The 134,232-nt window shown below is 35.0% G+C and overlaps 6 protein-coding genes and 3 pseudogenes across 8 annotated transcripts; 5 read left to right on the top strand and 4 right to left on the bottom strand.

Annotated features, from left to right (window-relative positions):
* Window positions 1-16,771: 16,771 nt before the first annotated feature.
* LOC110647837 (dolichyl-diphosphooligosaccharide--protein glycosyltransferase subunit 4A) lies at window positions 16,772-23,210 on the bottom strand. Of its 2 annotated transcripts, XM_058144724.1 has the most exons (3): window positions 22,999-23,210; window positions 22,167-22,281; window positions 16,772-17,044 (listed from the first exon to the last, which is right to left on the bottom strand). In XM_058144724.1, the coding sequence occupies exon 2, from the start codon at window positions 22,279-22,281 to the stop codon at window positions 22,168-22,170; it is 114 nt and encodes a 37-aa protein (XP_058000707.1). In that variant the 5' UTR covers window positions 22,999-23,210; the 3' UTR covers window positions 16,772-17,044; window position 22,167. The 2 variants fall into 2 exon arrangements, with proteins under 2 accessions (XP_058000707.1, XP_058000706.1); XM_058144723.1 differs by lacking the exons at window positions 16,772-17,044; window positions 22,999-23,210 and adding an exon at window positions 22,689-22,987 and having other exon boundaries at window positions 22,029-22,281.
* A 1,969-nt stretch (window positions 23,211-25,179) lies between these two features.
* On the bottom strand, window positions 25,180-28,597 carry LOC131169198 (origin of replication complex subunit 2-like). The gene is made up of 6 exons (XM_058144722.1): window positions 28,232-28,597; window positions 28,029-28,135; window positions 27,378-27,510; window positions 26,823-27,117; window positions 25,615-25,839; window positions 25,180-25,504 (listed from the first exon to the last, which is right to left on the bottom strand). Exons 1-6 carry the CDS (start codon window positions 28,352-28,354, stop codon window positions 25,305-25,307), a joined length of 1,083 nt encoding a protein of 360 aa, XP_058000705.1. The 5' UTR covers window positions 28,355-28,597; the 3' UTR covers window positions 25,180-25,304.
* A 6,022-nt stretch (window positions 28,598-34,619) lies between these two features.
* On the top strand, window positions 34,620-37,465 carry LOC131178476 (uncharacterized; annotated as a pseudogene).
* A 17,136-nt stretch (window positions 37,466-54,601) lies between these two features.
* On the top strand, window positions 54,602-55,906 carry LOC131178475 (uncharacterized). The gene is made up of 3 exons (XM_058143438.1): window positions 54,602-54,994; window positions 55,100-55,300; window positions 55,643-55,906. Exons 1-3 carry the CDS (start codon window positions 54,602-54,604, stop codon window positions 55,904-55,906), a joined length of 858 nt encoding a protein of 285 aa, XP_057999421.1.
* A 23,934-nt stretch (window positions 55,907-79,840) lies between these two features.
* LOC131178474 (uncharacterized) lies at window positions 79,841-80,599 on the top strand. The gene has a single exon (XM_058143437.1). It carries the CDS (start codon window positions 79,841-79,843, stop codon window positions 80,597-80,599), a length of 759 nt encoding a protein of 252 aa, XP_057999420.1.
* Window positions 80,600-82,359: 1,760 nt separating this feature from the next.
* Window positions 82,360-84,009, top strand: LOC131178473 (uncharacterized). Its single transcript, XM_058143436.1, has 4 exons — window positions 82,360-82,687; window positions 82,787-83,148; window positions 83,242-83,484; window positions 83,602-84,009. Exons 1-4 carry the CDS (start codon window positions 82,360-82,362, stop codon window positions 84,007-84,009), a joined length of 1,341 nt encoding a protein of 446 aa, XP_057999419.1.
* A 17,723-nt stretch (window positions 84,010-101,732) lies between these two features.
* LOC131178784 (receptor-like protein 13) lies at window positions 101,733-108,739 on the top strand (annotated as a pseudogene).
* Window positions 108,740-112,411: 3,672 nt separating this feature from the next.
* Window positions 112,412-114,917, bottom strand: LOC110647839 (dolichyl-diphosphooligosaccharide--protein glycosyltransferase subunit 4A). 2 transcript variants are annotated; one of them, XM_058144720.1, is made up of 3 exons: window positions 114,773-114,917; window positions 113,898-114,011; window positions 112,412-112,567 (listed from the first exon to the last, which is right to left on the bottom strand). In XM_058144720.1, exon 2 carries the CDS (start codon window positions 114,009-114,011, stop codon window positions 113,898-113,900), a length of 114 nt encoding a protein of 37 aa, XP_058000703.1. In that variant the 5' UTR covers window positions 114,773-114,917; the 3' UTR covers window positions 112,412-112,567. The 2 variants fall into 2 exon arrangements, with proteins under 2 accessions (XP_058000703.1, XP_058000702.1); XM_058144719.1 differs by having other exon boundaries at window positions 114,726-114,911.
* Window positions 114,918-116,580: 1,663 nt separating this feature from the next.
* On the bottom strand, window positions 116,581-120,327 carry LOC110652579 (origin of replication complex subunit 2-like; annotated as a pseudogene).
* Between the last annotated feature and the right edge of the window lie 13,905 nt (window positions 120,328-134,232).

Raw genomic sequence — 134,232 nt, 5'->3', positions numbered from 1 at the left:
TTGTTTTATTATTTATCTTAGACAATTTTTAAAATTTAAATTGTCATTTTTTCATTCTATAATATTTTTACTATGTTTGATTGAAATTATTTATGTTTCTAATAATATTATTGTGGTTTAAAAATTAGTTATGGGCATTGAGAAATACTTAAAAACACTTCGAACTTAATTGAAGAACTTTGTAAAGTTTAGGGTTTAAGAGATATATATATAGAGAGAGAGAGAGAGAGTTGAGTTACAATTCTACAACCCGACTTGGCCAGAGTTTCACTCTTCTAGCACCAACAATTTTGATCACCTTGCAGTCCTAAGACAAGATGAAAGAGCCCATCCTCGCCACCATCCATCATCAGAATTGAGGAGAGGGAAAGTCTCTCTCCTCCGTAATTTTTTGATCATCTTCCAACCAATTCAATTGTTGCCCAAATGATTCGAAACCATTGATGGACTCCTCTTGACGCAAGCTTTGATTTTATACTAACCATGCCTCGATCAGACACAGAACAAAAAAGATGCTCATCAGATGGCCGAGATCGATCAGTAAGATTTCAGTCCCTTTGGATCGTTATTTTTGAAAACTACCTATACCATAGTGATTGACTTGTTTTGGGTTTCATGTAGGTACCTTTAAATAGGTGATAGGCTTCCAGTAATGGGATCGTATTTAGGATAGATCGAAGCTCCCTGTGGGTTGTCCTAAAAGGTAGCCAATATTGTACTCATTTCCAGCATTTTTAGACACTTCATACGCATTTCAGGTAGCAGAATCAATAATTGTAAGTATGAAATCAACTTAGGTAATTTGGACCTAGAACTTGAATGGCCAATTAATTAATAAAATATTTTTGACTTAGTGAAGTTAACTGTAATGAGTTTAATTGATAAAAGGATGATGTAAAGGATTTTCAGAAATTTTTTCATAATCATTAGAGCTATGGACATAATTAATTAGACTGCAAAGGAATTAGAAACCTGAGCTAGACTTGGAGACCCATACTTAGATTATGTGTTCTAGCATGGGCAATATAATGTTATTGTGGGCTCGAGGCCATGTTGTTGCTTTGCAGGGAGGTTTGGTCCTAGGTATAGAGGAGACTTTGCCGAAATGTTAGCAAATCCCTAGGATTAAAATTCTATTTCTATAATTGTAGTCAAGTATTGGTCAGTTGTTTAATAGTATGTTAGTATGTCTATATAAGTGAGCCGAAATGGACGTGTCTCAATTCTAGCCAAACTAATAGTAGTCAAGTTAATTGGTCAGTGAGTAGAACATACGTTAAATTTCTTTTAAATAAATTTAAATTGTTTTATGCAAGTACGTTCATGCATCATGACATTTATTTTATTTTATTATATAAGCCAAATGCATTCCCAAACACCTGAATTATTGTGTTTTTGCCTAATAGACACTTGAATTTTTTTTTTTACACCAATCTCATACCTCAACTTAATAAAAACGTATCACTTAAACACAAATTTGCACATGACCTTGAAAGTGAGGTATACGTGCATACAAGTGGCCAAATGTATGCCAAATGGACAATAAACATCTAAGCTAGCACCTCTATCTATGAGAGACAGTTTTAGGTCAGAAAAAACAGGTTTAAGCTCTCAAATTGTTCTTCAAAGATTCTAAGAATCTGTAACCCTATATACTTGTCCAACAGAACAATGTTTGGGAGCCATTTTCAGAGAAAGCAGAAAATGGAAATAAAAAAAGAAAAAAAAAATAGAGAATCGTTGGAAATATTTTCTTTAAACAATGCAGCCTAGAGTCCCTATTGCCATATCCACCACGAAGACCATCTCCTTGCCTTTATTGCCAAATCCACTAATGGAGACCATCTCCTTGCCTTTATTGCCATATCCACTAATGGAGACCATCTCCTTGCCTCATACCCACTGCCACTCAACTCTCACTGATTCTCTCTACTTCACCCATACACCACCATAAGCCCACATTCTTGCTCCAATCAGACATTCATGGCTCTCTTTTCTTCCCCATTAGTGTCCTTCCACACAGTATTGGACCTATTTCGTCAGCTCATCCCTGAAATCCCAAATCTCCATCGTTGCTTGTTCACTAGTTTCCCTCATCTCAACACCCATTGGGAGACGAAGAATGGTTTCAGTGAATGCTAGAGAGTTTAGAAAGATCACAGCTACACTGGGAGAGGAAAAGTGTGATTGGATTGAAGGTTTTGTGGAAGAGTGTTTAGTTCTTTTACTTTGTTTAAGGACATGGTCAAGTGCATTCTTATCTGCAATTTTCAGTAATCTTCGTCTTCTTTTCTGTTTTATTTATTTCATGCCTTTATGCTACTTGACATATCGCCACTAATAGATGCAAGGAGTATATTTTTAACTTGGTTTATTTTTTTAATATTTATTTATTTATTTTGGGTTTTTCTTGTTTCAATATATTATAAAAAAAATGAGTTATCATTCTTACCGATCAATTATTACTTTAAAAATTATGTTTTGAGTGATTACTATTATACCCAGTTAATTGAAGAACTGGGTAATATAATGTTGTTGTGTTCTAGCAGGCCCCAAATGAGCAATATAATGTTGTTGTGGGCTCGAGGCCATGTTGTTGCTTTGCAGGGAGGTTTGGTTCTAGGTACAGAGAAGATCTATACTTTCTAGAAGTATTTAGTGTGGCTCACAACAACTTATCAGGCAGAATTCCAGACATGAAAGGACAATTCAGTACATTCGAAAGTAACAGCTATGAAGGGAACCCATTTCTTTGTGGACCTCAAGTGGAAAGAAAATGCAATGATCATAATGTTGAATCACCTTCATCACAAATGGAGTCAACACATGAAGTCAAGGGGAAATGGTATGAAATAGATCATGGAGTTTTCTTAGTAAGTTTTTCAATAACTTTTATCATATTCTTTTTGGCAGTCATCACCTTTCTTCATATTCTTCCTCATTGGCAACAAAGCTTGATTTATCACAGTAGAGAATATATGTTTTCATGTTATTACTTTTCATATGATATTTTACTAAAGTCATTTACTCGTTTTGTGTCGTTAATTGATGTCATCAGTTCCCAAATCTTCTAAAGCTGATTTATAGTGCATATGGTTTTGTCCTGTTTTGTATCTTTTCTTTGTTTTGTCTTGTTGTCCTATTTGTTGCTTTTTTAAGGGGTTTTTTTCATCACCATTAGAAGTTAGTTTCTAGTTCAGGGTGTAATGGGTTAGACTTGTTGGTCTGGGATCCTTCTTTTGGTGATTTTCCCCCTCCTATTCTCTATTAATAAAATCCTTATGCTTATAACCAAAAAAGAGTTATAGATGTAGTATACCTAAGGATTAGTGTGTTTAGTTTGGTTGTAAAATTTATTCTTGTTTTCACTTGTAATCACTACATTTACGAATATATATATATACACATACATACATGTGTATTACATGTTATCTATACTTATTATATGTACTCTAGTTTAATTTTATTTATATGCAACTTTAGAAAAATTTCTATACTAATTAATTAATATAAACCATAAAACTAATAGAAAATTTTCATAAGAGCAAGTATAATAATACAACAAAACTACAAAAATCAAATTAAAAAATCTAAATCAAAACTATGAACACACCTAAAAGACACTTTCATCATATTATAGTTGGGATAAATTTTGACAACTGTCCCTGAACTTATCTAGTTGTAACATTACAGTCCTTCAACTTAAAAATGTAACATAAAACCCCATTATATGTTAATATAAACCCTGTGTATTACATAAAACCCCATAACATGTGTATTACATGTTATCTATACTTATTATATGTACTCTAGTTTAATTTTATTTATATGCAACTTTAGAAAAATTTCTATACTAATTAATTAATATAAACCATAGAGCTAATAGCAAATTTTCATAAGACCAAGTATAATAATACAACAAAAATATAAAAATCAAAGTAAAAAATCTAAACCATCTAAACCAAAACTATGAACACACCTAAAAGACACTTTCATCATATTATAGTTGTGGTAATGTAAGTAATAACAATTACTTTAAAAAAAAAAAAAAAAAAGATGTTATCTCCACAAAAGATGGTGAAGACCAAGAATCTTTAGTCGCACAAGAATCCTATCAAGTTAAAGTAGCAAAAACAGTTTTACGACTTCTTAATTTTGCTAATAAAAATAAATCAAAGGCATCGTCATAAAGTGTTACCTTAACAAAAAGATAAGGAAAGTCAAGAGCCTTTTTTTCTCACAGTAGAAACTCTATCCAAGTAAAAGTAACAATGTAATAGCCAAGACCTTTAAATTTAATTTTTAATTTCATTAACGGTTAAAATTATTGTTTTATTATTTATCTTAGACAATTTCAATTCTCCAACTCAACTAGCGTTATTAAGGTGAGAGGCGATACAAAGATGATAGAGTACCCTATGACCTTAGGTGAGAAGCGAGAAGCAAGGCGAGAGTCTTTTTAAAGTAAGGCGTCATAGCCTAAATTGCCTAAATTTTTATTTATACTATAATATTGATGTCCCAAAATATGTCCAAGAGGGGGGTGAATTGGACTTTAAAAACAATTTTCGGTTCTTGCTCAAAACCTTTGAAAATTGCAGCTAGGTTCAACTAAATTATCTAATGTGAAAAATGAACAATATAGCTCTATTGACAAGTTGACTCAATGTTAAGCTGTATGCAATCAGTAAATATATCAGTAAACTGAATACGTTTTTATCACAGCAACTAGAGCAGTATACCAGATATCCTATCTGACAGCACAACAGATAACCAACAGAATATATCAGATATCAGCAAATTTTGCAGTAAACTATTTTTCTCGATACAAAGAAAATCAACGAGATATGATATCAATTTTCATATCAGCAAAAGCATATCATTCATAAAATTAAAATTGCATAAATGTAAAGAGCAAGGGTTGAGAAAATGAACACTGAAATTTTTATAGTGGTTCGGCTTTAACTAGCCTACATCCACTCTCTCAAAGATCACACTTTGAGTCTTCACTCCACTATTCTTCTCTTTTCAAGGCAAGAGACAAAGCCCTTTACAAATCTTCTCAACAAAGCTTTTACAAGTAGCTTCACACTTCTACCAAGTGTTATCCCAAACACTTATCACAACCAAGCTTCAATAGGTGCTTGAATGACCTCTCACAAATGATAATAATGTGTTGAAAAAACTCACTCTCACTCAATTACAACAAAGAACTATAAAGAAGAGTTGAGTAAATAAGCCAATGATGAGCAATAAATCACTTTGAGCACTTTGAATGAAAGCTTTAAAGATTTTGAACAGTAGAGGGACTTTCATTAAGTGCAAAATGGCCAAAGGAAGGTGTATTTATAGCTTTGGAACGTTTGTTACCGTTGCAGAACCCATTTGAACGTTACAAATACGAATTTCAAGAAAATAGCCGTTATTTTGTCGTTTTCTGCGATGTTGTGCAGAGTTCAAACAGTTAGCGTACTTGAGAAAATAGCAAACCGCTTAGCATACTAAAATCAGAGCAAACCAGCTTAGCATACCAGAAAACTTTTACGCATAACTTTCAAAACTATAAAACTTTACACCAAATCATAGTCAAACACTTTTTGGGCGATGAATGATATTTAAAAAGAAAATCTTTTGAGGATTAAAAATAAGCATCATTGACTTTTACTCCTCAATTCTTTTCACAAGAAATCCTAAGAAATAAAACTAACTTCTATATTAGATGTACCTTCAAATCGATTTTCAATGCACCTTGGAAGGTAACCTTTTCTTCTTTTATCTCTTTGCTTCGTCTTGTGTTATCCTTAGAATGTCATCTTTTCTTCATAAGGACCAATCCATTATAAAATCCTTTTGACCTTCTTCTTTGAGATACACAACACTTAAAACAATGTTAGTTTGATTCTAGTTGAGTTTTGGTATCATCAAAATCTATGCTCCTTTGAGCTTGTGGGGTCAACAATCTCCCTTTTTGATGATGACAAAACTCAATTGAATCACCAAGTAAATGTCAATAAGTGTGAGTATGTGTATGAATGTGTATGTGAGAATAACTCCTCCTACGTATGTGCTTATATCAACAATTAATCACAAATAACTCCCCCTTAATAATTTCAATAAAACATCCATAAGCATTTTCTTAAGGAGTCAAGTGTGACTAAATATACTAACTAAATATGCACAATATACACACTAATCACAAATCAGTATATATCATTCACAAGTGATATCAACAATATACACAACCATAAAACTATATCAACCATATGCACAAACTATGTTATCCACAAGTAATCACAAACTATATCAAGTATCAAGATTACCATTCATTACTTTTCTCCCCCTTTTTGTCAGCATCAAAAGAATATGGGAGAAATCATGCATGTGTGAATAAGTCAAAATTCAGTTTAAGTGCAGTGAATAAGCGATCAAAATAGTAACCGATATAGCAAACTAATTAAAAGTTGAAAAATCAAAATAGCAGACTAAGTAGCAAACTAATGTATGTTAGACAAAATTCAATTAAAATTGAGTTCATACTTTCAGCCTAGAACTTCTTACGATTGGTTTTGGAGCACCCATTTTGACTTTTTGGGCTTGATAGGTTTGTCACTCAAAGTTTGAAGAATTGCGTGACCAATGCATTCGGTGTCAAAGGAACAATAGGCCCACCGCTAACTCGGTAGTACTGCACTCACCGCAGACTTTTTGCGCTTTTAGTCTTTTTGCGATGGGTTTACCATTTCCTCTTTACATTTGCGTTGTTCCTTTTGAGTTTGTTTTGCCCTTTCCTTTGCAGAGCAGAGGAGCGGTGTCTCGAGTTACGCTTGGACTACTGAGTCACTCTTATCTTTTCCACTTCCCTCTTTGCTGCCTCCAGTACCATTCTCATCATCAGATTCCTTTTCATCTTTTTCTGCTTCAGCTTTTTCCTCTTCTTCCTTTTCTTCCTCTTTCTCTTCTTCTTCTTCAGTTTCTTTCTCTTCCTCTTCTTCTGTTTCTTCTTCCTCTTCCTCTTCTGTTTCTTCTTCTTCTTCTATTTCTTTCTCTTTCTCCTTTTCTTTCACTTTCTCGGCTAGAGGAACAGAACCAGTAGCAACCTTACTGGTTTCTCCAAATTTCGATGGTTGAAATACCCAAATGGACTTTGATGTTAAACAACTCTTCAAAAATCTTGTACATTAGCATCAAAGATCCATCAACCTTGGAGTCAAGAGCATTCATGAGAATAGTTTGAAAACTTCTAAACTTTTGTAGCTCTCCAAGTTCCATCTCAACAAATTCTCTCAAATTGTTCACTTCCTCCAAAATACCTTCAGCATTTAAAGTGCCACTTGCACTATCTTTGGAGCTAGCACCTTGCTCATATCTTAGATTTCTACAATGATCATATTTTTGCAAGATTGTGATTGGAATCATTTTGGTTCTAAGTTTCGATTCCAAAGGTATCCCAAAGTCTCTAAATAGACCATTTAGAAGATGAGCGTAGGTAGCTTATAAGGTGGCTTCCATCTCATGATTTGTTTCAAGATAAAATAAGCAAGATTAAACTCAATTTGGTTCACTATATGCCAAATTATGCAGAGGTCAAGGGTACTCAAATAATTGGGATGCTTAGGTTCTAGGATTCAACACATAAATAATAAAACTATGCAGAATTTTAATGTGTTGATGAGCATGAGTAATGCTTGTCTTATCCTTCACTTCTCCTTTAAACACTTCACCCTCAAAATCCCTTTTGTTGAACCCACCAACAAAGAAAAACATCTTTGTGGGAGCAGATTTTGTTTCCACTATTTGGAATTCCTAGGGCTTTAGCTAATCTAGCTCTTGTCACTTCATAAATTGTCCCTTTCATTTTCACCTTAAAGGACTCATCTTTTCGTAATCATCAACCTCAAATTTTGATAGAATTCTTGCACTAAGTCCACATACACTCCTTGATGTCGTAACACGCTTTATCCCATTTTGATACTCAAATAAAGATTGCAAAGGAACGGAAATTTCAACAAAGGCGAGCGTTGAATATACCTTGGCTCATGAATAGCCCTCTCCATACGCACAACTGGAGCTTTTGAAATCTTCTTCTTTTTAGATCCTTTTTCTGGGACTGGCTCATTGGTTCTTTTCTTTGATGTTTCTTTTGGCTTACCAATTACCAGAGGAGCATCCTTTTGTGGAGGTGGTGACGCAGGGACACTGGCGTCAGTTGAGTCTGAGGATGAATATGTGGTGATTTTGGCTTTCCCTTTTCCTTTGTCTCGTGCCATAACCAATCTTAGAAATAAATTAGGCCGAAATGACAGAGAGAACTGAGATTGTAAAATAAGTGATGTGAGCAGCAAATATATATATATATATATATATATATATATATATAATCAATTTAAGCATATCAACATTCATTTTTCACAACAGAGCGCAATGACAAAATAGAACAGACAGCAAAAAAATATTAGAGTTCTTATAAATCCATAGCTGTCGAGTTAATATTATGTACCATATTTTACGAAACGTTAATGCCCAAAAATTAACAACAGAGCGCTAAAACTGAACAAACAACAGAGGGCAATAAAAATCAGCATATTACGAAAGAGCAAGCAGACAAGAACAAATCAAAAAAATATCAACATATTACGAAGCGCATACGGGCATAGACGAATATGAAGCACGATTTGGTTAAAGGTTTAAACTTTATACGAATACACTGGAGCAGTCAGAGTGCGAATCGACAAGAAAAATAACCAAAGCCAAATGATTTCTTCGTGATTTACTAAACGAAAAATTTTTGGAGATTTTCTTTCTCTAAATAATCGATTTAATCGATTCATCATCAAAGGTTTCGGAAGAGTTTCTGAGCGATGAAGAGAGCGACGCTTGAAGTGGTGCGGCCAAAGCGGGTTAGCAAGTGAAAAGAAAACGGCCGTTCGAGTTCGGGAAACGAGGCGACGGAAAGAAGGGTTTTGAATTTTAAAGCGAAAAGACACAATGTAGGTTTTGGGGAATAGGTAGCGTGTAGCAGAGGAAGGGCGCGAGAAGGCGATGGTTCGAAGAAAAATTTAATCCGCGCAAATCAAAGTGTTAAAAGTCCATTTTGCCCTTAAATACATAATGATGCAATACTTTAAGTAGAGGGTATTTAAGTAAAATGAGCTTTAAACATGCAATAGGCGCCGAGAAAAAATTTTTAGAGTTTTAGAGCAATCGACTGATTCCCGGTTGCAAATAAAAAGTAGGAGCGATGGTAAAGCGTTTAGCAAACAAGAAAATTAGCATGCGATTAGTATGCCGAGAGCAAATTCGCAGACATCGTTCATATCTGATATAACCCAGAATTTTTCAAATTGCACTAAAAATATCATAATGCATTTTCAACATCGCAAATCAACATATATCACTTCATTTTCATATGGAAACATGAGAATACATCAAAATTTAATCAAAAGCATCAATCATACCAAGTTCTCTTCTTATTTTGCAAAAGTTTCCTTACTAAGTGGCTTTGTGAAAATGTCGCTAAGTCGTTTTTCGAAGGGACAAATTGATTTGAATATCACCATTTTGAACATGATCCCTAATGAAATGATGTCTAATTTCAATATGCTTGCTTCTAGAGTGTTGAGCAGATTTTTGATAGGTTTATAGCACTAGTATTGTCACATCTTATGGGAATGTGATCAAATTTAATTTCAAAGTCTTCAAGTTGTTGTTTCATCCACAAAATTTGTGCAACACAACTTCCACCGCAATATATTCACCGCAGTAGAAAGTGCAGCAGTTTGCTTTTATCGTGCATGAAACTAATGCATGACCTAGAAATTGACAAGTTCCGTAAGTGCTTTTTCTGTCTAATCTACTACCAAAGAAAATCAATCACTATAACCAATAAGATCAAATGATTCACATTTTGGATACCATAAGCCAATATTGTGAGTGCCAATGAGGTATTTAAAAATTCTCTTAACTGCTATAAGATGAGATTCTTTTGGACATGATTGAAATCTTGCACATAAACATACACTAAAATGAATATCTGGTCTAGATGCTGTTAAGTAAAGTAAAGAACCAATCATACCTCTATAAAATTTGTTATCTACCTCTTTACCTTTTTCATCTTTCTCCAATTTAATTGTTGAGCTCATGGGAGTTCCAACACTTTTCATATCCTCCATTTTGAACTTTTGATTCAAGCTCATCATTATTTGAATTCTTTGAATTTAGAATCTGCTCAAATTCATCATCACAAGAATCTTTCCTTTGCAAGGAAGTGTTAGCATCATCAAAAAGTATATGCATTGATTCTTCCATGGTCAATGTTTTTCTATTGAAAATCCTATATGCTTTGCTATTTGTTGAATACCCTAGAAATATTCCTTCACAAGATTTAGCATCAAATTTCTTGAGATTGCTGTCTTTGTTATTCAAAATGTAACATTTGCAACCAAAGACATGAAAATATGCAATATTGGGTTTTCTTCCTTTCCATAGTTCATAAGGAGTTTTCTTTAAAATAGCTCTAATGGAAACTCTGTTCAAAATATAGCATCTTTGTATTTCTCGCCTTGAAATATTTTGGTAAACTGCTTTCATTCAAAGATTGTTCTTGCCATTTCTTGCAAAGATCTATTTTTCCTTTCAACAACTCCATTTTGTTGTGGAGTTCTAGGAGAAAATGTATGATAAATACCATTTTGAGAGTAAATTTTCAAACAAATTATTCTCAAATTCTTTTCCATGATCACTCCTCAAAGATGTAATGCAATATCCTTTTTCATTTTGAGTTCTTTTGCAAAAGGCTTCAAATATATCAAAGGTTTCATCTTTATGAGCAAGAAAGAAAGTCCATGTGAATCTTGAAAAATCATCAACAATTACAAATGCATATGCCTTGCCTCCTAGACTTCTAGGTGTGATTGGACCAAAAAGATCAAGATGCAACAATTCCAATGGTCTAGATGTAGTTACAACATTTTTTGATTTAAAAGATGATTTTGTGTGCTTACCAAGTGCACAAGCTTTACATTGAAATTCTTTTTCAAATCTTAGCTTTGGAAGTCCTCTAACAAGGTTCTTTCTAGAGAGTTTAGCAAGAGTACTCATGCTAGCATGTCCTAATTTTCTATGCCATAACCATGCACTATCATGTGAAGTCATAAAGCATGTTTCACAATTTTCTTCAAGGCTTGTTAAATCAAGTAGGTAAATATTATCTATTCTAGCACCAAATGAACATAACATTATTTCCATGAATCTCACAATGTGTAGAAGTAAAACCACTTTAAAACCATTATCACATAGTTGACTAACACTTAAAAGATTATACTTTAATCCTTGAACTAATGCAACATTCTCAATGCAAGGATTTTTACCAATAGTTCCACATCCAACAATTTTAGCTTTGCTTTTATCACCAAATTTCACATAACCTTCTTCTTTCAAGGTAAGAGAGGAAAACTTGCCTTTATTTCTGTCATGTGCCTAGAGCCACTATCAATGTACCAATGTTCTGCTTTCAGATACTCCTTAGGCGGACTAAATCGCTTAAGCGTTCTTAGGTACCCAAGCAACTTTGGGTCCTTGGATGTTAGTAACATTAGGTAGGGTTCCTTTGGGCACCCATACTTTCTTTGCCTTAAAGGTTCCTTTCCTAATAGGACAAGCATTAATCATATGACCATTGTGATTGCAATAAAAGCATGTAATACTTGGTTGAGAATAGGATGTAGCTTTAACAAAAATTGTTTGTAATTTCCATACTTCATAAATCCATCATATCCAATTCCATATTTTTCATTTGTAAATCTTTGATTCCCAAGAAGTATATCAAGTGTTTCTTTTCCTTTTGTAAATTTAGATAAATCTCTTGTCAAAGATTCAACTTTTCTTCAAGAATTCTGCTTTTCTCAAGAAGTTGTTCACATACTTCTTTTGATCCGTGAAGCTCATCATTAACTTCCTTAAATAATTTCATTTGAGATTTATAAAATTCATTTTCCTTTGAAACCATACTCAATGAAATATTTTCTCGATCTTAAAGCACAATTTTCATGAACTAAAATTTTGCATTTCTTTTAAAAGTTCTATACTTATCATATGTCTTCACAAATGCAAGTTCTAATTCATCAACATTAGAAAGTTCAAGATTTACCTCATTTTCACTATCTTCGATGTGTGAGCTTTCACCTTTTCTTCAATTGCCATCATACAAGTGTTTGCAGCCTCTTTGTCACTTGTTTCATCATTTGATGAAGAATCACCGTCACTCCAAGTTCTTTGCCATTGCCTTTTTGCTTTTGTCCTTTCGAACTTATTTTTCTTCTTCAAAGTAGGACATTTTGGCTTAATGTGGCACAGTTTGTTACACTCATAACAAACTATTTCACTTGAATGATTTGGAGTCTTTGGAGCATATTTCTTTGTGAACTTCTTGTATTTGCTTCCACCTTTTCTAAATGCTCTTTTGAATCTTTTGACTATCATAGCCATATCTTCATCATCATCACTTGAAGCACTTGAATCATCACTTGAATTAGCTTTAAGAGCAACATTTTTCTTTTCTCATCTACTTTTCTGATATGAAAGCTATCCCTTTCTTTTTCTTTTGATCACCTTCATTCTCATCTTTCTTATAAATCATCTCATGTGCAATGAGAGAACCAATCACTCATCATAGGTGTATTTTCCAAATCCTTGGTGTCTTGAATAATGAGTTTTGCTTCCCACGTCTTTGGAAGAGACCTCGGAATTTTCTTTACAAGTTCTTGTTCTTCAAATCTCTTTCCAAGAGCTTTAAGTAGATTAACAAGGTCAGAACTGTACTCATTTCAAAGAATGGTTTCACCAGATTTCATCTCAAATAATTCATAATCTCGGATGAGGAGGTTTGCCTTTGACTCTTTTACCACATCGTTCCTTCATATGTGACTTCTAGTTTGTCCCATATTTCTTTTGCGATTTGACATCCCTGAAACACGGTTATACTCATTAATATCAAGAGCACAATGAAGAATATTAATAGCCTTAGCATTTGTAGAAATTTTCTTCCAATCATTATCATCAAATTCAACTTCAGCTTTAGGAATTTGTACAGTTCCTTCACTGGTTTTATAAGGAATATAAGGACCATCTTTAACTATTCTCCAAGCATCAATGTCAATGATTGTATAAAGTTTCTCATTCTAGTTTTCCAAAAGGAGTAATTTGTGCCATTAAAAGTGGTGGTCTAGTGATGGAATAACCTTCACTAAGGGGGTGTATACCACAGTAATTTCTAGATGAACTAGCCATGTGTGTGGATCACTCTAAGGGGTTTAATCTCAAGCAAGAGAGACAAGCTCGATACCAAATTGATGTCCCAAAATATGTCCAAGAGGGGGTGAATTGACTTTAAAACAATTTTGGTTCTTGCTCAAAACCTTTGAAAATTGCATAGGTTCAACTAAATTATCTAATGTGAAAATGAACAATATAGCTCTATTGACAAGTTGACTCAATGTTAAGTCAGATATAATCGAGAAATATATCGATGAATCAATACGCTTTTATCACAAAGAACTAGAGCAAGATACCGGATATCCTATCCGACAAAGACAACAGATAACCAAATGTAATATATCGATATCAAGAAATTTTGCAAGAAACTATTTTTCTCGCATACAAAGAAAATCAACAAAGATATGATATCAATTTTCATATCAAGAAAAGCATATCATTCATAAAATTAAAATTGCATAAATGTAAAGAGCAAGGGTTGAGAAAATGAACATCGAAATTTTTATAGTGGTTCTGGCTTTAACTAGCCTACATCCACTCTCTCAAAGATCACACTTTGAGTCTTCACTCCACTATTCTTCTCTTTTCAAGGCAAGAGACAAAGCCCTTTACAAATCTTCTCAACAAAGCTTTTACAAGTAGATTCACACATATACCAAGTGTTATCCCAAACACTAATCACAACCAAGATTCAATAGGTGCTTGAATGACCTCTCACAAATGATAATAATGTGTTGAAAAAACTCACTCTCACTCAATTACAACAAAGAACTATAAAGAAGAGTTGAGTAAATAAGCCAATGATGAGCAATAAATCACTTTGAGCACTTTGAATGAAAGCTTTAAAGATTTTGAACGAGAGGGACTTTCATTAAGTGCAAAATGGCCAAAGGAAGGTGTATTTATAGCTTTGGAACGTTTGTTACCGCAGAACCCATTTGAACGTTACAAATACGAATTTCAAGAAAATAGCCGTTATTTTGTCGTTTCTGCGATGTTGTGCAGAGTTCAAACAGCTTAGCGTACTTGAGAAAATAGCAAACCAGCTTAGCATACTAAAATCGTGAGCAAAACCAGCTTAGCATACCAGAAAACTTTTCTCGCATAACTTTCAAAACTATAAAACTTTACACCAAATCATAGTCAAACACTTTTGGGCCAAGAATGATATTTAAAAAGAAAATCTTTTGAGGATTAAAAATAAGCATCATTGACTTTTACTCCTCAATTCTTTTCACAAGAAATCCTAAGAAATAAAACTAACTTCTATACTAGATGTACCTTCAAATCTGATTTTCAATGCAGCCTTGGAAGGTAACCTTTTCTTCTTTTATCTCTTTTGCTTCGTCTTGTGTTATCCTTAGAATGTCATCTTTTCTTCATAAGGACCAATCCATTATAAAATCCTTTTGACCTTCTTCTTTGAGATACACAACACTTAAAACAATGTTAGTTTGATTCTAGTTGAGTTTTGGTATCATCAAAATCTATGCTCCTTTGAGCTTGTGGGGTCAACAAATATATTATACCAAAAAAAAAAAGAAAATTTAAATGTTAAACACCTTCCTCTAAACCATTTCAAAATGAAAAAATTCAATAATTTTAACCAATGAAATAAAAGTTCTTTACACAAACAAAAGAATAAAAAGAAGAGAAACAAGGATTAGAGAAAATATAGGTAGAAAAGTTTTTCACTATGCCATTTATTTAATGTGTTAATGCAAAATTTCTTTTATAATTTTAAGCAGCAATAGTCCCATCAACAATAGTCTCAAGATCAAATTGCATAATCTATAGTTGATATCACCACCCTAACAATTCTACCAATATTCAGTAGATGTTTGGATCCACCACATAGTGACCAACCAACCACACAAAGAAAAAACTCAAGGTAAACATTAAAAAAAAAAAAAAAAAAATTAAAGTGTAGATAGATAGCATGAGTAAGAGAAGAAGAGAAAAGAAGGAGAGGAGGAGGAGGAGGAGGAGGAGAGAAGAAAAAAATTATAAAGAAACAAAAATTTAAAAAAAATTAAAGTGCAGATTTTCTGCAGATGGCATGAGCAAGAGAAGAAGAGAAGACAAGGATAGGAGAAAAAGGAGAAAAAAGAAGAAAAAAATTACAAAGAAAAAAAGGGCCTATGCAGGTGCTATTTTGCTGCGCCATATAAGAAGAGAAGAGAAGAGAAGAGAAGAGAAAGAGAGAGGAAGGACGAGAGAAAATTACTTGCACGTGTTGTTATGGTGTGACCCTATTTTCTAGCAGCTGGTAGCATCAAAATGAGAAGTTAGGGTTGCATTCTTCTTAATCTTTGCTTTTAAATTAATAAAAAAAAGAATATATTTGTTATATGCATGAGGCAGCACCTCCCAACACCTAGCGCGATCACCTTTTGGCCCAAGGCGATCACCTTTTCAAATCCAAGTGATCCTTAGTTAGGCGAGTCGCTACTTTGACACCTTCAAGCACCCCTAACGATACTGAACTTGACTCAACTGTATTTTCACTCTTCTAGCTCCAACAATTTCAATCACCTTGCATTCCTAAGAGAAGGCGAAAGAGCCCTTCCTTGCCGCCATCCATCATTGGAATAGAGGAGAGAGAAAATCTCTCTCCTCCTTAACCATTTGATCAGATTCCAATGAATGTAGTCATCACTCGGATGATCCAAGACCACTGATGACTCCTCTTGACGTAAGCTTCGATTTGATAATAATCATGCCTTGATTAGACACCGAATAAAGAAGATACTTATTGGACGACCAAGATCGATTAGTAAGATTTTAGCCCCTTTGGAATGCTATTTTTGAAAACTAACTATGCCACAGTGATTGATGTGTTTTGGGTTTTGTGTAAGTACCTCCAGATTAGCAATAAGTTTCAAGTAATGGGACCATATTTCAGGACAAATTGAAGCTCCCTATGGGTTGTCCTAAAAGGTAGCCAATATTTTACTCATTTCTAGCATTTTTAGATAGTCCAAATGCATTTTAGGTAGCAGAATAAGTATTGGTAAGTACGAAACCACCTTGGGTAATTTGGACCTAGAACTAGAATGGTCAATTAATTAATAAAATATTTCTGAATTAATAAAATTAATTAAATTAAATTTAATTTAAAAAAGACGATGTAAAGGATTTCCATAGATATTTTTATAATTATTAGAGCTATTAACTTAACTAATTAGATTGTAGAAGAATTAGGAGCCTGAGCTGGACTTAGAGAACTAGTATTCTTGTAAGCCCTAAATGGGCAATGGGCAATGTAATGTTGTTGTGGGCTTGAGGCCATGTTACTGCTTTGCAGAGAGGCAAAATTTTGACAAATCCATGGGATTAAAATTCTATTTTTATTGTTGTAATCAAGTATTGGTCAATTGTCTAACAGTATGTTAGTATGTCTACATAGGTGAACCGAAATTTTGTCCCATATCAATAAAATAATTTTTTGCAAATCTAAATACACAAATTCATTCAAATCATTCAAAGATGAGGACACATATACTCATTCAAAAAGTTGAATTATTTGACCCATATGACTCACCTTTGCCATTAGTTTTGCAAAAGGAAGACAACCCACATTTGCAACTACATTTGTAGTTGTAAATGTTCGAGCACAAGGGACAGCGATAGGATCAGTTTATGGAATCCCGTGTTCCTTCAATTTCAAGAAATTTGTGGACTTTAGGTTCTCACTTCTTCTCCCTTGGATCATAAAACCAATTTTCCAAGGCATAGGAGAATGCGTGGGCATTGGCCAAACCAATCGTAGGAACTGCAAGCGAATTTGCAATTGCAAGAATCACCGACTTTCATTCTATTAATCTACTTTATTATGGTAGAGATCCTACTGCAAACAGCCAGAGCTGGACTAGCAACTCTGGCAAAAATTGAACTTGTGTGGAGTTTAAGGGTACTCCGAGATTGCATTGAGGATGTTACAGCAGGCACGTAAATCTAAAGAATACACACAATTACACAATCACATAATATAAGAAAAGAGAAGAAAAATAACACAGAATTTATGTGGCTCGACCGTAAAGTCTATGTTCATGGCAAGACAAGAGAAAAAGTTTCTACTCAACTCAACTCAACTAAGCCTTTATCCTAAAAATTTGGGGTTGGCTATATGGATTCGCTTTTTCCACTCTGAACGATTTTGGGTTAAATCCTCAGAAATGTGTAATGCTTCTAGATCATGTTGTACTACTCTCCTCCAAGTCAATTTAGGTCTACCCCTTTTTTTCTTTCTATCCTCTAACCTAATGTGCTCTACTTGTCTAACTGAAGCCTCCGTATGTCTACGCTTCACGTGACCAAACCGCCTCAATCTCCCTTCTCTCAACTTATCTTCAATTGGCACCACTCCTACCTTTTCTCTAATACTCTCATTACGAACTTTATCTAGTCTAGTATGGCCACTCATCCACCTTAACATTCTCATCTCTGCAACTCTTATCTTAGATGCATACGACTCTTTCAGTGCCCAACACTCACTACCATATAACATAGCCGATCTTATAGCTGTATGATAAAATTTTCCTTTCAATTTATTGGGAATCTTACGATCACATAAAACTCCCGTGGCACGTTTCCACTTCAACCATCCGGCTTTAATCCTATGACTAACATCCTCCATCTACTTGAAGGACTGAGCCTAGATATTTAAAGTGATTACTTTGGAACAGTACCACTCCATTCAAACTAACTCATTACCTATCACCAGTTTGGCCTTCACTGAACTTGCAATGCATGTATTCTGTCTTCGTTTTACTTAACTTAAAACCCTTTGACTCTAAAGTACTTCTCCAAAGTTCTAGCTTTCTATTAACTCCTTCTCGTGTCTCATCTATCAAAACAATATCATCCGCAAACATCATGCACCAAGGAATACTCTCTTGTATATGTTTCGTCAGTTCATCTAAAACTAATGTAAAAAGGTAAGGGCTTATGGCTGATCCTTGGTGTAATCCAATTGAGATCGGAAAATCTCTTGTGTCCCCTCCCACTGTGCGCACAATTGTAGTTGTTCCTTCGTACATATCTTTCAATACTTGTATGTACCTAATAAATACCCTCTTTTGTTCTAACACATTCCATAAGACCTCTCTTGGAACACTATCATAAGCCTTCTCCAAATCAATAAAAACCATGTGTAGATCTTTCTTCACATCTCTATATTTCTCCATCAAGCTTCTAATGAGAAAGATCGCTTCCATAGTTGAGCAATGGGCATGAAACCAAATTGATTGAGAGAGATAGAAGTATCATGACGTAGTCGATGCTCCACAACTCTCTCCCACAACTTCATAGTATGGCTCATGAGTTTAATTCCCCTATAGTTTGAGCAACTCTGTATGTCTCCCTTATTTTTAAAAATAGGTACTAAAATACTCTTCCTCCATTCATCAGGCATTTTCTTTGAGTTTAGAATCTTATTAAATAATTTAGTTAACCATGTCACTCCCATATCTCCCAAATACTTCCACACTTTAATTGGTATTTCATCGGGTCCACAGGCTTTACCCTCTTTCATTCTCTTAAGTGCTTCCTTTACTTCTAAAGATCGAATCCTTCTAGTATAATTCACATTCTTTTCTATTGTTCTATAATCTATATTCACGCTATTACCATTTTGACTATTATTAAAAAGATCCTTAAAATAATTTCTCCATCTTTCTTTAATGTCCTCATCTTTTATCAACACTTTTCCTTCTTTATCCTTAATGCACCTAACTTGATTGAGATCTTGACATTTCCTTTCTCTCCTCCTTGCTAGTCTATAAATATGTTTCTCCCCTTCTTTAGTTTCAAGTTTCTCATATAACTTTTCAAAGGCCTTTTTTGCCTCTTTCTTTGCTATCTTGTACTGTTCATATGCCTCATTATTATTACATTTAGGTAATTTCTTATACCATTCCCTTTTTCTCTTCACTGCCTTTTGTACTTCCTCATTCCACCACCATCTCTCTTTTGATGGTGGTCCATATCCTTTAGACTCTCCAAGTACTTTTCTACCTACTTCTCTAATCTTTGATGCCATCTGTATCCACATATCATTAGCCTCCATATCCAGCTTCCATACTTCGGACTCAAGAAGCTCATTTTTGAACTTCACTTGCTTTACTCCTTTGAACTCCCACCACTTTATTCGAGCTACACTATTTCTTCTGACCTTACTTGAATTGTTCCTAAACTTGACATCCAAAACCACCAACCGATGTTGACTTGTTAAAGCCTCTCCTGAAATGACCTTGCAATCCTTGCATAGAGCTCTATTTGTCTTCCTGGTTAAGAGGAAGTCGATTTGGCTTCTATGTTGCCCACTTTTGAAAGTCACTAAATGTGACTCTCTTTTTATAAAGTAGGTATTTGCTAGTATTAGGTCGTATGCCATAGCAAAATCCAAGATGCTTTTTCCCTCCTCATTTTGACTGCCAAAACCAAAACCAAAACCTCCATGAACATTCTCATAACCTTGTCTATCACTTCCTACATGTCCATTCAAATCTCCACCAATGAAAACATTCTCTTCATTTGGTATGCTTTACATTAAATCATCCATATCTTCCCAAAACCTTTGTTTACTCTCACTGTCTAGTCCTATTTGTGGGGCATAAGCACTAACTATATTTATTGTTTCTCCTTCTAGTACTAGCTTTACTAGTATAATTCTATCTCCTACTCTTTTCACAGCTACTACAGCGTCTTTCAATGTCCTATCTATGATTAAACCCACTCCGTTCTTGTTTCTCTCCTTTTCGGTAAACCACAGTTTGTACCCTGAATTACCCACTTCCTTACTTTTCTCTCCTACCCATTTAGTCTCCTGAATGCAAGCAATATTCACCCTTCTCCTTTCCAAGGTATCCACAAGCTCCATTAATTTTCCTGTAAGTGATCCAACATTCCAAGTACCAACCCTAATCCTCCTCCTATCCTGCTCCTTCCTAATTGGTCTCCTTCTATGATATCTTCTATTGTTTTCTATGTTTGTCTTGTGTTCTGTTCCACTATTTGTTCTACTATCTGTCCTATGGACTAACTTCTTTACCCACACCCGTCCATGATGTGGGAACCCTTGCTCACTTAACACCACACCCGGGCGCCGGCATGGAGCGTCGCTTTCGGTGAACGCCCTACACCCTTGCATATTTATCACTACACCCGGGCTCCGATGTAGCGCGTCGTTAGTAGAGGACGCCCCAACGTTTATATCATTTGAATCCATATTATAGGGTGTGACGAAATTTTTACGCTGGTTGTCACCTACCGCAACCCTCCTCCTTTATCCGGGCTTGGGACCGGCTAAGTGCAAACTACTTAGGCGGAGTTACAAGAGAAAAAGTTTCACTATAATAAAAAAATTAAGATACAACCACTCAGAACTTTCAAATCCTAACCCCAGTGTGTTTTCTAACTCACAACTCTACTGGAAAGGGTAAAATATTATAATATTTATACTAGCTCATTCTATTGCCCTCGCACCACCAACAAGATCAACGGTTCACTTTTTATCTCAAACAAGTCGTAGTGCGAAACTTTCTAGTCGAGTGACAATTCGAATCTATAAAAACATATCCAAAATTCAAGTCACATAAAAAATAACAGAGGATATTTTTATTCCTCATTAGTTCATTTTGCTTTGAGATAAATGCAGAAGACTGAAATCTCAATATCAATGAAATGGAGAAATTCATTGCTAAAGCTACATTGAAGCCTAGTTTTTGGTTATTGACTTTTCATGGTGCTTGTTATGATAAACTCTTGAGATATTAAAGATATATGCAAGTCCTCTTAACTGTTTGCAACCTATGACATTGAAAGTCTCTCATAAATATCTGATAAGTTAGGGTTGCATTGGAAGGAGATAGGATAACACATTAACTAAGAACTAGAACATTTTCAAGAAAAGATTTGCCCTTCACTTAGATGCCTTGAAGAGGTGATTTTGATAGTCCCTTGCAATGTTTGAACACGAGTTGCAGAGGAAAAGCATAACTCATGATATTGAATCGGGAAAATCACCATATGCATATGTCTCTTGAAATGTGTGTCCAAAGGCCACAGCAGTTTCAGTCTTTAAGAGATTGTCAGTTCTCATCTTGAGAATTCAAAGTAGCTAATAGGGTTAATGCCTTCTTAGATGAGCAAAAGTTGAGTTGGATGATACTTCGCTTAAGTGGCTTACGATTCTGCATTAGTAATATTAATGACAGAGACAACAAAAATTGCATGGAGGAATCCCACTAGGCAAATTAATTTGTGTGAAATTTCCCATAAAATTAAGACTCTGCATACAAAATAAAAATCTTTACCGCCATGTAGTCTCAAAAGTGTGAGCTTATATATGAAAACCATACAACCAAGTAAAGAAAAATAAAAAGAATCCAATTCAAGTTTTTTTGCTAAATCTTTAACAGAATTGACCACTCCATCAAAGTTATACAACTCTCAATATTAAAAGTATGGGGCTGAACAATAAGGGAAGCAAAAATAGGAATGGGTCCGGATAATATATATCTCACGTAAGAAATACTTAATTTAAATCTTTTAGGGAGCATTATATAGGTTTCCAACAAAAAATGTTCAAACCTGCACCCAAACCACAACAATGGCATTCCCACTAGCACCAAAACCATGGCCAAAGAAATAGTTGGACCAGCAGCTCATTTAACATTGTCATATTTAACACAATTTCCTATAGCAGTTCACATTCACAGCATGAAAATTAATTTAACACAAGGTACCTATGAAAATAGCAGCAAAAAAATTGCACCCACAAGATGCAAATAGCTATTTTAACATAATCAAGTTATATCCATTGATGAAATATCTCAGTCCTCGTAACTAAAACATTGCATATCTAAAAAAACCATAACAAGAAGCCAACAAACCTTAGTTTCCATCATATTTAGGATCAGCCATCACATAATGGTATGCTATTACCAATACAAAAATAAAGATGCCAAGAAAATTGGCAAAGAAGCCCAAGTCTTGATCATCAAACATCTGTAACATCACATCCAAAAACATAAAATAAAAAAATTAAAAAAAAAAACTATCAGTATCTTAATTCAAAATTTCATCCATTTAACAAGTTTAACTAGTATCAGCATAATTAGAAGTATTGATTCTAAATAATGGTTAGATCACATCAGTTTAACTCAGAAAAACTACATTTCTGCAATAGTAGACTATCACACAGATTGCAAATGATATGCACATTCTTATATACTAATGAACCCCATAATATGCAGGAAGACAACACTTTTCAATCTAAAGAAATTTCATACAACATTCAAAAATAGAATTCTGCATTATATCAATTGAGCTGCAGTCAATCTAGCAACGTAATACTCGTGATTAGACTGTCAAATTTCTAACAAGAAAAATATATATATCAAACAAGTTCTTACTATGCATTGATTCCCTGCCTGCCCATTATCGATGAAGGAGCCAATTGTTGAAACCGATAATTAGGTTAAACAAAAAGTACTAAATCGATGCATATTGCATCCTCCACTAAGAGAAATCTAATAAATCGAAGAGGCGTTTAATAAAAACTAACTCATCCCGTAATTGAAATTAGAAATATGCAAAAGTAATTAATTTAGAGATCCAAGCAGCGATCTAACACAATCACGCAACTCTAATTTTAAGAAACAGCAAATGAATCGAAGATCTATAAGCCTTAACAAAAGTTTGAGAGGCCAAGGAGAGGCTTACGGTAGCGCGCAGAGCAGCTGAGATCCAGGAGACTAGCAAAGGTCAAGAGTCGAGACCAACAAAACTAGCGGCTAGCGTTGCGCACGTAATCTGAAGAGCTTGCGACGTGTCGTTTAACGATATGCAAATAATGAAAAATGTTTTGTGTGGCTGTCCAGATTTGAACGTAGGCCTCTACGGCTACAACGTGAAATTCTTGCTACTAAACTACAACCACGAATTGTTTATGTAAAAAAATTTATATTATAATAGACATATAAGTGAGTAATTTTTCTGATTATTTCTTAATAATTTTTATTTTGATATAAAAAAATAAAATAGTAATAATAAAAACAATACATTATGTAATCATATAAGCTATGAAAGTTTTATATTATGATTTTAATAAATTTAATTATGCCTTTGTAAAACTAAATTATGTCTCAATACTTTACATAAAATATCTAAATTTTTAATACATTCTTAAGGATAATTGATTTAAAAGATCAAAATTTTTTTGTGTAGTTTCAATTTTATCAAATTTTTTTTTTAATTTTATTAATTTAATCCATAAGCTTTAATATTATTTTTAAATTTAGCAATCAATAGTTATAAGATTCTTTGGCAACCATTTTTCTTAAATAGTGCCCAACTATAGATTTCAAATTTGGTTATTTATTGGATCAATCATGTTCAAATAGGTATTTTTACCGTTTAAAGAATCATAATAAATCATAATTTTATGAATAAATTTGTTGATGAAATTTTTATATATAAATGATAATTAATATAAATTCATCTATGATAAGAAAGGGAGAAGTCAGCTCTCCTGTTATGTAACTTATTAGTTATATCAGCTCATAATGCTTCCATAAAAAAATGTAAAATTTCCAATTCCTCATGATTTTTTTTTCTTCATGCATTCGCCTCTGTTGATTAATATTTTAGGTTGCATGAATTCACACGAGTTGTTAGGCAAAATGAATTGCAAATAGGGAAAAAGGTTACTTTTAATTCTGAAATTAGGGGGAAAACTTCTTTAAATTCTGCAAATATGGGGAAGAAAAAGGAAAAGAAAGGAAAGATAACTAAGAACATTATCACTTAAGTAGACACAATTGGATTATTCATTTTAATTACACAAGTGACTTCATAACTACAATTTTTATAATGCACAACAATTTTTATCATTTGGATTTGGCCTAAAATAAAGGCCATCTCTACTGTGAAAAATTGCCTCTTTCTGATTGCCTAATAATTGACTGTTTCTTGTATTCCTTGTTCTTCCAAAGAATAATATCTTTGATTAAGAACAGTTGCACACGTTATATTCGATCCCAATATACCATGCAGGATAATATCTTTGAAAAGTCTACATTCTTTTTGCATCTGAATCGTATTCTTTTTGTTTTTTATTCTATGAATCATATTCTATTTCTTTTTATATATTTATTTTTAATTTTGAACTCCTTTCATTTATACATTTCTATGTTTGATATAAGCTGTATGCAATATAATTAAGATTTCTATTGAATTTTAATAAAAAAATTTGGTTGCATTACATTGTATGTATTATGACCTACCAAAAATTTCAATCTGTCATTGTTATGATTAATTTGCACTTCTGCAGTTATCTCTTCAGTTTACTAGCTTTGCATTTAGCATCCACCTTATTGTTATTGGTGTGAGATTGCCCTCAATTCTACCGTATTAAGAGTGTGTTTGACAGAAGATTAAATAATGAAGAGTTAAATATTATCCTCATAAGTTTTAATTTTTAAAGAGTGTAATTATTAACCTAGATCTATCAATATTAGCATTTAATCCCTCAATAGGATATAAATATTAATAAAGTAAAAAGTTAACACAGTCTCTCTAAGTATACAAGGATAATAATTATTCTTATTAACCTCATACTAAACACTTCTTAAGCATTAAAATTATCCTGACCATATCCAAATACGATTAGGGGCCTTGAGCTAATGAAAACAAGTGTATTACCCATTCATTATAACTCTTTAAAAGTAACGAAGTGTAACTCACGCATTACATATAATTTCTGCAAGATTAAGCTTACAAATAGGCTGGCCTCGACGCTGCAGGTGATTGGTGAGCCGACCACGGTAAAGGAACCCAGTTCTACGGTGCATAATTCCGGCAGGCATTATATTACCAAACTGAATGCAAAGGAAAAGAATCTGCTACTAGGCCTAAATTCAGAGTTTACTTGCAAAACCATAATCTTCATTCACACACCAAGGACACATGTAAACGCTATTCAAGCTGTGAACAATAGGTAGTTAGGCAAGGTGCAAAAACACATTACACTATTGATTGATTTCAGAAAGTAGCTTTTCAAGTGAATCATTTGTAAGAGGGATATATAAACAATCTTGGCCATCACTACGCCTTCTGGTCTTCACCAACTCGTGATCCTTGAATTCTGTCAAATGGGAGTTAAGGGTAACCTGGCTACTCACAAGGAAGCGCTCTCTGGAGATTGTATATAGATTATCAAAAGGCATGCCTGAGAATGACAAATGAAATGGAACATATAAGACATAATATGTGTTTCACAAATGAAATGGAACATATAAGACTTTATATGAAACATCCAAACCATAAGTAGTTACTTGCCTTCTTCAGGGTGCGACCGTTGATATTCTGCAAGAATTTTGAACACACTCTGAGCATTGGGTGTCAAACTCTGTAAAACTATTGCAGCTGTTTTGGCACTCTGGGATGTATTGCTGTGTGCAAGAATCAAAGGAAAGAAGATTCCTTCAACCTTATATGGTGCATAGGTGGGAACATGGTACCAATACCAGTTAAATTGTGTGTGAACCATCTTCTTGTCCCACACTACCAACAAACCCAGGATGTGCTTGTTAGCTTCAAAGATAATGCAAAACTAAATATGGACAATTGAACATAATACTAAAAGATCAATGAAGAAAAGAAAATATAAAAAGGCTTAATTCTTTCTGCCTTTTGGAAAATATTTCCTAGAAAACATTTTCAGCATTTTTTTTATGTTCAGAATGCAACTAAGTCATTTGAAGCAAAATGACCTAAATTTTACATGGAAAGTCACTTTCCAGACTTTCACAAATTTAGAAAGATGGAAGGAATTTCAAGGAAATACATAGACACATATACTCATAAGGTTACTGATCACATCCAACCATGATCATCTACAGCAAACTCAAGTCACCTGCTGCCACTGCTAATTTCCAGTGACGACCATAATTCACCCTTTTCAATTTTCTCTCTTTTTAAACTATAAATTGGGAAAAAATATTCAAACTTTTTTCATATATTTAGTTATTGAAAGGAAATTAATATTTTCAAATGCACTCTTCAAATGCTAAAATTATTTCTAACTAATTTTTGAATATTGCAATCAAATAGTAGTAGTACAAAAGTTATTTTCTCATAAAATATTTTCCACAAATAAGTTATTTCAGCAAATAGATGGAGCAAAAGAGTTAGAAGGAAGTTTTGCTCTTTAATAAAAGGAAGGATCAAAAGGAATCACATAGTGCACCTATCCATATCACGCCATAGATAGAAACAAGAAGGAAGTTTTGCATCTATCATTGGTTTGCCATGAATACATCCACCATTATTCAGGAGACATTCAAAAAGTGAATATTCAGGTACATTCAAAAAATGAATATTCAGGTTTTTAGAATTAACCAGATAAAATGAATAGAGCCACCTAAGTTCCATTCTATTGAAGCATTTGGAGGAAAATAAAGCAAAAAGTTGCACTAGTAATAAACATGTTAAACATAACCAACATCTTGTCCACAAATAACAGACAATGAAAAGAAAACACTTACAGAGAGGTGCATTGACATGGTCAACAGTGGCAATGGTACGGATATTCGAACAAGAAGCAATTCGAGCAAGATACTGTTGGCTTTCAGAATCTCTTAACCCAGGCCCATCAATGTTATGAATGACAACACATATAAAAGAATCATTTTCCTCTGCCTCTGATTTATCCAAAAATGCAAGAAGATCGTCCACCGATCGAGAATTGAATGGCTGTTGAACTTTTTGTAAAATCCTCGATGAAGTCCTTTGTCTGGTTTTCAACTGATCCCACCACACTTCAGCTAAGGTTATCATGACCTAAAAGCATGACACTATTTTAAATGAGCATGATGCAAACAAACAGAGTAAAAAAAAAAAATTAAAGATAACATAGTGCGCCTCCTGTGCTTATGCCCCAAACCAGCAAATAGAAGGAAAAGGAATGATCTTAAATGTGACAGGGAAAAATGGAGACTTCAGTTTTGAGCATAGCATACGTTTTGTTATTCTTGCGTCCAGAGACCGGAGATGTGCAAATTAATAATTTCATTCTAGAATTATGTCCAAGTGAATGGTACCTGTTTTAGATTAATCGACTGAAGATACCCATTGATTACAACCACAGGATACTCTGCCAATGCTGTTGAAGCAAAAGATTCAATTAAAGCCTTCTTAGATCCAAATCCATGCATTAGAAGGCCAAAACCACACCTAATTCGTAATAAAGAACAAATCAAAACATTAATGAAATGTCAAATGATTTTACAAAACCCTCTTAATCGACAAAAGAACTATGAGAAAAACGAGCACACTGAAATTAGTGGGGCCATGCGGCCATCTATGCAAAACCACAAACTAGTTGCATTGTAAGGAAGAGAAATGGTGTCTCAGACTAAAAGCAGTAACCACCTAAACTGCTAGTGAATGCACCTCTTTGTAAATCCCTTTGTTGATATCAACAAAATTAGACAATTCCTACTAAACTTGATTCCATCCAGTTTCCTGAACTGGATGTCTATTAATTGCTTCATCTTGCCTATGCAGCTACTCTTTTGGGCAAGAAAGGAAAAACCCTTATAATAATCTCTTGCCCTCTTCATGTGCATCATATATGTATATGCATTTCATTATAGGATACCTATTTCAATATTCATGGCATGATTACTTCAATATAAATTCAACGAACGCCAATTAAAAACTTTGATAATGCAGCAAAGAGTAATACCAACCTGAGCTCAAAAACCCATCGGGGATATAGCTTCTTATAACTATTCACAAGAGCAATAGTCTCTTTCTCATGCTTTGGTTCAATATTAGCTACAGCTGCTCTCAGCTCCTGCACAAAATAAGGAAGACAAAAAAAAGCCATTAATCCCTGAAACAAAACGAAGACAAGAAGAAATGTGTTATTAGGGGAAGTTAGAGACGGAACCTGTTCATCAACCAGATCAATATCAGAAATCTTGCGGGTTGATTTCTTACCCGAACTCTCTTTTGCGAGAAAGTAATTCCTCGAGAACTCAAATTCCTCTTCATCACCATTGTTAATATCCATGATTTAAGGAATCAAACCAAATAAGAAAATGGTACACAGGAATTTTGATGGGCAGTGTCGATTATTGGTGTCCTGGCGGGCGGCAGGGAGGCAGGCAGTGATGCGGTGGGATTTCAAAACTCAACTTGGTTCCACAACTTCTAGCCACGGCCAATTGGGTCCGATATCAGACAAGAATCGGAGCCGGTGCTACACGCCCTAAATCTATCGTTTATATGGACAAAAGTGTTTTGGCCCTTAAAGCACGGCCTTATTAAAATGCTTTGAAGTCTAACCAAACTCTTTCGAATTTTAAAATAGATGAAATAAGCTTGTATTATTTTCGATGATAAATAAGCTTTTAACTTTTTAAAAATTGATAAAAAATTAAATTATAATTTATTTCTAATATAAATATAGCCAAGATTATACAAATAGATTTTTTAGTGCATGAGTCTCTATTAGTAATTATGTATTTCTTATTTGTAACATCTCAATAAGCATTTGCTGCATGTTGAAGTGAATTAATAAGTTGTTTTTTTCTCAAATAATTCAAAAAACTTTTTTACAGATTCATCATCTTTTTCATAGTTTATGTAGAGAAATTTCTAGAATTATTTGATAAAAATAACTTATCAATTTGCTTAAAGGTGCAACAGATATCCACCAGATGTTATAAATTATAGGTGTTAATTATATAATACGTCATATTAATATCTTAGTATTATAGTCTATGACTATATTTGTTTGTAAAACTTAAATTTACGTTGCTTAAAACAAGAAAAAAAGGGTAAACTATAATTTAATCACTCATATTTACTTAACTTATAATTTAGTTCTTATAATTTCATAATCAAGTAATTTAATTCCTAATATTTTAATAAAACTACAAGTTAGTTCCTACCGTTATAATTTCAGTTAAGTTGCCATTAATTTTAATAAAAATAATCAAAATATCCTTAACTCTGTTTTCAATATGAAAACAATTTAACCCCTAAGGTTTTATTTTATAGACAATTTAGCCCTTGAGATTTGGTTAAATATATAACTTAACCCTTGTAGTTTTAAAATCAATAATTTAGTCATTGACATTTTAATAAAATTATAAGTTAGTTCTTACCATTAGAATCATAGTTAATTCCCCATTAAATTTAGCAACATTGACCAAACTACTTTTGACTCTATTTTCAATATGAAACAATTTAGTCCCTGATGTTTTATTTTATTAACAATTTGCACCCAAATTCATATTTTATTTTTCTTTTTTTTTTCTCTTTTTTATATCTAATATAATAAAATATTTTATATATATATACATAATTATTTATATGTTATTAACATAATAATGACGAGTAGAATTTTACAAAATTATAAGAGCTTATTTATCAATGGCTATAATATTTGAGGATTAATTGGCAAAATATATGGATAATTTTGTAACTAACCAAAATTTTTAGAATCTTAAAGTAATTAATCCATATTTTAAATTATTATAATTTAAATTTAATTTTTTTTTTAATTTAATGAAACTCACATTTTAAAAATACATGAACTAAATTGTTAATAAAAACAAAATCTCATTAACGAAATTGTTAATAATATAAAACCTTAGAACTACATTGTTTTCAAATTGAAAATAGAATTAAGAGTATTTTTGTCAGTTTTGCTAAAATTAACAATAACTTAACTAAAATTCTAATAGTAAGGACTAATTTGTAGATTTATTAAAATGTCAGAAACTAAATTATTTGGTTTTAAAACTGTAAGGACCAAGTTGTTGGTTTAACTAAACCTAATAAACTAAATTATAGTTCATCCAAAAAAAATGATATCCTAAGTTACTGAAAGGTAATTCTGAACTAAAATGGTTCCATTTTATTAACAAACAATAAATTTGCCGATAAATGCTAAATTTGCTTAAAATCAACAACCACTTGTTTCCATTTTTAGTGAGAGAGTTGATTAAGTGGCATATAAGCTTTGTTTAGAATAAAATCATTTATAAGAAAATTATTCGGTTGAATTTTCACATAATCAAACTTGATTTATATTTTTTTGAAAATGAAAATTTTTTAAAGTAAAAAGAATTGAATTTTTTCATTCCTAAGAAATCAGTTGAATAAAATCTTTGTAAAATTTTAAATTTCAAATAGGAGAATATAAGTCGGTAAATTAGAATTCTAGTGATAACCGAGGGCCTAAAATTACTATTACATAACCTACACTTTTTATATTCCAACTCTTCGTACTTTTCTTTCTTCAACCCTCATTTCTTACCTTTTATGCACAAATAAATGTTATATATAACTTATATGTTAGGTAGTAAAAAGAGAAAGAATTCCTCCATTATTAAAATATAAGAGAGCGAAGAAGTGGAAAAAAATGAAATATATAAAATTATATTTATTTAAATAAATATATATTATTCTAAGATGGCACTTGACATGTATGTGTGTGAAATAAAATAATTATTTTATTCTAATTTTCATAAATAAATTACAAACAGCTATATTTGTTCACAAGTAGATGTGTCTCTTAATAAACAAACATGTCTATTATGTACAAATAGTCACAACTGTTTGGAGAGGTGTCATAAACAGGATATATGTATTATACATAAACAGTAATATTTATTAGAAAAGATACCAATTTAAAATAAATAGTTATGTCTGTTGGAAATAGACAGATGTGTCTGTCTAGAAAGGTGTCATGACTTTTCATTGTCTATAAATATGATGAATTGTTTAATTCAAATATATTACTTCTATTTCTTCTTCTTCTCCTCTTGTCTCTCTAATTTTTGTTCATTTAAAAAGTTCTTAAGGGAAATTTTCAAAAATTGCTGCTTGCAGATTTCTAGCTTTGTTGTATCTAGAGGTATACTGCCATAACCTTGCAATAATTTAGTGAGAGCAATTAATACCTTAAAGATAATGATTTACATGCCTCAAAACTTATTCTACACCCATTATCTCAATAATATAACACTACAACAACCATCTCTATGGCTACTAAAGGAGACAATTTTGTCATCTATAACATTAAGCTTGAGAAATTGCTTTGTATGCAAGGAGGCATGGGAGAGGCTAGCTATGCCAATAACTCCTAGGTTGCTATTTTCTCCATTTATTTATAATCTTTAATCTATATATCTTCTTATGTTTTCTTTTCTTTGTACTGCAAAGTATGGGTTATTTTATCTTTCTCCTTCTCTCCTCATCGATCTAATATAAGATTATTAATGATTTTTAATTTACTTTTATATTAATTTAAGCAACTGTCAGTTGCTAATTTAACTAATAAATTGTTTAAGTACTAATGAGTTATATACCTATGATTGATATTGTTAACATGTTATTAATGTTCTTAAAGTTCTTGTATGTTTAATTAATTAGCATAATTGGGGTTAAATTCTTTAGAAAAAAAAAACTTTAATTATCCATGCAAGCCTTATGTGCCTAATCAATGCTTCACCTTCTTGAAGAAACCCTATATACGTTGCAACTCAATTCCCTCGATGTACCATTTCAGGTGGTGGATTTATATGCTCTTCTGAAAACAACACACAATACATAATTGATGTGTTGTATATTGTGGAATTGTGTAAACTACAAAGAAATAAAGCAAACACATAAAATACTAATATCTACATGATTCACCCTCTTCACATAGGGCTATATCTACTGACATGCCATTATTCACTATAATCAAATAATAAATTATCAATTATAAGTTCAAAACTATACTACCCATTAACCCAATTACACCCAAGATAACACTTACATCAAATTACTCATAGTAAATATATTAGTTAGCTCTCTCATTCTCTTCTAGACATAACCTAATATATTTAATATTTTAACTACTGTGCCACAAAGAGTGTCTTTAACTATAATGGGCTATAATCCTTTCTTCTTGAATTATGCCATTTCTTCATCTTAGGCCAAAGCCTTTTTCTCTTTATAGGACTGCAATGGACAAGATCCTCTCATCAATAGGCAGAGCCAAATCCTTAGCAATTGGCAAAGCCTTTTTCTATAGTGAGCGATAGCTCACACTAGGAGCTGAAAGCCAAATAACCTTTATACCATTCTTTTATTTATAGTATTAGTCACTCCAATCCTAATTTTATTAGGAATCTTGCTCAATTTAGGAACAATACTAAAATAGGAGTTTTACTGTATATAGGAAATATATGTTCATCCTATTGAGGAATATTTCTCCTACTCAAATTATTAGGAAATGGTTTCCAAAATCAATTAGGATTTTAGATCATAAATCTAATATGATGTCATCATGAAACACATGATCAAGCGATAGGAGTCATTAAAACTTGAGCTGCCTTAGTTTTTTTGTTTTTTTTGGGTTTTTTTTTTTTTTCTGATCTCCCAAGCAATGACTTCAACACTCTTTTCCAACTCCATCCACCCTTGGTTGCCAATTATGGGGAAACATGGAAAAGTGTCCAATTGCTAGTGGCCACCAAAATTATTTTGCACCTCACTACAAAAAATTAAACAAATAGCTACTAATATTACCAACAAAAAAAAATTTGTAGGTAAATACCGACTATTCACCGACTAAAAAAATGTTAAATTAAATTACCAAATACAAATTATTTATATCGACTAAATTACCTACTATTTACCAATCATATTTTACCGACTAAAATATTTAGTTGCTAATTATGGCGTGCAAAGTATAGCTACTAATGTTAGTACTTTACCCACCAAATTTTAGTTGGTACATTATTGGGAAGAAAATAAATATTATATAAATTATTTTTTAGCGACTATAAAACGTTTAGTTGGTAATATGTAAAAATTTAGTTGGTAATTTACCAACCACTTAGCGTTTAGTAGGTACTTTTACAATGTAAATATTACTTTACCGACTATTTATACGCATAGCAGGTAATTTACTGACTATAAAAGTTGTAGTAAGTAATGTTAAAAAAAAATGAGTTTTAGTAAAAGTAAATATAAATAAAACATGTATTCGCGACTATTTCTATGCTTAGTAGGTAATTTACTGACTAATCCCTGGTTAGTAGGTAAATTGACAAAGAACTTTGTATTTTAATAAACGTAAATATAATTTCAAGAAAAATTTTAGCATCTATTCTCTTTATTAGTAGCTATTTTACCGACTAAATGGTTTTAGTAGGTATGATATGGAAGAATTAAGTATTTTAGTAAAAAAAAAATATAAATTGATCAAAATAATTAGCTACTATAGCAAGGCGTAGTGGTTAATTTACAGACTAATATAGAATTAGTAGCTATTGTAATAAATATTACTATATTTTAGCAAAAGAAAATATAAATTGATCAAAATAATTAGCTACTATTACAAGGCGTAGTAGGTAATTTATCGACTAATATAAAATTAGTAGCTATTGTAATAATTATTATTATATTTTAGCAAAAGAAAATATAAATTGATCAAAATAAGTAGCTACTATTGCAAGGCATAGTAAGTAATTTACCGACTAAAATGTATTAGTAGCTATTTTAATAAATATTATTATATTTTAGCAAAAGAAAATATAAATTAATCAAAATAATTAGCTACAATGATGGGTCGTAGTAGATAATTTACCGACTAAAATAATATTAGTAGCTATTTTAATAAATATTATTATATTTTAGCATAAAAAAATATAAATTGATCAAAATAATTAGCTTCTATTTTTGTTGTAGTAGGTAATTTTCTGACTAAAAGAACTTTAATAGCTAGTTTAAGAAATATTGTATTTTAGTTTAAGGTAAAATTTAAAATTTTAAATTTAAAAAAATATAAAAAATAGAGATCTAAATTCCTTATTCATAATGTGTATAAATTTTTTTTTGTAAATTACTTTAATATTTTTAAAATATAAAACTTTTTATTTATTTATATTTTAAATTAAATCAATTCCACCTAACTTTTAATTATAATTAAATATAATCGGAGAAGTTCAACTTCAAACAGTAAAATAATTAAATGTAATTATAATTATATTTAAAGTTAAATAAAATTAATTAAGAAATAAAAACCAAAATTGGATAAAAAAATTAAAGGAAATTGCCTCCTCCTGATTTGAATTCAAAACAATTAGGTCCAGGGAGTAAATGAAATAAACAAATAAATAAAGAAAGAAAGAGTCAAAGCCGTTGCCATGTGCTTGTAGAGCCTACACACAGGCACATATCAACGTGCCCTTGGCTGCTCCTATCTCAGAATTCCATCTATTCTGTTCTCTCTCCACCTCCTCCCCATCCCACCTCCCAATCCACACGACAAGATGACTGAGAAATCCGTGGATTTACCACAGGAATGCTGGGAATTAGTTTTCAATTCCCTCGACCACCATCGTCACTTTGAATCCCTCTCATTGGTCTCCACTTTGTTCCTCTCTATCACCGATCAGCTCCGCCGTACCGTAAAATCTCCTCCTAGGTTGTTCCTTTGCTTCCCCGTCTTCTGGAAAGATTCTCAAATCTGAAAGCAATCAAAATCCGGGAATTCGAGGGTGACCTTAATTCCCTTCTCTATCTAATCTCCAAATCTGGGTTGGACCTCGAAACCCTTGGTTTCTCAAACCAAAGTCACTTTCCCTTAGTTAGTTTGAGGGAATTGGGGTTGAGAATGAGGAATCTAAGGAAACTGAATTGCTCAAAGCTAGGTCATTTTAAATATAGTGATCTATTTGTAATTGGAACTTGTTTGCCATTGCTTGAAGATCTTGATATTAGTTTTGCCCAGTATAATTCTCGTTTTAATCCCAATGGGTCTTTGGATTTGCAATCTTTCTTAGGGGTTGTAACGGATGAAGGGATTGTTGATTTGGCATTAAAGCTCAATAAGCTGCGAAAGATCGACCTTTTCGGTAACCATTTCATTACTGATAAATCCCTTCACGCACTATCGTTGAATTGTGTGTTATTATCAGAAGTTGCGGTTCGTGACTGTGATTTTATCACCCAAAATGGTATTAGTTTGGTTATGAGCAATAGTGCTAACTTGAATTCCATTTCCTTGGATGGTGTTGGAATCCCTTCTATAGATTCATTTTTTATAGAATTGTTTACTTATGCTAAAACTTTATGTGAGCTTCATCTCTCAAATTCATTTATCTCCGACGAATTGCTCTGTTCTATTGCGGGAGCGTGTCTTCCATTAAAGAAGCTAACTATCTCTCAATGCTATAATTTCTCTTTTGTTGGAATTTCCTATTTATTGTATAGGTATCAGTTTCTTGAACACTTAGATGTTCAAGGGGCAAATTTCCTCACTGACAAATCCATGATTGAGCTGTCCAACTTCCTTGGAAAATTGATCTTTATAAATCTTGACTTATGTTCTAAGCTCACGAGTTTGACCTTCTTTGCCCTTGTAAGAAACTGCCCCTTGTTGGAAGATGTGAGAATGGAGAGAACAAACTTGGGGGTGGAAGAGTTTGTGGTGGATTTGGTGATCAATCGCCGAGTGAAATCTCTAAAATTGAGTGGGAATAACAGTTTGAGTGATGAATGTCTCAAAAAGGCTGCGTTATGTTGTCCAAGTTTACAAGTGCTTGAGATTAGCTACTGTCCTGCTATTATAGAAGAAGGGATAAAGGAAGTTTTAAGAAACTGTAGGGAAATTAGGCATTTGGAGATGAACCGATGCATGGGGATAAAGAATCTTGATTTAAACTTTTAACTCCCTAAATTGGAGGTTTTGAAAGTGCAAGGACCAGGCATTGATGATGAAGCATTGGCCATTATTGCAAAAAGATGCCAGAAACTGTTGCATTTGGATTTAGAGGGTTGCTTGAATGTGACATCAAAAGGGGTGAAAGAAGTGGTGCAGAACTGGAAGGTTATCTCGCAAGAGACAAAAGATTTTTATTGGGAAGAATTTAAGGTAACATCATTTTTTCTCTTATGTTGTTTCATATTTCAATATACTTTAATCATTAAAAATATATATTCTTTTTTTTTTCCAGAAAAAATATTTTTAAGATTCTTCTAATGAAGCAGTGATAAAGGATGTATGGAGATTAAAGGTAGCCGAATGCTACAAGGACATGATGACAGATTTGAAAAATTCTAGGAAAAAGCCCTCATATATTTCTAAAGAAATTTGGAAAAATTTTGAGCAGTATTGGAATGACCCCGAGGTCATTCGGGGTCAGAACTATATTTTAGAAATCACCGTGGTGCTGTAAATGCTCCTGGACCATCTACTTACACAGGCGAATCCATAACATATATTGAATGGTCAGATAAATTGGTAATTTTCATAAAAACAGATCACAAGTTTATTATTATATCACAATTTAAACTTAGTTGAAAAAATATATACATACACACACACACACACACGCACACACACACATTAATTATGAGGACAAGGCATATATGATTGTTGATAGAAATATGATGAAATTGTCATGAAAAATTTTGTGGATTATTGTGTGATTGAATTATGGGATTTTTGTTGATTTTTAACAAGGTAAGATGTTAAAATATAGGGGAAACTATATCCGTTTTTATTTTAATTTCATAATAATTACTGTGTGATTGAGTTGTGAGAATTTTATTAATTTATGACAAGGTAAAATGCCAAAATATAGAGAAAATTCTGTTCGTTTATTTTAATTTCATAATAAATTTCAATAATTTATTATATATATACATACAATAATAGTTTATGAAAACTATTTATCTTTTGCTTAAGGAAAAGAATTGGGTCGAAAGCCAACTCCGACTGAGTTGTTTGTCTACACTCACACCCGAAAGCATGACAAGGAGACTTTTGTGAATAAAAAATCTAAAGAGATACATGTACAGTATACTTTTATTTATTTCACCCTAATTATTTTTTTATTGTACTATATGATGAATTAATTATAATTGGTTTTATTTTTTTTTTTTATTACATGAGATGCTATAGTAGCTAGGAGGGAGGAGCTAACACAAATTACACCTGACAACATTGATGAGAACTAACTTTACTTGGATGTTGTCGGAGGCGGTGAGAAGAGACGAAAAGTGTATGGTCTTGGATCTGAATCATCTACCTTTTACCCTTCAATTTGAGCATCTTCGAGTCGGGCTTCTATATCAAGCTCTAGTCAAAATGCTGTCTTACAACAACGAATAAAAGAGTTGGAGAAACAGCTTAAGAATGAGAGGCAAGCTATGACAGATTGTATGGATCAATTGAAATTGCAAATGGAGTTGCAAATGGAGACAAATATGGAACGTATGAGAAGCTCTATAATGGAGGAGGTGATGAGACTAGTTCGAGGTCTACCAACACCTCCATCTACATAAAATTGTGGGTTTAAAATTTTATATTTGACTTATTGAATTTTAGTATGTTTTATTTACAGATATAGATTTTATATTTAATTTGATACATTTAGTAATTATTTTTGTTGTTGAATATTATTATTATTATTATTATTATTATTATTATTATTATTATTAACTTTCAAATTAATCATAAAAAAATTTAAAAAGATTATAAAAAAAATAATAGGTAATTAATATGTATAAAAGAGATCTATAAAATTTAGCTACTTTCCCTTTTGTAGGTAAATAAATTTTAAATAATTAAAAATATTACCGACTAAATTTAAGTTAGCAAATAGTAGGTAATTTCCATTCCTTACCGACTAAATTTTGCATAGTATCGACTATATAATTCGTAGATAAAAGCCGACTCATATTTAAATATTACCGACTATAATCTTAGTAGGTAATTACCGACTAACTTTCAGTTAGTAAATAGTAGCTAACTTTCATTCTACTGTAAAATTTGGTAACAAAATTATCGACTACATCTTGCTTATTGCCGATTATAATTTTAGTCGGTAATTATCAATTAAATATCTGTAGGCAAAAAGTAGCTAACTCGCTTCCTATAATAAGGTTTGGTGACAAAATTACCGACTAAAATCTACATGTTACCGACTATACGTTTAGTAGGTAATTACCGACTAAATGTTAGTAGGCAAAAAGTAGCTAAATCCTTTCTGACCTTATGTCTTGGTGACAAAATTACCAACTAAATTTTTCATATTACCGACAATATGTTTAGTAAGTAATTACCAACAAAAATAATTAGTCAGTAATTGGTAGCGATAATTGTAGACACCATATTTTGGACAAGCTCTAAATGCATAGCCAATCTCCCATTTTAATGTTCTATCCGATCTTTACCGGTTGCCTGACGCTAAGTTATGATCTGAAGATAAATGATAAATTCGATCACATAAATCCCAAAGTACTTTCCAATCTCTCCAATGACCCGATCTGTTTGAATTTCATCTTCAGACCTTTGAGCCATCTTTGTATTTTTACTTTCTGATCTCTTGGCGTTCAAAACTCTAAATTGTGTGAAATTCCATGATCAAGTATCTAATCAAGTCATCATTTTGTCTGATCCCTAAGTATGTGATCCTGAAATGAATGTGGACTAGGACTCGATTTCGAATTGTTGATGTTTCTAAGGTTTTCCGATTTCATCCTTGCGAATAATGTTTTTTAGATCTCTTTAAGCAGTCATGTTTCATAACTGATCTCAAGCTCTGGAATTAGCATTCATACTTAATGGGGATGTTTTCCCGATCTCATCAAGAATTAATCACAAAAACAAGTTTATTTCAAAGTCAAAAATATACAAGTCATTCGGCAGGAGGGTCTTCCCTAACCTGCTCTTCAAGTACATTTTCAGTTTCATCATTCCCTCTCTCCTCTCTCTCAGGCTCCTTCTCGTTATCATCTTCAGCTCTCAGGATGAGTTCCTCCATCCAGGAGAAGTCTTCTTCAGGATAGCGCTTCACGAGCTTAGCTAGAAGATCACCATGAGCATTCACATAGGCACTAGCCTCTCTCGCCAGGGCCTCTTCTTTTTTTCTCTTTGATCTCTTTAGTAAATCGAGTGAGATTGGCAGATCGGCAAGCCCGAGCGTCTTCAAGTTCTCGCTCTAGTTCAGCTATCCTTTCTTCATAAGACTTCGTCCAATCTTCTATCTTAGCGATGTGGTCCTGGGCAGTTGAGAGTTGGGCTTTAGAGGTAGCTGCGTCCTGTACCGGCTTTAAAATCTCCTGTCTTAAGAGATGAGCCTTTTCTTTGATCATGTGCTGGTTCCAATAGTCTCCAAACCCAAGCTTATCGTCTGAGTCAGGAGATTATCAATGCTATCCTGGGCCATCCTATTTCGGTCTTCTTAAAAATAGATAGTAGCACTCAGGACCTTGGCTAAATCAAGATTGCCCCGAACTGAACGATTCCTTTCCAGAGAATGAATAAGAACCTAAGCACCTCGGGAGAGCATCCTAACGACTGGTCTGGAAGGCCCCCCTTCTGCACTTGAAGAGACCGACGGAGTTGGAGGTTCGGCTTATCGAGGTGGAGAAGGAATGATCTCTACCCCTGAGGTTGGCTGCTTTAGAGGTCGGAACAGAGAGCTCGATACTTCTACCAAGTCCCGCCTCAGTGTCTGAGCAGCAACAGCAATTTTCATCTCCCGCACTTTCTGGGCGAGCTCCCTCTTTCCTTTGCACTCTCGCCTCCCACCATACCTGCACAGCGAACAAGTTAGTAAGATCACCAAAGTTAAGAGACTAAGAATCTAGATTATACCGATCCTAGGGCCGAGGTCAGAGAATTGCAGCTCATAGTCCTCATTGGTGATCACTTGCATCATCCACCATTTCAGTTCGGTTATTACCACATCCAAACATGAATACCTATGAGCGGTTCCCTGATCCTTCAACTCCTTCACCATGGCGTTCTCGTCTTTATTTAGGGCGATCTTCTTTGGTACTTTAGGAACTAAATACTGCCAACTACGTGGAATGCCCTCAAAGCCATTTGGGTCCTTGCTCCTCAGTATGAAAAATTGATCTTTCTAGTTCTTCAACGAGGAAGGGACATCGGTGAAGAGCCTGCATTTCGGATTGGCTTGGAAAAACTAATATTCATCATCTTTTCGCTGAGCGAGCCTATGCAATTCAGCAAAAACCTTCACCGTGGGCTCGAGTTTTTTAGCTCGGCATAAATCTCTAAAGGCCACCAGAGTTCACTAGGAGTTCGGATGTACCTGGGCTACACAGACATGATGGAACTTCAGAATGACTCTATAGAATTCGTCAAGGGAAAATCGAAGCTTGGCTTTTAATTGTTCTTCATACACCATGATCAGGTTGATTTCTTCAAACAAATGATCAGCTCAAAGATTGCCATGACATCTGATAAGATCGAAGGAGTCAATCGGAAGGTTGTACTATTGGCTAATAGACTGGAGATCGGTCTCCCTGAGGACCGATGGCAACTCGTCCATGGGTAAGTTCTCTTTCCTTAAAGTCAATGCTTGTTTTGACTTAGTCGCTTGACCATGGACCGGGATAATGGCTGTAGAAGGTTCAGGTCGCTCACTTGGTCTGGCCACATCATCTTCGTCTGATGTCCACGAAATGTGTACAGAAGGAGGACTTGCAGCTCTCTGACCGTCGGTACCGCTCATTTTCGAAGATAAAGATAAAATTGATCAGAAAAAGATTAAAGCTCTTACCGGAGTGTAAATCGGTGCCGGAAAACTTTAGAAACCAAGAGAGAACGTTTTAGTTGCTCAGAGAATCTGAAAATGGCATAAGTAGGCAAATGGCCAATACTCCCTATTTATACCTGCCCAAGCATTAAATGCTCACGAAACCCCAAGAGATGCATCGGTTAACGGGATTGGACCATTTTGATGACTCATCAAAAGTGAATTCCAAAAACGTGGCAAGGAGATCGGATATTTAAAGAGCGGTCAGGAGAGATCGATCGATGAGTGTGAATTGTGAGATCATATCGGACACAGTTATAAGAGATCGAAAAATAATGCAATAATAAAATAAAATAAACAATCAATTTTGAATAAATAAAATTTCATTTCATTTCTAAAAGGTCAGATTACATCACTTGGGCAATCTTTCAAGATCAACAATTATAAATTTCCCTTCACTACATTCTACCTATCTTGCTCCTACGGTTTGGACCACACCTGATTTTAAGATGCCATTCAAGAGATACGTGGAGATCGGGAGGGTAGCTCTCGTAAACTATGGCAAAGACTACGGGAAGCTCGGTGTCTTCGTCGATGTCATCGACCAAAATCGAGTTATGATCAGGACCCCCAATATGGTTGGGAGCCAAATGAACTTCAAGAGGCAGTCACTGATATCAAGATTGAAATTAGCGGTCCTCTTGTCAGAGATCGGTCTGCAAGCCATACCGGTAAGTCGATCCGAGATCAGCACAGTAGTTAGTTTCGACCTTGATGGGTCAATTAGTCCAGTTCTCTCACCATCATCAGACGATGCCCTCATAAATCTCTGATCACCGGAATTGTCCATTTTCAGGAGATGGACAAAGAAAACATTTAGAAAAAGATCAAGGTGGTTGTCGTGAGAAGAATTCTTGCCGAAAAAGTCAAGAACGGGAAAGTAAAACATTGGAAATTCACTGGAGAAGGGAGATTGTGAGTATGTGAAGGATGAAATTCTCTTGCATATATATAAGGCCTGTGTGCAAAACTCGAAGCGGTTCATCGGTAATTGAAGAATTAATTACTTTAGGGGATGAGAAGGGGATCGAAAATTAAGATCGAGAAGAAACGGGATTAGATGTAAAGATTGGAGCGAGAGGTCTCAGGTTTACTAAAGAGATCGGCTAAACTGGGAAATAACCTATAGAGATCGGAGGGCTTGGAGAATCACTTTCAATCATAACCTTCAAATTTGTAAGATTAACTCCTCGCCATCGAATCTCAAATGATTAAAGTAGCCCGGCACACCTCAATTTGCACCGTTGATCATGCTTGTAAGGATAGATTTGAGACCTTCAAATCAAAAGTGAATAACTGATTCGGCGCCTTTTGCTCCCAGACCTCAGATCCATCCTGTAAGGCAGAATTCCTGATCGTTGGATTAAGGAATGAAAGGATAGAGATTCTGAACCAAATCCTGACCCTCAATCTTGATTCTCTTTAATTTTAAGGAGTCGGATTGTGTCCTTTTAAATCCGAGCCCCCTATTTCCTCTTACTGGAATCTTAACCCTTCATTTTGAGTACCCATTTCTTATAAATACCTGCATGCAGTACTGTAGAAAAGGGGAAGGAAGGCGGAAGGAAAGAGGGAGATGATGGTAAGGAAACCTCTGCATTTTTTGATATAATCTTATTGCCCTTCATTCTGAAACTGTTGAAATTCCCAAAGACTTTAGAAAAAAGTTTTCTAAAGGATCTTTTCATTGAAATTACAAGTCCTGTGATTTATACTCTTAGTAACCACGCACCATCTTGGAAGCTCGATCACAGTTCACTATTAAAGCCCCGTTGTCATTTCCTTCGATAGGTCCAAGTCACTCCCTTTTCTCAGCTATAACAGTTCCAGAGTCTGCAGGGTATCGGTATCGACTCATCCATTGTTTTAGCACTCTACAGGTAAACGTTTAACCCACCCATTATTAAACGTCACTAGTTTGTATTCATGACGTGAGTATTTTAAGGTGCCTTGTCACATTGAGTTCCTAGAATAGGGGCATATCAAGTTCGGTTTGTGTCGCATATTATCTTTGGCCTCCTATCATTTGCAAGTCTTATGATTATAATTTTTTTCAGTTCTTTATTTATTTCATATGGCCAAAAGCTTGGGCCGTTAACGCTCTGTAACAACCATAAGGAGCATGGATGAAGGTGATGCCTTAGAAATTTTCAACCCAAATAAATGAGGAAAATAATTAGGAAAATAGATGTATTCCAGATCGATGTAGAAGGTTCAGATGAGTTGTGAGGTCAGAAACTGAGATTAGCTCGGACAAATAAATCACAAGATAAAAAAGAAAGAGAAACGAGTCAAGCCCAGACGATATGCTTTAAGATCGAAGAATCAAGATAAACTCAGATCATAAGACGCGAAACCCGAAATAGAAAAGTTTGGACAATAAGCCATAGGGGTGGAGATAAAGGAGTTTGGATAGTGTAGAGATCGAGAAATTACACGGAATATTGACGTAGAGTTTGAATCAATATTCGCGACTTTTAAATTCACTTTTCAAAATAGGGAGTTCCAAAGAGAGTACTTTCTAGGGATTTCTATAATTTAAACCTTTTATAAAGTGTCTGATGCTATATCAGAAAGACCGGGAGAGAGTCATTTCTTGAGTTCCTAACCAAAAGAGATCGGAGAGAGTCCTTACTCGAATTCTCTTAGTAAAAACTCTAATAAAAACATTTTAAGAGATTGAGAGAGAGTCCTTACCCGAATTATCTTAGCAAAAACTCTAATAGGAACATTTTAAGAGATGGGGAGAGAGTCCTTACCCGAATTCTCTTAGCTAAAACTCTAATAAAAACATTTTAAGAGATCGGGAGAGAGTCTTTACCCGAATTCTCTTAGCAAAAACTCTAATAAAAACATTTTAAGAGATCCGGAGAGAGTCCTTACCCGAATTCTCTTCGCAAAAACTCTAATAAAAACATTTTAAGAGATTGTGAGAGAGTCCTTACCCGAATTCTCTCAACTGAAACTCTAATAAAAACATTTTAAGAGATCGAGAGAGAGTCCTTACCTGAATTCTCTCAGCTAAAATTCTAATAAAAATATCTTAAGAGATTGGGAGAGAGTTCTTACTCGAATTCTCTAAGCTAAAATTTTGATAAGAATATTTTAAGAGATTGGGAGAGAGTCCTTACCCGAATTCTTTAAGCTAAAATTCTAATAAGAATGTTTTAAGAGATCGAGAGAGAGTCCTTTCCTGAATCATTTTCAATCAAAATTCTAATATTGCTAACATACGCCCTCAGTTATCTAAATACTGAGGTACATAGCATGTGAGCCGAGAGTCCTCCTCATTTATTATAAATCTTTAGGGACTAAATAACACCTCTTTAGAATTAGAGTTCTAATTCGAAGTGAGAGAGATTAGATAAAATATTTAACAAATCAAATAAACATAACACCAATTCACTGTAGGGTCTTCCCATATACCTGTGTTCTTGGGAAACCCAAAATGGTGAGATATTAAATGCTCCTTTTATCAATAACAAGGACTGACATCTTAAGTTATAAAGTGCACATCGTTAAATTTTCCGACCCTCGTTAAGAGACGAGGTGGGGTGTCTAACACCTTCCCCACCCGTGAACGGACTCCAAACCTAGAATCTCTGTTTTGGAAGTGGTTTTTTTTTTTAATATTTTCAGTAATGGTTTCCTTTAATTTCCCTTAAAATTAAAGTAGCAACTCCTCACTTTTTCCACTTCGGTGAGAATCGTCCGGCGACCGCAAAACCCTTGCTACAGCTTGGCGATTCTGCTGGAGACGTATCCACAAAATAACCCTGGTTTAGAAGTCCAAAAAGCAAATTTAATTCTGTGCTCTTATAAATCGATAATTATGGGGGTTAACTTATAAAATTAAAATTTTTAATATTTTGATTATTACTATTCTTTCTAATCGTTTTGTTTATTTTGATTATTTGATTTATTGTAGTAATCCTCGTCTAAATTCCCTTGAATAAGGAAGAGGTAAATATGTCATTTCACACACAGATCACTTACACAATGTCCTTACATACTTTAGCCCTATACCCAGGCTCTCTTACCCTTTAGGAAGTAGGAGGGAGTCATGTAGCGGTACCCGTGGGTTTTACCCTGTTAGTATCCGTGAAGACTTCTGCTAAGATTGGAACTTGTTTCTGTCACACCTTACCCCTCTGTAAGGCATAACATGATCCCGTAGAATACCTAATGAACTACCGAACTTCACCTACCGATAACTCATTAAGTACCCTACAAGGGATTTTAAAACAATTTTCTTACTTTTGACAAGTGGTGAGCATTTTCTAATAGGTATTTAAAACATTTAGTTAAAATTAAAACTAGTTAATATTTTTGGCCCATTTTATTTTTACGCAAATTTTATAAAAATTTTGACAGAGTTCCCTCTGTATTTTGAGAAAACAGTTCTTCAAATACCTGTAAAAAGCACTTCTAAAAATTTTTCTCAATAACTGCTTCAATTTCACAATCAAACTCAATCCATTTCTCAAGTTCAAAATTCAATAATCCTCAAAATACTAACAATACATTTCATTCAAATTAAATAAAATAGTTCCATTCATATTTCATTAGAAATAAAACAATTTAGATACAACATTACAAAATTTACATTAAGAGAATTTCAAACTACAATATATATTACAACTTTATACAAATTTTATACAAACTGCTCAAGACCCATTTTTACATGTCCATACATTTATGTGCAATATATACATCAAAAGAAATATTTCTAGATAGGGTATAAATTATACCCGAAGACTTTAAGCTGATAGCTCCTCACACCTCAGCAGCTCAGTCTGCTGCTCCTCTAGTCTCTGTATCTGCGACAGCAATAGAAGCTATCGCTGAGTACTAGGACTCAGTGGTGCACAAACTAATAATTTAAAACTTAATACAATTTATGCTTGACAATTCATAACAAATAGAATTTTAAAATTTTCAAATTCTTCAAAATCCATGACCTTCAGAAATCAACATTTTCATTCATGCAAATTATTCATTCGAATAACATTTTGATCAAATAGTAACTATCTATTTACATTTCTTTTAATTTCCGAGACAATGCAAAAATTTTTGAATAATTGACAAATTATTTATTTCAATCACAATTTATCAAATCATGCATAATTTAAAGGGCGTTGCCAACAATACACACAGTCGAACCCATGACCCAAAATTCACATAGATGCCGTGTTGTACACCACGACATTTCACATTCTCCCAATAACCGAGGCTAAAAGGGAGAAACAAAGACTAGCTAGTATATATGAGTACTCATTCACATCATTCCCCAACTGGTAAGCCAGAGAGGAAGAAACTCGCCCCATCAAGTGGAGGAGTTATCTCACTAGACAAGCTAATGAGAATTCACAACATATTTTGTCATGTCAACTGTGGTTTCAAATCATATTCAAAACAATTTCTATTTACAAAGCATTTACAAATCAACATATTTAATCATCATAAATTCATGCTCAAGGTTGGCAACACATCAAACTTAAAATTTACAATCCTCAAAATAATGCAATAAATCCTTAAATGCATAAGAAAATTTATACTTAAATTATACAATTTCATTCAATAAGTTAAAATTCTGAACACAACAAAAATCATAAATCATACAATAAATTTATTTCAAATCAATTTGGAATTGAAAAATAACAAAAGAGTTAGTTGTGCACAAACCTCAAGCAAGTTGCCTCTTGGCCTTGACTCGGTTCCTCGGGTTTTTTCCCGGTATTTTTTTCAACTGAAACACACAATTTTACAATGTTTCAGTACTATAACTTAACATAAATCCAAAATAAATTTAGTTTCACTTTTACGTAGCTCTAACATGCTAAACTCGACGTTCTTGAAATTTTATGTTTCGAGTTACTATTCACAACACTATTCAAGTCAAATAGTTGACTTTCTAAGGCTTAATAGGTATGGGAACTCCAACTTCACCCACATACCACATTTTGGTTATTAAATTTGTTAGTTTTGGTCATTTTCTCAAAGCTTAGGTCTTTTAGGCAAAATTGCCAATTTTCGGTTTTGGTGCTCCGAGTTGCACTGTTCCATTGGTCGATCTACTGTTGGAATTTGACAAAACTTCCTTCATAGAAAATGTTCTTTATTGTCTTAAGTGTATTCTCATTTTTGGATCACCTCAATCGGAGTTTTGTAGCTCAAGTTATGGCCAAAATACAATTACTGTTCACGTGCTCATTTATTCATCTAGTATTCAGTTCAGCGATTTTGATCCAACTTTGTTCAGTAATTTGATCAAGTTAAGTTCATAATTTGGTCTAACTTTCTTCATATGAAATGTTCTACTATGTCTTAGGTTTCTATCGGTTCAAGAATCGCCTAAATCGGAGTTTTCTAGAAAGAGTTATAGCCATTGGAACTTTACTACTCAATGGCAATTCTGCAGAGTTGCAGGTTCAATAACTCAACTTTGCTCAATAATTTGACTAGGTTAATGGCATAATTTGGGGTGATGTTCTTCATGAAAGTTTTAGGTCTATATCTCATCTAATTGCTGGAAAAATTTCAGGTCAATTTGACCTGTTTAGCTCGAATTATGACCAACTGTTCATTTGGTCAGTTTGGTGCAGTGGCAGCCTGCTCTCATTTCACTTTGGTCAATTGGTTCACCAAGTTTTGGTCAGTTTTTGGGCATGGTTCCTTAATGAAAATTGTGTCATTTTATGTCTATTTTCATCCCCAATTGGTGGCATATCAATTGGACTTGTAAAATTTGAGTTTTGGTCCTTCAAAGTTGGCTTGGTCATGCTGCCAGCAGCATGACCAATTGCCCTACGAATTTGGCTTCCATTCTAACAATTCCCACACATTTCCTTTGGTCATTATTGACCATTTTTCACTTCACAATAGGTCAAATACATCATTTACTCATTCCTCACATTTTTTGTCCATAAACCCTAAGTCCCAAAACCCTAACTATACTAAATTGTTGCATTTGATTGATTCCATGCATACATACATGTTTCTTCATCTCAAACAAGCTCACATATGTATTTAAATCTATCAAACCATGCAAATATACCCCTATACACATGCTGGCCGAATTTCACTCGTGGTCCCTCAACAAATTTTTCTTTTATGTAAAATTTATTTACAAGTTCAATAAGTTAAAAATGTAGAAATCAAACTAAAATCATCAAGTTTGCTTACTAACCTTTTTTTTTTTTGAATTTCTCCCTCTTCAAAACTCCTTCCTTTCTTTTTCGTGATTTTCTCTTTTCCACTGTGTTCATAAGGGTCCTAAGGACCGCAGCGTCACTTTTTACTGTTCGAAATTTGAGTTTAAAACGACTTGTGATCATTCCCGAGGAGTCACCCTCATTTGTGACTCTCAGCTCGTTTAACTTCTTATGTTCTATTTTTCTTATTTATACTTAACTAATTGGCAATTACTAATTATTTGTGTTTATGGCTTATTTAGTTGTCTTAAGTATGGTTCTAATCCCCTTAATTTTCCGGACCGACACCGGTCACCGGAATAGTGAAATATACCAGGCTATACAAATAGGGGTGTTACAGTTTCACTTATTATGATAACTGTGGATTTTTTCCATTAGTATCATAATGATGAAATGAGGCTCTACTATTTACAGTAGGGACAATTTGGGGACCTGTGGCTTTAGAAAATTAGACCTCGAGCTAAATTGTCACATTAGTCGAAACCTATAGTAAACCATCCTTAAGGGTAGAACCATCCAATTAGATAGTACCTACCCGGTGTTACGGCTCCCCTATTTTAGGGCAAAAGGGACGTACTTGCTTTCACCTTACTCTGTTTATATATTTAGACGTTTTCTTTAATAATATGAGGATAATTTTGAATCATACTGTCAGGATAGTCTAAACACCTTCCTACTTTGATAGGTGTATAGATATTATCACACTAGCAGTATAATTCAAAATTACCTGAATCTATTTTGCTGACTTATTTTCTCTGCAGGTATTATAAATTGGTGTCTGTAGAGGGTAAGAAAAACTTTAAAATGGCATCTTCGAGTCAGTCAGCTGATAAAATTTATGAATGAATAATGTAACTCCCGTGGGATTTATCCTCGTTAAAGCTATGCGAAAAGATGTATGCGCCATATGAACAAGTATCATAGCCACGCTTATGCCCCGTCATTCACGGTTGGACTATCGAATGATGCCATTATAAAGATTGACATGATTCACCCTTGGCAGATACTATTTTGGCAATTACTTATCGCAGTGTCCTTTAATCAGTCAGGACGTTAGTTACGATAAAATTACTTTAAGAAATAAAACTGATAATACAATTTTTTTTCACAGAAAACCAATATTGCTCCCAACAAAGCAAATCCGATTTAGCAACCACTTGTACCAAGAAGATTTTACTTAACAAGATCCCGAACGAAGAGGATAATGGAAGAGCAAGAACAAGTACAGAACTTCCAGGGGCAAGTTTTAGAATTAAAGGAATAGATCCCAGAGCTAATGAAAATGATCAGAGAAATGTCCCAAAGCAAAGAAACCACCAGGTCGACGCCGGAACCAAATTTACTAGTAATTTCCCCACTTACAACAACAATTGATTCTCATGCCCAACAGCTTCATGATCGAGCCTCAACTTCTTTCACCTTCCAAACTCCCATCCCTGACTAACATTCCCAAGCAGTGAATTACCTGTCTCCTATCACCAGGCTGCTCCGAATGCAGAATTTCATCCTTCAGCACCAATCCTTTCAGTTTACCCTACAACTAATTTTCCAACTGGGGGAATAGCTTATGCAACAGGGGGAGAAAATAGAGAGAAAAAGAATGAGAAGTTTTCTGCTCTAGAGGAAAGACTAAGAGCTATTGAAGGGTTAAATATGTATGGCTCAGTTGATGTGTCTTCGCTGAGATTAGCACCAGATGTAGTGGTACCACCAAAATTTAAAGTCCCAGAAATCGACAAATACAACGGAAGCTCTGACCCACACATCCACTTAACCACCTACATAGCCAAGATGTTCGCTCTTACAGAGGATGAAAGACTCTTTAGTACACTGCTTTTATGAAAGCCTCACAGGGGCAGCCTTACGTTAGTGCATACAATTGGATAGGAGTAGATTATGCTCCTAGAAGGATTTAACGAACGCTTTCCTCAAAAAATATAAATTCAATTTTGCCCCCACACAGAGAGACCTCCAAAACCTGGTGCAGAGAGAAAGGGAGAGCTTTAAGGAGTATGCTCAGAGATGGAGAGAAAAGGCAGCTGAGGTTTATCCTCCTGTGACAGACAATGAACTTTACTCTTTGTTCATTGAGACTTTGAAGGCCCCATATTTCAATTTGATGATTGGGAATACTTTCAATAGCTTTTCTAATATTATCCAGACGGGGGAAAGGATTGAAGCAAATATCCGGTTGGGGAGGTTACAAGAAGTAGTGGGGGAGAGTTCTGTAAAAAAAACTACTAATTTTGGGAAAAAGAAGAAAGAGGATGTGCACTCTATTTCTAAGTAGACTCATTTGCCACCACAAAATAATTTTTGCCCATACCCTTCAGCCCAAAGTCTATACCCTCCAGCCCAAAACTCAATGGTAGCAATTGTTCCTCCTCCATTCCCAAATTATCCTCGCCCACAATATCCTCCAAAGCTACTTACAATCCTCGACTACCTGACCAAACTGCTCCGTTCAGACCACTTGCTCCTCAACTCGGTCCAAGACCATCAAGGAATCCTGATCTGCCATTATTGTTCCCACTCAATGAAATTTACTGTTACTTGTTGGGTATCAATCAAATAGTGCCCATCCCACTAGACCCTGTCCAGCTGCCATATCTCAGGTGGTATGATCCCAGCGCTAGATGTGAATATCATGGCAGGGCTGTGGGATATTCAACAGATAACTGTGGAGCACTTCGAGGAAGGGTACAATCCTTGATTAGGAATGGGTGGTTAAAGATTGAAGGGAATGACTCTGCTCCTAATGTCACTTCAAACCCATTACCCCATCATGATACGGGAAAAGGGAACGGTGTGAGTGTGATAGAATCCCTAGATGAGAACTTGATTACGAAAGTAGATCAGTTAATCCTGTACTTTGATGAGATTCTCACAATGGCAGTACAAGAAGGGTTCATACATTCACGTGGGTTTAACTCTGAAAATGATCGGTCGGGCCCAGGATGTCCTTATCATGATGGAGCAGCCAATCATAAGTTGCAGAATTGTGATGAATTCAAGGAGGAAATTCGGAGGATGATATCACTTCGAATCTTGAGGTGTCAATTGAAGTCAAAAGAAGAAAAGGAAGTAAACACTATCATATATGGTGAAGACATCTCAAGATCTGCTCCAAAAATGGTTTTTTCTGTTCCCACCACATCAACACCACCAGCACCACCCCTGATAGTCATATGAACCCCACCTCAGCTGCCAATTACTAATACTCATGCTGTACCTTGGAATTATAATTTCCAAGTTTTTACACAGAGTGCATCTAGCAGTACTTCCACTCCTACCCTCAACCATACCTACACTCAACCAATCACCACCCCTAAATCATGTTTCACCCCCTATGCTCACTTCAAAATGACCTATACGGGCCCCTCCAATGACTCTGCTCTCCAATTCACATTGAAACCTGCCCTAACAAATGACTCACCCATACCAGATCAAGAAGTAGAATTTATTACTAGCAGTGGGAGGTGTTACAACACTGATGAAAAGAAAAGTAAAGGGAAAGTAGAGGCAGGAGAGTCACCTGAGAATGGAGAAAAGGTGGGGAAAGTAATAGAGAGAGGAGAATCCAGTGAAAGGAAAGAGGAAGATGAACTGTTGTTGCAAATCATGAAGCAGAGTGAGTATGACGTGATTGAACAATTAAAGAAGACACCTTCTCGATTCTCCTTGCTGTCATTAATATTGAGCTCGGAAGTGCATCGCTATGCCTTACAGAAGGTTCTGGACCAAGCCTTTGTAACCCCCGACATCACACCAGGGCAATTTGAAAAAATAGTTAGACAAATTCAGACGTCCAATTTCATCACTTTCTCAGAAGACGAAATAGAACCAGCTGGCTTGAAGCATACCAAAGCTTTGCATGTGACAATTAAGTGTAAAGGATGTATGGTTGCTAAAGTTTTGATTGATAATGGCTCGGTGCTCAATGTCTTGCCTAATGCAACTCTGGCAAGACTCCTGGTAGACCCATCTGGAGTACGCTGAAGTGCCATGATTGTGAGGGCATTTGATGGCACGAAGAGAGACGTATTAGGAGACATTGACTTGCCACTTCAAATTGGGGCATGTACTTTCAATGTTACATTCCAGGTAATGGATATTGAACCAGCATACACTATGCTGTTAGGAAGGCCCTGGATTCATTCAGCAAATGCAATGCCCTCAACTTTGCACCAAAGGATCAAATATGTCATGAATGGCAAAATCATCACGGTGAGAGGAGAAGAAGCTATGCTAGTCACTAAGCCGTAGTCCATTCCTTATGTGGAAACAACTGAATGATCCCTAGAGAGTTCATTTCAAGCATTAGAGTTGCAAGAAACTGCCCTGGGGGATGGGGGAGCTACAACTATGGTTGCAAAAGTGATGCTGAAAAATGGCTATGAAGAGGGCAAGGGATTAGGTGCCACCTTGCAAGGAATTATCGAACCCGTGTCAGCTACTCGGAGAAATGGTCACTCAGGGTTGGGATATGATGAAGATGCTTTGACTGATGGAAGGTTCTGGATGAGGAACATACTCAGGGATCAGAGATTTGACAAATCACTCGAAATGAGGAAAAGCATTCTGAAAATCGCAGATGTTTTTACCAGGCCGATCATTGAAAACTTAGAAGAAGAGGATGAAGAATCTCCCTCAGAGTCATCTATCAATGTCCTGCACCTGGATCCCATGCCCGAAGTGCTGATCTCACCAACCACTGAGGGGTAAGAGCTTGACAATTGGGAAGCCGAGGATATCCCTATGCTTTATTTTGAGTAAAGTATATTTTATTACTAACACTTGATTACTTCGTCCATGGTGTTAAGTATGATTCTGTAAATGGACCTCTTCTTATGATTAAACGATTAACAAATTAATAGCGCATTTTCTCAAGCTCTATGTCCAATATTTTTTTTAAAAAAAGTTCATTGTTAAAATCTAATCTTTAATATAATCCACTTTCATTTCTTCAGGACCATTGACCAACCCAGCCATAATAATCCAATAAACCCTGAAGTCCATTATGTTAACTTTGAGAGTCCCATAATCGCCATCGACACAAGTGATCCTGAAGAAGAGCCTGTGAAGGTGCAGGGAGAAGCAGATGAACCCACCCTGGTACCCCATGGAGATGAAATGAGTGCCTTAAATTTGGGGACATAGGAAAATAAAAGGGAACTCAGAATCGTGAATAATGAAGAATTATAAGACATGATTCAATTGTTAAAGGAATTCATCGATGTAGTCGCTTAGGGTTATGATGATATGCCAGGACTGGACCCTCAAATAGTCACGCATAAGATTCCTTTGATTCCTGGAACATTCCCAGTTGAACAAAAATGGAGGAGAATGAACCCTGACACACTACTCAAGGTCAAGGATGAAGTTAAAAAGCAATACGATGCTGAATTCCTAAAAGTGGTAAAATACCCAGAATGGGTAGCTAATGTTGTCCCCGTAATGAAGAAGGATGGCAGGGTAAGGGTATGTGTTAACTACAGGGATCTCAATAAGGCAAGTTTGAAAGATGATTTTCCTCTCCCATATATAGATGTACTGGTAGACAATGCTACAGGACTGGGGAGATCTTCATGTATTGACGGAGCCTCAGGGTATAATCAGATTTTGATGGACGATGACAACAAAGAAAAGACTGCCTTTATCACCCAATGGGAAGTCTTTTGCTATCGGGTGATGCCCTTTGGGCTAAAGAATGCAGGGGCTACTTACCAACGTGCCATGGTCACATTCTTCCATGACATGATGCACAAAGAAGTGGAAGTTTATGTGGATGAAATGATCATTAAATCCAGAGGGACCGAAAGCCATGTACAGGTGTTAAGAAAAGAAAGGCTCAGAAAGTATCAGCTGAAGCTGAATCCAGCTAAATGTGTGTTTGGGGCAAGATCAGGAAAACTGTTGGGATTTATAGTAAGTGAGAAAGGAATAGAGGTGGATCCAGACAAAATTCGAGCCATTCAAGAGATGCCATCCCCAAAGACGGAAAGGGATATGCGTAGTTTCCTGGAAAAGTTGAACTACATTTCAAAATTCATCTCTAATCTCACCGCCAAGGCTGAACCCATTTACAAGTTACTTAAGAAGAATAATATTGTCAAGTGGGATCAAGCTTGTCAAGAAGCTTTTGAAAGGATTAAGCAGTACTTGTCAAATCCGCCAATATTGGTTCCTCCGATGATGGGTAGGCCATTAATCCTGTACATGGCAGTTCAGCAAAGTTCGATGGGTTGCGTTCTGGGATAACATGATGACATTGGGAGGAAAGAAATAGTCATTTACTATTTAAGTAAGAAATTCAACAAATGCGAGTCGAGATACTCATTCCTGGAAAAAACCTATTGTGTGTTGGCTTGGACAGCGAATCGACTCAAACATTACATGTTGAATCATAAAACATGGCTCATCTCCAGAATGCATCCAATCAAGTATGTATTTGAAAGCCCGTTCATGCCTGGGAGATTAGCAAAATGGCAGGTCATACTTTCTCAATATGAGATAGTCTATATGATAAGAAAGGTAGTAAAAGGGAGTGTGATAGCTGATCTCCTGGCTAAAAACCCAATTAATGATTACGAGGCCCTGGATTTTGAATTCCCAGACGAATATATTAACGCAGTAGGTGATGATGCTATAGGTCCAGATGATGTGTGGGAAATGTATTTTGATGGAGTGGTCAATTTAGCCGGTAATGGGATCGGAGCGGTGCTGGTTGCCCCAGATGGGAAACATTTCCCAATAGCTGTTAAGTTGAGGTTCAGCTGCACTAACAACGTAGCTGAGTATAAAGCCTGCGTGAGTGGCTTACAAGCTACCATTGAAATGAAGATAAAGAAATTAGAGGTGTATGGGGATTCAGCTATGATCATTTACCAAGTCAAAGGAGAATGGCAAACTAAAGACCAGAAACTGATCCTGTATAAAAAATATCTCCTTGAACTGATCAAGGAATTTGAAGAGATTTCTTTCACTCACCTGAGCCGGGACAAGAACCAATTTGCTGACGCCTTAGCTACTTTAGCTGTGATGACTCAAATGGAGGAAGGGCAGATAACGCAGTTATTGCAAATCAAAGCAAGGAGTGAGCTAGCGTACTGCTTTATGATCGAAGAAGAAACAGATGGCAAACCCTGGTATCATGATGTCCAGGTATACATCAAAAATAGGGAGTATCCTCCTTGGGCAAGTAGAAATGAAAGAAGAATGATAAGAAGATTAGTAGTGGGATACTTCCCCAGTGGGGAAATCTTGTACAAGAGAAGATCCAGTGGTGAGTTGTTGAGATGCGTAAATGCCAAAGAAGCAAGGAGAATTTTATTTGAAACCCATGAAGGGAACTGTGCTACTCATAGCAATGGGTATATGATGGCAAAGCAGATCTTAAGGCGGGGTTACTTCTAGACAACTTTGGAAAAGGATTGCATTGAGTACTTCCGGAAATATCACAAATGCCGAATTTATGCTGATAAGATAAATGTCCTGCCTCATCAGCTCTACAATCTCGTCTCACCATGGCCTTTTGCAATGTGGGATATCGATGTAATCGGTCCGATTAATCCAAAAGCATCCAATGGACACATGTTCATTTTGGTGGCCATCGACTACTTTACTAAATGGGTTGAAGCTACCTCATATGCTCACATCACTCAAAAAACCTTTCTGAAATTCCTTAAGAATAATATTATTTGTCGGTATGGTCTTCCTGGAGAGATTGTTACTGATAATGCTAAGAATCTAAATGGTTCGAAGATTTAGAAGTTGTGTGATCAGTACAAACGGCATCTCAATTCATCACCATACCGACCCCAGATGAATGGAGCTGTAGAAGCTGCCAATAAAAATCTCAAGGGAATAATCAGAAAAATGACAGTCACTTATAAAGATTGACATGATATGCTTCCCTTTGCCCTTCATGCCTATTAGACTATGGTAAGAACATCGACCGGGGCAACTCCATATTCGCTGGTCTACGGGATGGAAGCTGTTTTGCCAATAGAGGTGGAAATTCCTTCCTTAAGGGTTTTAAAAGAGGCAGAACTAGATGAGACGGAATGGGTTCAATCGAGGGTAGATCAGCTAAATTTGATGGATGAGAAAAGAATGATAAAAGTATGCCACGGGCAGTTGTACCAAAGAAGAATGGCCAAAGCATTCGATAAGAACGTACGCCCACACGAATTTCAATCAGGAGATCTAGTTTTAAAGAAGATCCTCCCAAATCAAAGCGATTCTCGGGGCAAGTAGTCACCAACTTATAAAGGGCCTTATGTGGTTAAAAAGGCATTTTCTGGCAGTGCACTCATCTTAACTCACATGGATGGGGAAGAATTGCCAAGGCCGATGAATGCAAATGTTGTAAAAAGATATTATGCATAAAAAAAGGGGTAGGAGTGAAAACCCAAAAGGGCACTCCTAGCAAAATGAGAGAAAGGAGGTGAAAACCTGCAAGGGTGCTTTCTGCAAAATGAGCGAAGGTTGAAAATCTGAAAGAACGCCCTGGAAAAGAGAATTAAAAAAAAAAAAGCTGAGAGTGAAAACCCGAAAGGGCGTTTCTAGTCGAAGACGGCGAAGAAACAAAGAGGATCTCGAGATCAAGGGATAGTAAATTACACATAATGCTTTTCAGAAGGTCACTTGAAACACTGACAATTGAGGGACTTTGAAGTTAACTGAGGACATTTGTGAGATTTATCTCTGTACTCTTAGCCATAAAATTGTATCTTTATTCTTTTTAATGATTATCTTCTTATGCCATGAATAAATTTGTGCATATCTCGTCTACCTTGGTTTATGCGCAATTAATTTGTTGAAAGCTTTCTTATAAGATGATAATCTAAACACAGGTAACTTTATATACTTTATTTTGAGATTTACAGGAGGGCAAACAATCATTAGGCAACTGGTGCATCTAAGAAGCGAAAACTTGCAAGGACGCTTCCTGTAATGCAAGCAAAGGGTCCGAAAGGACACAAAAAAAAAGGGTGGGAGTGAAAACCTGAAAGGGCGCTCCTGGCAAATTGAGGGAAAGGAGGTGAAAACCCGCAAGGGCGCTTTCTGCAAAATGAGCGAAGGGTGAAAATCCGAAAGGATGCCCCAAAAAAGAGAATTAAAAAAAAAAAACTTGAATTGAAAACCCGAAAGGGCACTTCTAGTCAGAAACGGTAAAGAAGTAAGGAGAGAGCCAAAAGGGTGCTAGATAAAATCATGGGCCAAGCCTCAAAACTCATTCTGACATTTTTCATTAATCGTTTCTCTTCGGGATCTTGTTAAGAAAACTTTGTCTAGAAGAACACCCTGCATCAGATTTGCTTTGTGAGCATTAAAGGTATGTACACAAAGCTTATTTACCATCGTTGGTTAAGTCGGCTTCAAGTTGATTTTAATTTTCAGCACTTTAATTCTTATTATCAACCTCTGGATTTAAGATCAAAGTTGATTTTAATTTTCAGCATTTTAATTTCCTGTTATCAACCTCTGGATTCAAGATCCAAGTTGATTTTAATTTTCAGCATTTAATTCTTGTCATCAACCTCTGGATTCAAGATCCAAGTTGATTTTAAATTTCCAGTTATTAACCTCTGGATTCAAGATCCAAGTTGATTTTAATTTTCAGCATTTTAATTCTTGTCATCAACCTCTGGGTTTAAGATCCAAGTTGATTTTAATTTTCAGCACTCTAATTCTTGTCATCAACCTCTGGGTTCAAGATCCAAGTTGATTTTAATTTTTAGCACTTTAATTCTTGTTATCAACCTCTGGATTCAAGATCCAAGTTGATTTTAATTTTCAGCATTTAATTCTTATCATCAACCTCTGGGTTCAAGATCCAAGTTGATTTTAATTTTTAGCACTCTAATTCTTGTCATCAACTTCTGGGTTCAAGATCCAAGTTGATTTTAATTTTCAGCACTTTAATTCTTGTTATCAACCTCTGGATTCAAGATCCAAGTTGATTTTAATTTTCAGCATTTAATTCTTGTTATCAACCTCTGGGTTCAAGATCCAAGTTGATTTTAATTTTCAGCACTTTAATTCTTATTATCAACATCTGGATTCAAGATCTAAGTTTATTTTAATTTTCAGGATTTAATTCTTGTCATCAACCTCTGGATTCAAGATTCAAGTTGATTTTAAATTTTCAGTTATCAACCTCTGGATTCAAGATCCAAGTTGATTTTAATTTTCAGCATTTAATTCTTATCATCAATCTCTGTATTCAAGATCCAAGTTGATTTTAATTTTCAGCATTTATTTCTTATCATTAACCTCTGGGTTCAAGATCTAAGTTGATTTTAATTTTCAGCACTTTAATTCTTGTTATCAACTTCTGGATTTAAGATCCAAGTTGATTTTAATTTTCAGCATTTAATTCTTGTCATCAACTTCTGGGTTCAAGATCCAAGTTGATTTTGATTTTCAACACTTTAATTCTTGTTATCAACCTCTGGATTCAAGATATAAGTTGATTTTAATTTTTAACATTTAATTTTTATCATTAACCTCTGAATTCAAGATCCAAGTTGATTTTAAATTTCCAGTTATCAACCTCTGGATTCAAGATTCAAGTTGATTTTAATTTTCAGCATTTTAATTTTTCGTTATCAACCTCTGGATTCAAGATCCAAGTTGATTTTAATTTTCAGCATTTTAATTTCCTGTTATCAACCTCTGGATTCAAGATCCAAGTTGATTTTAATTTTCAGCATTTAATTCTTATCATCAACCCCTGGATTCAATATCTAAGTTGATTTTAATTTTCAGTATTTATTTCTTATCATCAACCTCTGGATTCAAGATCCAAGTCTATTTTAATTTTTAGCATTTATTTCTTGTCGTCAACATCTGTGTTCAAGATCCAAGTTGATTTTAATTTTCAGCATTTTAATTGTTGTTATCAACCTCTGGATTTAAGATCCAAGTTGATTTTAATTTTCAGTATTTAATTCTTGTCATCAACTTCTGGATTCAAGATCCAAGTTGATTTTAATTTTCAGCATTTAATTCTTGTCATCAACTTCTGGGTTCAAGATTCAAGTTGATTTTAATTTTCAGCACTTTAATTCTTGTGATCAACCTCTGGATTCAAGATCCAAGTTGATTTTAATTTTCAGCATTTAATTCTTGTCATCAACTTCTGGGTTCAAGATTCAAGTTGATTTTAATTTTCAGCACTTTAATTCTTGTGATCAACCTCTGGATTCAAGATCCAAGTTGATTTTAATTTTCAGCATTTAATTCTTGTTATTAACCTCTGGATTCAAGATCCAAGTTGATTTTAATTTTCAGCATTTAATTCTTGTCATCAACCTCTGAGTTCAAGATTAAAGTTGATTTAATTTTTAGCACTTTAATTCTTGCTATCAACATCTGGATTCAAGATCCAAGTTGATTTTAATTTTCAGCATTTAATTCTTATTATCAACCTTTGGATACAACATCCAAGTTGATTTTAATTTTCAGCACTTTAATTTCCTGTTATCAATCTCTGGATTCAAAATCCAAGTTAATTTTATATTTCAGCAAATTTCAACCTCTAGATCCTAGTATCCTAGCCGCCCAAAATATAGTTTTAAATCTTTAAATGATTTCCATACAAGAGAATTTCATTCTCTCCAGTAGAAAACATGTAAAGAGGGGTAGCTGTAGACATCATATTTTGGACGAGCTCTAAATGCATAGCCAATCTCCCATTTTAATGTTCTATCCGATCTCCGCTGGTTGCCTAATGCTAAGTTATGATTTGAAGATAAATGATAAATTCGATCACATAAATCCCAAAGTACTTTCCAATCTCTCCATTGACCCGATCTGTTTGAATTTCATCTTCAGACCTTCGAGCCATCTTTGTATTTTTGCTTTCTGATCTTTCGGCGTTCAAAACTCTGAATTGTGTGAAATTTCATGATCAAGTATCTAATCAAGTCATCGTTTTGTCCGATCCCTAAGATGTGATCCTGAAATGAATGTGGACTAGGACTCAATTTCGAATTGTCGATGTTTCTAAGGTTTTCCGGTTTCATCCTTGCGAATAATGTTTTTCAAATCTCTTTAAGCAGTCATGTTTTATAACCGATCTCAAGCTCTGGAATTAGCATTCATACTTAATGGGGATGTTTTCCCAATTTCATCAAGTATTAATCACAAAAACAAGTTTATTTCAAAGTCAAAAATATACAAGTCATTCGGCAGGAGGGTCTCCCCTAACCTGCACTTCAGGTACATTTTCAGTTTCATCATTCCCTCTCTCCTCTCTTTCAGGCTCCTCCTCGCTATCATCTTTAGCTCTCGGGATGAGCTCCTCCATCCAAGAGAAGTCTTCTTCAGGATAGTGCTTCACAAGCTCGGCCAGAAGATCACCATGAGCATTTACATAGGCACCAGCCTCTCTCACTAGGGCCTCTTCTTCTTTCGCTTTGATCTTTTCAGTAAATCGAGTGAGATCGGCAGATCGGCAGGCCCGAGCGTCTTCAAGTTCCCGCTCTAGTTCAGCTATCCTTTCTTCATAAGACTTTGTCTGATCTTCTATCTTAGCGATGTGGTCCTGGGCGGTTGAGAGTTGGGCATTGGTAATAGCTGTGTCCTGCACCGCCTCCAAAATCTCCTGTTTCAAGAGATGAGCCTTTTCTCTGATCATATGCTGGTTCGCAATAGTCTCCAAACCCAAGCTCATTGTCTGAGTCAGGAGATCGTCAATGCTATCCTGGGCCATCCTATTCCGGTCTTCTTGAAAACAGATAGTAGCACTCAGGACCTAGGCTAGATCAGGATTGCCCCAAATTGAATGATTCCTTTTCAAAGAATGAATAAGGACCTGAGCACCTTGGGAGAACGTCCTAACGACTGGTCTGGAAGGCCCCCCTTCTGCACTTGAAGAGACCGACGGAGGTGGAGGTTCGACTTGTCGAGGTGGAGAAGGAATGATCTTTACCTCTGAGGTTGGCTGCTCTGGAGGTCAAAACGGAGAGCTCGGTGCTTTTACCAAATCTTGCCTCGGCGTCTGAGCAGCAACAACTTTCATCTCCCACACTTTCTGGGCGAGCTCCCTCTTTTGCTTGCAACTTTCCGTTGCACTCTTGCCTCTCGCCATACCTGCACAAAGAACAAGATAGTGAGATCACCAAAATTAAGAGACTAAGAATCTAGATTATACCGATCCTGGGGCCCAGGTCAGAGAGTTGCAGCTCATAGTCCTCATTGGTGATCACTTGCATATCCACCATTTTAGTTCGGCTATGACCACATCCAAACATGAATACCTATGAGCGGTCCCCTGATCCTTCAAATCCTTCACCATGGCATCCTCGTCTTTATTTAGGGCGAACTTCTTTGGTACTTTAGGAACTAAATACTGCCAACTACGTGGAATGCCCTCAAAGCCATTTGGGTCCTTGGTCCTAAGTATGAAAAACTGATCTTTCTAGTTCTTCAACGAGGAAGGGAGATTGGTGAAGAGCCTGCATTTCGGCTTGGCTTGGAAAAACCAATATTCATCATCTTCTCGCTGAGCGAGCCTATGCAATTAAGCAAAAACCTTCTCCGTGGGCTCGAGCTTTTTAGCTTGGCATAAACCTCTGAAGGCCACCAGAGTCCACTAGGAGTTCAGATGCTCCTGGGCTACTCAGACATGATGGAACTTCAGAATGACTCTATAGAATTCGTCAAGGGAAAACCAAAGCCCGGCTTTTAATTGTTCTTCATACACCATGATCAGGTTGATTTTCTTCAAAGAAATGATCAACTCGAAGATTACCATGACATCTGATAAGTTCGAAGGAGTCAATCGAAAGGTTGTATTTTTGGCTAATAGACTGGAGATCTGTCTCCCTGAGGACCAATGGCAACTTGTCCATGGGTAAGTTCTCTTTCCTTGAAGTCGACGCTTATTTTGACTTAGTCGCTTGACCATGGATTGGGATAATGGCCGTAGAAAGTTCAGGTCGCTCACTTGGTCTGGCCACATCACCTTCATCCGATGTCCACGAAATGTGAACAGAAGGAGGACTTGCAGCTCTCTGATCCTTGGTACTGCTTATTTTTGAAGATAAAGATAAAGTTGATCAAAGAAAGATTAAAGCTCTTATCGGAGTGTAAATCGGTGTCGGAAAACTTTAGAAAGCAAGAGAGAACGTCTTAGTTGCTCAGAGAATCTGAAAATGGCACAAGTAGGCAAATGGCCAATACTCCTCCTTATTTATACCTGCCCGAGCAGTAAATGCTCACGAAACCCCAAGAGACGCATCGGTTAATGGGATTAGACCATTTTGATGACTCATCAAAAGTAAATTCTAGAAACGTGGCAAGGAGATCGGATATTTAAAGAGCAGTCAGGAGAGATCGATTGATGAGTGTGAATTGTGAGATTAGATCGGACACAGTTATAAGAGATCGAAAAATAATGCAATAATAAAATAAAATAAACAATCAATTTTGAATAAATAAAACTTCATTTCATTTCTAAAAGGTTAGATTATATCACTTGGGCAATCTTTCAAGATCAACAATTACAAATTTCCCTTCACTATGTTCTACCTATCTTGCTCCTACGGTTCGGACCATTCCCAATTTCAAGATGTCGTTCAAGAGATACGTGGAGATCGGGAAGGTAGCTCTTGTTAACTATGGAAAAGACTACAGGAAGCTCAGTGTCTTCGTCGATGTCATCGATCGGAACCGAGCTACGATCGGGACCCCCAATATAGTTGGGAGCCAAATGAACTTTAAGAGGCGGTCACCGATATCAAGATTGAAATTAGCGGTCCCCTTGTCAGAGATCGGTCTGTAAGCCATACCGGTAAGCCGATCCAAGATCGGCACGGTAGTCAATTTTGACCTTGATCGGTCAATTAGTCCAGTTCCCTCACCGTCATCAAACGATGCCCTCATAAATCTTTGATCACTAGAATTATCCATTTTCAGGAGATGGACAAACAAAACATTCAGAAAAAGATCAAGGTGGTTGTCATAAGAAGAATTCATGTCGGAAAAGTCAAGAACAGGAAAGTAAAACATTGGAAATTCATCGGAGATGGGAGATTATGAGTATGTGAAGGATGAAATTCTCCTGCATATATATAAGGCCTTGGCATTTATTGCATGCAGAACTCGAAGCGGTTCATCAGTAATTGAAGAATTAATTACTTTAGGGGATGAGAAGGGGATTGAAAATTAAGATTGGGAAGAAACGAGATTAGATGTAAAGATCGGAGCGAGAGGTCTCAGGTTTATTAAAGAGATCGGCTAAACTGGGAAATAACCTATAGAGATCGGAGGGCTTGGAGAATCACTTTCAATCATGAGCCTCAAATTTGTAAGATTAACTCCTTGCCATCGGATCCCAAACGGTTAAAGTAGCCTAGCACACCTCAATTTGCACCGTTGATCATGCTTGTAATGATAGATTTGGGACCTTCAGATCAAAAGTGAATAACTAATTCAGCGCCTTTTGCTCCCAGACCTCAGATCCATCCTGTAAGGCGGAATTCCTGATCGTTGGATTAAGGAATGAAAGTATAGAGATTCTGAACCAAATCCTGACCCTCAATCTCGATTCTCTTTAATTCTAAGGTGTCGAATCGTGTCCTTTTAAATCCGAGCCCTCCATTTCCTCCTGCTAGAATCCTGACCCTTCATTTTGAGTACCCATTTTCTATAAATACCTATATGCAATACTGTATAAAAGGGGAAGAAAGGTGGAAGGAAAGAGGGAGATGATGGTTAGGAAACCTCTGCATTTTTTGATATAATCTTATTGCCCTTCATTCTGAAACCATTGAAATTCCCAGAGACTTTAGAAAAAGGTTTTCTAAAGGATCTTTTCATTGAAATTACAAGTCTTGTGATTTATACTCTTAGTAACCACGCACCATCTTGGAAGCCCGATCACAGTTCGTTATTAAAGCCCCGTTGTCATTTCCTTCGATAGCTCCAAGTCACTCCATCTTCTCAGCTATAGCAGTTCCAGAGTTTGCAAGGCATCGGTATTGATTCATCTATTATTTTAGCACTCCACAGGTAAATGTTTAACTCGCCCATTATTAAACGTCACTAGTTTGTATTCGTGACATGAGTATTTTAAGGTGCCTTGTCACATTGAGTTCCCATAATAGGGGCATATCAAGTTCGGTTTGTGTCGCATATTATCTTTGGCCTCCTATTATTTGCAAGTCTTACGATTATCATTATTTTTAATTCTTTATTTATTTCGTATGGCTAAAAGCTCGGGCCATTAATGCTCTGTAACAACCATGAGGAGCATGGATGAAGGTGATGCCTCAGAAATTTTCAACCCAAATAAATGAGGAAAATAATTAGGAAAATAGACCTATTCTAGATCGATGTAGAAGGTTCGGATGAGTTGTGAGGTCGAAAACTGAGATTAGCTCGGACAGACAAATCGCGAAATAAAAAAAAAAGAGAAACGAGTCAAGCCCGGACGATAGGCTATAAGATCGAAGAATCAAGATAAACTTGGATCATAAGACACGAAATCCGAAATAGAAAAGTTTGGACAATAAGCCATAGGGGTGGAGATAAAGGAGTTTGGATAGCGTAGAGATTGAGGAATGACATAAAAGATCGACATAGAGTTCGAATCAATATTCGCTACTTTTAAATTCACTTTTCAAAATAGGGAGTTCCGAAGAGAGTACTTTCCAAGGATTTCTGTAATTTAAACCTTTTATAAAGTGTCCGATGCTACATCAGAAAGACCGGGAGAGAGTCCTTTCCTGAGTTCCTAACCAAAAGAGATCGAGAGGGAGTCCTTACCTAAATTCTCTTAGCAAAAACTCTAATAGGAACATTTTAAGAGATCGGGAGAGAGTCCTTACCCAAATTCTCTCAGCAAAAACTCTAACAAAAATATTTTAAGAGATCGGGAGAGAGTCCTTACCTGAATTCTCTCAGCTAAAACTCTAATAAAAACATTTTAAGAGATCGTGAGAGAGTCCTTACCTAAATTCTCTCAGTTGAAATTCTAATAAAAATATCTTAAGAGATTGGGAGAGAGTACTTACCCGAATTCTTTAAGCTAAAATTCTGATAAGAATATTTTACGAGATCGGGAGAGAGTCTTGTAGACACCATATTTTGGCCGACCTTCGAAGGCAAGGTCCTTTTAAAATTGAAACTTTATTATCCGTTCTCGACCGATGTCCCAATCACAGGTAGCTTTTCTGAACTTACTGATGGCTCGTCCCTGGAACAAATCGATCTTACGCTCAAGTTAGATTGCTTTCCGATCCCTTGGTCTTTATCAGATGAGTTCGAGTCAATATTGGATCTCCGGACCATCCAATCTTGCTTGCTGTTGTTCTCCGATCTCTCTATGTACATGTCACACCTTACCCCTCCGTAAGGCATAACATGATCCTGTAGAATACTTAATGAACTACCGAACTTCACCTACCGATAACTCATTAAGTACCCTACAAGGGATTTTAAAACAATTTTCTGATATTTTGGAAGTGGTGAGCATTTTGGTATGAATTAAAAACCATTTATTCAAAGTTTAAATACTAGTAAAAATTTTTGTCCATTTTAATTTTGCCGCAAATTGTATAAAAATTTTGACAGAGTTCCCTCTGTATTTTGAGAAATCAGTTCTTCAAATACCTGTAAAAAGCACTTCCAAAAGTTTTCCACAACTCCCAATCTCCAATAAAACTCAAATCAACCCAATTCAAATCACTTCAAAGCAATTTCCACAATTTAATCAAATTTGGTCATCACAAAATTTTTAATACTTCATTAACAAGGCATAAAGCAGAAAATTCATATTTACAATATTAAATTTACAGAAGCAAACCCAAAATAATGTTATTACAATTTATTTACAACTGCTCAATTTACATTGATACTTATGACATTACAGTATTTACATCAAAATAACCATAAGGGTATAAAACAATACCCGTACAAAAGGGATCAAAAAGTTCTTGTCAATCCATGACTCACTCTCCGCTTTCTCCTTGCTCTTATCTGCATGATAGAATTAAACTATCGCTGAGTATAAAAATACTCAGTGGTGCACAATAAAAATTTAAAATGCAGTAAATAAATCATTCATTGCCAAATACAATTCAAATGTTCCTCAATCACATTTCAATAATGATCAAAGTTCATAATAACACCATTTTATCAAATAATCTATTAAACACAGTTTAGTCAAACAATTTCATAAACACGGTGTTGCCAAGTCATACACAACTTAAGCCATGACACAAAATTTCCGATCAATGCCGCGTTGTACACCACGACAAAGCAATCTACAACCCCATTAATCGAAATCAATGAGGGAGGTGGCTAGCTAGCTAATGAGTACTCATCCGATCTACAACCTCAACTGGCGAGCCAGAGAGGGAGGAAAATAAACGATCTCAATCCCATAAATAGAGGAGGAAATGTGATACTGTCATGCTAAGTGTGAACATAAAATCCATTTCAAACATTTCATTCAAATATTGCATACAAAAATCAAATCAATTTCCAAAGTTACAATTTGATCACAAGGTGGCAACACAAAAGTTCATAATTTCATACTGCATGCTAAATCAATTTTTCAAGGGTAAAATGCTTAAATAGGATTTATTGTGCACAAACCTGACTGGAGTCGCCTCTAGGCCTTGACTCAGTCTCTCCGAGCTTTCAAGTCTTTTTCAACTGAAACACACAATTTCATAGTGTTTCAGTACCATAACTTAACATAAGTCCAAAAATAAATTTAACTTCACTTTAACTAGCTCTATTGCGTTAAATTCGACGTTCTCGAAGTTTTTGTGTTTCGGGCTACTATTCACTATACTATTCAAGTCAAATTGTTGACTTTTTAAGGATTAATAGGTATGGGAACTCCAACTTCACCCACATACCATATTTTGGTCATTAAACTTGTTGGTTTTGGTCATTTTCTCAAAGCTTAGGTCATTTTGGCGAAATTGCCAATTTTCGTTTTGGTGTCCTAAGTTACACTATTCCATTGGTCGATTTACTGTTGGAATTTGATAAAACTTCCTTCATAGAAAATGTTCCTTATTGTCTTAAGGGTATTCTCATTTTTGGATCACCCCAATCGGAGTTTTGTAGCTCAAGTTATGGCCAAAATAAGTTTACTGTTCACGCAATCGCTCATACTGATATCTTGGGTTCTGGCAGATTTTGATCCAACTTTGGTCAGTAATTTGATCAAGTTAAGTTCATAATTTGGTCTCACTTTCTTCATATGAAATGTTCTACTATGTCTTATGTTTCCATCGGTTCAAGAATCACCTAAATCCGAGTTTTCTAGAGAGAGTTATAGCCATCCAAACATTACTGCTCAATTGAAAATCTGCAGAGTTGCAGGTTTGATAACTCAACTTTGCTCAATAATTTGAATGGGTTAATGGCATAATTTGGGGTGATGTTCTTCATAAAAGTTTTAGATCTATACCTCCTCTAACCCCTGGCCAAATTTCAGGTCAATTTGACTTGTCTAACTTGAGTTATGACCAAATGAACAGTTACTGTTCATTTGGTCAGTTTGGTGCAGTGGCAGCCTGCTCTCATTTCACTTTGGTCAATTGTTTCACCAAGTTTTGGTCAGTTTTTGGCCATGGTTCCTTAATGAAAATTGTGCTATTTTATGTCTATTTTCATCCTCAATTGGTAGCATATTAATTAGGCTTGTAAAATTTGAGTTTTGGTCCTTCAAAGTGGGTTTGGTCATGCTGCCAGCAGCATGACCATTGGACCTACGAATTTGGTTTTCATTCCAACAATTCCCACACATCTCTTTTGGTCATTATTGACCATTTTTCATCTCATAATAGACTAAAGTCATCATTTAAGCATTTCTCCAAAAATTGGTTCACAACCCTAGCCTCCAAACCCTAATTCACTTAAATTGTGCAATTAACTAAATTTAAAACTTTAAACCATAATCAATCAACTAAGTAGGGTTCCTAAACTCATTCAAACCCATTAAATTCATGCAATCCATACTCCCTTTAGGCTGGACGAAATTTTAGTTTAGTCCTTCTCCCATGTTTGTTTTATTTAATCAAGTTCTAAGCTCATTTTCAACCATCACATATGCATTTGAATGGATAAATGAAGAGTTTAGCATACTAACCTCAATTTAAATGCCAAGCCTTTAATTCCTCTCCTCCTTTCTTCTTTCTTTCTTGTTCTTAAGTTGAGGTTGCAAGGTCTAGTGAGGTTTTTAGGGGAGTCATGTTAATTGGGTGAAGGAAATTAAGCTTAATGGAAGCTTAAAGGAAGAAAACTTCATGGAAATTCATGGGGGAAGTGGGGCGGCAACCAAGGGCAAGGAAGAAGACTTTTTTTCTAATTTTTTTTTTCTTTTGTTTCTTTTAACTTTATCCCTTTTTGAAGACCAAAATTCCCATTTAATAATTCACTTAATTAATTTGTTTATGACATCATTCATGATGTCATCAACTTTGACTTTTCCATCTTTTTCTTCTTCTTTTTTTTTTCTATTTATTTTTCTATTAGTTCTTTAATTTAATTCTCGATTCAGAAATTTTCTTTTCTCCGATTTTATTTGTGATTAGGTCGAGTCGCCTCGGGTCAATTGACCAAATCGCCCCTCGCCGGTTCATCCCGGTTTACAAATAATCCAATATTTCTTCCGGCTCCCTGACCTAATTATTTGACTGGCTTAACAGTTTTTTTTTGTGATTTTTCCACTGTATTCATAAGGGTCCTAAGGACCGCAGCGTCACTTTTTACAGTTCGAAATTTGAGTTTAAAACGACTTCAGCTGCTCTCAGAAGTCACTCATCGCTGTGACTCTCACTGCTTAACCTCTTATGTTCTGTTTTTCTTATTTATAGTTAACTAATTAAACATTACTAATTATTTGTGTTTATGGCTTTTCAAGTTGTCTTAAGTGTGGCCCTAATCCCATTAATTGTCTGGACCGACACCGGTCACCGGAACAGTGAAATCTACCAGGCTATGCAATGGGGGTGTTACAGTACAAATATCGCAAAATTCCATTTGACTAATGTTGTGATCGGGCTTCTCGCTTGGATTGCCCAGATATTCCTCAAAATGAAGTTAAGGTTTTTATCCAGTCTAATAATGGTTTTGACCTTAAAAGTTCAAGTCAGTGTCAAATCTTTGCAATTCTAATATTCTAAAGTTTCATTCGGTATTTGGTCATGACTCCGTCTGATCTCATGTTCGCGTGTAATATTTTTCCGATCTCTTGGAGTAATTTGATATCTTTTGATTAATAGTCACTCTCAGGTTTAATGTTTAACTGCTTTTGATCAATTAAGTACTCAGACAATTTGGTTTGGATGCTTTCCGATCTTATTAAGATATTGAACATAAAAGACTTCAATTCATTTCAAAATAAAAATGTATAAGTCATTCGGTAGGAGGGTCTCCCCTAACCTGCTCTCCGGGTACAGTATCAGTTCTATCATCCTCTCTCTCTCTCTCAAGCTCCTCCTCGCTCTCTTCTTCACCTTTAGGGACAAGATCCACCATCCAAGAGAAGTCTTCCTCAGGATAGCGCCTTACAAGCTCAGCCAGAAGATCGCCATGAGCATTTACATAAGCACCAACTTCACTCGCCACGGCCTCTTCTTCTTTCACTTTGATCTCCTCGGTAAGGTGAGTGACATTGGCAGTTCGGCAGGCCCGGGCTTCTTCGAGTTCCCACTCCAGTTCAGCTATCCTATCCTTATAAGATTTCATCTGACTCTCAATCTCGGCGATGTAGTCCTGAGCAGACGAAAGTTGGGTTTTGGCAGAAGCAGCGTCCTGGACCGCCTTCAGAATTTCTTGTCTCAAGAGATGAGCCTTTTCTCTGATTATATGTTGATTCACGAGGCTCTCTATGCTCAAGCTCATCGTTTGAGCTAGGAGGTCGTCAATGCTATCCGGAGTCAGTCTATTCCGATCGTCCTGAAAGCAGATGGTGGCACCCAAAACCTTGGCCAGGCCAGGATTTCCCCGAACTGAGCGATTCTTCTCTAGTGAGTGGATGTGGACCTGGGCACCACGAGAGAGGGTCCTCACAGCAGGTTGGGAAGACCCTCCTTCCGCACTTGAAGAAATAGGCAGAGGTGGCGGTTCATCTTATTGATGAGGGGAAGGAGCGATCTCTATCTCTGGGGTCGGCTATCCCAAAGGTCGGGACGAAGAGCCCGGCACTTCTACCGAGTCTCGCCCTAGCGTTTGGGATACAGCAACAATCTTCATTTCTCGCACTTTTTGGGCGACCTCCTTTTTTCGCTTACAGCTCTCCTTCGCGCCCTCGGCTCCAGCCATACCTGCACAGAAAACAAGTTAGTGAGATCACCTAAGTCAGGAGGTTAAAGATTTAGGTTATACTGATCTCGGGTCCAAGGTCAGAGAGCTGCAGCTCATAATCCTCATGGGTGATCATCTGCATTAGCCACCACTTCAGTTCAGCCATAACTGCATCTAAACATGAATACTTGTGAGTAGCCGCCTGACTCTTCAGTTCCTTTACCATGACGTCCTTGTCTCTATTTAGGGCAATCTTCTTTGAAACTGAAGGGACCAGGTGCTGCCAATTGCACGGGATACCCCCAAAGCCATTCGGGATCTTACTCCTCAATATGAAGAACCGATTCTTCCAATTCTTCAACGAAGAAGGGAGATCGGTAAAAAGCCCACAGTGTGGCTTGGCTTGGAAAAACCAATACTCGTCGTCCTTTCACCGAGTGAGCCCATGTAACTTAGCGAAAACCTTTGCTGTAGGCTCGAGATTTTTAGCTGGGCATAAGCCTCTGAAAGCCACCAGAGTCCGCCAAGAGTTCGGGTGCACTTGGGCTACACAAACATGATGGAACTTCAGAACGGCTCTAAAGAATTTGTCCAGGGGGAACCAAAGGCCGGCCTTCAGATATTCTTCATATACCATGATTATGTCATTTTCTTCAAAGAAATGATCAGCTCGGAGATCGCTATGACATCTGATGAGCTCGAAGGAGTTAGCCCGAAGGTTGTATTCTTGAGTAATGGACTGCAGATCGGTTTCCTTGAGGACTGACGACAACTCATCCACGGGTAAGTTTTCTTTCCCTGAAGAAGATGCTTGTTTTGACTGGGCCGCCCGACCGTGGGCTGAGACAGAGGTTGTAGAAGGTTCGGGTCGCCTTGTAACACCCTCACTGTAGCAATTCTGTACATTCTACTGTTCCGGTGACTAGTGTCCGTCCGGACAATTAGAATGTCTGAAAAAATATTTAGACTATAGTGAGGAATCATAAATAACTCAAATATTAATAAGAAAAATTTAGAAAAAATTTTAGAAATAAAATATAACCAAGTTAAATGAGCTGGTGCCCTAGCGATGGGTAACCCAGTGAAAAGTTGCGGTCTTCGCAGCTAGAAGCCCTAAACCCGGGACAAAATTCATGAAATAATTTTTGGAACTCCAGAGAAGAGTCATTGAGGTTTCAATGGCATTAGAATGCCAAGAAAATGCTTAGAAAAATTTTTAGATTGGTACAGACGATTTTGGCTCAATAGGCCAAACGGAGGGCATTTTGGTCATTTCGTCTTCAGAGATGATTTATGGCCGACTTGTCCAGTTAAATAAATAATTATTATGACATAAAATATGAATAAATATTGCTACAAATTAAATTGAAAATGAGTAGAAAAGAAAAGAAAAGAAAATGAGTTAAAATAGACTTATGACATCACTATGATGTCATTAAAAACTCTCCACCCAATCACATTGTGACACATACTTAAAAACCTTATTAAAAGAGATAAACATGGGTAAAATGAGAACCAATTTTGATCATTGTCTTCCTCAACCAGCCACACCACCATGGCCATGAAACTCCTCCATTTCTTCTTTCCTTCTAGCTTGAATTTCTCTCTATTCTTACCCCAAAAACCTTAGGTCCCTTCATTAAAAATTACACCCACACCTTATAGAAGTGTTTGGCTACCAAGAATTGAAGAGAAAGTGAAGTTTAAGTTTGGGAAAATTCTGCTAAAAAGGGGTTAGTGCTATAATCATCCTACTTCTTTTCTTTAAGTGTTATAAGCATGCTAAATCAAGTTAGTATGACATGAAATTGAAGAAAATATCAAGTATATGGGAACTTAAATTTTCAGCAGCTTTGATGTATGAGGGTATGATGAGTTTAATTGATATTAAACTTGCCTAGAAATGGTTTGAGATATGTATGTATGTGATGGATAGGTTGATGGAGTGTGGGTTGCATGGAAGTTGAGTATTGAAGTTAGGGTTTAGAGCAAACTTAGGGTTTTGCTCATGTGTTGGTGAAAGGAAATTCTAATGGTCAATTAGTGACCATTTGGTTGTGTTTGAGTAGGAATTGAAGTGAATTGTGCCATGGGAATTGAGGTTAGAGGTGCTGCCTTGAGTGACCTGCAAGTCTGGATGTGTGTCCAGCATGTTTGGGCAGCTATAACTTGGGTTGTGTAGGTTCAATTGGTGCAAAGCCAATTGAATATGAAATTCGACACATGATGGCACAACTTTGATGAATGAACCCTGTCCAGAAACTAAACTTAGGATGCCTTAAAAATTAACCAAACCCAGGTAGCACCAATTCTGCCTGGGCAAAATGACCAAATAAACAGTGTTCATTCATTTGGTCATAACTCAGTGTAGAAAGGTGCAATTGACTTGAAATTTATATAAATGGAAAGCTTAGACAATTTAGGACAACTTTCATGAAGGACACAACTTCAAATTTTGACCAGAACTTAATGAAATTGCCCACCAAACTCAGGACACCAAAACTGCTAGAATAGATTCTGCCCAGAAATTTTGGGTATTGCCCTATCCGGCCAGTTATGGTATTTAGGCCATAACTTGAGCTACAAAACTCCAAATGGAGTGATTCAAAAAGAGAACTAAATATGACACATAAAGGAACAACTTTCATGAGAGAATTTTATCAAATTCTTACTGTACAAATGACCAATGGAACTACCTTAGTGCTTGAAATCTGAAAATTTTAAATAATCAACACTAAGCTTTGAAATGGTATTGGCAATCAATGCCAACAAAAATAAAATGCAAAATATGGTATCTTGGTGAACTTAAGCTTAACAAATCTATTATGAATTAAAAAGTCAACCTTTGAAGGGAAATAGTCAAGTGAATAGTAACCTCAATAATATGAATGCAAGGGACCAAAACTTAAATTACAAATGATAAGTTATATAAATAGTGTAATGAATAAATGGATCATGTTAATGTATGAATGAGACATTAGTTCTCATTATTGTAGAAAGGAAAAGTACTTTGAGTACAATGGTATAGAAGGATAATTGATGTGAATTACGATCAAATAAATGTATAAAGTATAATTGGAATTTGTCATGAAATAATGAAGTCATAAAATACAATATATTAACATTTAATGGTACTATGTGCCCATGCATTGCCTAGACACGTGTGTCAGATTGGATAGATTGGCATGCTAATAGGGTATAATTTTAGCAGTACTGCAAAAGGCTTTATGGCTATATTCGTGGCTTTATGTCCGTATTCATGGCTTTATGCCCGCACTCATGGCTTTTTAGCCATTCTGACTGCATACGTGGTTGACATTCCGCGTCCCATGGTATGACGGCTCGAGGCACCGCAGTGTCTAGTGCCAATGACTCGTTATCCAATTTAGTCAACCTGTCATAGGTTACTTGGGCAGTGGAATTTATTGAAATAAGTTAAGAATATTAATAACTGAAAATATTAGCAATTAAATAAATAAGTAAGAATATTTAATTATTATGAAAGAATTGTGCACTTTTGAAGAGGAATAAATTAGAACAAAGAATAGTTAATACTAGAAGTATTATATGAAATTAGATTAAATTCCAGAGTATTCAAAGTTTGATCAATTTCTTTTTTTTTTATTGTATATTATTTTCTTGTTATATTATTGCACCACTAAGCAGTAATGCTTAGCGCGATGGATTTGTTTCCTTGCGCAGGTACTGAACGTAAAGCCTAGCGAATATTAAACAGAGATTTTGGAGTTCTGATATACAGAAGTGTCTGAAGTATTCAAGGTTGTCACCTCCTCAGCAATGCATATAGATAGGGCCCATATAGGTCATATTATGTATTTTGTACATTATAATTAGTTATTATTTATAATGTAAACTATGAATTGTATGTTGAAATATAGATTATGGAATTGTAATTAATTTCTATATCATATAAATTATGAATTTATGTAATCAATCTGTAAATCATGTAAATTAATGAAACTTGAGAATTTCTATACATAAATTGTGCATGAATGGAAATGCATGAAAATGAATATGAAATTGATATATATGGATGAGATTTGAAATATGAGATGGTTATGAGAATAATTGATGATATTTTTATTATAAAATATTATTGAAAATTTCAAGCAGGTGAATAGTGAAATACGCCAACTAGAAATAAAATAAGGGAAACTCCGCTGGTTTCTCCTTATAAAAATAATTGATATTAAAAAATAACGAGTTCAAAATTATTAAAGAAATAAAGTAAGATAAGTTAGGGTGCTCCGGCACCGAATGTAGCACGCCTTGCTTGGCTATACTGCAGTCAGGTGAGGGGTGTTACACGCCCGCTAGGCCTTACCACCTCAACTTCTTCCGATGTCCATGAGATATGAACGGAGGGAGGAGTAGCAGCTCTCTGACCATTGGTACCGCTCATTTTCAGAAAACAAAAGTGAGAACCAACCGAGAAAAGATCAAAACCCTTACTGGAGTGTGAATCGGTGCCTGAAAACTTTAGAAAGCGAGAGGGAGTGTTGAAATCTCTAGGGGAAGGTTTGAAAATGACATAAGGAAACAAATGACTAACCTTTCCCCTATTTATACCCGTCTGGGCATTAAATGCTCACGAAGTCCCAAGTGACGCATCGGTTAGCGGGACCGGGCCGCCTCCATGACACGTCACAAGAAGATTCTAAAAACATAGTAAAAAGGTCGGATAAATGAGATTGGTCAACAAAGGTCGTCAGATTGAATAAATTTCCAAACCCATGGATCGGCAAATGGCGATTCATCTAGGGATCAGATCTAGTACATTTATCAGAGATCGGAAAATAACCAATGCAATAATAAAACAAAAACATTCAAGTAAAATTTCATTTCATTTCTAAAAGATCAGATTACATCATTTGGGCTATCTCAAAAGATCAGATTACATCATTTGGGCATTTTCAAAAGATCTGATTACATCATTTGGGCAATCTCAAAAGATCAGATTACATCATTTGGGCGAACTCTCAAAAGCAACACTACATTCTACCTAGCTTAAGACTACTCCGAAGCTTAGAATGCTAGCTTATGTCAAAGCCTAGTCTTGTGGCTGAATCAAAAGATTTGTTCGATCAGAAAGCCAGCCACAAATATTGGATAGATGTGCAGCTCAGATAGGGTGACTATGACTCTTATGATATTGAGCAGAGTCATCACTGATGTCATTGACCAGAACCGAGCTACAGTCGGGACGCCCGATATGGTTGGGAGCCAAATGAACTTCAAGAGGGGGTCACCGACATCAAGATTGAAATTAGCAGTCCTCTTGTCCGAGATCGATCTACCGATTATACCGATGGATCGATTCGAGATCGGCACGGCCGTCACTTTTGACCTTGATCGGTAAATTAGTCCAGTTCTCTCGCTGTCATTAAATGACGTTCTCATGGCTCTCCGATCGTTGGGGTCATAAATTTTCAGGCAAGGGACGAAGAAAATAGTCGGAAAAAGATCAAAATGGCCATCATAATTAGAATTATCATCGGAAAAGCTAGAATTGGGGAAGTAGTGCATCGAAAATAAACTAAAAAAGAAAAAAGTGAAGTGTGAAGGTGATTTCCTATTGCTGCATATATATAGGGCCCTAGCATTTATTGCGAAACTCAAAGCGGGCTCATTGGTAATCGAAGAATTTATCGCTTTGATCGATACAGGTCAGATTGAGTAGGAGGTTGGAAAATAGTGAGATCGGGAAATAAAAAGTACCAGAGGCAAAAAAAGATAGAGATCGGAATAACAATCTTAAGATGGGTCAGTCACAACAAGGTCGGAAGAAACGGGGACGACCAATAGAGATCGGAGAACGCAGAGGGGCTAAATAACTTCCAGTCAGAACCTTCAATTAACTCCCTTCACCGTCAGATTCGAGTTAGTTAAAGCATTGCAGCCATGATCAGATCCTCACCGCTCATCTCATTTGCAAGGACGCCCTCCTAGCCGCCAAACTCCAAACGGTTAAAGCAGCCCTGTACATCTCGATCTACACCGTTGATTATAATTGTAAGGATGAATCTAGAGCCCTCAGATCAAAAGCAGATGACAGATTCGGTGCCTTTTATTCCCAGCCTTTGGATCCATTTCGTAAGGCGAGACCCTTGACCATTGGATTAAGGGAAGAAATGACAGATATTCTAAACGGAATCTCGACCCTCCATTTTGATTCTCTTTAATTATCAGACATCAGATTATGTCCTTATGAATCCAAGCCTTCCGTCTCCCCCTGATAAGATCCTGACCCTTCATTTTGAACACCCATTCCCTATAAATACCTGCATGCAATATTATAGAGGAGAAGGTCGTGATTATCATGGAAAGACTCTGGACTTTGATTCAGTCTTGCTGCTTGTCATTCGGAGCTCTCAAAGTGTTGAGAAACTTTAGAAACCAGTTTTCTGAAGTATTTCATTTGAAAGAGCTCCAAATCCTGTGAATTTCATTTTCAATACCTGTGCACTACCCTATGAACCCATCTTCACTCCGCCCCATTCCCATCACTTTAGTATCTGTGCATTGCCTTCCGAGCTCAACCTCATTCCGCTTTATTCCTATTACCTCGGATAAGCTCAAGCTCTTCGACCGTCTGCTCTTAGCTCTCTAAGATTTGTGGATACCGGAATTAGCTCACCTGCCTCCTCAACTTTCCATAGGTAAGCGTCTAAACTGTTATTTTGTTGAATATCCTTGGTTTGTTTTCTCAAGTTTTCTTTTAAAGTTTTTTTTTTATCCAGTCACACAAAATCTCAGAATAGGTTATCTTAGCCCATAGTTATTTCCTTTGTCTTCTTTTTATTCATTCGTAAATTCCATTTATTGTCACCTCATTTTCATTCCTTTCGAGAGTAGATGTTGGAGTCATTGGTGACTCGTAAATACTCTAAAAGAATATAGGCGGGAGTACTTTAACATGAGAGTTTTTAGTCTGAATAAATGAAAAATGATAAAGGAAAATTGGTGTAACAAAGGTCGAATGAGTCAGAAACAAGATTAGGTCAAACAAACAAGTTATGAGATCGGGCCTTGGAACGAGCCCAGACGATAATACAACAGCTCGGGAATCAAGACGAGTTCGGTTCTCGGACGAGCGATTAAAAAGAGATTGAATGTCGCTAACCAAAGAGTTCTGACAAAGCGATCATGCGGAAGATTGGCAAGGAGTTCAGTCTATCATCCGCCATCTAGTTATAAAGTCCCGTAGGCTAGGAAAAGCTTTACACAGAGGTTTCCTATGTCTTCAGTATTTCAGTCCCATATAAACGGGATCAAGAAAGACCCTTTGCCTGAATCCCCAGTTCAAAGTTCTTATAAAATGCCGTTCTTATCAATATATTAAGAGATCGGGGGAGAGTTCTTACTCGAACTCAGCCTAATTTTTAACGCAATATATTAAGAGATCGGGGGAGAGTTCTTACCCAAACTTAGCCTAATTTTTTAATGCAATATATTAAGTAATCGGGGGAGAGTTCTTACCCAAACTCAGTCTAATTTTTTTAACGCAATATATTAAGAGATCGGGGAAGAGTTCTTATCCAAACTCAGCCTAATTTTCAACGCAATATATTAAGAGATCGGGGTAGAGTTTTTACTCGAATTCTCAGCCAAAATCTTAATAAAATATATAGAGGTCGGGGGAAAGTTCTTACCCGAATTCTCAGCCAAAATCTTAGTAAAATATATAGAGGTCGGGAGAGAGTTCTTACCCGAAATCCTCCGCTTAAATTTTAACAAAATACATTAAGAGATCGGGAGAGAGTTCTTACCAGAATTCTCTTAGCTTAAATTCAAATTAAAATATACTAAGAGATTGGGAGAGAGTTCTTACCCGAGCTTTCAAATTAAATGCTTAATTCACCAAGGGATCGGTAGGAGAGTTCTTCCCAAAGTATCCCGAATATTAGGTTGAGGCTCGATGGAGAGTCCTCCTCAAGGCACTCATGTTTATAGGACAAAAATCCCCCCTGAGAATATCACAACTTCAGTATTCATATTAAGCCCCCTAAATACCTATTACACAACACCTATTCACTAAAGGGTCATCTCATGTACTCGTGTTCTTGGGCAACCCAAAATAGTGAAATATCAAACATTCTTTTTTTTTTTGTACAAAGGATTAACATCATCATTCTAACCCTCAAATGATCAATTTCAATTTATAAATAGCATAACATTAAATCTGCTTACCCTCATTGAGGGACGAGGTGGGGTGCCTAATACCTTCCCCACCTGTATACGGACCCCGAACCTAGAATCTCTATTTTCAAAGTGGTTTTTTTAATTTTTATAAATGGTTTTCTTTAATTTCCCTCAAAATTAAAGTGACGACTCCTCACTTTTCCCACTTCGATGAGAATTGTCCGACGACTACAAAACCCTTGCGACAGCTTGGCGACTCCACTAGGGACTTGTCCTTAACCCTGGTTTAGAGGTCCAAAAAGCATATTTTATTTTGTGCTCATGTAAATTAAAACTGTAATTAGGGGGCTTAACTTATAAATTTCGAAAGTCTTAATATATTGATTATTGTTATTCTCTCTAACCATTTTGCTTATTTTGCTTATCTTATTTATTATAGCAATCTTCGTCCAAGACTCCCTCCATATAGGGAAGAGGTAAATATGTCCCCTCACACGCTGATTATTTACACGATGTCCTCACACACTTCAGCCCTATACCCGGGCTTTCTTACCCTTTTAGAAAATAAGAGGGAGTCATGTAGCGGTATCCGTGGGTTTTACCCTGTTAGTATCCATGAAGGCTTCTGCTCAGATTGGAACTTGTTCCATCTACTGTGATACCCATGGAATTCTCCCGTTAGTATCATGGTGGTAGAATGAGGCCTTGCTGTATACAGTAGGGACAATTTGGGAACCTTTGAGCCTTTAGAACTCGAGCTAAACTATCACATTAGCTGAAAGCCATGGCAAACTACCTCGTAAGATAGAACTATCCAGTTAGATAGTACTTACCCGGTATTAGGACTTTCCCTATTCGTAGGACAAAAGGGACATAATTGCTCTTACTTCACTCCCTCGTTTACTTTTTAATTTTCTTATGTAATTTAAAGATAATTTTGAATTATGTTGATAAGATAATCTGTACACCTTCCTACCTTGATAGGTGTAAAGATATCATCACCTTAATTCAAAATTACCTAAATTTATTCTGTTGACCTACTTTCTACAGGTATTGTAAACTGGTGTCTGTAAAGGGTAAACAGAAACTAAACTTTAAAATGGCATCCTTGAGTCAGTCAACTGAAGGAGTTTCAAGGCAAGAACATAATGCTAAATAATGGTCCAGACTAATTCATTACTCAAAATCCCTACAGATTGATGACATAGGGGCAAATATTTACTCATTACCTCCATTGGATCCAAGGTTGAGGTTAGAATGACTAGTCTTGAAGATTTATCCAGTAGTTGGAAATCACTTCCTGATCACGTCAAAGTAAAGTTTGAGAAAAAGTATGGGAGGATTGTAACTTTGATACGGGTTAGAGTACAAGTTCCTGCATTAAAAGCCATACTATCAACTTGGAATCCCAGGTATAGGGTGTTCTCCTTCAGCAATATTGATACAATTCCCATTATAGAGGAATATAAGGCACTACTAGAAATCCCTTATGTGGCGCAAAATCAGATTTATCTACACCTTGAGCATAGGCAGACTTGGAAACGGTTTGCGCATATACTTGGAATCTCTGCAGAGGAAGCAAAGGCAAAGGAAACCGTCAAGGGAAGCACACATGGGTGGTATTGGACTTACATCAAAAAGCATTTGGATTTGCATATTCAGGACAAGCAATGGGAACAGGTTTCGTTGGCACTAGCTTTGGGAATTTACAGCCTGATCTTGTTTCCTGAGCCTTTGGGAGTTATAACTTACAGCGTCACGGAGTTGTTTTGGGCGGTAGAGAAGCAAAATGTCAACCCAATACCTACCATCCTCGCAGAGACCTTTTTGACTCTAACGTATTGCCGACGACAGGGTAAGGGAACCATCAAGTGTTGTTCCCAATTGCTACATCTTTGGATCCTCAGCCATATCTGTCCTCTGGAAACTAAGGGATTAACCTGGTATCCCGACCAGCCTCTCATCGAAAAGATGACTAAATTGGCAATAAGTCCAAAGAATGAACTACAATGGTGAGAGCAGATTCTAAGCTTCAACAGTCACAACTATTGTTGGAGGAAGTTGTGGACTACGGGCCAGCTCATTTTGTTCAGTACGGGGGATAATCACTTGGTACTTTTGATAGGACTGATCGGGTGCACAAGTTACATCCCAGCTTTGGTAATGAGGCAATTCGGTTCAACCCAGTTCACGCCCAATGTTGAAGGGTTTCATCAAGCTCATTTCTATCATGAACCCGGCAGAGAGAAAGAACTGAAAGCATTTCACAAATCTTGGAAAAAGGTCACCTTGATTGAACGATCGCCTAAAGGGCCAAGCACCACGGAAGATTATCTCAGATGGAGAAAAAGCAGAAACCAGGGATATCAAGTTTTCGAACTAGCAGAGCCTAAGGGAGGCACGCTTCATCAAGAAGTTCTTTCAGAAGAAGTTAGTGCTAAGTTGGTAAGCTCTCTACAGAATTTGAGCGCTGAGAACCAGCAATTGCAAGAACGTATAAGGCAGTTAGAAAACCAACAACAAATGCTGAAAAAGGAGGTAAAAAGGCTCAGGGAAGAAGTGATAGCAGGAAAAGCAGAATTTGAGGGATAGGAAATACAGTGGGAGAAAGAAAAGACCTCGCTTCAAAGCGTAGTGAGAGAGGCAGGAGTCCAAAATGGCAAATTGCAGGAGAAACTGGAATATCAGGAAATACTTATGAAAGAATATAAACAGGAAAGCAAAAAGAAGAAGCTAGAATTGAAAGAGTAGGCACAACTTATTAATGACATTTTGAAAGAATGTGCCAAAAAAAGGAAAGAAAAGGAAAGGCAAGCAACCCTTCATTAAGAGCTGAGAGAAAATATTGACCACTTAGAAAGAATGATAGCACAAGGGAAACAAGAACTGCTGCCAGAATCTGAGTACGCCTTGAAGACATTCAATCCTACCAGACATGAAGAAAGACTCTATGAGTACCTCAAAAGATGTCATTGTATTTTAAAGAGTCTTCCTGAACCTAGACAATAGCAAGAATGCTATGTATGAATAGATTGTTAATGAATTGTTTAAACCATGTTTAGCAAAATATGAATGAATAGTGTAACTCCCGTGAGAACTATCCTCGTTAGGGTTATATGAAAAGACGAATGCGTCATATGGACAAGTATCATAGACACGCATACAATCCCGTCATTCACTGTTGGACTATCGAGTGATGCCATGATAAAGTTGACATAATTCGCCTTCTGCAGGCTCCATTTTGACAGTTATTTGCCACCGTATCCTTTGTCTAGTTAGGATCTTTAACTCTAATAGAATTTAAAACTAATAAAAAACTTTCCATAGGAAATCAACATTGCTCCAAACAAAGCAAACCCGATTGAGCAAGCTGTTCAACCGAAAAGAATTTACTTAACAAGGTCCCGAGCAAAGAAGATAATAGAAGACCAGGAACAAGTGCAGAACCTACAAGGACAAGTTTTAGAATTGAGAGACCAAGTATCAGAGTTGATGAAACTAATGAGGGGGATGTCCCAGAGTAAAGAAACCATTTGACCTACACCAGAACCAAATCTACCAGTACTTCCCCACTCGCAACGACGGTTGATTCCCATCAAGCTTCAACCTCTTTCACCTTCTAGCCCCCTATTCCTGATCCGACAATCACTATCAATCCAACATTCCCAAATAATGACTTACCCGTTTCTTATCATTCAGCTGTCTCAAATGCCGAATTTCACCCTTCCATACCAATCCCTTTAGTTTACCCTGCAACTAATTTCCCGACCAGAGGCATGGCTTATGTAGTAGGGGGTGAAAATAAGGAAAAGGAAAATGAGAAGTTGTCTGCTCTAGAGGAAAGACTAAGAGCTATAGAAGGTTTAAACATGTATGGCTCAATTGATGTATCTTCACTGAGATTAGTACTAGATGTAGTAGTACCACCTAAGTTTAAAGTCCCAAATTTTGACAAGTATACCGGAAATTCAGATCTCCGCATCCATTTGGCCACTTACATAGTGAAAATGTCTACCCTCACAGAAGATAACAGACTTTTAGTCCATTTCTTTCATGAAAGCCTATCCAGGGCAGCCTTACGATGGTGCATACAGCTAGATATGAGTAAACTATGCTCCTGGAAAGATTTGGCTAATGCTTTCCTTAAGCAGTACAAATTCAATTGCGATGTCACCCTGACATGAAGAGACCTTCAAAATCTAGTGCAGAAGAAGGAATATGCACAGAGATGGAGGGAGAAGGCAGTTGAGGTATATCCTCCAATTACTGATAATGAGCTTTGCTCTCTATTCATCGAAACCCTGAAGGCCCCGTATTTTAATTTGATGATCGAAAATATGTCCAATAGCTTTTCTGACATTATCCAGGCCGGCGAAAGGATTGAAGCTAATCTCAGGTTAGGAAGGTTGCAGGAGTTGACTGGAGAAAACTCTGCAAAGAAAACTGCCAATTTCAGGAAAAAGAGAGAAGGTGATGTACACTCTATCACCAGACAAGCTCAACCACCGCTCCCTCAAAATAACTTTCGACCATACCCTCCAATTCAAGGTCCAATGATAGCAAATGTTTTGCCCCCTTTTCCAAATTATCCTCACCCTTGCCCGTAATATCCACCTCAAGCTACTTAACACCCCAAACCGCCTACTCTACCTATTCAGTTAAGACCACCTGCTCCTCAAACCAACCCAAGACCACCAAGGAATTTTGATCCGCCCCTCCCTCTTTCGCTCAGTGAAATCTATCGATACCTATTAGGTATAAATCAGATAGTGCCCATCCCCCTTGACTTGGTTCAGCCACCATATCCTAGGTGGTATGATGCTAATGCTCGATGCGAATATCATGATGGGGTAGTGGGGCATTCAACTGATAATTGTGGAGCTCTTCGGGGAAGGGTACAGGTTCTGATCAGAAATGGATGGTTAAAAATTGAGGGAAATGGCTCCCTTCCCAATGTCACTTCAATCCCATTACCTAATCATAATACAGGCAATGGCGTGAATGTGATAGAACCTTAGGATGAAAGATCAATCTTGGAGGTAAATCAGCTGATTCCGCATTTCAAGGAGATTTTTACAATTGCGGTAAGAGAGGGATATCTATGCCCTCAGGGATTTGGGCCGAGAAGTGATCAGTATAATTCAGGATGCCTCTACCATGGAGGAGCAGCCGATTATGAGTTACACAACTGTGATGAATTCAGGCAGGAAGTTCGGAGAATGCTATCACTCAGAATTTTGAGATGTCAGTGGAGGTCAAGGATAGAGGATGAAGTGAACATAGCCAGGTTTGGCCGAGATACCTCTACCCCCAATCCAAGAATAGTCTTTTCTACTCCCAACACACTAACAGCACCAGTACAACAAATAACGATCATCCGAACTCCGCCTCAACTCCCAGTCACTAATACCAATGCAGTACCTTAGAACTACAACCTCTAAGTATTTACTCAGAGCACATCCAGCAGCACTTCAATTCCTACCCTCAACCATACCTACACTCAACCCATCACCTCTCCTAAGCCATGCTTCGCCCCACATAAGCATTTCAAGATGACCTATACAGGACCCTCCAACAATACTACTCCCCAACCAAACCCAAAACCTATCACAACCAGTAACTCGCTCCCACAAGATCAGGAAGTAGAATTTATAACTAGGAGTGGGAGATGTTATGGAAATGATGAAGCAGAAAAGAAGATGGGGAAAGTAAAAATGGGAGAGTCACAAGAAAATGTGGAGGAAGGGGCTGTAAGGGTTGAGAGAGGGGAACCTAGTTAAAAGAAAGAAGAAGAGGATCTGCTGCTACAGATCATGAAACAAAGTGAATATGACATCATCGAGCAGTTAAGAAAGACACTCGCTCTAATTTCCTTGCTGTCATTGATTTTAAGCTCGGAAGTGCATCACCATGCCTTACAAAAAGTTCTGGACCAGGCCTTTGTGACCCCCGATATCACAACGGGGCAATTTGAGAATATAGTTGGGCAAATTCAGGTGTCCAACTTTGTCACTTTCTCGGAAGATGAAATAGACCCGGCTGGCTTGAAGCATACCAAAGCTCTGCATGTGACAGTTAAGTGTAAGGGGTGCATAGTCACTAAAGTTCTAATTGATAATGGATCTGCCCTCAATGTCTGCCTAATGCCACCTTGGCGAAACTACCTATTGATCCATTAGCCGTACGCCAAAGTGCCATTGTAATAAGAGCCTTTGATGGTACAAAGAAAGAGGTACTAGGGGACATCGATTTGCCGCTTTAGATAGGGCCATGGACTTTTAACGTCACATTCCAAGTAATGGATATTGAGCCAGCATACACCATGTTATTGGGGAGAACCTGGATCCATTCGGCAAATACGGTACCTTCAACTTGGCAACAGAGGATCAAATACATCATGAGCGGCAAAATCATCATAGTAAGAGGGGAGGAAGCCATGCTAGTCACTAAGCCTCAATCGATTCCTTATGTAGAAACAACCGAAAGATCCTTGGAAAGTTCTTTCCAAGCGCTGGAGTTACAAGGAACTACTTCGAAGGATGAAGGAGCTGCAACAATGGTTGCAAAGGTGATGTTGAAGAGTGGCTATGAAAAGGGCAAGGGATTAGGCGCCGTATTATAGGGGATTGTCGAACCTGTACCAGCTATTCAGAAGATTGATCGCTTTGACTTGGGATATGAAGAAGATGCTCTAGTGGATGGAAGATTCTGGATGAGGAATATGCTCAGGGATCAAAGGTTTGATAGAACATTCGGGAAAGTGAAAGTTGTCCCGAAAATCACAGATGTTTTCACCAAACCAATTATGGAGAATCTAGAAGAAAGTGAAGAGTCTCCTTTAGAACCATGCATCGATGTCATACAGCTAGACTCCATGTCCGAGACACTGATTTCACTAATCGCTGAAGGACAGAGCTTGATAATTGGGAAGCAGAAGATATCCCTATGTTTAATCTCGAGTAAAGTATATTTTGTTATCAACACTTGATTATTCTATCCATGGTGACAAATGTAATGCTGTAAATGGACCCTTTTTTATGATAGAAGTATTAATAAATTAATAGCGCATTTTGTATCCAATTCTCTTTTCCTTTCGCCATTAAAATCCATTTTTTTAATATACTCCACTTTCATTTCTTCAGGACCATTGACCAATTTAGATCTAATAATTCAATTGACTCTGAAATTCCTTATGTTAGCTTTGAAAGTCCCATAACTGCCATTGGTTTGAGTGATTTCAAAGAAGAAACTGTAGAAGAATAGGGCAAAAGAGATGAACCTTCCTTGGTGCCTTGTGGGGATGAAATGCACACCATAAATTTAGGGACTGAGGAAATGAAGAGGGAACTTAAGGTCGTGAAGAACGGAGAATTAGAGAGTATGATCAGTTTGCTCAAGGAATTCATTGATGTATTCTCGTGGAGCTATGATGACATGCCAGGATTGGATCCTCAGATAGTAATGCATAAGATCCCTCTGATTCCTAAGACGATTCCAGTGAAATAGAAATTGAGAAGAATGAACCCCAACACGCTGCTCAAAGTTAGGGATGAAGTCAAAAAGTAGTATGATGCTGGATTCCTAGAAGTGGTGAAATACCCTTAATGGATAGCTAATGTTGTCCCTGTAATGAAGAAGGATGGAAGAGTAAGGGTATGTGTTGATTACAGGGATCTCTATAAGACAAGCTTGAAGGATGATTTTCCTCTCCCACACATAGATGTGCTGGTAGACAATGCTGCAGGGCTGGGAAGATGTTCATGTATCGACGGGGCATCGGGGTATAACCAAATTCCCATGGATGAGGGGAACAAAGACAAAACTGCTTTTATCACCTAGTGGAGGGTATTTTACTATCGGGTGATGCCCTTTGGATTAAAGAATGCCGGAGCTACCTACCAACACGCCATGGTCAAATTATTCCACAACATGATGCACAAAGAAGTAGAAGTATATGTGGATGATATGATCATCAAATCCAAAGGGGCAGAAAGTCATGTACAGGTGTTAAGAAAGGTGTTCGAAAGGTTCAGGAGGTATCAACTGAAGCTGAACCCGGCAAAGTGTGTGTTTGGGGCCAAGTCTGGTAAGTTATTAGGATTCATAGTAAGCGAGAAGGGAATAGAAGTGGATCTAGAAAAAGTTCAAGCCATTCAAGAAATGCCATCTCCAAAGACAGAAAGGGAGGTGCGCAGTTTCTTGGAAAAACTAATCTACATTTCGAGATTCATCTCCAATCTCACTGCTAAAGCTGAGCCCACTTTTAAACTACTCAAGAAGAATAACACCGCCCAGTGGGATCAAGTTTGTCAAGAGGCTTTTGAAAAGATTAAATAGTTCCTGTCAAATCTGCCAATATTGGCTCCTCCAGTGACTGGAAGGCCATTGATTTTGTACACGGTAGTTCAACAAAGTTCGATGGGATGTGTGCTCGAACAACAAGATGACACGGGGGGAAAGGAAAGAGCCATTTACTATCTAAGCAAAAAATTCAATGAATGCGAGTCGAGATACTCATTCTTAGAGAAAACTTGTTGCGCATTGGCATGGACAACAAATCGACTCAAGCACTACATGTTGAATCATAAAACATGGCTCATCTCCAGAATGGACCCAATAAAGTATGTATTTGAAAGCCCGTTCGTGCCAGGGAGGATAGCAAAATGGCAGGTCATACTTTCTCAATATGACATTGTCTACATGACTAGAAAGGCAGTGAAAGGAAACATGATTGCTGATCTCCTAGCGGAAAACCCGATCAAGAATTATGAAGCCCTGGATTTTGAATTCCCCAATGAGTATGTTAATGAAGTCAGCAGCGATGACAAAAAATCGAATGACGTATGGGAAATGTATTTTGACGGAGCAGTTAATTTGTTCGGTAATGGGATTGGAGCAATTTTGATATCCCCAGATGGAAAACATTTCCCAATAGCTATCAAGCTAAGGTTTGACTGCACCAACAGCGTTGCAGAGTATGAAGCCTGTGTGATGGGTTTACAGGCTACCATCAAAATGAAGATCAAGAATTAGAGGTGTACGGAGATTCGGCCTTGATCATTTACTAAGTCAAAGGGGAATGGCAAACTAAAGACCCGAAACTGATCCCGTATCAAAAGTATCTCCTAGAATTGATCAAGAAATTCAAAGAGATTTCCTTCACTCACCTCAACCGTGACAAGAACTAATTCGCCGATGCCTTAGCCACTCTAGCTATCATGACTCAGATGGAAGAGGGATAGACGACACAGGTGTTACAAATTAAAGCAAGGAGTGAGCCGACATACTACTTCATGATCGAAGAAGAAACAGATGGTAAACTCTGGTATCATGACATCCAGGTCTATATCAAAATCAGGGAATACCCTTCCGGAGCAAGCAGAAATGAAAGAAGAATGATTAGGAGATTAACACTAGGATACTTCCCCAGTGGTGAAATTTTATATAAAAGGAGCTCCAATGGTGAATTGCTGAGGTGCATGGATGCAAAAGAAGCAACGAGGATCCTTTTTAAAACTCATGAGGGGAATTGCGCTACTCATGCCAATGGGCATATGATGGCCTAGCAAATCATGAGACGGGGATACTTCTAGACAACCCTGGAAAAAGACTGCATTGAGAACTTTCAGAAGTGCCATAAATGTCAAATTTATGCTGATCCGATAAATGTCCTGCCTCATCAGCTTTTTAATCTTGTCTCACCTTGGCCTTTTGCAATATGGGGCATCGACGTAATCGGTCCTATTAATCCCAAAGCATCTAATGGGCACAGGTTCATCTTGGTGGCTATTGACTACTTTCCAAATAAGTTAAGGCAACATCATATGCTCATATCACGCAAAATACATTCCTCAAATTTTTCAAGAATAATGTTATCTGCCGATATGGCCTTCCTAGCGAGATTGTCACCGACAATGCTAAGAATTTGAATGGCCAGAAGATCCAAAATTTATGTGACCAGTACAAAATCTGGCATCTCAATTCATCACCATACCGTCCCCAAATGAACGGAGCAGTGGAAGCCGCTAATAAAAATCTCAAGAGAATAATCAGGAAAATGACTGTCACTTATAAAGATTGGCATGATATGCTTCCCTTCACCCTTCATGCTTATCGGACCTCCATAAGGACATCGACTGGGGCAACTTCATATTCATTGATCTACGAAATGGAAGCTGTTTTACCTATAGAGGTGGAAATTGCCTCCCTGAGAATTTTAAAAGAGTGGGGAATCGACGAGTCAGAATGGATTCAATCGAGGTTAGATCAGCTGAATCTAATAGACGAGAAAGATGAGAAAAGACTAACAGCGGCGTGTCATGGGCAATTACACCAAAGGAGAATGGCTAAAGCATTTAATAAAGACGTTCGCCACGCGAATTCCAATCGGGAGATCTGGTTTTAAAAAAGATCCTCCCAAATCAAAATGATCCCCGAGGCAAATGGTCACCAACTTACGAGGGACCCTATGTGGTTAAAAAGGCATTTTCTGACGGTGCATTGATCTTAACTCATATGGACGGGGAAGAATTCCCAAGACCCGTGAATGCAGATGCTGTCAAAAGATATTATGCCTAAAAAAAAAAAATGTAGGAGTGAAAATCCGAAAGGGCACTCCTAGCAAAATGTGTGAAAGAGGGCGAAAATCCGCAAGGGCGCTTTCTAAAAAATGAGTAAAGGGTGAAAACCCAAAAGGGCATCCTGAAAAAGTGAGCAAAAAAAAAAGATCATCCTCTAGGGGTGAAAACCTGAAAGGGCACTTCTAAGACCATAAAATGGAGAAATAAGGAAGGGGGCCTGAGACCAGAAGAGGTAATAAGTCACTACGACACGAACGTTCATCGGAAGATTACTTGAAATGGTGGCAGTTAAGGGAGTTCAAAGTTAACTAAAAGGAATTTGTGAGATCTACTCTTGTACCTTTTTCCTTTGAAATTGTACCTTTGTTTTTTAAGCCATAATAAAATTGTTCCTTCACTCTAATTTGTTTTTCTTATATACCTTGATTTATGCGCTATTAATTCGTTAAAACTTTATTATAAGATCAGAATTTGAATATTGATAACCTCATATACTTTGCTATGAGATTTGCAAGGGATAAACGATGGCCGGGCGATTGGTGTAAAAAAAAAAATGTAGGAGTGAAAACCCAAAAGGGCGCTCCTAGCAAAATGTGCGAAAGAGGGCGAAAACCGGCAATGGCGCTTTCTGCAAAATGAGTAAGGGGTGAAAACCCGAAAGGGCATCCTGAAAAAGTGAGTAAAAGGAGGAAATTGTAGGCTAAGCCTTGGAACTCGTCTGACCCTCTCCATTAATCATCTATCTTCGGGACCTTGTTAAGTACACTTTGATTGGAGGAACATCTTGTGCCAGGTTTGCTTTGTGATCATTAAAGGTACAAACACAACATTTCATACCCTCAACCTCTGAGTTGATTTTAATTTTCAGCATTTTAATTTCCTATTATCAACCTCTGGATTCGAGATCCAAGTTGATTTTAATTTTCAGCATTTTAATTTCTGTTATCAACCTCTGGGTTCAAGATCCAAGTTAATTTTAATTTTCAGCATTTGTTTTCCCGTTATCAACCTTTGGGTTCAAGATCCAAGTTGATTTTAATTTTCAGCATTTATTTTCCCATTATTAACCTTTAGATTTAAGATCCATTTAATTTTCCGTTATTAATCTTTGGATTCAAGATCCAAGTTGATTTTAATTTTCAGCATTTAATTTCCCGTTATCAATCTCTGGATTCAAGATCTAAGTTGATTTTAATTTTCAGCATTTAATTTTCCGTTATCAACATCTAAATTCAAGATTCAAGTTGATTTTAATTTTCAGTATTTAATTTCCCGTTATCAACCTCTGGATTCAAGATCCAAGTTGATTTTAATTTTCAGCATTTATTTTCCTCTTATCAACCTCTGGATTCAAGATCCAAGTTGATTTTAATTCTCAGCATTTATTTTCTTGCCATCAACCTCTGGATTCAAGATCCAAGTTAATTTTAATTCTCAGCATTTATTTTCCTGCCATTAATCTCTGGATTCAAGATCCAAGTCGATTTTAATTTTCAGCATTTATTTTCCTATTATCAACATCTGGATTCAAGATCTAAGTCGATTTTAATTTTCAGCATTTATTTTCCTGTTATCAACTTCTGGATTCAAGATCCAAGTTGATTTTAATTTTCAGCATTTATTTTCCTGTTATCAACCTCTGGATTCAAGATCCAAGTTGATTTTAATTTTTAGCATTTAACCTTTGGTTCTAATATCCCAGCCGCCCAAAATATGGTTCTGAATCTTTACATGATTCATATACAAGAGAATTTCATTCTCTTTAATAGAAATTATGTAAAGAGGGGCAGCTGTAGACACCATATTTTGGCGGACCTTCGAAGGCAAGGTCCTTTTAAAATTGAAACTTTATTATTCGTTCTCGACCGATGTCCCAATCACAGGTAGCTTTTCTGAACTTATTGATGGCTCGTCCCTGGAACAAATCGATCTCATGCTCAAGTTAGATTGCTTTCCGATCCCTTGGTCTTTATCAGATGAGTTCAAGTCAATATTAGATCTCTAGACCATCCAATCATGCCTGCTGTTGTTCTCTGATCTCTCTATGTACAAATATCGCAAAATTCCATTTGACTAGTGTTGTGATTGGGCTTCTCGCTTATATTGCCCAGATATTCCTCAAAATGAAGTTAAGGTTTTTATTCGGTCTAATAATGGTTCCGACCTTAAAAGTTTGTCAAATCTTTGCGATTCTAATATTCTAAAGTTCCACTCGATATTTGGTCATGGCTCCGTCCGATCTCATGTTCGCGTGTAATGTTTTTCTGATCTCTTGGAGTAATTTGATATCTTTTGATTAATAGTCGCTCTCAGGTTTAATGTTTAACTGCATTCAATTAATTAAGTACTCAGACAATTTGGTTTGGATGCTTTCTGATCTTATCAAGAAATTGAACATAAAAGACTTAAATTCATTTCAAAATAAAAATGTACAAGTCATTCGGCAGGAGGGTCTCCCCTAACTTGCTCTCCAGGTACAGTATCAGTTCTATCATCCTCTCTGTCTCTCTCAGGCTCCTCCTCGCTCTCTTCTTCACCTCTAGGGATAAGATCCATCATCCAGGAGAAGTCTTCCTCAGAATAGCCCCTTATAAGCTCGGCCAGAAGATCGCCATGAGCATTCACATAAGCACTAGCTTCCCTCGCCATGACCTCTTCTTCTTTCACTTTGATCTCCTCGATAAGGCGAGTGACATCGACAGTTTGGCAGGCCTAAGCTTCTTCGAGTTCCCGCTCCAGTTTAGCTATCCTATCTCATAAGATTTCGCTCGACCCTCAATCTCAGCGATGTAGTCCTGAGCAAATGAAAGTTGGATTTTGGCGGAAGCAGCGTCCTGTATCGCCTTCAGAATTTCTTATCTTAAGAGATGAGCCTTTTTTCTGATTATATGTTGATTCACAAGGCTCTCTATGCTCAAGCTCATCGTTTGAGCCAGGAGGTCATCAATGCTATCCGGAGTCAGCCTATTCTGGTCGTCCTAAAAGCAGATGGTGGCACCCAAAACCTTGGCCAGGCCAGGATTCCCCCGAACCGAGCGATTCTTCTCTAGCGAGTGGATGAGGACCTGGGCACCATAAGAGAGGGTCCTCATAGCAGGTTGGGAAGACCCTCCTTCCACACTTGAAGAAACCAACGGAGGTGGCAGTTCATCTTGTCGAGGAGGGGAAGGAGCGATCTCTATCTCTGGGGTCGACTGTCCCGAAGGTCGGGATGAAGAGCCCAGTACTTCTGCCGAGTCTCGCCCTGGCATCTGGGATACAGCAGTAATCTTCATTTCTCACACTTTCTGGGTGACCTCCCTTTTTCTCTTATGGCTCTCCTTTGCGCCCTCACCTCTAGCCATACCTGCACAGAAAACAAGTTAGTGAAATCACCTAAGTCAGAAGGCTAAAGATTTAGGTTATACCGATCCCGGGTCCAAGGTCAGAGAGCTGCAGCTCATAATCCTCACGGGCGATCATCTGCATTAGCCACCACTTCAGTTCAGCCATAACTGCATCTAAACATGAATACTTATGAGTAGCCGCCTAACTCTTCAGTTCCTTTACCATGACGTCCTCGTCTCTATTTAGGGCAATCTTCTTTGGAACTGAAGGGACCAGGTACTGCCAACTGTGCGAGATACCCCCAAAGCCATTATGGATCTTACTCCTCAATATGAAGAACCGATCTTTCCAATTCTTCAACGAAGAAGGGAGATAGGTAAAAAGCCCATAGTGCGGCTTGGCTTGGAAAAATCAATACTCATCGTCCTTTCACTGAGTGAGCCTATGCAACTTAGTGAAAACCTTTGCTGTAGGCTCGAGCTTTTTAGCTTGGCATAAGCCTCTGAAAGCCACCAGAGTCCGCTAAGAGTTTGGGTGCACTTGGACTACATAGACATGATGGAACTTTAGAACGGCTCTAAAGAATTCGTCCAGGGGGAACCGAAGCCCGGCCTTCAGTTGTTCTTCATATACCATGATCATGTCATTTTCTTCAAAGAAATGATTAGCTCGGAGATTGCCATGACATCTGATGAGCTCGAAGGAGTCAGCCCAAAGGTTGTACTCTTGACTAATGGACTGCATATTAGTTTCCTTGAGGACCGACGGCAACTCATCCACGGGTAAGTTTTCTTTCCCTGAAGAAGATGCTTGTTTTGACTAGGCCGCCCGACCGTGGGCTGAGATAGAGGTTGTAGAAGGTTCGGGTTGCCCGCTCAGCCTGACCACCTCAACGTCGTCTGATGTCCATGAGATATGAATGGAGGGAGGACTAGCAGCTCTTTGACCATCGGTGTCGCTCATTTTCAGAAAATAAAAGTGAGAACCAATCGAGAAAAGATCAAAACCCTTACCGGAGTGTGAATCGGTGCCTGAAAATATTAGAAAGCGGGAGGGAGTGTTGAAATCACTAGGGGAAGGTCTGAAAATGACATAAGGAAACAAATGACTAACCTTTCCCCTATTTATACCCGTCTAGGCATTAAATGCTCACGAAGTCCCAAGTGACGCATCGGTTAGCGAGACCAGGCCGCCTCCATGACACGTCACAAGAAGATTCCAGAAACATAGTAAAAAGGTCGGGTAAATGAGATCGGTCAACAAAGGTCGTCGAATTGAATAAATTTCCAAACCCATGGATCGGTAAATGGCGATTCGTCTAGGGATCAAATCTGGTACATTTATTAGAGATCAAAAAATAACCAATGCAATAATAAAACAAAAACATTCGAGTAAAATTTCATTTCATTTCCAAAAGATCAGATTACATTATTTGGGCGATCTCAAAAGATCAGATTACATCATTTGGGCGATCTCAAAAGATCATATTATATCATTTGGGCGATCTCTCAAAGTCAGCACTACATTCTACCTAGCTTAAGACTACTTCGAAGCCCAGAATGCTGGCCTATGCCAAAGCCCAGTCTTGTGGCTGAATCAAAAGATGTGTTTGATCAGAAAGCCAGCCACAAATATTGGATAGATGTGCAGCTTAGATAAGGTGACTATGACTCTCATGATATTGAGCGGAGTCATCACCGATGTCATTGACCAGAACCGAGCTGCAGTCGGGACGGCCGATATGGGTGGGAGCCAAATAAACTTCAAGAGGCAGCCACCGACGTCAAGATTGAAATTAGCAATTCTCTTTTCCGAGATCAGTCTACCAATTGTATCGGTGGACCGATTCGAGATCTGCACGGCCTTCACTTTCGACCTTGATCGATAAATTAGTCCAGTTCTCTCACTATCATTAAATGACGTTCTCATGGCTCTCCGATCGCTGGGGTCATAAATTTTCAGGCGAGGGACGAAGGAAACAGTCAGAAAAAGATCAAAATGGCCATCATAATTAGAATTATCACCGGAAAAGCTAGAATTGGGGAAGTAGTGCATCGAAAATAAACTGAAAAAGGAAAAAAGTGAAGTGCGAAGGTGATTTCGTATTGCTGCATATATATAGGGCCTTGACATTTATTGCAGAACTCGAAGCGGGCTCATCGGTAACCAAAGAATTTATTACTTTGACCGATACAGGTCAGATTGAGTAGGAGGTTGGAAAATAGTGAGATTGGGAAATAAAAAGGACTGGAGGCAAAAGAAGATAGAGATTGGAATAACAAACTTAAGATGGGTCAGTCACAACAAGGTCAGAAGAAACAGGGATGACCTATAGAGATCGGAGAACGCAGAGGGGCTAAATAACTTCCTGTCAGAACCTTTAATTAACTCCCTTCACCGTCAGATCCAAGTTAGTTCAAGCATTGCAGGCATGATCAGATCCTCACCGCACATTTCATTTGCAAGGACGCCTTCCTAGCCGCTAGACGCCAAACGATTAAAGTAGCCCTGTACATCTCGATCTACACCATTGATTATAATTGTAAGGATGGATCTGGAGCCCTCAGATCAAAAGCAGATGACAGATTCGACACCTTTTATTCCCAACCTTTGGATCCATTTCATAAGGCGAAACACTTGACCATTGGATTAAGGGAAGAAAGGATAGATATTCTGAATGGAATCCCGACCCTCCATTTTGATTCTCTTTAATTCTCAGACATCAGATTATGTCCTTTTGAATCCAAGCCTTCCGTCTCCCCCTGATAAGATCCTGACCCTTCATTTTGAACACCCATTCCCTATAAATACCTGCATGCCACACTGTAGAGGAGAAGTTGGTAATTATCATGGAAAGACTCTGGACTTTGATTCAGTCTTGCTGCTTGTCATTCGGAGCTCTCAAAGTGTTGAGAAACTTTAGAAACCAGTTTTCTGAAGTATTTCATTTGAAAGAGCTCCAAATCCTGTGATTTTCATCTTCAATACCAGTGCACTACCTTGTGAACCCATCTTCACTCCGTCCCATTCCCATCACTTTAGTATCTGTGCATTGCCATCCGAGCTCAACCTCATTCCGCTTTATTCCTATTACCTCGGGTAAGCTCAAGCTCTTCAAGATTTGTCTACTCTCAGCTCTCCAAGATTTGTAGATATCGGAATTGGCTCGCCTGCCTCCCCAACTTTCCACAGGTAAGCGTCTAAACTATCATTTTGTTGAATATCCTTAGTTTGTTTTCTCAAGTTTTCTTTTAAAGTTTTTTTTTTTTTTTATCCAGTCACACAAAATCTCAGAATAGGTTATCTTAGCCCGTAGTTATTTCCTTTGTCTTCTTTTTATTCATTCGTAAATTCCATTTATCGTCACCTCATTTTCATTCCTTTTGAGAGTAGATGTTGGATTCATTGGCGACTTATAAATACTCTAAAAGAATATAGGCAGGAGTACTTTAACATGAGAGTTTTTGGTCTGAATAAATGAAAAATGATAAAGAAAAATAGGTGTAACAAAGGTTGAATGAGTCGGAAACAAGATTAGGTCAAACAAATAAGTTATGAGATCGGGCCTTGGAACGAGCCCAGACAATAATACAACAGCTCAGGAATCAAGACGAGTTCAGATATTGGACGAGCGACTAAAAAGAGATAAGATGTTGCAAACCAAAGAGTTTTGACAAAGCGATCATGCGGAAGATCGGCAAGGAGTTCGGCCTATCGTCCGCCATCTAGTTATAAAGTCCTGTAGGCTAGGAAAAGCTTTACACAGGGGTTTCCTGTGTCTTCGGTATTTCATTCCCATATAAACGGGATCAAGAAAGACCCTTTGCCTGAATCCCCAGTTCGAAGTTCTCATAAAACGCCGTTCTTATCAATATATTAAGAGATCGGGGGAGAGTTCTTACCTGAACTCAGCCTAATTTTTAACGCAATATATTAAGAGATCAGGGAAGAGTTCTTACCTGAACTCAGCCTAATTTTTTTAATGCAATATATTGAGAGATCAGGGAAGAGTTCTTACCCGAACTCAGCCTAATTTTCAATGCAATATATTAAGAGATCGGGGGAGAGTTCTTACCCAAACTCAGCCTAATTTTTTAACGCAATATATTAAGAGATCAGGGGAGAGTTCTTACCCGAACTCAGCCTAATTTTCAACACAATATATTAAGAGATCGGGGGAGAGTTCTTACTCGAATTCTCAGCCAAAATCTGAATAAAATATATAGAGGTCGGGGGAGAGTTCTTACCCGAAATCCTCCGCTTAAATTTTAATAGAATACATTAAGAGATTGGGAGAGAGTTCTTACCCGAGCTCTCAAATTAAATGCTTAATACACCAAGGGATCGGCGGGAGAGTTCTTCCCAAAGTATCCCGAATATTAGGTTGAGGCCCGATGGAGAGTCCTCCTCAAAGCACTCATGTTTATAGGACAAAAATCCCTCCTGAGAATATCACAACTTCAGTATTTATATTAACCCCCCTAAATACCTATTAAACAACACCTATTCACTAAAGGGTCATCTCATGTACTCGGGTTCTTGGGCAACTCGAAATAGTGAAATATTAAACATTCCTTTTTTTTGTACAAAGGATTAACATCATCATTCTAACCCTCAAATTATCAATTTCAATTTATAAAGAGCACAACATTAAATCTGCTTACCCTCGTTGAGAGACGAGGAGGGGTGCCTAACACTTTCCCCACCTGTATACGGACCCCGAACCTAGAATCTCTGTTTTCAAAGTGGTTTTCTTTAATTTCCCTCAAAATTAAAGTGGCGACTCCTCACTTTTCCTACTTCGGTGAGAATCGTCCGGCGACCGCAAAATCCTTGCGACAAGTCCTTACCCGAATTCTCTAAGCTAAAATTCTAATAAGAATATTTTAAGAGTTCGGGAGAGAGTCCTTTCCTGAATTCTTTTCAATCAAAATTCTAATATTACTAACATATGCCCTCAGTTATCTAAATACCGAGGTACATAATATGTGAGCCGAGAGTCCTCCTCATTCATTATGAATCTTTAGAGACCAAATAACACCTCTTTAGAATTAGAGTCCTAATTCGAAGAGAGAGAAATTAGATAAAATATTTAACAAATCAAATAAACATAACACCAATTCACTGTAGGGTCATCCTCTATACCTGTGTTCTTGGGAAACCCAAAATGATGAGATATTAAACGCTCCTTTTATCAATAACAAGGACCGACATTATGACTCCAAACCCCCCCAAAATTATCATTCTTAAGTTATAAAGAGCACATCATTAAATTTGTCGACCCTCGTTAAGAGATGAGGTGGGGTGTCTAACACCTTTCCCACCTGTGAACGGACTCTGAACCTAGAATCTCTGTTTTAGAAGTGGTTTTTTTTATTATTATTTTTAGTAATGGTTTCCTTTAATTTCTCTTAAAATTAAAGTGGCGACTCCTCATTTTTTCCTTAATTAATTTTTTATTTATATATTTTATATGTTATATTTAATTAATTATTAATTAACCATTGGTTGAACCCTTAACCCACTAGTTGAATCACTAACCCATTTATCCGGTCCCTTCGCCGAGTCAACCTCTAGGCTGGGTTTAACAACACTGCTTAAGACTATAACTTTTAAAAATAATAGCATTCTCGATTAAAAGCATATTTTTCTTTTAATTTATAAAGTTCTTTTTGCTTAAAAAAATATTTTCTTAATTGGTATTACAACTTTTCTAAACTAATGATCCACTTAAATTTCATATTTAATCTGCATTTGTTTACATAATTATAAGGTTTATATTATATTGGTCTTTGTTATTAATCAACAATCGAATATTTCACTTTAAGACTTGGTCATGACCAATCATGAACAATATGTCAATTAAAGATTGTGCAGCCATCAATTATTACTTAGCTTTAGACCAAAAAAAAAAAAAATACTTAGCTCATTAAATTTAATTGAAATTAAACAAAATCCAAATTCTAATTGAACGTTGGACCTCATATGATATTGTTGCTAAAAAATTAATGAATCATGCAAAACAATACTTGAGCATCCCAATCAATACACTTATATGAATAAAATTCTTGAAAATTTGATGATATTGCTATCTTGTTGGAAAATTTGAGATGATCATATAATAGACCATTTAGCCACCATCAGTTTAATTGACTTCAAGTCAACATATTTGTATTAAGAGACACGTTTCTTCTAACAGTTCACTAAAATGTCCCTATCTAAGTTTTAAAAATAATAGTGAAATTTAATGAAAATGAAAAAGAAATAATAAAAAAAATTATGAATTTATTTATGAAAAATTCAATCGAAATGAAATAGAAAACTCAACCAAAATTTCTATAAATTAAGTCATCTAATAATAAGTCCAAGTCATCCCAAACCCTAAATTTTAGGGTTGACATGATAATGGTCCCATATATTACACCAAATTGCACTCCTTTCATTTCCATTGAATAAAACCGAAATTCATCTACTTAAGCGTAGAATAAAAATCGGTCAATGGTTACCAAGTTTGTCTTGAACCAAAACCATTTAGAGGCTAATTTCGGTCTTTCTCCTCTTCTTAAACATTGAATTGAATATAATTAAAATTAATGACTCATTTTCATAGTCTAATTTGATTTAATCGAATATGATCTGATTTATGGTTTTTTCATTATAATATAATTAAAAAAAATTAAGTTCATAATAAACTGCTATCTATAATAATAATAATAATAATAATAATAATAATAATAATAATAATAATAATAATAAAATTTTGATTAAATGACATTGATTGAATTGTCTTTTCTAATATAATATTAATGAAGGGTTGTTAGAAAAGAAGACTTAAATATCTCAGTTTATACGTTGAGATGAATAAAATTCTTGAAAATTTAATAATATCGCTATCTTGTTAGAAAATTTGAGATGATATAATAGGACCACTTACCCATCATCAATGTAATTGACTTCAAGTTAATACAAGTTAATACAATTGGATTGAGGAACACGTTTTCTTCTAATGGTTGATCAAAGTATCAGTTTCTAAGTTTTAAAGATGGTATAAAATTTAATGTTGTAAGAAAAATTGCTAAAGAGTCTATAGAAAATTTATTAAATAAATGGACAATCCACTAATTAATATATATATATATATTTCAAATATTTTCAGTAAGCAAAATAAACCCCAAAACAATAAACTTTAAAATCCCAATTAATTATAAAATAAACCGAAAAAATATTCAGTGCTAAATTAATAATATATTGTTCTTTGTTAATAATCAGCAATCGAGTATTTCGGTTCTAAGACTTAGTCATTATTAATCATAATAATATGTCAACTAAAGATTGTGTAGCAATCAATTATTACTTAGCTTTAGGGGAAAAAAATTATTACTTAGCTCATTAAATTTAATTTAAATTAAAAAAAATCTAAATTTTAATTGAATGTTGGACCATATATGATATTATTGCTAAGAAATTAATAAATCATTGAAATAGTTGTCTGTAAAAGAATGGATAAATTTTGATAACTGTCCATGAATTTATATAGTTGTAATACTACAGTTCTATAACTTTAAAATGTAACATAAAACCCTATAAACTTTTAAATTTTGTACAGTTAAATCCCTCTGACTTTCAATTACTGATTTTTCAGTTAGAAACTGATGTAAATAGCTCCCGTATGGTGCTTAGCGAACATTTCTCTCTCCTCCCTTATGCAAAGTGTAAAATTATTCTCTTTACGCATGAAAAATTAAAAAATCGAGATATATATATATATATATATATATATATATATATATATATATATATAAAGACAAAAAAAAAATTTTTTTCATTGTGCAAATTTTGGTGAATATGTCTTTGATAAGACAAAAAAAAAGTGAATTTTTTTTGGCCTAATTTGGTCTAATAAACCAAATGAATGATATTATAATTTTTTATTTTGAATTATAGATTTAAAAATAATAATAATAATAACAATAATAATACAATGATGTAATTGATTAACATTAATATTGTTATGAAATTAAGTCCAATCTATGTGTCCTTTTATTTTAAAGAAGAAGCGAAGTTTAATGTTGCAAAATAAAATATATGCTAATTAGTTTATAAAATAAGTGACAATCTTTAAAAAAGAAACAATGAAGAATTTGTAAAAATTAAAATTCAATATTTTAAGTTAAAATTAAAGTAAAAAATGAAGTAAAATAAAAAAAATTATTAAATATTTTCATTTTGCTTGAGAAAAATTATAAGAAATTAAATTTTGATTGTAATTTTTCCACCTAAACTTTTTACTATTTATTTATTTATTTTACTATTTATTTAATGTTTACTATTTTTTAAAATTAAAAAAATAAAGATATTTGTGGAAAGATAGAGAAAATAATATATTATTTACAATGTTAAAATATTCAGTGAATTGGTAATAAAAAAAGACAAAATTCTTGCCTAATTAGGTCTAATAAATTACCAAATAATGATATTATAATTTTTGAATTTGAATAATGTTGAAATAAATAAAATTTATAGAATATAATTTAAAATTTTATTATTTTATTGATTTGGTTTACGCTTGGAAATATAAATGAAAAGATGTCTTCAGGGCTTGGAAATATACTCGCTACATGAGGCTTGACGTGATAATGGTCCCATGTATCACACCAAATTACACTCCTTTCCATTTCAGCAAAAAATTCTATAAATTAAGTCTTCTAATAACAAGTCCAAGTCGTCCTTTTTATATATTACACCAAATTGCACTCCAAAATGGATCAATAAAATCGAAATTGACCCAATTAAATATGAAATAAAAATTTGTCATGTATCAGTCTTTCTCCTTCTTACACTGTGAATTTAATATGACTAGAACTGAGGTTCAACTTGCCTGTCCAATTCACATTATCTGTGAATTAAAAAATTTTAAGCAATTATTTTAATTATTATTTTTTTTATAAATTTTAATTAATTGACATTGAGTGAATTTTTTGTTCCGATACAAATTTGAATTCTGATCAAAATTTTTTTATTAAAAAAAAGTTGTAATAATAATAATATAATGATGTGATTGATTAACACATTAATTATGAATGAGCAACCAACAACACAAATTGCTCCATTTTGTTGATCAATAGCCACCATATTTGTTGAAAGATTTTTTTTTTTTTTTGTCTCTTTTAAAAAATAGAAATTCAACATTTCAAGTTTTCAGCCCCACCTCATTAAATAATTTTTAAAAAATAAAGGTCATAATAAACCATTATTAGAAGGAATATAAATTTTAAAACCATTGCAAAAAGAAATTGAACCCAGTCTTTATCATTATGGATGTGATGGTAGACAACTGGTAATGAATATAAATAAGGGGAGAAGTAGTGAATGGGAGCATCGCATTTCTAAATGGAGTTGGCTAACTTAGCAAAGTGTTTATTGTTGGCTCTTATAATCCTATGGATTCAAATCCATGGAAATAAAGGTTGCTTTGAAACAGAGAGATTGGCACTCTTAGATTTCAAGGAATTTGTTGGGTCAAATGGGTTAGATGTAGACTATCTTCTTTCTTCATGGGTTGATAATTCAATGAGTGATTGTTGTAAATGGGAGCGTGTCATGTGCAATTCCACCACAGGTCATGTGACTGAACTCTCTCTCAACAATACACGACAATATGACATAGAGAGCATTTCGTTTTATGATGATGAAAATATTTGGTTTGCAAAACTTTCAATGTTCCAGCAACTGAAAGAGCTCAGAAGTCTTAATTTATCATACAATAGAATTGGTGGTTTCATTGATGACACAGGTACATATGCTATGCTCTTCTACTTATATTATCATTTTTTTAACAAATATATTATTTTAGTTATTGAGATTTTGAAAGTTCTTTTTTTAATAATATATGCAGGTTTTGAAACATTATCAGAATTGAAGAAGTTAGAAGTCTTAGATCTTAGCACTAATTATTTCAATAATAGTATCTTATCATCATTGAGTAATCTTACATCACTTAAGACTTTGATTCTTAGAGGGAATATCATGGAAGGTTCCTTCCCTATCCAAGGTATGTTTGATTCCCATCAGAACATCCAACAAACCCCACTCAACCATGCACTCTAGTCTTTGAGTCTAGTTCCCATTATTTTGATTTTCATTTATTCTTTTTCTGCTTTGGTTCAGAATTAATTAGTGATCTGAAGAATTTGGAATCCTTGGATGTAAGTGGTAACAGATTCAATAGTACCCTACCATTTCAAGGTAAACTTCATATCCCATTCGTACTTCAAGTTTGGAATGGGCTTCTCTCTCCATTTAAATCACAAGAAATTGTGATTAATCAATTTGAAAGTGGTTATATAATTAATTGTTAATTTCAATTGGTTGATTGTTAATTTTTATGAATAACTTGTACTTCACAAATGAAATAACTTAAGCAGATTTCAAAAGCAATTTCTCAAAGGTTAGCAAATTGAAGTATTTGGATTTGTCTGACAATTACTTCAACAATGGTATATTGAGCTTCTCAAGCATATTTCCTTCCGTTGAGACACTAGACTTGTCTGGTAATAATTTGGAAGGGCCACTTTCATACAAAGGTATGTGATATATTTTTGGATTTCAACTCCTAATCTCTTTTCTATTTTCCTATTATTGCAGTAGAAGATGGTTGATTCATTTTTTCGGTCTTCATCTCTCACTCTCTGTGTTTTGATGCAGACCTTGTTAAACTGAAAAATTTGACGGTGCTCAGTTTAAGGGGAAACAACTTGAACGGAACTCTGCCATTGCAAAGTAAATGAAAATATTTGCTTTCTTCTTAAATTAAATTAGTATCTATTTGTACATTGTATGAATTATTATCATTATTTTAATTTTTAAATATTATATTTAATATTATTATATAAAATAGAAAAAGATGTAACTCAAAAAATATCAAAATAATATATAATTCATTTAAACAAATTTATTTTGAAAATATTTTTAAATGATGGTAAGTTTTATAAATTTTTTAGAGATTTTTTATTTTGAATTTTAATTCAAATATAATTTCCGTGTTGATTTTTATGCATTGTAGAACTTTATTAGATTATTAATTTTAAAACAAAAAGCTTAAATATATTTAATTTTATCCTAACGTTTTTCTGAGAGATAATTTCATCCTAATTGAACTTAATTATCCCTCCATTATAAAATTTTGGTGATATATAATATATAAAATTCTATCTTAAAACAGACATATATAAATGTATAATAAATAATAGTCTAGCAATTTAAAAAAAATGTATAATAAATAATAAAATAAACAGAAAATAATATTAGCATTAATGTTAATTGAATTTTTCTAATGTAGGTTTGGGTACTAACATAGAAAACCACCTAACGCTGCAATAAAAATTAATATTAAAATTTAAAATTTTATAGATATTCAAAATGTAATATAAATCATATGACAATTTAATTAAATCACACTAACGCTGCAATAAAAATTAATATTAAAATTTAAAATTTTAATTTCCCAGAAAAAAAATAATTTTAATCATGTGATAAATATTAAAAAGTTTTTCGATAATATATATACAAAATTCATTTATCTATGCGCGCGAAATTTATAATTTATTTCTATAAAGATTTAGTTTAAAAAATAATCTTATATATTCCACATTTAATTGTAGAAAATTGTTTAATTGTTATATATATATATATATATATATATATATATATATATATATATATATATAACTTACATAAGCCTTTATCAATTATTTAGTAATCTCATCACTTATGACAAGTTATTTTATTTATAATAATTAATTTTATTGTTGTGAATTGTGAAGAAATTATATTAATTATGTATGTAATTACATTCAATTTGAAAAGTGATAATTAACTAACTAATTAATTATGTCCTGAAATAATATAGAAGCTATATTGTGTTCAGGTTTTAAAAGATTAGAGGAGTTGGATATCAGTTATAATAGATTCAATAGCAGTATCTTATTATCATTGGATGCTCTTACATCACTCAAGACATTGAAATTTAGTTACAATGACATGGAAGGTTCCTTCCCTATCCAAGGTATGTTTGATTCTGGGAATTGTTTTCTTTACACTCATTAATTGTATCAGAACGTCCCACTCAACCATGCACTCTTGATTTTGTTTTCTTTGAGTCTAATTCTCATTATTTTTATTATTTTTCTGCTCTTGATTCAGAATTAAGTTGAAGAACTTAGAATCCTTGGATGTAAGTGGTAACAGATTCAATGGCACCCTACCATTTCAAGGTAAGCTTCTGATCCCATTCGTACTACAAGGTTGGAATGGGCTTCTCTCCATTTAAATCATAATAAATTGTGATTAATTAGTTTGAAAATAGTTATACAATCAATTGGTTGATTGTTAATTTTTATAAATAACTTGTACTTCACAATTGAAATAACTCTGAGCAGATTTCAGTAAGCATTTTTTTATGAATATTACATGTGACTGCTTAATTAAAAATAATGGAAATAATTATAATAAATTAAAATAATTTTTTTTTCTTATTACTAATGTTGGATTCGATGAACAAATTAATAAAATATAAATAAAATATTCAAAATTTATATTTATAGTTTTAGTTTGATATATATTCAAAATGTGATACAAATTACATGACCATTTAATTAAATCACACTAATGCTGCAACAAAAATTAATATTAAAATTTAAAATTTTAATTCCCCTTAAAAAAATATAATATACAAAATATACAAAATTCATTTATATAAACATAAAATTTATAAGTCATTTAAATGACGACGAATAAATTATTTATTTAAAACAATTTTTGTGAGTTTAACTTAAACAATAAGATATATATATTGCTTAGTAAGTAAAATGTTATCCACAATTTATCAATAATTTATAATAAAATTAAATTTAAATTTCTTATGTTGAATTTTGATATCCAAACAATTATATAACTTATTTTTAATCTTATTGTCAATCAATTTAATATTAAGCATTAAGATTGATAATTCATTACAAAAGTAAATAGTTAGAAATTCATCATAATAATTAGGGAAATATGTATATCTAATTTTAATATTATTTTAATTAGTTTTTTAAATAAAAATATTTTAATAGGAAAGTATTTATATGAGGAAGTAATAATTAGTTAAAGTTTAGGATTATATATTTTTTAAATACACTTTTATATGTAAATAGGATAATTAGTATATAAATTGAAGTCTGGAAGGTTTGTTAATTCTTCAGCGACAAAATTTTTTTATAAATCATGTAATTGAGGAATTCTATAAATTTTAATAGCAACTATTAAAATAAAAAATATAATTTTAATATTATATTTATTTTGTTGATATAATGTCAACAAAGCGTAAATACAAATCATGTATTGTAATTAAATTATATCATATTTATGCTAAAATTAATAAATAATGAAATAAATAAATAAATATCTTTTCCTTATGGAAGGAAAAACCGTTACTTGTTCAAAATTATAGTTTATAAGCAAACGTATTTCTGTATAGAGTTTCACCTGCACAAGATTTCTTTTTATAAATAATAAAGTTATTATACTAAAAATAAATTGAATATTTAATTCGTTTTATAAGATTTTATTAAAAATTAAAAATCAAAGCTAATAACAAATCTATTTAGTAATCCCATAAACTATGGGTAGTTATTTTATTTATAATCATTAATTTTATTGTTGTGAGTTGTGATGAAAATAGTGCTTCTAAATTTTAATATTCAACTAACTTATATCTAAATCTATTATTTTCTTTATACAGAATTATCAACTTTCAAAAGTTTAGAGATTTTGAATTTGAACTACAATGAATTTACTGGAAGTATTCCTGAATATATGTGGACGCCACCTTCCCTCAAAGTATTATCTTTATTCGGCAACAAACTCAATGGCTCTTTAACAAATCAAAGTAAGTTTATCTGAAATCAAAATTTCAATGTTGTTATTATCAATTGCAATGATTTTTATGTTAATCCTTTGTTATATAGGTTTGTGTGGCTTGAAGGGTCTTCAAGAGTTAGACCTCAGGCATAACGAATTTGGGGGCAGTCTTCCTCAATGCCTTGACAATTTGACATCTCTCATGTCCATAGATCTGTCAAGAAACCAATTAACAGGGCACATTCCTTCATCTTGGCCAGCTCACCTCAAATTTATTGATCTTAGCTATAATCGTTTTGAAGGCATATTCTCAGTCAAAAACATTCCTTCATCTTCGCCAGCTAACTTCAGGTTCTCCCTCAAATATATTGATCTTAGCAATAATCTTTTTGAGGGCTTATTCTCATTCAATTTATTGGCTAATTATTCCAGCCTTGAGGCACTTATATTAAGTGGCAACAACATTACGTTTGAGACTGGTTGGATTCCATCATTTCAGTTAAAGGTTCTTATAATGCAAAGTTGTGGTCTCGACAGTATTCCTGAGTTTCTCTTTTATCAATTCAAATTGGAAGCACTCGACTTGTCTCACAACAAAGTAAAAGGAAGGTTTCCTAATTGGTTGCTTGAGAACAATGGAGGACTTGAGATCTTAAATCTTCAGAATAATTCTTTCAATGGGCAGCTTCAAGAAATTGGCACAAAGATGCTTCCGAACATGAGATATCTTAATTTAGCCATAAATTATTTTCAAGGTGATTTTCTTTTTGCTGTTGGCGATGACTGTAAATTGATGAGTTTAGATTTGTCTCATAACAACTTCTCAGGGGAAGTACCGAAGGAACTGCTTTCAAGTTGCATTTTCTTGACACATCTGAGGCTATCTTATAATAACTTCCACGGTCAAATAATGGTATTTAACATCACTCGATTTGATTATCTGCAATTGAATGACAACCAATTTGAGGGAACTCTGGCAAGCTTACTCCCCAATTTTAGTCACCAAATGCGTGGCCCAAGGATTCAATGGTTAGATTTGAGCAACAACCGATTGCATGGTGAGATTCCACACTGGATGGGTAACTTCACATCTCTAAGTTATGTCAATTTACATAATAATTTATTTGAAGGTCCTATTTCAAAGGAACTTCTTTCAGTCGAGTACCTAGACCTTTCTCACAACTATTTTTCTGGCCCATTACCTTCTTTCTTCCATGGAAATTATTTAGAACAAATAAATTTGCAAGGTAACAGATTCATTGGTTCAATACCAGAAGCTTTGCTCAATATTTCGACACTGGAGGTATTAGACTTGAGCAATAACGAGTTGTCAGGCACCATTCCTAATAACACTGGTGAGTTTCTAAATGGCTTGAGAGTTCTTTTATTAGGAGAAAATCATTTAAGTGGCTTCATTCCAAATTGGTTATGTCAGTTGAATGACATCAACTTGTTAGATCTATCAAGAAACTCCTTTTCTGGGTCCATACCCCGCTGCTTACATAATCTCTCATTTGGAAGGGAAGAAGGAAGTTTCTCACCTTTGTCTTGGATCTCAAACAAGGTTCCCAGTTCACTTTTTGGAAGCATGGAAGGATTTTTGTCCTTTGATACTTTCGATTTTTATATCGACATTGAAGAAGAAATTGAGTTTTCTACAAAATATAGAACTAGCACGTATAAGAATAAGGCTCTCAACTACATGTGTGGATTAGATTTGTCAGCTAATAGCCTAACAGGTGAAATCCCATTTAAGCTAGGAGAGCTGTCCCAAATTCATGCATTAAACCTATCACACAATCAATTGATAGGATCCATCCCGAGATCTTTTTCGAATTTATCACAAATAGAAAGTTTAGACCTCTCTTATAATAATTTAAGTGGAGAGATTCCTTCAAAATTAATAGATCTAAACTTTCTAGAAGTATTTAGCGTGGCTCACAACAACTTATCAGGCAAAATTCCTGACATGAAGGGACAGTTTAGTACATTCGAGAGTAACAGCTATGAAGGAAACCCATTTCTTTGTGGACCTCAATTGGAAAGAAAATGCAAAGATAATAATGTTGAATCACCTTCGTCACAAGTGGAGTCACGACATGGAGAAAGTGGGAAATGGTATGAAATTGATCGTGGGGCTTTCTTAGTATGTTTTTCAGTAACTTTTATCATATTCTTTTTGGCAGCCATCACCTCTCTTTATATTCTTCCTCATTGGCAACAAAGCTTGATTCATCACAGTAGAGAATATATGTTTTCATGTTATTACTTTTCATATGATATTTTACAGAAGTCATTTACTCGTTTTGTATCGTTAATTGATGTCATCAGTTCCCAAATCTTCTAAAGCTGATTTATAGTGTGTATCATTTTGTATCTTTTCTTTGTTTTGTTTTGTTGTCTTATTTTTTGCTCTTTTAAGGGGTTTTTTTCATCACCATTAGAAGTTAGTTTCTAGTTCAGGGTGTAATGGGGTAGACCTGTTGGTCTGGGATCCTTCTTTTGGTGATTTTCCCCCTCCTATTCTCTATTAATAAAATCGTTATGCTTATAACCAAAAAAGAGTTATAGATGAAGTATACCTAAGGATTAGTGTGTTTAGTGTGGTTGTAAAATTTATTCTTGTTTTCACTTGTAATCACTACATTTATGACTATATATATATATATGTCTGTGTGTGTGTGTGTGTGTGTGTGTGTGTGTGTGTGTGTGTGTGTGTATTACATATGCAACTTTAGAAAAATTTCTATACTAATTAATTAATATATACCATAGAACTAATAGAAAATTTTCATAAGACCAAGTATAATAATACAACAAAACTATAAAAATCAAAGTAAAAAATCTAAACCATCTAAACCAAAACTATGAAAACACCTAAAAGACACTTTCATCATATTATAGTTGTGGTAATGTAAGTAATAACAATTACTTAAAAAAAAAAAAAGATGTTATCTCCACAAAAGATGGTGAAGACCAAGAATCTTTATTCGCACAAGAATCCTATCCAAGTGAAAGTAGCAAAAAAAGTTTTACGACTTCTTAATTTTGCTAATAAAAATAAATCAAAGGCATCATCATAAAGTGTTATCTTAACAAAAAGATAGGGAAAGTCAAGAGCCTTTTTTCTCACAGTAGAAACTCTATCCAAGTAAAAGTAACAATGTAATAGCCAAGACCTTTAAATTTAATTTTTAATTTCATTAACGGTTAAAATTATTGTTTTATTATTTATCTTAGACAATTTCACAATTCTCCAACTCAACTAGCGTTATTAAGGTGAGAGGCAATACAAAGATGATAGAGTACCCTATGACCTTAGGTGAGAGGCAAGAAGCAAGGCGAGAGCCTTTTTAAAGTAAGGCGTCATAGCCTAAATTGCCTAAATTTTTATTTATACTATAATATATTATACCAAAAAAAAAATAAAATTTAAATGTTAAACACCTTCATCTAAACCATTTCAAAATGAAAAAATTCAATAATTTTAACCAATGAAATAAAAGTTCTTTACACAAACAAAAGAATAAAAAGAAGAGAAACAAGGATTAGAGAAAATATAGGTAGAAAAGTTTTTCACTATGCCATTTATTTAATGTGTTAATGCAAAATTTCTTCTCTTATAATTTTAAGCAGCAATAGTCCCATCAACAATAGTCTCAAGATCAAATTGCATAATCTATAGTTGATATCACCACCCTAACAATTCTACCAATATTCAGTAGATGTTTGGATCCACCACATAGTGACCAACCAACCACACAAAGAAAATACTCAAGCTAAAAATTAAACAAAAAAAAAAATTAAAGTGTAGATAGATAGCATGAGTAAGAGAAGAAGAGAAAAGAAGGAGAGGAGGAGGAGGAGGAGGAGAGAAGAAAAAAATTATAAAGAAACAAAAATTAAAAAAAAATTAAAGTGCTGATTTTCTGCAGATGGCATGAGCAAGAGAAGAAGAGAAGACAAGGATAGGAGAAAAAGGAGAGAAAAGAAGAAAAAAATTACAAAGAAAAAAAGGGCCTATGCAGGTGCTGTTTTGCTGCGCCATATAAGAAGAGAAGAGAAGAGAAGAGAAAGAGAGAGGAAGAACAAGAGAAAATTACTTACACGTGTTGTTATGGTGTGACCCTATTTTCCAGCAGCTGGTAGCATCAAAATGAGAAGTTAGGGTTGCATTGTTCTTAATCTTTGCTTTTAAATTAATAAAAAAAAGCATATATTTGTTATATGCATGAGGCAGCACCTCCCAACACCTGGCGCGATCACCTTTTGGCCCAAGGCGATCACCTTTTCAAATCCAGGTGATCCTTAGTTAGGCGAGTCGCTACTTTGACACCTTTAAGCACCCCTAACAATACTAAACTTGACTCAACTGTATTTTCACTCTTCTAGCTCCAACAATTTCAATCACCTCGCAATCCTAAGGGAAGGCGAAAGAGCCCTTCCTCGCTGCCATCCATCATTGGAATTGAGAAGAGAGAAAATCTCTCTCCTCCTTAACCTTTTGATCAGATTCCAATCAATGTAGTCGTCACCCAGATGATCCAAGACCACTGATGACTCCTCTTGACGTAAGCTTCGATTTTATAATAATCATGCCTTGATTAGACACCGAATAAAGAAGATACTTATCGGACAGCCAAGATCGATTAGTAAGATTTTAGCCCCTTTGGAATACTATTTTTGAAAACTAACTATGCCACAGTGATGGACGTGTTTTGGGTTTTGTGTAAGTACCTCCAGATCAGCGATAAGCTTCAAGTAATGGGACCATATTTTAGGACAAATCGAAGCTCCCTATGGGTTGTCCTAAAAGGTAGCCAATATTTTACTCATTTCTAGCATTTTTAGATAGTCCAAACGCATTTTAGGTAGCAGAATAAGCATTGGTAAGTACAAAACCACCTTGGGTAATTTGGACCTAGAAATAGAATGGTCAATTAATTAATAAAATATTCCTGAATTAATAAAATTAATTAAATTTAATTTAATTAAAAAAAGACGATGTAAAGGATTTCCAGATATATTTTTATAATTATTAGAGCTATGAACTTAATTAATTAGATTGTAGAAGAATTAGGAGCCTGAGCTGGACTTAGAGAACTAGTATTCTTGTAAGCCCTAAATGGGCAATGTAATGTTGTTGTGGGCTTGAGGCCATGTTACTGCTTTGCAGAGAGGCAAAATTTTGACAAATCCATGGGATTAAAATTCTATTTTTATTGTTGTAATCAAGTATTGGTCAATTGTCTAACAGTATGTTAGTATGTCTACATAGGTGAACCGAAATTTTGTCCCATATCAATAAAATAATTTTTTCTAAATCTAAATACACATTCATTCAAATCATTCAAAGATGAGGACACATATACTCATTCAAAAAGTTGAATTATTTGACCCATCTGACTCACCTTTGCCATTAGTTTTGCAAAAGGAAGACAACCATTTGCAACTACATTTGTAGTTGTAAATGTTTGAGCACAAGGGACAGCGATAGGATCAGTTTATGGAATCCTGTGTTCCTTCAATTTCAAGAAATTTGTGGACTTCAGGTTCTCACTTCTTCTCCCTTGGATCATAAAACCAATTTTCCAAGGCATAGCAGAATGCGTGGGCATTGGCCAAACCAATCGTAAGAACTGCAAGCGAATTTGCAATTACACGAATCACTGACTTTCATTCTATTAATCTACTTTATTATGGTAGAGATCCTACTGCAAACAGCCAGAGCCGGATTAGCAACTCTGGCAAAAATTGAACTTGCATGGAGTTTAAGGTACTCCGAGATTGCATTGAGGATGTTATAGCAGGCACGCAAATCTAAAGAATATACACAATTGCACAATCACACAATCACACAGTATAAGAAAAGAGAAAAAAAAAATAACACATAATTTATGTGGTTCGACCGTAAAGTCTACGTCCATAGGCAAGACAAGAGAAAGAGTTCCACTATGATAAAAAAAACAAAATACAATTACTCAGAACTTTCAAACCCTAATCCCAGTGTGTTTTCTAACTCACAACTCTACTGCAAAGGGTAAAATATTATAATATTTATACTAGCGCATTCTGCCAGGGCATTGCCCTCGCACCACCAACAAGATCAACGGTTCACTTTTTATCTCAAACAAGTCGTAGTACGAAGCTTTCTAGTCGAGTCACAATTCGAATCCATAAAAATATATCCAAAATTCAAGTAACATAAAAAATAACAGAGGATATTTTTATTCCTCATTAGTTCATTTTGCTTTGAGATGAATGCAGAAGACTGAAATCTCAATATCAATGAAATGGAGAAATTCATTGCTGAAGCTACATTGAAGCCTAGTTTTTGCTTATTGCCTTTTCATGGTGCTTGTTATGATAAACTCTTGAGATATTAAAGATATATGCAAGTCCTCTTAACTGTTTGCAACCTATGACATTGAAAGTCTCTCATAAATATCTGATAAGTTAGGGTTGCATTGGAAGGAGATAGGATAACACATTAACTAAGAACTAGAACATTTTCAAGAAAAGATTTGCCCTTCACTTAGATGCCTTGAAGAGGTGATTTTGATAGTCCCTTGCAATGTTTGAACACGAGTTGCAGAGGAAAAGCATAACTCATGATATTGAGTCGGGAAAATCACCATATGCATATGTCTCTTGAAACGTGGGTCCAAAGGCCACAACAGTTTCAGTCTTTCAGAGATTGTCAGTTCTCATCTTGAGAATTCAAAGTAGCTAATAGGGTTAATGCCTTCCTAGATGAGCAAAAGTTGAGTTGGATGATACTTCGCTTAAGTGGCTTAGGATTCTGCATTAGTAATATTAATGACAGAGACAACAAAAATTGCATGGAGGAATCCCACTAGGCAAATTAATTTGTGTGAAATTTCCCATAAAATTAAGACTCTGCATACAAAATAAAAATCTTTACCGCCATGTAGTCTCAAAAGTGTGAGCTTATATATGAAAACCATACAACCAAGTAAAGAAAAATAAAAAGAATCCAATTCAAGTTTTTTTGCTAAATCTTTAACAGAATTGACCACTCCATCAAAGTTATACAACTCTCAATATTAAAAGTATGGGGCTGAACAATAAGGGAAGCAAAAATAGGAATGGGTCCGGATAATATATATCTCATGTAAGAAATACTTAATTTAAATCTTTTAGGGAGCATTATATAGGTTTCCAACAAAAAATGTTCAAACCTGCACCCAAACCACAACAATGGCATTCCCACTAGCACCAAAACCATGGCCAAAGAAATAGTTGGACCAGCAGCTCATTTAACATTGTCATATTTAACACAATTTCCTAGAGTAGTTCACATTCAGAGCATGAAAATTAATTTAACACAAGGTATCTATGAAAATTGCAGCAACAAAATTACACCCATAAGATGCAAATAGCTGTTTTAACATAATCAAGTTATATCCATTGATGAAATATCTCAATTCTCGTAACTAAAACATTGCATGTCTAAACAAACCATAACAAGAAGCCAACAAACCTTAGTTTCCATCATATTTAGGATCAGCCATCACATAATGGTATGCCATTACCAGTACAAAAATAAAGATGCCAAGAAAATTGGCAAAGAAGCCCAGGTCTTGATCATCAAACATCTGTAACATCACATCCAAAAACATATAAAAAATAAAAAAAAATAAAAATAAATAAAAAAAACCTATTGGTATCATACTTCAAATTTCATCCATTTAACAAGTTTAAATAGTATCAGCATAATTAGAATTATTGATTCTAAATAATGGTTAGATCATATCAGTTTAACTCAGAAAAACTACATTTCTGCAACACTAGACTATCATACGGATTGCAACTGATATGCAAATTCTTATATACTAATGAACTCCATAATGTGCAGGAAGACATAAAACTTTTCAATCTAAAGAAATTTCATACAACATTCAAAATAGACTTCTGCATTATATCAATTGAGCTACAGTCAAACTAGCAACGTAATACGCGTAGTTAGACTGTCAAATTTCTAACAAGAAAATAATATATATCAAACAAGTTCTTACTATACATTGATTCCCTGCCTGCCCATTATCGATGAAGGAGGCAATTGTTGAAACCGATAATTAGGTTAAACAAAAAGTATTAAATCGATGCATATTGCATCCTTTAGTAAGGGAAATCTAATAACGCTAATATGCAGTTCAATAATCGAAGAGGTGTTTAATAAAAACTTACTCGTCCTGTAATTGAAATTAGAAATATGCAAAAGTAATTAATTTAGAGATCCAAGCAGCGATCTAACACAATCACGCAACTCTAATTTTAAGAAACAACAAATGAATCGAAGAGCTATAAACCTTAACAAAAGTTTGAGAGGCCAAGGAGAGTAGATTGAGAGGCTTACGGTGGCGCACAGAGCAGCTGAGATCCAGGAGACTAGCAAAGGTCAAGAGTCGAGACCAACAAAACTAGCAGCTAGCGCTGCGCACATAATCTGAAGAGCTTGCGACGTGTCGTTTAACGACGTGCAAATAATGAAAAATGGTCTCCTCGGCCACAACATGAAATTCTTGCCACTAAACCACAACAATCAATTGTTTAAGAGAGTAATTTTTCTGATTATTTTTTAATAATTTTTATTTTGATATAAAAAAATAAGTAATAATGAAAAAAATACATTATGTAATCATATAAGCTATGAAAGTTTTATATTATGATTTTAATAAATTTAATTATGCCTTAGTAAAACTAAATTATGTCTTAATATTTTAAACTAAAATATCTAAATTTTAATATATATTCTTAAAGATAATTGATTTAAAAGATCATAATTTTTTTGTGTAGTTTCAATTTTATCGATTTTTTTTTAATTTTATTAATTTAATCCATAAGCTTTAATATTATTTTTAAATTTAGCAATCAATAGTTATAAGATTCTTTGGCAACCATTTTTCTTAAGTAGTGCCCAAATATAGGATTCCAAATTTGGTTATTTATTGGATCAATCATGTTCAAATAGGTATTTTTACCGTTTAAAGAATCATAATGAATCATAATTTTATGAATAAATTTGTTGATGAAATTTTTATATATAGGTGATAATTAATATAAATTCATCTTATGATAAGAAAGGGAGAAGTTAGCTCTCCTGTTATGTAACTCATTAGTTATATCCGCTCATAATGCTTCCATAAAAAAATGCAAAATTTCCAATTCCTCATGATTTTTTTTTTCTTCATGCTTTCGCCTCTGTTATAGATGCTTTGGTTGTCGATTAATATTTTAGGTTGCATGAATTCACACTAGTTGTTAATTTGTTAGTTAGGCAAAATGAATTGCAAATAGGGAAAAAGGTTACTTTTAATTCTGAAATTAGGGGGAAAACTTCTTTAAATTCTGCAAATATGGGGAAGAAAAAGGAAAAGAAAGGAAAGATAACTAAGAACATTATCACTTAAGTAGACACAATTGGATTATTCATTTTAATTACATAAGTGAGTTCATAACTACAATTTTTATAATGCACAACAATTTTTATCATTTGGATTTGGCCTAAAATAAAGGCCATCTCTACTGTGAAAAATTGCCTCTTTCTGATTGCCTAATAATTGAATGTTTCTTGTATTCCTTGTTCTTCCAAAGAATAATATCTTTGATTAAGAACTGTTGCACACGTTATATTCGATCCCAATATACCATGCAGGATAATATCTTTGAAAAGTCTACATTCTTTTTGCATCTGAATCGAATTCTTTTTGTTTTTTATTCTATGAATCATATTCTATTTCTTTTTATTCTTTATTTATTTATTCTATGCACTTCTATGTTTGATATAAGCCGTATGCAATATAATTAAATTTTCTATTGAATTTTAATAAAAAAATTTGATTGCATTACATTGTACTGCGTACCTACCAAAAACTTCAATCTGTCATTGTTATGATTAATTTGCACTTTTGTAGTTGTCTCTTCAGTTTACTAGCTTTGGATTTAACATCCACCATATTGTTACTAGTGCGAGATTGCCCTCAATTCTACTGCATTAAGAGTGTGTTTGGCAAAAGATTAAAAAATCAAGAGTTAAATATTATCCTCATAAGTTTTAATCTTTAAATAGTATAATTATTAACTTACATATCTCAATATTAGCATTTAACCCCTCAATAGGATATAAATATTAATAAAGTAAAAAGTTAATATAGCCTCTCTAAGTACACAAGGATAATAATTATTCTTATTAATTCCGTACCAAACACCCCCCTAAACATTAGAATTCAATGCTCCTATCCTGACTATAACCAAATACGATTAAGGGCCTTTGAGCTAATGAAAACAAGTGTATTACACATTCATTATAACTCTTTAAAGTAACGAAGTGCAAGTCACGCATAAATATAATTTCCTGCAAGATTAATCTTACAAATATGCTGACCCCATTGCTGCAGGTGATTGGTGAGCCGTCCATGGTAAAAAAAACCCAGTTCTACTGCTCATAATTCCGGCAGGCATTGTATTGCCAAACTTAATGCAAAGGAAAAGAATCTGCTACTAGGCCTGAATTCAGAGTTTACTTGCAAAACCATAATCTTGATTCACACACCAAGGGCACATGTAAACGCTATTCAAGCTGTGAACAATAGGTAATTAGGTACAGGTACAAATGCAAATACACATTACCCTATTGATTGATTTCAGAAAGTAGCTTTTCAAGTGCATCATTTGTAAGAGGGATATATAAACAATCTTGGCCATCACTACGCCTTCTGGTCTTCACCAACTCGTGATCTTTGACTTCTGTCAAATGGGAGTTAAGGGTAACCTGGCTACTCACAAGGAAGCGCTCTTGGGAGATTTTATATAGATTATCAAAAGGCATGCCAGAGAATGACAAGTGAAATGGAACATATAAGACATAATATATGTTTCACAAATGAAATGGAACATATAAGACTTTATATGAAACATAATGATCCAAACCATAAGTAGTTACTTGCCTTCTTCTTCAGTGTGTGATCGTTGATATTCTGCAAGAATTTTAAACACACTCTGAGCATTGGGTGTCAAACTCTGTAAAACTATTGCAGCTGTTTTGGCACTCTGTATTGCTGTGCGCAAGAATCAAAGGAGAGAAGATTCCTTCAACCTTATATGGTGCATAGGTGGGAACGTGGTACCAATACCAGTTAAATTGTGTGTGAACCACCTTCTGGTCCCACACTACCAACAAACCCAGGATGTGCTTGTTAGCTTCAAAGATATTGCAAAACTAAATATGGACAATTGAGCATAATACTAAAAGATTGATGAGAAAAGAAAATATAAAAAGGTTTAATTCTTTTTGCTTTTTGGAAAATATTTCCTAGAAAACATTTTCAGCATTTTTTTTTATGTTTAGTATGCAACTAAGTCATTTCAAGCAAAATGACCTAAATTTTAAATGGGAAGTCACTTTCCACACTTTCACAAATTTATAAAGATGGAAGGAATTTTAAGGAAACACATAGACACATATACTTGTAAGGCTACTGATCACATCCAACCATGATCATCTACGGCAAACTCAATTCACCTGCTGCCACTGCTAATTTCCAGTGACGACCATAATTCACCCTTTTTAATTTTCTCTCTTATTAAACTATAAATTGGGAAAAAAAATTCAAACCTTTTTTATATATTTAGTTATTGAAATGAAATTAATATTTTCAAATGTACTCTTCAAATGCTAAAATTATTTCTAACTAATTTTTGAATATTGCAATGAAATAATAGTATTACAAAAGTTACTTTCTCATAAAATATTTTCCACAAATAAGTTATTTCTGCAAACAGATGGAGCCAAAGAGTTAAAAGGAAGTTTTGTTAGGAAGGATCAAAAGGAATTACATAGTGCGCCTATCCATATCATGCCATAGATAGAACCAACAAGGAAGTTTTGCACCTATCAATGCTTTACCATGCATACATCCACCATTATTCAGGAGACATACAAAAAAAGAATATTCAGGTTTTTAGAATTAACCAGATATAATGAATATAGCCACCTAAGTTCCATTCTCTTGAAGCATTTGGAGAAAAAAAAAAAGGAAAAAGTTGCACATGTAATAAACATGTTTAATCAAAAAATAATTTCATTTTTGGTCTAAAAGGCCATAGCAACAACAATAGAAATGCTAAGAAGGTTTTAACCAAAATTAGAAGTGCTATATGCAAGTAACAATATGCTAAACGTAACCAACGTCTTGTCCACAGATAACAGACAGTGAAAAGAAAACACTTACAGAGAGGTGCATTGACATGGTCAACAGAGACAATGGTACGGATATTCGAACAAGAAGCAATTCGTGCAAGATACTGTTGGCTTTCAGAGTCTCTTAACCCAGGCCCATCAATGTTATGAATGACAACTCATATAAAAAATCATTTTCCTCTGCCTCTGATGTATTCAAAAATGCAAGAAGATCATCCACCGATCAAGAATTGAATGGCTGTTGAACTTTAGGTAAAATCCTAGATGAAGTTCTTTGTCTGGTTTTCAACTGATCCCACCAAATTTCAGCCAAGGCTATCATGACCTAAAAGCATGACACTATTTTAAACAAGCATGATACAAGCAAACAGGAAAAAAAAATAAAAAAGGGAAGAAAACATCCCAAACCAGCAAATAGAAGGAAAAGGAATGATCTTAAATGTGACAGGGAAAAATGGAGACTTCAGTATTGAGCATAGCATACGTTGTGTTATTCTTGCATCTAGAGACTGGATAAGTGCAAATTAATAATCATTCTAGAATTATGTCGAAGCGAATGGTACCTGTTTTAGATTAACTGACTGAAGATACCCATTGATTACAACCACAGGATACTCTGCCAATGCTGTTGAAGCAAAAGATTCAATTAAAGCCTTCTTAGATCCAAATCCATACATTAGAAGGCCAAAACCACACCTAATTCGTAATAAAGAACAAATCAAAACATTAATGAAATGTCACATAATTTTACAAAACTCTCTTAATCGACAAAAGAACTATGAGAAAAACAAGCACCTGAAATTAGTTGGGCCATGTGGCCATCTATGCAAAACCACAAACTAGTTGCATTGTAAGGAAGAGAAATGGTGTCTCGGACCAAAAGCAGTAACCACCTAAACAGGTAAAGAATGCACCTCTTTGTAAATCCCTTTGTTGATATCAACAAAATTAGACAATTCCTACTAAACTTGATTCCATCCAGTTTCCTGAACTGGATGTCTGTTAATTGCTTCATCTTGCCTATGCAGCTACTCTTTTGGGCAAGAAAGGAAAAAACCCTTATAATAATCTCTTGCCCTCTTCATGTGCATCATATATGTATATGCATTTCATTATAGGATACCTATTTCAATATTCATTGCATGATTACATCAATATAAATTCAACCAACGCAAATTAAAAACTTTGATAATACAGCAAAGAGTAATACCAACCTGAGCTCAAAAACCCATCGGGGATATAGCTTCTTATAACTATTCACAAGAGCAATGGTCTCTTTCTCATGCTTCGGTTCAATATTAGCTACAGCTGCTCTCAGCTCCTGCACAAAATAAGGGAGACAGAAAAAAGCCATTAATCCTTGAAACAATACGAAGACAAGAAGAAATGTGTTATTAGGAGAAGTTAGAGACAGAACCTGTTCATCAATCAGATCAATATCAGCAATTTTGCTGGTTGATTTCTTACCCGAACACTCTTTTGCAAGAAAGTAATTCCTTGAGAACTCAAATTCCTCTTCATCACCATTGTTAATATCCATGATTTAAGAAATCAAACCAAATAAGAAAATGATACACAGGAATTTTGATGGGCATTGTCGATAATTGGCGTCTTGGCGGGCGGGAGGGAGGCGGGCAGTGATGCGGTGGGATTTCAAAACCCAACTTGGCTCCGTAACTTACTAGCCACGGGCAATTGGGTCCAACATCATACAAAATCGGAGCCTGTGCGCCACACGCCCTTAATCTATCATTTATATAGGTAAAAATACTGTTTTGACCCTTAAAGTACGGGCTTATTAAAATGTTTTTAAATCTAAATAAACTCTTTTAAATTTTAGAAAAATCAAATAAATATTTTAAATTTTAAAATAGATGAAATAATCTTTTATTATTTAGTTGACAAATAAGTTTTTAACTTTTAAAAATAGATAAATAAAGACTAAACTATAATTTATCTTTAAAATAAATACAACTAAAGCCATACACACAGATTTTTTGGTGCATGAGTCTTTATCAATAATCATACATATCTTATTTACATCATCTCAATAAGTATATGCTATATATTGGAGCAAATTAATAAGTTGTTTTTTGCCAAATTAATAAGTTCGGCTCGTTAATAGGCTCGTGAACTGGCTCGTTGAACAGGCTCGTTGAATAGGCTCACGAATTAATTTGTTAATTAAGCTCGTGAATAAGCTCGTTTATAAACTCGTAAATAAGTTCATGAATAGGCTCGTTTATAAGCTCGTCAATGAGCTCGTTTATCTACTTTTAATATAAAATAATATATTATTAAATATTATATTATTATATAAATTTATGATACAATTACAATAAAAAAAATACATTTATAAAATATAATTATTTTTATCCGCTCCTACAAGGTTATTATAACTTTTATGCATAAAAATTATTTTAAACTAATTTATTCATATTAAATTACTAAATATGAATTCATGTATCTCTTCTTGTTTTCTCTCTAAATGTTGAACTTTTAAAAGATTAAACTTTAAATTTGTCACTAATTTATCTAATCAGTATTGCTCTCTCTCTCTCTCTCTCTCTCTCTCTCTCTCTCTCTCTCTCTCTCTCTCTCTCTCTCTCTCTCCCTCCTCCCCTCCCCCCTCCCTTTTTTTTTTATTAAAACTAACTAATTTACCCAAATAATATTAATTTATTATACTCTATATACTATCTCTCTCGGTGTCTCTATTTGAGTCTCTCTCTCTCTCTCTCTCTCTCTCTCTCTCTGTGTGTGTGTGTGTGTGTGTGTGTGTGTCCTCCCCTATTTCTATTAATACTAACTAATCTACCCATATATTATTAATTTATTATTAGTCTCTATACTATCTCTCTCTCTCTCTCTCTCTCTCTCTCTCTTTTTGTGTGTGTAATCTTCCCCCTATTTATATTAACACTAACTAATCTATTCATATTAATTTATTATTACTCTGTATACTATCCTTCTTCCAATCTCTATCTCTATAAACTCTCTCTCTCTATAATCTCCCCATATTTCTTTTTATTAAGGCTAATTAATCTATAATTACTATATTACTTAATATTGTACACTTATTTCATATAAATAAAATTATTTATTTTTTTAATAGAGCATTAGTGAAAGATATAAAGCACCAAATATAATTTGATAAACTAAATAATATAATATATTTAATTCTTTTGAACTTATTTAAATAAATTAAATATAAACTTGTTATTGAACTTTTTTAATTTTATTTAAATTATGGAGGTGTTGTAATTTGTGTTATTTTCAAATTAGTTGTAATGTGTTGTATCTTTTTTTCTTGTTAATTTGTATTATTAATGACTATAGACTCATGTAGTAATTTATTTTGAAAGTAATTATGATTTAAAACATGTATTATAACTGTTGAGCTCAAACTCGAACTCGAGCTCGAACTCAAACTCGAGCTCGAGCTTATCGAGCTTGCTTATCGAAAATAGTTCGAGCTCAAATTCATCGAGCTTGACACGAGCTCAAACTCGAACTTGACAAATGAACTTAGACCGAACCAAACTCGAATCGAATTTGACTTTAATATATTACAAACGAATCGAGCTCAAACTTTAATATTAAAGCTCGAACCGAGCTCGAGCCTGAAGCATATATTCACGAGCCGAGCTTGAACAAGTCAAAGCTCGGCTCGGCTAGATTCGATTACACCCCTAATAGTTTATATAGAAAAATTTCTTGAATTATTTGATAAAAACAACTTATCAATATACTTCAAAGTGTAATAGATATCCACCAGATGTTACAAATCACCGGATGTTAATTATATAATATGTTACATTATTATCTTAGTATTATTGTCTACAATTGTACGTGTTTGTGAAACTTAAATTTACATTGCTTAACATAAGAAAAAAAAAAGGCTAAACTCACACTATTTCTCTCTACTTCACCCATACACCACCATAAGCCCACATTTTTGCTCCAATCTTCATGGCTCTCCTTTCGTCCCTATTAGTGTCCTTCCAGACGGTATTGGACCTATTTCGTCAGCTCATTCCTAAAATCTCAAATCTCCATAGTTGTTTGTTCACTAGTTTACCTCATCTCAACACCCATTGGGAGGGGAAGAGTGCTTTTCACTAAATGCTAGAGAGTTTAGAAAGATCGCAGCTACATTAGGAGAGGAAGAGTGTAATTGGATTAAAGGTTTTGTGGAAGAGTGTTTAGTTCTTCTACTTTGTTTGAGGATATGGTCAAGTGCATTCTTATCTGCAATTTCCAGTAATCTTCCTCTTCTTTTTTGCTATATTTATTTCATGCCTTTATGCTACTTGACATATTGCCGCTAAGAGGTGCAAGGAGAATATTTTCAACTTGGTTTTATTGTTTAATGTTTATTTATTTATTTATTTATTTTGGGTTTCTCTTCTTCCAATATCTTATAAAAAAAATTAGTTATCATTCTTGCCAATCAATTTATCACTTTAAAAATTTTTTTGAGTGATTACTATTATACCCAATTAAAATTTGCAAATGAGTGTTATTTTTATTCATCTGTCCTAACTAGCCGTTACAGGTGCCAACTCAAGGGAAAAAAAATTATCTTCACTTGCTTGTTAACGTGTGTGGTTCACCTTCTTGTTGATTGTGCAAATTTGTGTTTCAATTGTATGTTTTTATTAAGTCAAGGAGTGAGATAGGGGGGGAAAAAAAAAGAGGTTCAAATGTCTATTAGGCAAAGACAAGCCAAAAGCATATTTTGCCCCTTAAATTTTCACATAAAAGTCAATTTTTTTCGTCAATTTATCATTGTATCAATTTGCCCCCTGAATTTAAAAATTAAACCAATTTAATACTTAAACTGTAACGATCGGGAACCAGCCACTAGAGGAATTGTCCGCTTTGGCCATAAGCCTCACGGTTTTGTCCCATAGGTGGAATGGAGAACTTCCCAGGAGGTCACCCATCCTAGGATTTCTCTCAAACGAGCACGTTTAACCCTGGAGTTCTTCCAACTCTCCAGGCCATTCCACCAAAAGGCGCCTCTAGTGATTAGTTCCCCCATCTTATATATCATTACTTTTGAGCCCAAGACCATCTCCGTGCTTTGCCGATGTGGGATTTGCCTAAGGGACCTTTCTCCCCCCCTTTCGGGACTCAGCGTCCTCGCTGAGGTTTGCCCCACCATCGCCCAAAAGGACACGCGAGCGGCTCTGATACCAATTGTAACGATCGGGAACCAGCCACTAGAGGAATTGTCCGCTTTGGCCATAAGCCTCACGGTTTTGTCCCATAGGTGGAATGGAGAACTTCCCAGGAGGTTACCCATCCTAGGATTTCTCTCAAACGAGCACGTTTAACCCTGGAGTTCTTCCAACTCTCCAGGCCATTCCACCAAAAGGCGCCTCTAGTGATTAGTTCCCCCATCTTATATATCATTACTTTTGAGCCCAAGACCTTCTCCGTGCTTTGCCGATGTGGGATTTGCCTAAGGGACCTTTAATTGTAACACCTCACTGTAGCAACTCCGTACATTCTACTGTTTCGGTGACCGGTGTCGGTCCGGACAGCTAGAACATCCGGAAAAATATTTAAACTAAAGTCAGGAATCATAATTAACTCAAATATTAATAAGAAAAATTTAGTAAAAATTTTAGAAATAAAATACAACCAAGTCAAATGAGCCAATGCCTGCCGATGGGTAACCTAGTAGGAAGTTGCGGTTCTCGCAACGAGGAGCTCTAGACCTGGGAGAAAAATTATAAAATAATTTTTGGGACTCCAGAGAAGGGTCATTGAGGTTCCTATGGCATTAGAATGCCAAGAAAATATTTAGAAAAATTTTTCAATCGGTACAGACAATTTTGACCCGTTAAGCCAAACGGAGGGCATTTTGGTCATTTCGCCTTCCGAGGTGATTTTTGGCCGACTTGTCCAGTTGAGTAAATAATTATTATGATCTAAAATATGAATAAATATTAGTAAAAATTTAATTAGAAATGAGTTAAAGAAAGAAGAAAGAAAAATCAAATAAAAAGGCATTAATGACATAAGCTTGATGTAATTAGAACCCCTTAGCCAATCAAATTAAAGGAAGACATTTATAATACCTAAATGGGCAGAAAAAGAAGACCATTTTAGAGAATTTTCTGCAGCTACTCTTCTTCCCCAATAAAACGTTTCATGCTTCTCTTTTCCCTTCTCCATTTTCATGCTTACAAAGCTTGAATCCACACCCTTTCTCACCTCAAAACCCTAAGTTATCTTCACTCAAATTAATCCACACACCCTAAGGAAGCTTTTTGCAGCCAAGAAGAGGAAAGAAAGTGAAGGTTTAACAAGTTGGGAATTTTATCAAATAAGGTTAGTGCATATTAACTTCCTAATCTTGTTTACTTATTGAAATTTAGTTTGAATATGAATAAATAATTAAGAAATTGAAGAAAATCATGTGTGAAATTGAGAAGCAAATTTTGGCCAGCACTTATAGGATGAGGAATTGATGAGTTTTATTGGGCTAAAACCTAAATACAAGCTTAGATAGTGACATATGAATGATTGATGACCTTAATTGGGATGTGTTGCATGATTCATGGATTGGAAGCTAGGGTTTTGGGAGTGAAAATTTGACTTGGCTTATGAAATGATTAATGGACATTCTAGTGGTCAATTAGTGACCATTTAAGGCAAGTTAATCATAATTTGAAGTGAGTTAATGCATGGCAAAATTGAAATGGAAGGCTGCCCAATGAGTGCAGCAGGGTGACTGAAATTTCAGTCCACTTGGACTGCCATATATTTGGCTGTGTTGGTCCAATTGGTGTTTGGCCAATTGGACATGAAACTAGGCTTATAATAGCACATTTTTGCTGAAGAAACTATGCCCAAAAGACCAAAGCAAGAGGACCAAAAGTTGGCCCCAATCCGGACACCCTGCAACAGCACCTGCAGAAATGACCAAATGAATAGTAACTGTTCATTTGGCCATAACTCACTGTAGATTTGGTCAATTGACCTGAAATTTTTACAGCAACAAGTTAAGACATAGACAAACAACTTTCATGAAGAAACCTACCTCAAATTATGACCAGAACCTAATCAAATCATTGAGCAAAGTGAAGTTTACTGTACTGAGATTTCCAGAATTTTCATTTGAGCAGCAATGTTTGGAGGACTATAACTCTCTCTAGAAAACTCGGATTTAGGCGATTCTTGAACCGATGGAAACCTAAGGCATAGTAGAACATTTCATATGAAGAAAGTTAGACCAAATTAGGAACTTAACTTGATCAAATTACTGACCAAATTTGGATCAAAATCTGCCAGAACCCATGATAGCAGCATGAACAGTGCACGTGAACAGTAAACTTATTTTGGCCATAACTTGAGCTACAAAACTCCAAATGGAGTGATTCAAAAAAAGAAATTCAACTAGACAAAATAAGGAACATTTTCTATGAAGGAAGTTTTGTCAAATTCCAACAGTAAATCGACCAATGAAACAGTGCAACTTCGGAGCACCAAAACCGAAAATTGGCAATTTTGCCAAAATGACCTAAGCTTTGATAAAGTGACCAAAACCAACAAGTTTTAAATGAAAAATGTAGTATGTTTGAAGTGCCAAAGTCAATGTTTATATTTTCTATGCAAAAGTCAGCATTTTAGTTGACTAATGAAGTGAATAGTGACATGAAAACTTGAAATAAGCTTGGAAATGGATTTGGTAATTGATTCCAACAAGTTTTAAATGCAAAATGTGGTACATCGGGAGTGTTAAAACCAATGTACCTATAGTCTATGCAAAAGTCAACATTTTTGTTGACCAATGAGGTGAATACTGACACCAAAACTTGAAATTCAAAATTTGAAATTAGAAATGCATCTAGGGGACTTTAAATTGCAATTGACAATTAATACTAGTAAATGTAAAACTCAAAATGTGGGATCTTGGTGTAATTAGAATTAATATATCCATTAAGTATAAAAAGGTCAACATTTTGGTTGACTAGTATGGTGAATAGTAATCAAAATTATTAGTGAATTAAGATGAAGACCTAGAACCAATTCTAAGCTTAAATGCTTAGAATTGTACGACAAATATGGACTATGCATCCTAGTCAAAATTGTTAAAAAGAAATTTAGGCCATAAATTTGAAATCCATGAAATATTCATGGATTACTTGAAACATGAAAAATAAGTCACCTAATTGATGTGAATAGATGGTTAGGGCATATATGCCCATCACAAATGGAATTCATAAAATATTAGTAACTCAACTTGAAATATAAAATTTGTAATTACATAAGTAGACTCTTGAATGTATAAATGAGAAAGGAAAAATGTTTTGAATACAATGGTACATGTGAACCATTGTTTAGAATTGGGATCAATATGAATAACATAATGAATGGATAAATAAACCATATTAATGTATGAATGAGACATTAGTCCTCATTATTGTAAAGAGGAGAAGTATTTTGAGTACAATGGTATAAAAGGATAATTGATGTGAATTGTGATCATATAAATGATCAAATGAATGTATGAATTATGATTGAAATTTATCATGAAATAATGAAGTCATAAAGCACAATATATTAATATTTTAAAGTATCAAATGCCCTAGTATACCTAACAAGATTGGTTTGGATAGTTTGGCATGCCAATAGGGTATTGTTTTAGCAAGATCACGAAAGGCTTTATGCTGTATTCATGGCTTTATGCGTATTCATGGCTTTTATGCCCGATTTCATGGCTTTTATGCCCGATTATGTGATATCATGGCTTTTAGCCATCTTGATCGCATACATGGTAGACGTTCTGCGTCCCATGGTATGACGGCCGAGGCACCGCGGTGTCGGTGCCAACGACCGTTATCGATCCGATCGTCTAGTATAGGTTACTTGGCGATCAATTAAAGTATTATTCAATTCAGCAGCTAAGTTAAGTTAAGTATAATGAAAATCGAGACAATTAAATTAAGTATTGAATGAATAAGCAAAAGAGATTAGCAAAAGAAACATAACAAAAATATAAATTGCAGGATCAAATGGACTTGAAATACAATACAGATAGAATAAATTATATACCGCTAGTATTCTTGAAAAGTTATAAACTAAGCACTTCCAAAGAGGAACAAACTAGTATATAAGATCGTTGATACTAGAAATACCATACCAAATTAAATTGATTCTTGAGTATCTGAATTATCATTTATTTCTTTCTTTACTTGTATATATTATTTCTGGTTATATTATTGCACCACTAAGCGAAATGCTTAGCGCGATGGAATTGCTTCCTCGCCAGTCTTCAAGGTAAAACCAGAGACTATCATTGAGAGATTTTAGAGTCCAGATCTGCGAAGTGTCGAAGAGTTCAAGATTGTCACCTCCTCAAGAATGCATGTAGATAGGGCTCATTTTATACATGTTATGTATATTGTTCATTCCTAGCACATTGTAAATTATTTGTATATCTTGTACAAAATAAACTCATGTAATTAACCTATGAATTATGGAAGCTATTCAAAGTAAGTATTTTAGTATGTGAATTGAATTTGAGTTATAATGAGATTATACTTGTGAATATTGAGATATTGAAAATCTAATGAGATTTCTCAGAAATCTGAATCGTATTGAGATACATTATGTTTGAAAATTTTGAGACTATTAAGTTTGAGAAATTGAGTATATATTGAAATTGTCTTTGGCGGTGTTCGAAGAATCATAGTCCAAATTACAATGATACTTTGTCGGATTATCGTTAAAATTTTTGAAATTTCCAATTTAGTTAGATTTTGATAAAAGTAAAAATAGCCTAAATCTTCAATAAAGTTTTTGAATAAATAAATCAAGGACTGTAATGAAATCAGATAAAATAGAGTGCTCCGGCACACTGAGTGGCATAACTTGCTCGGCTACACTGTAGTCGGGTAAGGGGTGTCACATTTAGTGGTATCAGAGCGCGGTTTAGGCGTTTCTGGACCTAGATAGATTGCATATCATGCATTGCATTCATAAGAGTCGAGGTGACACTAGTGCAGATCTGTACTTCCCGTTTATTTTAGGTTAAGGTATGGAATAAGAAAGTGAAGAGACAATGAGATAGCGAATGGAGATGAGAAGCAGACTGTATTTAAGATGAAAAAGGATGAGTACAGAACTGTTTAATGATAGGATTGAGACTAAGGAGAAAGTAAAGTATGATAACACGGAAAGGTGAAGAAATAAAGAGGTAGTAGCTCCTCGGCTATTTACACTGGGTAAATTTCGAGGACGAAATTTAAATTAGAGGGGAAGAATTGTAACACCCTCACTGTAGCAACTCCGTACATTCTACTGTTTCGGTGACCGGTGTCGGTCCGGACAGCTAGAACGTCCGGAAAAATATTTAAACTAAAGTCAGGAACCATAATTAACTCAAATATTAATAAGAAAAATTTAGTAAAAATTTTAGAAATAAAATACAACCAAGTCAAATGAGCCGGTGCCCAAGCGATGGGTAACCTAGTAGGAAGTTGCGGTTCTCGCAACGAGGAGCCCTAGACCTGGTGGAAAAATTATAAAATAATTTTTGGGACTCCAGAGAAGGGTCATTGAGGTTCCTATGGCATTAGAATGCCAAGAAAATATTTAGAAAAATTTTTCAATCGGTACAGACAATTTTGACCCGTTAAGCCAAACGGAGGGCATTTTGGTCATTTCGCCTTCCGAGGTGATTTTTGGCCGACTTGTCCAGTTGAGTAAATAATTATTATGATCTAAAATATGAATAAATATTAGTAAAAATTTAATTAGAAATGAGTTAAAGAAAGAAGAAAGAAAAATCAAATAAAAAGGCATTAATGACATAAGCTTGATGTAATTAGAACCCCTTAGCCAATCAAATTAAAGGAAGACATTTATAATACCTAAATGGGCAGAAAAAGAAGACCATTTTAGAGAATTTTCTGCAGCTACTCTTCTTCCCCAATAAAATGTTTCATGCTTCTCTTTTCCCTTCTCCATTTTCATGCTTACAAAGCTTGAATCCACACCCTTTCTCACCTCAAAACCCTAAGTTATCTTCACTCAAATTAATCCACACACCCTAAGGAAGCTTTTGGCAGCCAAGAAGAGGAAAGAAAGTGAAGGTTTAACAAGTTGGGAATTTTATCAAATAAGGTTAGTGCATATTAACTTCCTAATCTTGTTTACTTATTGAAATTTAGTTTGAATATGAATAAATAATTAAGAAATTGAAGAAAATCATGTGTGAAATTGAGAAGCAAATTTTGGCCAGCACTTATAGGATGAGGAATTGATGAGTTTTATTGGGCTAAAACCTAAATACAAGCTTAGATAGTGACATATGAATGATTGATGACCTTAATTGGGATGTGTTGCATGATTCATGGATTGGAAGCTAGGGTTTTGGGAGTGAAAATTTGACTTGGCTTATGAAATGATTAATGGACATTCTAGTGGTCAATTAGTGACCATTTAAGGCAAGTTAATCATAATTTGAAGTGAGTTAATGCATGGCAAAACTGAAATGGAAGGCTGCCCAATGAGTGCAGCAGGTGATCAAATTTCAGTCCACTTGGACTACCATATCTTTGGCTGTGTTGGTCCAATTGGTGTTTGGCCAATTGGACATGAAACTAGGCTTATAATGGCACATTTTTGCTGAAGAAACTATGCCCAAAAGACCAAAGCAAGAGGACCAAAAGTTGGCCCCAATCCGGACACCCTGCAACAGCACCTGCAGAAATGACCAAATGAACAGTAACTGTTCATTTGGCCATAACTCACTGTAGATTTGGTCAATTGACCTGAAATTTTACAGCAACAAGTTAAGACATAGACAAACAACTTTCATGAAGAAACCTACCTCAAATTATGACCAGAACCTAATCAAATCATTGAGCAAAGTGAAGTTTACTGTACTGAGATTTCCAGAATTTTCATTTGAGCAGCAATGTTTGGAGGACTATAACTCTCTCTAGAAAACTCGGATTTAGGCGATTCTTGAACCGATGGAAACCTAAGGCATAGTAGAACATTTCATATGAAGAAAGTTAGACCAAATTAGGAACTTAACTTAATCAAATTACTGACCAAAGTTGGATCAAAATCTGCCAGAACCCATGATAGCAGCATGAACAGTGCACATGAACAGTAAACTTATTTTGGCCATAACTTGAGCTACAAAACTCCAAATGGAGTGATTCAAAAAAATAAATTCAAATAGACAAAATAAGGAACATTTTCTATGAAGGAAGTTTTGTCAAATTCCAACAGTAAATCGACCAATGCAACTCTGCAACTTCGGAGCACCAAAACCGAAAATTGGCAATTTTGCCAAAATGACCTAAGCTTTGATAAAGTGACCAAAACCAACAAGTTTTAAATGAAAAATGTAGTATGTTTGAAGTGCCAAAGTCAATGTTTATATTTTCTATGCAAAAGTCAACATTTTAGTTGACTAATGAAGTGAATAGTGACATGAAAACTTGAAATAAGCTTGGAAATGGATTTGGTAATTGATTCCAACAAGTTTTAAATGCAAAATGTGGTACATCGGGAGTGTTAAAACCAATGTACCTATTGTCTATGCAAAAGTCAACATTTTTGTTGACCAATGAGGTGAATACTGACACCAAAACTTGAAATTCAAAATTTGAAATTAGAAATGCATCTAGGGGACTTTAAATTGCAATTGACAATTAATACTAGTAAATGTAAAACTCAAAATGTGGGATCTTGGTGTAATTAGAATTAATATATCCATTAAGTATAAAAAGGTCAACATTTTGGTTGACTAGTATGGTGAATAGTAATCAAAATTATTAGTGAATTAAGATGAAGACCTAGAACCAATTCTAAGCTTAAATGCTTAGAATTGTACGACAAATATGGACTATGCATCCTAGTCAAAATTGTTAAAAAGAAATTTAGGCCATAAATTTGAAATCCATGAAATATTCATGGATTACTTGAAACATGAAAAATAAGTCACCTAATTGATGTGAATAGATGGTTAGGGCATATATGCCCATCACAAATGGAATTCATAAAATATTAGTAACTCAACTTGAAATATAAAATTTGTAATTACATAAGTAGACTCTTGAATGTATAAATGAGAAAGGAAAAATGTTTTGAATACAATGGTACATGTGAACCATTGTTTAGAATTGGGATCAATATGAATAACATAATGAATGGATAAATAAACCATATTAATGTATGAATGAGACATTAGTCCTCATTATTGTAAAGAGGAGAAGTATTTTGAGTACAATGGTATAAAAGGATAATTGATGTGAATTGTGATCATATAAATGATCAAATGAATGTATGAATTATGATTGAAATTTATCATGAAATAATGAAGTCATAAAGCATAATATATTAATATTTTAAAGTATCAAATGCCCTAGTATACCTAACAAGATTGGTTTGGATAGTTTGGCATGCCAATAGGGTATTGTTTTAGCAGTACTGCGAAAGGCTTTATGCCTGTATTCATGGCTTTATGCCCGTATTCATGGCTTTTATGCCCGATTTCATGGCTTTTATGCCCGATTATGTGATATCATGGCTTTTTAGCCATCGATCGCATACATGGTAGACGTTCTGCGTCCCATGGTATGACGCCCGAGGCAATGCGGTGTCCAGTGCCAACGACCGTTATCCGATCGATCGTCTAGTATAGGTTACTTGGGCGATCAATTAAAGTATTATTCAATTCAGCTAAGTTAAGTTAAGTATAATGAAAATCCAAGACAATTAAATTAAGTATTGAATGAATAAGCAAAGAGATTAGCAAAAGAAACATAACAAAAATATAAATTGCGGGGATCATGCACTTGAAATACAATACAGATAGAATAAATTATATACTGCTAGTATTCTTAAAAGTTATAAACTAAGCACTTCCAAAGAGGAACAAACTAGTATATAAGATCGTTGATACTAGAAATACCATACCAAATTAAATTGATTCTTGAGTATCTGAATTATCATTTATTTTTTTCTTTACTTGTATATATTATTTCTGGTTATATTATTGCACCACTAAGCAGAAATGCTTAGCGCGATGGAATTGCTTCCTCGCGCAGTCAAGGTAAAACCAGATGGTATCGATCGAGATTTTTGGAGTCCAGATCTGCAGTGTCGTAAGAGTTCAAGATTGTCACCTCCTCAGCAATGCATGTAGATAGGGCTCATTTTATACATGTTATGTATATTGTTCATTCGTAGCACATTGTAAATTATTTGTATATCTTGTACAAAATAAACTCATGTAATTAACCTATGAATTATGGAAGCTATTCAAAGTAAGTATTTTAGTATGTGAATTGAATTTGAGTTATAATGAGATTATACTTGTGAATATTGAGATATTGAAAATCTAATGAGATTTCTGAGAAATCTGGATACTGTATTGAGATACATTATGTTTGAAAATTTTTGAGACTATTAAGTTTGAGAAATTGAGTATATATTGAAATTGTCTTTGGCAGGTTCAGAAGAATTGTTAGTCCAAATTACAGCCGACACTTTGTCTGATTATCGTTAAAATTTTTGAAATTTCCAATTTAGTTAGATTTTGATAAAAGTAAAAATAGCCTAAATCTTCAATAAAGTTTTTGAATAAACAAATCAAGGACTGTAATGAAATCAGATAAAATAGAGTGCTCCGGCACACTGAGTGGCATAACTTGCTCGGCTACACTGTAGTCGGGTAAGGGGTGTCACATAAACTTTTAAATTTAAGCCAATTATATACATTACAAAATGGGGAAAAATGCATAAAATGCACGTGTTACTAACTTAGAAAATATGTTATGAGGTGTTATCCACGTTAGCAAAAGATGGGTTAAATTGGTTCAAATTTTTAAGTTTACGAGGCAAATTGGTTCAATGTTAAATTGATTCACTTTCTTACAATTTCTTCCAGCAGTTACTATGCAAGCTTCAAAAATCTCAATTCTTTTAAAGTCACAGTGTACTCGTGAATAGCCAAAGAGGGACAAAATTTGAATTGAGCAAAGATTTATAAACAAAGAGGATTATGGATCCAAGTAAGGATGATGCATAGTGGAGGAAGAAGAAGAAACAACTAGCATTTATGATCCCAGCAACAAAGGCATTAAAATTAACACCTTCTTCTTTAACCATAGAAATTACATTTGCTTTACAAGCCTCACTAACACTCAAAAGAGTGCAAGGAAGATCACTACCAAAAAAACGATAAAAAAAGGCAAAGCAAAAGTGTAGGGAATAAAATATCAATCACCTAGCAGCCGAACAAAGGGGCAAACACCTTATGTGCAACAGGGCAACAACCCGAACTCAGAGAAGGAACACAAGGAACACTTTTGGGCTACTAAATAGAAAGACAAACCAAAGACCAACCAAAACTAGAAAAATACAACTAAAATCAACCAATTAATTAACAAAAACATCTGAATAAAAAAGAGCAGTTATTTTAAAATGTACATGCTACTTACTTGCAAACAAATCTAAAGCCAGCAAGAGCCAATGAACAATACAAAAGCAATGACACAACTCTACTTTGTTGTGGGACATGGTAGGGCTTAATACCTTTCACCATAGCTACATAGACAAAAAAAGAAGGTCTGTAC

This window comes from Hevea brasiliensis, chromosome 3 (assembly GCF_030052815.1).
Source record: "Hevea brasiliensis isolate MT/VB/25A 57/8 chromosome 3, ASM3005281v1, whole genome shotgun sequence".
Taxonomy (NCBI): domain Eukaryota; kingdom Viridiplantae; phylum Streptophyta; class Magnoliopsida; order Malpighiales; family Euphorbiaceae; genus Hevea; species Hevea brasiliensis.
This window is presented reverse-complemented; position numbering and strand designations above follow the sequence as displayed.

What these genes read in the sequence shown, in the direction of transcription:
- LOC110647837 (XM_058144724.1), bottom strand. Translation starts at nt 22,281, where the DNA reads ATGTTTGATGATCAAGACTTGGGCTTCTTTGCCAATTTTCTTGGCATC.
- LOC131169198 (XM_058144722.1), bottom strand. Translation starts at nt 28,354, where the DNA reads ATGGATATTAACAATGGTGATGAAGAGGAATTTGAGTTCTCGAGGAAT. An exon ending in TTGATCTGGTTGATGAACAG is followed by an intron (nt 28,136 to 28,231) that starts GTTCCGTCTCTA and finishes TATTTTGTGCAG; the next exon opens with GAGCTGAGAGCAGCTGTAGC. An exon ending in CCATGTCAATGCACCTCTCT is followed by an intron (nt 25,840 to 26,822) that starts GTAAGTGTTTTC and finishes GTTTGTTGGTAG; the next exon opens with TGTGGGACAAGAAGATGGTT.
- LOC131178475 (XM_058143438.1), top strand. Translation starts at nt 54,602, where the DNA reads ATGCCTGGGAGATTAGCAAAATGGCAGGTCATACTTTCTCAATATGAG. An exon ending in TGAAGATAAAGAAATTAGAG is followed by an intron (nt 54,995 to 55,099) that starts GTGTATGGGGAT and finishes GAACTGATCAAG; the next exon opens with GAATTTGAAGAGATTTCTTT. An exon ending in CCTGGTATCATGATGTCCAG is followed by an intron (nt 55,301 to 55,642) that starts GTATACATCAAA and finishes CTGCCTCATCAG; the next exon opens with CTCTACAATCTCGTCTCACC.
- LOC131178474 (XM_058143437.1), top strand. Translation starts at nt 79,841, where the DNA reads ATGACTAGTCTTGAAGATTTATCCAGTAGTTGGAAATCACTTCCTGAT.
- LOC131178473 (XM_058143436.1), top strand. Translation starts at nt 82,360, where the DNA reads ATGGCTTATGTAGTAGGGGGTGAAAATAAGGAAAAGGAAAATGAGAAG. An exon ending in AAGGTCCAATGATAGCAAAT is followed by an intron (nt 83,149 to 83,241) that starts GTTTTGCCCCCT and finishes CTACCTATTCAG; the next exon opens with TTAAGACCACCTGCTCCTCA. An exon ending in CTCTTCGGGGAAGGGTACAG is followed by an intron (nt 83,485 to 83,601) that starts GTTCTGATCAGA and finishes ATAGAACCTTAG; the next exon opens with GATGAAAGATCAATCTTGGA.
- LOC110647839 (XM_058144720.1), bottom strand. Translation starts at nt 114,011, where the DNA reads ATGTTTGATGATCAAGACCTGGGCTTCTTTGCCAATTTTCTTGGCATC.